General features: G+C 39.0%; 3 protein-coding genes and 2 long non-coding RNA genes across 5 annotated transcripts; 1 reads left to right on the forward strand and 4 right to left on the reverse strand.

Moving 5' to 3' along the window:
* Nucleotides 1–428: 428 nt before the first annotated feature.
* Nucleotides 429–13,458, reverse strand: LOC139322672 (uncharacterized). Its single transcript, XR_011600867.1, has 3 exons — nt 13,368–13,458; nt 5,996–6,229; nt 429–619 (listed from the first exon to the last, which is right to left on the reverse strand). It is a non-coding gene; the product is annotated as an uncharacterized lncRNA (long non-coding RNA).
* ZBTB2 (zinc finger and BTB domain containing 2) lies at nt 12,580–20,162 on the forward strand. The gene is made up of 3 exons (XM_070951841.1): nt 12,580–12,691; nt 14,944–15,126; nt 17,271–20,162. Exons 2-3 carry the CDS (start codon nt 14,954–14,956, stop codon nt 18,628–18,630), a joined length of 1,533 nt encoding a protein of 510 aa, XP_070807942.1. The 5' UTR covers nt 12,580–12,691; nt 14,944–14,953; the 3' UTR covers nt 18,631–20,162.
* Nucleotides 20,163–25,434: 5,272 nt separating this feature from the next.
* Nucleotides 25,435–28,270, reverse strand: LOC139308145 (A-kinase anchor protein 12-like; the record flags this gene model as incomplete). The annotated part of the gene is made up of 2 exons (XM_070931599.1): nt 25,435–27,945; nt 27,994–28,270. Coding segments are annotated over 2 exons (462 nt in total), but the record flags the coding sequence as incomplete, so codon positions are not given.
* A 71-nt stretch (nt 28,271–28,341) lies between these two features.
* On the reverse strand, nt 28,342–31,777 carry LOC139322676 (uncharacterized). Its single transcript, XR_011600869.1, has 3 exons — nt 31,564–31,777; nt 29,786–29,900; nt 28,342–28,410 (listed from the first exon to the last, which is right to left on the reverse strand). It is a non-coding gene; the product is annotated as an uncharacterized lncRNA (long non-coding RNA).
* Nucleotides 31,778–41,670: 9,893 nt separating this feature from the next.
* AKAP12 (A-kinase anchoring protein 12) lies at nt 41,671–98,952 on the reverse strand. Its single transcript, XM_070931611.1, has 4 exons — nt 98,643–98,952; nt 63,138–63,252; nt 41,729–49,576; nt 41,671–41,687 (listed from the first exon to the last, which is right to left on the reverse strand). The coding sequence occupies exons 1-4, from the start codon at nt 98,781–98,783 to the stop codon at nt 41,671–41,673; spliced, it is 8,121 nt and encodes a 2,706-aa protein (XP_070787712.1). The 5' UTR covers nt 98,784–98,952.
* Between the last annotated feature and the right edge of the window lie 3,070 nt (nt 98,953–102,022).

Here is a 102,022-nt window from a genome sequence, read left to right on the forward strand (position 1 = left end):
TTAGAAGCGTTATCTGTCACAACACATAAAATCTGTTCCTTTTTAATTTCAAAATCTTCTAGAACACCCTCCACTAACTTCTGAAGGTAATCACTGGTGTGATGTGCCTGAGTGTCCTTTACTCCGAGGGTCCGTGTTATTGTTTTGTTATTTTCATCCACAAATCTAACATTAATAGCGAAATAATTGACTCTGTGACGTGTGCATGCATCCATTTTAAGGAAGACAAAACGTCCTTTCATAACTTTCTGTAGTTCTTCCTTTTTACATTTGGCCTCCTCAATTATAAGTTTCCTTATACTTTCTCTTTCCAGAGAAACACCAAGTTTTTTTGCCATTTCTCCATTTAGGCCTAAAAAGGCTGTCTGTGAAAAGAAGGATAGTGGTACACTATTCTTTACTACCATTTCAATAATGTGGTGTTTGAATTTTTCTGGTGTCATCCTTATGGTAACTTTGTCAGATATAAAGAATTGTTTTTCACCATCATCATCTTTTCTAATACATTGGCACACGTAATGTTTTCCATCACTTGATAATGCAAAGTGCTCATAAACAGTAGACTTTGTTGTGTTTGTTGTTAGCAGTCTTTTTGCCATTGTTTAGGATGCCTCTTTCCCTAAAATATAAAATATGTTATACTAACTGGCATATAATTAGATTTTTAATATCAACATACACAGTCTTGTAAGTTGTACGTACATGGCTTTATACAAACAAATAAGCTATATATCCCAGCACTAAACCTAGACATGATTTGTCCTATACAATATAAACACTTACAGTTGAATCCAAGAAGCTGTTCCACCAAGTTCTTCTAAGCCAGTGGTTCTCAACCTTCCTAATGCCGCGACCCTTTAATACAGTTCCTCATGTTGTGGTGACCCCTACCAGGGGTGGGTTCTAAATTTTTTTACTACCGGTTCTGTGGGCGTGGCTTATTTTGTGGGCATGGCTTGGAGGTTATGTGACTGGGTGGGTGTGGCTAGCTGGTCATGTGACCGGGTGGCCATGGCTATGTGTATAGAGGGCTGAAAAAAGTCATTTCTGACAGGTCCTCGCACTTTTGACTGGTCCTCACACTTATGACCATCCTCACATTTATGCCCGTGCAGCATTTTTAACAACCATGTCACTCATTTCACAACTGCTTCTCTTCACCATGGTGACAAGATAGGGCAAAAACGTAAAATGTGAGGACAGTCGTAAGTTCGAGGACTGGTCAAAAGGGAGAGGACCAGTCAGAAATAACTTTTTCAGCCCTCTGAGTAGTCCATATACATAAAAGGATACAGCAATAGAGAGGGATGAAGGAAGGGAAGGGAAATTAGAGTAGGAGTGAGGGTAAGAGAGGGAGGAAGAGAGGAGGAGAAGGAGAAAGGAAGAGGAAGTAGGGAGGAGAAGAAGAGGGTGAGGAAGAGAAAGTAAGAAGGAAAGAAAAGAGAGAGGTGGTAGGTTTGAGGAGAAAGATTGCTGTACAATAAAAAAGATGAAAGGGAAGAAAGCCAACCCCAAACAAATATAAAGATATTAAGATAAAGAATGAATTGTTAAACTTTAAAGAATAAAAGAGAACAAATATGAATAAATAACAATAATTAGAAACACACATACAAACATACAATGTATTTTCTTTGAACAGAGTATTTGGCCGGTTCATAAATTTAAACAGTGTTTAGTCATTTCAATTAAATTTACAATTTCTATATTTCCTTTTTGCCATATTTATTCCTCATCTATTTTTGTAAAAAACCAATATTACCCTTCATCCTCATCTCTAATCTTAATCAAATTCAATTTTTCCCTTCTATTCTATATTATACCCCTTCCCATTGTCATCTATTTTTATATCCATCCTCACATTGGTTAATTATGTAATATTACAGTTGTTTAATATGAATTCAACATTTTAATATAAATCAATTAGTTATATAACTACCTTTTTTGTATATTAATCAATATGAACATGAATATTCCAATTATTTCCATGCAATCCAATTTCTTACAAATCAATTAATTATATTTACCAATAATAATAAACCAAATAATTTCCCCCATATATTCCTCCAAACCACAACTTAACCATTTCTGCTTTCAACACAATATACAATTAATAGTATCTCAATTATTACAATTCCCTAGTTAAATAGAGCTTTTTTTCTTTTGTGTTTTAAAATCTCCTTTTTTCCCTAAATTTCCCGTTGTTTGCACCTACCTTTTTTGGTGAGGAAAAAGAAAAGAAATCTGCCTGCCTAATTTTCTAACATGCAAAACCAACAGCCTGCTTTACTTTCTCTTTCGTTTTTCAGTATAGCTAGGGGGGGAAAAATCTGCAGTCTTTCCAAGCAAGCAAAAGAGCACTGAGCAAAACAGCTCAGAGCAAATCAGCTGGGGGTCGGGAGCCGATCTAATCAAGGGCTAATTAGCCTATGCTGAAGCTCCGTGGGCCAATAAAATTACAAAAAAACCACCGAACCATTTGTTAAATTGCTGGGTCGCCCGCCCCTCGCCCACCACTATTTATTGGCAATAAATGGTTTACAGCTTCAGTCTTGAACTATTGACCCTCCATTCCCTTCACTTATGCAAGTGTCTCTAGTCCTGCAAAAAACATATTTACTTAATCCCTTATCAGTGAGAGGCTAGGTTACCCATGGGCGCTGCGTTCCCTGTAACAGCAGAACACAACACTATGGAAAGTATAAGTATTGCCACTCCTAATTGTGCGTTGCGTGCCTTATAGTGAAGCACATGAAAAGCATGCTTCTTCACGGTCACTTAACGTGTTCATTTTGCGGTTACGTGAGGCACTGCATGCATTGGTCTTTATTCTTACAGTAGAGAAGTCATTAATTATAACTTTTTGTGAATTGGGACATTTAAACGTGCTTTTTTTAAAATTCCAATCTAAATTTAGTAGGAGTCGGAGTCGGTGCATTGTTTGCCGACTCCGACTCCGACTCCAGGTACCCAAAATTTCCTCCGACTCCGACTCCTCGACTCCGACTCCGACTCCACAGCACTGGTATGGGGGAGGATGAGTTGAAATTGCTAAATTAGGATTTATTATATAATTTTACAGCTGAATGTTGCTTTGAAATGTATAGTATAAGGGGGATATAATAATATTGTCAGAAGGGTGGAGAACTGATTGTTTAGTTCTGGAAAAAGGATGTTATGCTATATTAATATACATAAAAGATTTGAATTAAGAGATATATGCATGGGGGAGGAGGAAATGGATAGATTATGAGTTGAATAGATGAAATTGCTAAATTAGGATTTATTATATAATTTTACAGTTGAATGTCGCTCTGAAATGTATAGTATAAGGGGGATATAATAATATTGTTAGAAAGAAAGGGTCCGCATATGGGGGGTGGAGCAAAAAGGATGGTAAAGTATTATATAATCTGTTATTAATGTGGGTTTTATTCTGGAAAAGCCACAGGGGGAGGGGAAGGGGGGTTAGGGAGGAGGGGGGGGAAAAGGGGGAAAAATCTGTATTTGAAAAACTTTTTCAATAAAAAAAAAATTCTGGGTATTCTTATCAAAGTCTGTCTTCTCAGCATAGTACAGCGAACCTTTTCGGCACAGAGTTTCATGTGCACATCAAAAACCAGCTGACCATTCTTTTTGATGAAAGAAACTGAGGAGAATTTGGATGACAAGATCCAAAAAATTAAAAAGGATTTGGCAAACATTCAGGATAATAGTTCAGAAGACAAACTTAAAATGGAGGCTGATCAAAAGTCTGTTAATGAAGAAAATGTACAATGTACAAATGTACAACAGAGGATTGAAAGAGAAGTTTTAATGATCCAATACAATTTTACAGAATATGCAATTAGACTGAGAGGTTTGCAGGAAGATGACAGAGATGATTTAAGGAAGATATCTTCTGAAATTCTGGCTGGGATTTTAAAGGTTCAACCTGATGAAGTGTTTTGTAGGATTGACAGAATTTATAGAATAAACTCCTGGTTGGCAAAACAAAGGCAATTGCCTAGAGATGTGGTGATTTATTTTACAGACAAAGAAATTAGAAATAATATTGTCCAGAATTCTTATGATTCTGTTTTGCAATTTCGTGGAAGAAAGATTTGGATTTTTAAGGAACTCCCGCCCAAGATGTTAATGGAGAGGAAGAAATTTGGTTTTCTAGTGAATGAGTTAAAAAAAAGGAATATTCTATTTAGGTGGGACGTCCCAGTTGGTTTAATATTGAGATACCAAGGAGTAAGATACCAACTGAATACTGTCGAAAAAGCGGAAGAATTTTATCAAAAAAATTTAAAAATAAACTTAACATCTTTAGGCATAACACAGGACAAGCAAAAGGAGTTGGAAATAAAGGGAAAACATCAAATTACAGAGGCTGTGGTAGATAAACTGTCTTTGGACTCTTTGGATACCCCAGCTGGACTGTCTATAAATTTGAGAGCAGTGTCATCTGATTCTAATGTGATGAACTATCAACCTACAGACAAGTGCGTAAATCAATTAGTTGATATACAAGTGATGGATAAGACATATGAGATAATAAAACAAAACCAACAAGATCAATCTACAAAGCAGAATGACAACCGAACAGCTGATACACAACTTGTAGGAAGGAAATCTGGATGGAAATGCAACCCGCAAAAGAAAAAGAAAAGAAACAGATCTCGTAGAAATAGTAGTTTCTAAACCAAGCAACAGTGAAGCCAGGGATTTTAAAAAAAATAAATAAATGAATATGTGAAAAGATATTGGTGGCGAATTATTGTTTAATACTATCTTGAGGAAAGTGGCAGATCTCTGCAATGCCGTGATTTTGGGATGTGGAAAGAGCCTTACACTGTTGGATTTGAACTATCTATTTTGGATTTCTTTTACCGATAAATATATTATATCTATTTTGAGTTACAAGGCAAGAGAGTCATGCTGGGGCATGCAGAAGATCTGGCTGTTACCCACTAAGATGATGGGGATTTATAATCCTGATGAAAACCACAATTACAACTATATGGAATATAATTATAATGTCACTCGGGTGGTTGTTTTTACTTTTATATATACATGAGGATATTCATTATTGATGGGGGCAGAAGATGACTGAAGATTTTGAATAAACTGTTGCACCAGGATGCTATGTTACCCTATTATGGATGACGGATTTAACAATCTAGTGGAAAGACATCAAAGAAGATACTAAATGAATTATACATTTAAAGTTATTGTCTTTTCTTTTTTTTTATAAAATGGAACGTATATATAGACATATGTATATTTTAGCAGAGTGGGCAGTGGATTATATTTAGAATTGTAGTGCATGGTAATCTTGCAGGAAACTGGGTTGAAATAGGTTAGTTTAGTGATTGATTAGTTTAAGAAAAAGGATTTTTAAGTTATATATTTCGGGGAGTGGAAGAATTGGATAGAACTGAATAAATGTTAAATTTGGAGAAGGCTGCTTTGAAATGTTAAATTAATATATATAAAAGTAAAGGTCATGTTGTTGTAATAATAATAATATTTTATAAGTTTGGGGGAGGAGAAAAAGGGTAGATTGTGAAAAGCGGAGAAAAGCGGAGTTATAAGAACACTATGCTAAGGGTCAGTATTTTGAGGAGTGAGTAAGGGCATGGTAAAATATTATGTAATTAATTATGAATTAGTTTATTGTTGTGAAGAAGAAGTCACAGGGGGGGGGTGAGGGGGGGTTAGGGAAGAAGGGAGGAAAAGGGGGAAAAACTTGTATCCGAAAAACTTTTTCAATAATAATAATAAAAAAAAACCAGCTGGCCGGCATGCATGTGCGCACCGGAAACCAGAAGTTCATTTTCGGGGGTGCATGCACCCTGGGCAGCTCCTCTTCCGGGTTGCAGCCCAGACGAGCATGCGCTTCCTTTTCGGCACTCTGTATATGGAAGTGTGTCATGAGTTGAACAAGAGAGATTTCTGGGGACCTCCAAAAAAGTTAATACTCATCAGGCTGGAAAAGATTACATACCGTAATTATTTCCAAAGAATTTGGATTCCACGAGTCCACTGTTAGGTAGATTGTGTACAAATGGAGGCAATTCAGCACCTCTGTTATCCTTCCCAGAAGTTGACCAACCAAGATCACACCAACAGCCAAGCGTGTAATATTCTGGGAGGTCTCGAAGAATCCCACAGTAAGAGTTATAGAACTAAAGACCAGTTCATCAAGCAGGGAAGCCCACCAATATCTTTTGAGTTGAAGCTGTTTGATAAGGAAGAATAGTTAAAATTCCTCCAAGCCAACATGCAGGGTTCATCAATAGTTATCAGAAATGTTTAATAGCAGTGATTGCACCTAATATTCAGCAACACCAATTATTGAAATTAAAGGTTCACTTTTTTCATATACAAATAAGTATTTTGGGATCAAACATTAGGACAAGTCTAATGTTTTTGATTCATTTGTTTAATTGAGGTCATATTTATGCAGAAATATTAAATTTAGAAGGGTTCACAAACCTTTAAGCTCACTTTAAACTTAAACAGTTGAAATGAAATAAAAGTATATAAATCTGGGAAGCAGATATTCAAGACATCATTCTTATCAAAATTGTAGTGTCAAACCTTTTCCATTGCTTTAGTATAGATAGTCCTCTACTTACAACAGTTCATTTAGTGACCAGTTACAACAGCACTGAAAAAAGGTGACTTATAACCATTTTTCACACTTATGACCATTGCAGCATCTCCATAGTCACATGAACAAAATTCAGGTGGTTGGCAACTGACTCATATTTATGGCAGGTACAGTGTCCCAGAGGCATGTGATCACTTTTTTGTGACCTTCTGATAAACAAAGTTAATGGGGAAGCAAGATTCACTTAATAGCCATGGTAAGAAAAGTCATAAAATGGGACAAAATTCACTTAAATGCCTCACTAAGCAATAGAAATGTTGGGGTCAATTGCGGTCACAAGTTGAGGGCTACCTGTATTTATACAATTTCATTAACAATTTGGCATTCAAATTTTGCAAAGGTAAGAAACAATGAATATTAAATATTGCATGAGGAAGAGAAAGAAGTCTCTTTGTTTCTGCTACAGTATCCTGCAATTGGGTTAAATAATCAAGTCTGAAAAATGCAGTCTTCATAAATACAGTAAGTTGTTTCAGAATATATTTCAATTTGTAAATAACACAGTAATATCTTATTCAGAAGTATCACATAATGCTGGACAGAACATTAGCAAAGCCTCACAGACTGGCTAATATCTATCTCTGGCAGCTCAACAATTAATATATCTAGTTTGTGAAAATTAGTAGTAAGGTTACTAGTTTGTATGGAATGTATTTGAGAAAATCACTGACTCATCTTAAATGTAAAATGGAGTGAAGAGTTACTTTCATTTCCCTACTGGAAACTAAGTATTATCCTTTCTTTACAATTTCCGAATATTAGCGGTTGTTTTGTAGTGACATACCTATTTAGGATCTCATCTACCCCATTTCACAAACTTGACTGTGACTCCATAACTCAGCTGTGTTTCAGTATGACCTTAGGAATACACTGGAAATAATGAAGTTTAATTCAGAAAATCAATAATATTCCTCTTGAGAGTCTAAAGATGGCTCTGCTATGCTATATTACATGGATACAGAACTGGTTGAGAACTGAGACTTCTCAGCTCACAAAAGATGATCACATGACTCCACGATACTGCAACCATCATGAGTCAGTTGTCAAGCATCTGAATGTAGATCATATGACCATTGGGATGTTGCAAGTTAAGTGAGAAAAACATCATAAGTCACTTTTTTCAGTACATTGTAACTTTGAATGGTCACTAAATGAACTGTTGTAAATTGAGGACTAAATTCAATAAATGTACATCAGTGACATAACAGCAAACATGTTAAAACGTATTATGAGGCTCTATTCAACTCTGTGCTGTTTTAACATGAGGCATTAAAAATGATTATCAAATTTGAAGATGACAAAGTTGGGGGTTGGTAAACACCATACAGAACAGCATCAAGATTCAAAAGGATTTTGTAAAGCTGGAACAATGGAACGTATCAGCCAAAATGAATTGTAACAGCAAATGCATAATCCTGTATCTCGATTATAGGAAATCCAAGTAGAAAAATCAAATGTAAAGCCATGAGATGGGGAAAACCATACTGAACAGCAGTACATACACTGCTGTTGTGGAATCTTAAATGCTTGAAGCATTACAATCCAAATACGGAACCGCATGATACATGGACAAAAACTAAAAAATGAATCACAGGCAGCAGCAACATGGATCAGACTCCCGCTAATGTATGGCATTCAATTCTTTGCTCATTTTAGGAAGGATACTAACAAACTGAGGAATGCTCAGAAATAATGGACCTGGAAAGAAAAAGTCGCTAGAAACAATTGGAAGTGTTGGGTATGTTTATAGCCTGTGACTGTTAAAAGACACAAGTATACCAAGTATATAAAGGGTGAAAATGCAAAACTCGGGGCAGTATTGTCCAAAGTTGTTCCAGAAGACAAGATAAGAAGCAATGGGGTTAAATTACAAGGCCATAAATTTTGGAGCAACGGGAAAAAATCCTGATAAAAATAAACAATGGAAATGACTATCTGGGGAGGTGGTCAATCTTCAGGAAAAATACTTAAACAGCAGCTGGGTTGCCATCTGTCAGGATGCTGCAGTAATGGATCCATGCTCCAGGCAGGCGATTGGATAAGGAGATATTCACAGTCCCCTTCAAATTGCATGTTCTATTATTCAGAGTAAAAGCACTAAAGAATATTAGATACTTATACTGAATATATGAACAAAATGAAGCACACTAATATCATTTACCTATTCAATTCTGCACTGGAAAAATTTCCAATACCTTTCCTGAAAAATGAATTTCTCTAGTTTACATAATTAACAAATATGTATGTAAACTTGGTTATTTCAAATTAGCACTTTTGGAAAGGGGCAAAAAATACATGGGGACAGCACATTTAGCCCAAATAGAATAAAAGCAAATACTATTATAATTAGAGGCAAACATGAGATTAAATTTGAATGCTTATAATTTCTCAGAATGGTCTAAATCCAGAAAAAAACTTGTTATTTAAATTAATGAGATCAGTTTTTGCAACTAGTGTACTGTACCTCATTATTAGAAAGCAGCTTTCACTTCAAAAATGAACTACTGTACTATTTACTGCCCAGCTAATTGGAGGGAATCCAACACCTTACCAAGCATCTGAGTAAACAATTACTGAGATAGACAAGCTTTGAACTAAGGAACAGGACACTCCTAATGCATTTCAGCCTAGAAATATTTCCTCCCACTTCCTTTTCTTCAATAGCCTAACTTGCTGATAGGATTTGTTTGTATTTAATAATTAGGAGCCAGAAATCATCGATCAACAAATACTAATCTGTTCTGCCAATCCCTGGTTTACAAAAGATAGTATGTTTAGTATAGCAAGGGCTCCCCACAAAACCCGGATAAAACAGATACAATAAATCACACAATAAAAGACAATTCAGATACTGATTTATTTTTACATTTGTAAGTTACATTATAATACCTGATAGGTAAAAAACTTATCCGGGAAAATATTTTATGACTCAGTACTGTTTAGAAAAGTTTAAATCACTTCAGATTTAAGTGTTAATGCAGATTTAAATTTTAATGCAAACCTAAAAGTTTAATGCTACATACAAATGTTAATCCTAACTAAAATGCAGTCCTCTACTAGTAATATAGCAATAGATTTACTATACTAAATCAACAGTTCATAAGCATTAGTTTATGCTTAAATGTTCACAAGCAGGGAACAAAGCTATGAGTTTTCATCAGATCACTGGTTTTACACAGCACACTAAGCTAAAATGTTAGGCCAGTTTATAGCTCAGAGGACTATACGAACCCAGGCCATTCAGTGAATCACCAATACAAATGATACATCAATGCATCACCTGGAGGTATATAGGTAGTCCTCCTTTAATGACCATAACTGGTACCAACACTCAGTAAGTAAAGTGAAACTACAAGTGTGTTCATGATCTTACTTCAGCTTTTCTTTGCTTTACAGACCTGCAAAGGTCATAAATGCAAAGATTGGTTGCAAAGATACTTTTTCATCACTGTCATAATTGCAAACAGGCAGTTACTAAACAAGAACTACTGTGATGATGATCATGTTATCCATGTCTGATTACTGTACTACTTTTCAATACAAAGGTTTTTCTTTCACTAAATAAAATCTATCACTACTAATTTATTTCGAAAGCTTTCAATTGCCCTTTTAAAGAAACTGGGTTGCTTCTTATATTAAGATGAAAATGTGATTTGGGATCCAATTATCAATCACTGAACTTCCATGATGGATTGTGTGGGAGCCAGTAAATTGAAATTCAATCCTTGGAATGCTATGTAGATTTCTTTGCAAAGAAAGTGTCCAACCCGATTTAGATGGCTTGCACTCTTCAAAGCATCAAGATGTGATTCTAAAATCCAGTTTATTAGCAGAGATCTTAATAAACTAAACTGTACATTTCATTAACTGCACCATATCCTTTCCTAGACCAAGACCACCAAACTGGATTCATGCACTCTAAAAGCAATATATGACTAATTATTGTAATATAAGTTTTTATTGTCCTGGAGAAATTACCTCTGGTGTCATTCTTTTGCTCTGATAACATGTTATATTTATATTGTTTTAAACTGAAAGATCCACACTGAAATGGAAAATGAAGGGCTAGGAAAAAGCTGTTAATAGAAGTTAAAACTGTAACCAAATATTAAGCTTAAACACAAATTTGTAATTAAACACAATTTTTTACCCGTATCTGAATCTTAATTACACAAAATACTAAAAACTCAATGCATAAGTCAGAGTGAAGTATTAAATTTTCATAGACTCTGTATTTGTAAGGAAATCAGTAGTATTGATCCAGGGAAAATCATGTAGATCTGTAAATGTGAGACTAAATTTCAATAATTCATTCCTTCCCCCCTTTTTTAGTTCTTTGCTTATAACTGATAAAAGACAACTACCTGAAACAAAAATTGAACACATAATCTTAGATATATACAACTCTTTCAAGAGAACCTTTTTCCAACTTTAAAGTTACAGGTTCCCACCAGGAAATCCAAAAGGTTTGTGTTAATGTTTACTAACCTCACTGTAATTTACTAAACTCAAAAGGATTAATTTCTGAGCAATGTGTGTAGAATCACATGCAAATCTTTCAATATAATTAAAAATGAAAGGGAAGACCTGATTACATATCTGTAAAGTAAGTAGAACAAAAAATGAAGTATTATCTCCACAGCCTAGTAAAAAACAGAAATAGCTGCTTAAGCAATAACAGAAAGCAACTGACAGAAATCAAAGCAAGTTCAGAGATTTAGAAATGCTTAGAACAAATTCCCCACTTTTTTTCTGGGAAAGGACATCAAACTACTCCAGGACCACAATCCTATTCATATTATTGAAACTTACTAAAGGAGAAACTCTCTTGAGAAAACCTAATAAAAATTGCTACTGCATACATTATTTTTAATTTCAGAGTTAATTTATTTGGTGCAGATCACTCCATTAATACATCACACTTCTAACCATTAATCCATCACTTTGCTTAGGGTTCAGGTTTTTAAATAAGAAATTGAATTCCAGCAGTTTTATGTATTTCATATTTCCTACTATGAAACCATACAATAATACTATTTATTTCAAGCTACAGGATTACTGCCATCCATCAAAGAAATAAGTTCACCAGCTAAAAGCGTGCAATTCTGCACTTACAAATCTAAACCTATTAAAGGAATATTATTCTTTCCATTAAAGCAGGAGATAAATGTATGGAGCTTCCTAAAAAAAAAAATCAACACCTATCTCACCATAAGTCACCTACTGCTGAAAGGGATAAACTTCGAATAAGTTTACTAAGTTCAAATCCATGTTACTTGACCTCTGCCCCGAGAAGTGGAATTTAGTATTAAACGACTTAAATGCATACTTTAGAAACACTCGGATGCCAATCATTTTTTTTTTAAAGTTGTCATAAAGAGCCAAAATCAAGCTAAGGGCCACCCGCAGACGGTTAAAATTATCCCTCTCTCCCTTCTTTTCTAACCAAAGCGCACCTTACTTCAGTTCTGGCCACCTCTTCTCTCCCACCTGTATCAGAGCAACGGAAGGCATTCAAAGGAAAAAAGAGAAAAAAAAAAAATAGGGAGAACGAGAGCTAAGCTTTAAAGAACCAAAGCGCGCAGAATGGGGCCCATTCCGTCGCCTTTCCCCCCCCCCCACCTCCCCCCGTCCCGCAAGTACTACTACGGCCTCCAAAGCCAGGCGGCTGCGACGGCTCAGCCCAGCCGGTGAGGCCTGCGTCCCGCTCACTGCAAGCGGCGCGCGCCAATAGGCGAAGCCAAGCCAGCCAAGCAGGCGGCGAAGGAGGAAAGCGGGGGAGGGGAGGCTCCTGCTGCTGTTGCCGCCACAGCGCTCGTCGCCGCCTCCCCCCCCCGTCTCTCCCCGGCGGGGGCTCCTCGCTACAGCCTCTCTGCTCCGCTCTCGGTCATGTGACCCTAACGTAACCGGACAGGAAAAGCCGCCGCCGCCGCCGCCGCCGCGCTGACTCCGTTGTTGGCGCTGCTGCTGCTGCTCCTGGGCTGGCGGAGACCGCGGGGGCCCCCCCTCCCCGAAAACGCGAGCCAGGTGAGTGCCGCCTAAATCCCCCCCCCGCACACACACACACACACTCATCCTCCGAGAAGGCGCGGGAGAGGGGCGGGTGGCCGGGAGGGAAAGCGGGGAGGGGGGCGCGTGGCGGCGGCGGTGAGGCCCCTTGCTCTTTCTCTTCCTCCCGCCCCCCGCCATCTCCCGTCCCACCATTGTACTGGCGGTCAAGTAGGCCAGGTTCGGACCCGGAGGAAAGGCAGGAGGCTCTCCCGGGCCCTGAGGGGGGCTTTCCCACCCGAGACCCCGAAATGGCGCCGGTGGAGGCGGCTGCCTCGGGGAGAAGAGGGAGAGGTCTCCCGGTTAAGGCTGCTAAAGAAACTCCTGCCCTGGCAGAGCCTGGTCTGATCCGGGCTTGGCTTGGCCCTGAACCGCCCTCGCCGAGCTGGGTAGCGGCCTTTCCCCTTTTTTCTCTCACCCGCGGCGGCAGCAGCCCGGCCTAGGAGGAAGGGGGAGGGGCAGGCGCCGAGGCAGCCGCGCGGAGCGGGAAAGGGAGGGAGGGAGGCAGAGAGAGAGAGAGAGAGGAAAGGAGGGGGGGGTGAGGGTGGGCGGCTCCGTCTGCGTCTCCTCAGCAGCCTAGGCGGCCCTGGCGACAGCGGCGGTTCCCGTCTCTCGCGCGCCTAGGCGCCCCAGCCCGCTCGCTCGCGCTGCTTACGTCGTCTCGCGCCGCCCGTCCGTACGCCGCCCCGCCGCCTCCTCCGTGCGTTGCGTGTGCGCGCACGCGGCGGCTTCGCGTAGCCCTGCGCAGGGGAGGAAGGCGGGGCCGAGGCAGTGGCCGTGGCGCGCGCTTGGCCTCGCTTGCCTTGCCCCTTTTTGCTCCGCAGGCAGCCAATAGAAAATGCCGGCGGGTTGTCACAGTGTGATTCACGGCGGGGGCGGTGGAGGGGGGGAAGGGGGTGAAGGAAGCTTGCGGTCCTCCACCGCTGTAGGCTGCTGTTTGCCCGCCCCGTTGGCGTCTGCGAGGGTTTGCTGCCTCCTGAGTGGCTTTTTATTGCTGGCGCTTGGCGAGAAGTTCCTCTCTCCAAAGGGAGGGACAAGCCTCTCGGAAGAGGTTCTGCCTTTTTTTCCTGGGGCGGAAGACGCTTTTGAATTTTGATCCCACCCTTCTGGACACTTGCTTTTTTTTCTGGGCAGGGAAGCTCTCACAATTATCCAGAGACATCTCGCCTTTATTTAATGTTAGATGCTGCCTGTAAATTCGAAAATTATGAATTTACGTGTACTCCAGAAAACAGACGTGTTTGGTTTTATTTTTAATTTAACCTCAAATGAATGCTGTGATTTTTATCTAATTCATTTTTCCCGTTTGCTGCAAGTTTTCCTGAACAGTTGATTGAATTTGCTGTGCAAAGCATTCATTACAGAAACAAAATATAAAACGAAATATAAAAATATAGCTGAAAAACTAATCGAGAAAGTAGCATTTAGATATAGCTATACCCAGGACTCTTACAAATATTCCCAAATATTTCAAAATGCTATGAGGGATCAAGACTTTTAGAATCACATTTGGTTTAATTCTCTTGATCCTATGCAGCATTTCCAAATATATATATTTTAATATTCTAAAACTATGCATGTATATTCTAACACAAATCAAAACCTTCATTTATTTGCTCTCAGGTTTTTAACTGTTGTATTTCAACCTGTCTACAAACTGAAGTAGTATGAATGCGATGGCTTTAAATAAATTTGATTTTTTTTAGTTGTCTGAGATATATATTGCTACATTGCTGGCAAACAGGTAATGAGCATTTTTGTGCTAATTTATGTTATCTATTCTTTTATTTGTTGATTTTAATCTTATAGATAGTCCTCGATTGATTGAGATTTGGGTGCTTGGCAACTCATTCATATTTACAACCACAACATGCATTTTAACTCCCCACACCACCTTTGCCCTTTTGGTCCCTGTGCGCCAAAGCCACCCTGCCACTGCCTATCTCCAGCTGATCTTTACCTCTCCTTCCTGCCTCTGCTCCCCCAATCAGTGCAGCTATTGGCCCTCCTTGTTTTATCTAATGAGCATGGGCTTAGTGATGGAAATTTTAGTCCCAATTTGGATTGTTGTGCCTGTATGTTTCTTGCTCATTCACAATAGGTAAAAAAGTAGGTGGCTATAAAAATCACATAAATACCTGTGAATTGTGCCCTTCCAAATTTCACATTCTTTGGGCATATGATAGAATCTTGAAAGAAATATGTTCTCAAGAATATTTTCTACTTTACAGATTTTAAAAGATGGATTTGGCCAACCATGGACTTATTCTTCTACAGCAGCTTAATGCTCAGAGGGAGTTTGGTTTCCTGTGTGACTGCACAGTTGCTATTGGTGATGTGTACTTTAAGGCACACAAATCCGTCCTTGCCTCTTTTTCCAACTACTTCAAGATGTTGTTCGTTCATCAAAGCAGGTACTGTATACATATATATTGTCAAACATTAAGTTAGTATAGAGTTACTTTATCTACCTCAATAAGTAACATGCAGTGCAATCTGCAGATCATTTAAGACAATTAGAATTCAAGCCTTGCTAACTTCATTGGTACCTGATTTATGACCCAGGTTCATCCACTGTAATCCTGAAGAGGTTCTTTTGGTGTAAATTACAATTTCCTAAGTAGCAGGAAACCAAGGGTTAATGAGAGGCAGTCCCTACCTATCCATCCCAGGAAGAACCTAGCTTTCTCTTTATATTGGCCATAAGAGAAGCTGTAGAGCTTTGTTTGTCCTTTCCGGTCAGATAGTATGTTCAAAGGCAACACTGTGTGGAATCAGCCAAGAGAATTTAGGACTGTGAATTGCTATTCAAAGAAGATAATTAGGAAGGACAGATCAGTCTGGCCTGAGGTAGATACTGATTTCAAAATGGGCTTGAGGAATTGTTTGCCATCTGCATTTCATTCTCTTGCCTTTTTAAATAGTAAACCTGAGGATTAGTCTACTTTTTGGTTTACTTCTTATGAATCACTTTAAGAAGTAATCATTGTCTGAAATGGAATAAAAGCATGGGATATGAAAAAAAAATATACTGCTCAAAAAAATAAAAGGAACACAAGCAGAAGACATCCAAGATCTGAATGAATGAAATAGCCTTATTAAATACTTTGTTCGTTACATACAGTAGTTTTGTGTTCTCTTTAGTTGTTTGAGCAGTGTATAAACTACCAAATGCCAAAATGCTTTATGATAATTTGTATGTCATAAAATGTTTTATAAAATTTCCAAAATTTAATTTCATGTGAGTCATTGGTCCAAGATTTTGAACACATTGTGTAAGTTAGCCAATTTGAGATGCCTTGGCTCAAAAAGTTTTGCCCTACTTTTACCCAGTTAAAGATTACAGACACAAGAGTTTTAGTAGTATATGGATATAATTCTGAGAATGGAAAACCTCAGCTGATTCCTAAGCAATCATGTAAAATAGCAAATAAATCCCAATTGTCAAAATATAGGAAGTTTTGTATTTCATTTTTGATGTTTAAGTATTTATGTGGTACTATAAACTACTGTATTCATTTGTACTTCCTGAACCAAATAAGTTTTATTTAAAATCAGTATGAGTTATAACATTATTTCTCTAAAACCGACTTAGTACAAATTGTCTTTTATTCCTTCACATTGAGATCTGAAGGGACCGCAAAAGCAGCCCTAAGTCATATTACTTAAACAAGTATTGCAATAAATACACAATATTCTTTAAGTGATTACCTTTAAAATTGTAAAACCTTCCTATGTCTAATTACTCAGAAGAAAACCACTGAGGTTAGTGAGACTTGCAGGTAATCCTTGACTAATGGCCAGTTGCTTAGTGACTATTCGAAATTACAATGGACTCCCAAGACCTGGATTTGAAGTTCTGATATCAAGGAGCCCCCGCTGCATCAAGTGGCTGCATTTTGGGCACACGGCAACTAGCCCACATTTATTGCTGTTTGCAGTGCTCTATGGTCACATGACTGATTTACAATATTTTTCCCGGAGATTGGCATTTAATTCCAACTTCTGGCAAAACCTGCCCCATAACCAACAATGGGTTCAGGGTAACACTGCCCCAAAGTCATAAAATCTGGTCTGGTCACATGGTGCATTTATGACCAATACAACTCACAACTAAAATTGTGGGCTCAATTATGGTCATAAGTTGAAGACTAACTGCAACTTCCTTATCAGTATGTATTAAAGGGGTGGATGCCTCACAAATTGCATGTGATCCTCTGTTGGAAGACCTGAGGGAAGCTCCCAAACACCCTAACAACTTCATATTACTTAACCGCCCATCTCCTTCATTGTTTGCCAATGTTGATGCTGCAAAAGTATTCCTGTATTTCAGTGGCTGCAGAAAAGTAGTGACAGCGAGCAATATGCAGAGGGAGGAAACATTTCTATACATACATGTGTAAACAGGAGAAAAGCCTATGCTTTTTGAGCCATAAAGTCTGATCATTCCTGATGTATAGAGGATATATACTGCTGCCTTGGGTAAATACTATAATACATCTTTAGAGGTTTTTTCCCTCCTTTTTCTTCATTAATACTGTAATTTCTTTTTTTGCAGTGAATGTGTCCGCTTGAAGGCAGCTGACATACAGCCAGATATTTTCAGTTACCTCTTGCATTTAATGTACACTGGAAAGATGGCACCTCAGCTCATAGATCCTGTTCGACTCGAGCAAGGGATAAAATTCTTGCATGCATATCCGTTGATCCAGGAGGCCAGTCTAGCCAGCCAAGGAAACTTTGCACACCCAGAGCAAGTTTTCCCATTGGCATCATCATTATACGGTATTCAAATTGCAGATCACCAAGCAAGAAATCCCACAAAGGCAGTGACAGCACCTGACAAGCCTTTGAGAGAAGCACGGCCCCAGCTCTCAAGAGTGAACCAAGAACAGGTACATGAACCATCCCAAATATCCCAGATACCACCACCAAGTTTGCCTCAAGTGCCCCCAACAAATATAGCTCCCCCTGACCCACTGCAGTCTTCACTGTCTCCCGAGTTAGTATCAGCTCCTTCTCATCCTTCACCTGGAGATGAAACCAACATGGAAGCCTCTTCCTCCGATGATCAACCTGCCTCTCTCACAATAGCGCATGTCAAGCCAAGCATTATGAAAAAAAATGGAAGCTTTCCCAAATACTATGCCTGCCACCTGTGTGGTCGACGTTTCAATTTGCGAAGTAGCTTGCGTGAGCATCTCCAGATTCACACAGGAGTGCCCTTCACATCCAACCAGCACGGGGAAAGTAGCATTCCCTTATCCCTGTGTAATAATGCTCCTGAAAAAGATGCTATGGAAGCAACTGAAGCTGGAATGATCAGTGACAGTGAGCTGCAGCAGATCTCAGATTCACCCATAATTGATGGACAGCAGCAAGCAGAAACCCCCCCGCCCTCAGATATTGCTGATATTGACAATTTGGAGCAAGCAGATCAAGAAAGAGAAGTGAAAAGGCGGAAGTATGAATGCTCCATTTGTGGACGCAAGTTCATTCAGAAAAGCCACTGGAGAGAGCACATGTACATACATACCGGCAAGCCTTTCAAGTGCAGTACTTGTGACAAAAGTTTCTGCCGGGCCAATCAAGCTGCTAGGCATGTATGTCTCAACCAAAGCATGGACACCTACACTGTGGTGGACAAGCAGACTCTGGAGCTCTGTACATTTGAGGAAGGCAACCAGATGGACAATATGTTAGTACAGACCAACAAACCCTATAAGTGCAACTTGTGTGACAAGACATTCTCCACGCCTAACGAAGTTGTCAAACATTCTTGCCAAAGTCAGAACTCGGTCTTTACTTTAGAAGAGGAAAGATCCATTCTGCTAAGTGGAGATGCTGAAACTACAGAGAGTGATCATTCAGTTTTAGACTCTATCAAAAAAGAACAGGAAGCAGTATTGTTAGACTGATCGTGAAACTTGGGTTTTGTTTTTTTGTAACAAAAGGTTATGTTTGTTTATTCATATTTTTTATTAGACTTATCTTCCTCCCTCCCCCCCACCATAACTTCACTGACATGAAAGGAAGTCTGGCCCTTTTCCCAGCCTAACATTAATAAAGGGTATTGTATCAAATTATAACTATTGATTTTAATGATAAGAAAGAAAATATGTAAGAGTAATTCCTTATCTTGGAAACTATGCTACAGTGATAAATGGCTTGATGACAGGACTGTAAACAATTTGAAAGATTGTTTAATTATATGCTTGAATGCACTGAGAAGGTGAGAAGAAAACTGTTGGTCAAGTTTCAATTGTTTATTCTCAAACCTGATTACTTATTAGAGGAAGATTAGTTAAGGAAATTGAATTACTAAGAGAAATGCCTATAGTTATGCCTATTAGTCATTTCAGAAACTGCTTTAATAGAAGCAATCCATTTTTTTTTAAACCTACACAATTTTTGACAAATGTTTACATCAGCTCAGTCCACTGATATTATGTCCATTCACTAAGAATAAGAATATGATCCTAAGCACAGTTGAGTTGGCAGTAGATCTTATCCAGGGCACTCAAACTACTAAGCAAAATGTGCTTAGGATCATATTTCATTAAAATAGCAGTAATAATGTGATGGCAATCATTTTATATGCATAACGTGTGTGCCTGTGTGCGTGCACAAGTGTATATACTTCAGGCATGTATGTACCGCATGCACCCTTTTCAAATTGATCACTTTTTTGAACAACTGAACTATTTTTAATATCAGTAAAAATACACTTTTTAGAAGTGTATTTAAATTACACCGACCATATGACTATTTATATCTCATTGAATGGAAAAAAAAAATAATGTTGAAATTTATTATTGCTCAAAACCTGAAGGAAGTGAATTAGAAGAATTCCACAAAGTAGTCCTTGTACCCAACTCCCTATGGGAGTAACAGTTTTCAGCCTGTTTTTGAGATACAGAAAAGAAGAAAAACAATCAAAGCAATTGTCTGAATTCACCTGATTAATATGTGAAAATTAAGAGAAAGGGAAGCTGATCTTATTTTTTAATTACTAGCATCATTTTATAACAGAACAAAATAGAAGAATGACCAAATTATATCATGGTTTGTTTTCAGGTTAAAGTGGAACTTCGAGTGGCATCCTCTCTGTTCTTTGTATTACATTTTCTTAGGTTCCAGTCTGGCAAAATAGGCAACAAATAAAGGGGATACCTTGTACAGTCACTTGGCTATGGATAGTCTATCCACCATTCAAAATCAGGTTGTTGATTTTTATCTTTAATATATAAATATATGGATATTCTCCAATAGCCTAAAAAAAAACCCCTAAATTGACAAGTGTTTTCTAAAATCCCACTGAAATGCAGGCAAGTATTTTGATGGGGGAGAAAGGGGAGCAGATATTGCTCTGCTCTTGTATACATGTTTTGTTTAAGTATCATCTTTTTTGTGTCTAGATATGTTCTCCAGTTTGTAAGTTTTTATACTTTATTTCACAGAATAAAAATGGTATAAAAAAGAATTTTAATTTTTGTCAAGTCAGAATGATTTATCATATTTCATCACTGCACATATGGTACAGACCTTTGACCTAAGGATTTCTAACATAGCCAAAAAGAGGTCTCTTTCACTGATCCTGGTAGCTAATTCTGTGCTGAAGCAGGAGTCGCAATCGGCGCTGGAGAAACAAACCTTATGCATCTCAGGAGCACTACACAATTGGGTGTTTAACCCAATTGAATTGTCCTTCTTGTGCCCGATCTTAAAATTATATTTCTGCAATTCATTTGGAAATTTAATTCTAATAACATATAAAATGCAGCTGCCCTACCATGTGGCAATAAGAGTGGTCAATAGAAATGTATGCAATATTTTAGCAGGGTTCAGTTTACTGCTTAAATAAATTTCACTATTTCACTTCCCCTCATCGCCATCAAATCATTGCCATCTATGTAGGCTGAGGACAAACAACATGTGCTCCATATACGTGAGCCAGCAACTTCCATGATCTTTGCCTTATTTATACTGGTTAGAATATCTGGAATTGAAGTACATCATACAGAAGGCCGTACAGGGCCTATTCCGTTCTGGGTTGTTCAGAAATGTGATAAGTGGAATTCTCAGTGGCCCACAAATTCACACCAATAATACAGTAGCTCTCTTTTAGCAGAGAATAATTTCCGTCATGCCAAGTAATAATGTCAATTGTTCCTGCAGAGCTGAGCCAGCTTGCCAAGATGGCTCTATTGTTAAGATGACCAATTTTATCCCTCTGGTTGTCTAGGTTTTCTATCTCTTGTTTTTTATGATATTTATTAATATAAAGTTTTATATTTGATATGTTTTTTACATAATTTCGTTGCCTGCCACCCACAGTTGCTTTTGGTGAAACAGGCAACTATATAAATTTGATAAGTAGCATATAGAAGGCAAACATTTTGCTGGTCCACTGTCCTATGCTTGTTGAGAGACTTAAGGTATTAAAGCCAATGGTCCTAACAGCTAGTTTAACTCTATCACGCAGCAGAAGCCAACATGTCAGGATGGGCTGATTGAGAATAGTCAGGGATGAAATCCAGCAGGTTCTGACAGGTTCTGGAGAACCGGTAGCAGGAATTTTGAGCACTTCGGAGAACCAGTAGCGGAAATTTTGAGTAGTTCGGAGAACCGGCAAATACCACCTCTGGCTGGCCCTAGAGTGGGGTGGGAATAGAGATTTTGCAATATCCTTCCCCCAGGAGTGGGGAGGGAATAGGGATTTTGCAGTATCCTTCCCCTGGAGTGGGGTAGAAATGGAGATTTTGCAATATCCTTCCACCAAGCATGGGGAGGGAATGGGGATTTTGCAGTATTCTTCTCCTGCCATGCCCACCAAGCCACACCACGCTCACCAAGCCACGCCCACAGAACAGGTAGTAAAAAAATTGGGATTTCACCACTGAGAATAGTATACTATTTACTAAACAAAATCTGCCAAAGCTGTTAAAAACAGCAAGTATAAACTAGGATCGGACTGTATGACAAGATTTGAAAACGTTTGAAAATGTTAATTTGAGTTTAGCAGCAAAATTCCCTGTGTCTTATGTATACAGAGAATTGCATCACACCTTAATATATTTGTGGCAAATGGTCTTGTTCCTAGATGATTATTGTAATCAAGTAATATTCTCATATTACTCAATTCATTCAGTAAAGGTGTCTAAACTAGACAAAATCTCTTGAAATTATCAGTGGCAGAAAGAAAGTAGCAGATTGAAATGCATTTTATTCATAACTAGCAGAATAAAATTCAATATCTTAACATCTGACCTAATTATCTTCATGGTTTTACATTAGCCAATATTTTCAGTGGCTTCTCTTTTTACAGCAGCAGGAGTTCAGTCTGAGGACATGCTAGAAGAAATCAGATTTCTTTGGCCTTTGAAAGTAAGATCAAAATGAAAAAGTTAAAGAGAGATTTTATTTTGGTGAAATCTTCTCTTTTGCTGAAGATCTTGGGGTAGGCGGATGGATGGTAGGTATTTGCCTGCCTTGCAATATTGGATACAGGAAATATAGTAAGAAAATACAAGAAAAATATAGAAATTCTCAATTTACTGCTAAATTTAGTTGCATATTGAAAAGGGGACTGAAAAATATAAATGAAACTATCATCCTTGGTATTGTATATTATATATGTTACTACAGGCAGGAGCTCACTTCACAAGGAAACCATCAATTTATTTGGCTAGTGGGAATCAGATTGCAATTATTACCTAATCTAAATATATTTCTTGATCCTAAAAAAGTGCAGAGTTAAATATTCCTTCTTTAATATAGAATATACTTCAAAATGATTTTACCTAAGACTGCAAGACATACTAAAAACCATGTTGTTTCTTTTCAACTTTCTGCCTCCTTTCCTGCAGTTTGTATTTTAATTTTTATTATTTCTTAATAAATACATTTGTGTAATCTATATCAACTTTTTAAAAAATGCCTATAGGTTAACTCATTCATTGACTTTTGAAAGATAAAATAAACTTTATGAAATGCCACAAGATTGTAGTTAATAAAAGAACTAATAGAAGTGAGAAAGCTAATATCTTAAACCAGAACAAAATTTGTAACTGGAGATGATATTATAACAAAGAATACTCTATTTGCAGACACCTAGTACTGAAATTTTTAGCTATTATAAGCACTTAAATAGACTAATCGGGAGCAACAAGCTTCTCCTTGTTTCCATCTTCATCTACATTAAACTGTCTTACCACATCTAAGAGGTTCATAAGGAAATGCATTTGTGTAATCTATACTATCAACTTTCAGAAAAAAATGTTCTAAGTAGTCTATAGGTCAGTGATGGCTAACCTTTTCCGGGCCGAGTGCCCAAAGCGTGCATACCCAAACCCCCAAAATACAATGTGCATGCAGCCTCCGTGCATGCGCCCTGCCCCCGTGCACGTGGATGCGGCCTCCTGCATGCCCCATGCCCCTGCACCCCCCTGCACGCGCCCCCGTGCACATGTGCACCCGCCCACCACATACCCCTCCCCCAAGCTTGCAGCCCCACACACGTGCCCCACCCCCCATGTGCGGGTGCCCTCCCAGACACCCCTCCCCCACATGCATGTGTGGCAGAGACCCAAAGACCAGCTGGCCAGCAGGAGGCATGCATGCATGCACAGCAGAGCTGAACTGAGGCGACATCAGAGAGGTCACTGTGTGCCACCTTTGGCACAGGTGCCATAAGTTCGCCATCACGGATATAGGTTAACTTATTGACTTTTGAAATATAAAATGATATTTAGGAAATACCACAAGGTTGCATTTAATAAAAGAACTAATGGAAGTGAGAAAGCCAATATCTTGCATCCAGAACAAAATTTGTAGCTGGGGAAGATAATGTTATAACAAAGAATACTCTAATCAATTTTCAAACGTCTGTTGATGAAAATTTTGAATATTTTATGCAATTAAATAGATTAATTGAGAGAACATTCTTACCTATTCTATCACATCTAAGAGGTTCATAAGGAAATGCATTTGTTTAATCTATGTCAACTTTCAGAAAAAATGTTTTAAGGAGCCTAAAGGTTAATTTATTTATTGGATTTTGAAAAATAAAATAAACTTTATGAAATGCTACAAGGTTTTATTTAATAAATAAATATTAGAAGAGCATTTGACAGCCGTGGCCAGGGGGGCTTTCTATCAGGTTCGCCTGATACGCCAGTTGCGCCCCTTTCTGGATCGGGACTCCCTATGCACGGTCACTCATGCCCTCGTTACTTCCCGCCTCGACTACTGTAACGCTCTCTACATGGGGCTCCCCTTGAGGAGCACTCGGAGGCTCCAACTGGTGCAGAATGCGGCCGCGCGGGTACTTATGGGGGCGACATGGCGCTCCCACGTGACACCTCTCCTGCACGAGCTGCATTGGCTTCCAGTGGTCTTCCGAGTGCGCTTCAAGGTGTTGGTTCTCATCTTCAAAGCGCTCCATGGCTTAGGACCCAGTTACTTACGAGACCACCTTCTGCCTCCGATAACCTCCCACCGGCCAACACGCTCCCACAGAGAGGGTCTCCTCAGGGTGCCGTCTGTCAGGCAATGTCGGCTGGCGACCCCCCGGGGAAGAGCCTTCTCTGTGGGGGCACCCGCCCTCTGGAATGAGCTACCCCCAGGGATACGACTAATCCCGGACCTCCGGACCTTCCGCCGGGCCCTGAAGACTTTTTTATTTCAGCAAGCCGGGCTGGGTTAAAATTTTAATTGGGTGAATTTTATGGGTAACGGGGTTTTAAATTGGAGAAGCCTAAGATAATTTAATTTTGTTTTAATATATTTTAATATTTGTATTGTGAGTTTTTAATTCTGGCTGTTCACCGCCCCGAGTCCTTCGGGAGAGGGGGCGGTATAAAAATTTAATAAATAAATAAATAAATAATAAATAAATAAATAAATAAATAAATAAATAAATAAATAAATAAATAAATAAAATAAAAGAATTAATGAAAATAATGTAAGACTGTAGAGATATTGTCTCATAAAATTTAAGTTAATTACTAGTTATATGTTTAGATTTAAAAATTAACTTATGAATTATAAATATTATGAGGAAAAGTGAAAGCATTCCTTTTTTCTTCACTTTTGAACATGTTTTCCTTTTCAATTTTCTGCTGCCCTTCTTGTAGTTCTGTATTCTAATTTTTCTTGAAATTTATTAAAGCTGTATTCATCAACTTTCAGAAAAAAATATTCTAAAGAGCCTATAGGTTAATTTATTCATTGGGTTTTGAAAGGTAAGATAACTAAGAGCTAATGAAAGTGAGAAAGTTAGTATTTCACATCTAGAAAAAAATAAAAGAACACTAATTACTTTGGGGATACCCATTATTGAACATTTTAAATATTATAAGCACCTAAATAAATAGACTAATTGAAAGAGCAACAAGCCCTCCTTGTTTCCATCTTCAAGTAAATTAAATTTTTTTACCTATTCTATCACACTGCTGTGGGACAATTATTCAGAGGTCCAGAAGTAAATACATTTGTGTAATCTATACTATCAACTTTCGGGGGGGGAAATTATTCTAAGGATCTTGTAGGTTAATTTATTCATTGGTTTTGAAAGATAAATTAACTTTATGAAATACCATTCAACTGGAGTGAATAAATTGTTTTATTATGCTCTTCTGTCAAGTCTAAGAAAAAGCACATAACAGCATATGCAAGTTTTCATTGTTTAGATTTTTTAAAATGTACATAAATTGGAATGAAGAAGCTAATTTTTGTTCGGGCATAGTTGAACAGACTGACAATTTTTTAAATATTTTGATGAGGTCAGTGTGATGGAGAAAAGATCAGGCTTTTCATTACTCAAACAGAAATGTGGAAGCAAAGAGATCAAATTGAATTTCTAGAGGAATACTGTTTGGCAGGTTCAAGCTATGATCGCCATTCTGGCCAGGAAGAAACTACTCATTGCTGATATGGCCTCTTCTTCCCTTTGGCAACAACTATTGTTTCTGATGAGGAGGCAGGGCTTATTATCGCTTGTGTCTTCCCTCACTGATGCCTTTAAAACTGAAAAAGGTGCAAAAGATTTCCTTATTACACCAAAATGACGGACTGATCTTTGGGTACCTGGATTCCACTGGGTTCTGTATCAATGAAGATAATAACTGAAACAGAACGGTTGAATTAAATATATGGTAAAAGAAACTACTATTTATAAGTTGTTGGCTGAATTTTATAAATTGCATTTACAGTTGTTGGCTGAATTTCATGATTTTTCTCTATATGAAAATTCTAAACACAATCGCAATTGTCTCTTCAGCACACATTTCAGTTGTTTGTTGTGGTCCGCCAGCAGTCTGCGGGGAGGACAATGGCCAGTCCTGGAGTCAGGGAAATGTCCGGACAAAGGCTCTGCGTCAGAGGCAGAGATGGGGCCAGGGCCATCTGGGAGCGATGCGCGGACTCAGGAACCTCCAGAGGTGGAAAGCAGAGAGGCAGAGGAACAGGAGGAGCCTGCTCCTAGTGCACGCATGTGAAGAGCTGCCAGAAGGCAAGAGCAGCTGAAGAAAAAAGGACAACTCGGGAGTAAGGCCAGAAGATGATTGGCCATTCCCATAAGGCTTAAAAGAGCAGCAACGAGCCGTGGGGTTCTTTGTAGAAAAGCAACGTTGATTCCCGTGCTTCTTATCAGCGTCTCTTGAACTTTGTGGGGGTTTTGCCAAGAAAATCCTTTGGCAGGTTGCCAAAGACATCAAAGGTTGGTGATAAGGCCGACGGACTGGTTATTAAGAATTTTGTTTTGGACTAAGCTGAGAATGAATTAATTCTCAGCTGTTTTAATAAAATAAGTTTGTTGAGGACTGAATTGTGTTTGGTAATCACTACTTGGGCCTCAGTCACAACATCGTTTCTTCAGTGAGCTGGTAAAGATGATATAATGTACTGTTCAGTGTTGGGATTCAAATTTTCTAACAACCAGTTCTGTGGGCGTGGCTGGGTGGTCGTGTGACTGGGTGGTCATGTGACTGGGTGGGCGTGGCCAACTTGACATCACTCACATCATTCAACCAACACACACACACACACACACAAACTTCTGTGATGGTAAGCTGCAAACTAACGAAAACTCTCTTTTTTGCAATGCTTGTTTTTCTTAGCCCCAAGCCTCTCCCGATGTTTTCCTCTCCTTCGTCACAGCTCCAGGCTGCAAGGGGGGAGACCTTATCAAAGAGGATCCTGGGCGCTGCACTCAATAGGGAAATGAGAAAGGGAGCTGCCAGCAGGAGGGAAAGGCGAACAGCAGCCAAAGAAAAGAAGTGGCTTCCTTCCCTCACACACGGGCCACGTGGAAGGGAGTAGGGAAGGCAAGCAAGTGGGCCTGGCCACGGGGACCGTGGGGAAGGCTGCGGGGAAGGCAGGCAAGCATGGCCAGGCCGTGGGCCATGGGGAAGGGAGTAGGGAAGGCAGGCAAGTGGGCCTGGCCACAGGGACCGCCGGGAAGGCCACAGGGAAGGCAGGCAAGCATGGCTGGCCCATGAAGGAGCTAGCTGGGGAGAAGAGAAGGAAGACTCACCAGGCAGAGATCAGTTGGGCGGTGTGGTCAAGGCAAGCGAGGGAACCAGAGAGCAGCAGCAGCTATGCCAAGGGCGTGACTCTAGGCAGGCAAGGTGCAAAAAGGAGTGGAAGGGGCGGAGTGGGGCCAGCCAGTGGTGGCATTTCCCAGTTTGCCGAACTGCGTATAATCGTTACCAGTTCGTTATTACTGGCTGAATACCGCCTCTGGTACTGCTTCAGTATTTGCTACACATCATTTGATTTTTATTCATTTTGAGCAGGTCTTCATCTGGCTTCTTCATCAGAAAATTAAGTTTTTCTGCTTCTCTTTGATGAGCCCACATAGATTAAAGTTTCCCATGATACACAAGTATCAACAGTTTTCTTGGGCTCATCTGAACTTTCTTCTGTTTTTCGTTCCTCATCATTTCCTTTAATATCTCCTGTCCCATCTTTTTCTGGTGTCAGTTTTTCTTTTTCTAATTCTTTGTCAACAATTATTTCTACTGTTGTCACATCTTTCTCCATTTGTTATTCTTGTTTTTCTTTCTGACATTGCTCTTCCTTATGTTTTCTGAAGCTTATCCTTTTTCTAAACCCAGCCCAACTCTGAGTAAAAAACTTTCTTAGAAGTGATGCAGCTTCAGCAGTTGATGGGTTTACTGGAGATTTTGGAGAGTTAATCCCACTGTTTTTAATTTCTGCCTCTTTGCTTTCTGTTTAAACAGGGTTTTCCTTTCCTTTCTCAGAGGAGGTTTCTCATTCCATCTCCTCAGCCTGAGTTTCTTCCTCAGTCTTCTCTATAGAGGCAGTGATTTCACTTTGTGTTGCTTCTCCCACTGTCTCTGTCTTGAATAGTTTATAGTCTCCAGCCACATCACCTGACCCTTCTGTGACCTCTGTGACCTCATCTAATAGGTGAACAGGTTGTTTCTCTGTTTTATCCTTTTTAATTGTAAATTTAAATCCAACTAATTTTAAAACCTTTTTAAATCCATCATTTGATGGAGATACACTAGGTTGATCTTCTTTTTCTTCTGATTACAGCTGTTTATTAGCATCTTCTGTGTTTTTCTGTACCTCATCTTCATTTGACTTGTTATTTAATTCTGGTGGGCTGGTCTTGATTTTTTCAGTAGATTTCTCTTCCAGAATTAAATTTGCAGCTTTTGTTTCACCAACTGTAAAAGATATTCAAAGATGATAAAAATTTAGATGTGCCATTACAGTTAATTAATGAATTAATTAATTACATTGGAGAAATTCAGCCATCCCTTAGTATGTTAACTTATAAATTTCCTGGATATAGGTTCCAATCATGTTGCAACTATCTGTTGCAAATGTACTAAAGTTAATGAGTATAAGTGGATTTAAGTCTCACTTCATTTTTGAAGTGATAAATTTTATATTTATAATAGGAAAAAACAGCAATAGACATTAATATCTAAGAAAATTTCAATCCAGGTTTGTTTTCTTGCTTACCATTTTTTTTCTTGAATGCTTATTACCTCATAATTTCCTTAGCTAAGTCTCATGCTTTCTAAAGAAATAAAGTTCATATTATATTTTTAAGACTTATAGTACTCAGAACTAAGCTAGAAAGAGTTTTGTAGTACAAAATTGTCTTTATTTTTAAAAGATTTTGATAAGCATCTTTTTAACTGATTATATGTTTTAGGAAAAAAGGCAGAGTGTCAGTAATGGAACTTTATATGTATGTATGTATGTAGCAATTTTTCATCCTTATTCCAAATTTTAAGAAGACTATATTTTAATGATAATTTCCATGAATTTTAATGCAAGCTATTCTTATTCTTATGTTATTCTTATCCACATTTCAAAAATGATTCAAAATAAGTGCTTCAGAAATTGTGCAAGTAAGATCAATTCATGATATAATTCTTAAAGGAATTGAAATGTTTCTTTTCAGACTTTATGTGTAAAAAAGATGGTGTGGTTTAACAACAACATAAAGGTGATTGCACAAGGGTCTTTTCAAAGAATGCACTGTCCTAGTGTGAGGAATGGGCTCTATTTTATTTGGATAATGAGATTGTGAAGTTGTAAAATGTCAGAAGCAAGCCAGTGGCATGGCTCACATTAACTCATTGTGTAGTTGTCCAAAAGCACTCAAATTGTGGTTTGATATACAATTTTTGAATGCCTACTTATTGAACACATTATTAATATTCTGGAAATGGTATGCAATTTTTTGTATAAATTCCAGTTATATTCCAAGTCTAGTGTTGCTGGGCCACAAGTCCAATAAACCTTAGCCATGGGCCACAGTGACAGGTGAATGGAGTTACTAAAACTCAATAACAACTACAATGCCATAAATTACTCTAAATTTATTCTAATTTAGAAAATTAAATCTCTACAGGCCTTAAGATTTGAATTGAACAAACCTATGCAGCATTTTCTGGACTATTGCCCCAAAAAATCACATTCCTCAAAAATCAATCTTGTATTATCAAAAGATCAGAACTCTCAACTTTCTTTTCTCTTTTCTGAATTCCAAAGAATCTTTCCTGTAGCCATATAACATCTCCTTACCTTCTTCTGTACAAATTGCCTGCTGTTTTTTTGGCATTTCTGGTTTGTGGTTGAGCTCTATATGCTCTTTGGTAATTTCATTAATGCTGGATATCTGTCCATTTTAATGTAAAATCTACATTGAGAAATGAAATGCAAGAAGGAAAAAGTAGAGGAAAAATAACAGTCAGTCAGTACATAACAATATTTTAATTACCATATTTAGTAGAAAGATAATATATTTTAGAATGTCTTTTACAGTTTGGAAATCATAAAATGTACCTCTGTGGCAGGTGACTGGATTGCACTTCTATCTCTGTTTTTCAAAGCAGATGCTTCCAAATCAATTTGACAATTTGGAAAAAATTCTGTATATGTGGTAACATGTTTTAAAAACTTATTAAATGAAGTATGAAAACAGATTAATTCTAAAATGAACTGTCTATTGGAATGAGTACATTATTATGACACTGGAACCAGGGGAGGATAATATGTGCATATTGTGTTGGTCTTTTTTTAATACACCTTTTTTTTAATGTCTTGATTGTTTTCTGTTTCCTCTTGATACAACTAGTTACTACAATTGTAACTAACTAGTTACAATAATCTAATCAGATCAGATTATAAAGATTAAAACCACCAGACACCATATCTCAATTTTTGAGTACTATAATATATTGAATTTTATGTGACACTTCCTCTAAATACCTTCTGCCTGTCTATCAGAGGGTCAGCTTTTCCATTATGGGCAATCGTCACCTTACTACTGTTAAATGAGCCTGGAATTAAGGTGCATAATGTCTTGATTGTTTTATTTTTTTGTTATTTTTTATGTCTTGGAGTTTTGCATTTTAACCTTTTCTTGAATAAAATAAAAACCACGCATAATGTCTTGATTGTTTCATTTGTTATTTTTTTATGTCTTGGGAGTTTTGCATTTTAACCTTTTCTTGGATAAAATAAAAATTGATGGTTAAAAGCAATCATCACTTTCACCACCAGCCAGAGAAAGCATGTTGACCGAGGCTGGAGGTTGTCTTCTGAACTTTTGGACTGGTGTTGGAGCCCATCCTCAGGGAATCTTTCTCCAGCAGCCTGTGCTATGGGCTTTTGTGTGTGTAGTATTTGTATGCTGCCTCGTTGTGTGTGTGTGTGGGGGGGGGGGGGCTGCCCTCACTCCTTCTCCCAGAAGTGCAAGTGGAGGAGCACAGAAGAGGAAGATTAGGCCAGGGCTGGCCTAAATAATAATAATATTTTTACTATTTTAATGAGTTGTTTTATTAGAATTTTCGGCCAATTGATTTAATTGTTTTAACTTGTTTTTAATTTTTCTACTGTCATGGTTTTATTTCTGGCTGTACACCGCTCTGAGTCCTTCGGGAGAAGGGCGGTATAGAAATTTAATAAAATAAATAAAAATAAATAAAAGATGCAAAAGAACCCAGACAGGTACAGGACGCCTAGGGAACAAGGCATGAGGCGAGACCCGGAGATGCCGGCAGGCCGCAACTCCCGAGGGGTCCAACTAAAGCTCCTACTCCTACTCCTGAACGGGAGCGGGGAGGGCTTCTTCTGACAGACAAAAGGTAGAAAAGAGTTTATTAGTGCGGAGGCGCCGGCTACGCAGTGCCCTTCCTCAGGAGAACCCACTAGCCGCCTCCGCGGCGGCCATGCCCCACCCCTCCTCCCATGAGACGGCGGGGTGGTGCGGGGGGGGGGGAGGCAGGTGCTCGGGGCTCCCCCGGAAAGTTTGCGCACGAAAATGCGAAGCGGAACGTCCTCCAGAAAAAGCTGCTTACGCCCTCGCCAAACTGCCTCTTCTAGACACGCGCCGGTGGACAGAGACTCTCGTGCCTTGGAGGAGTCCTCCGGCTCTCCAGCCTCGGGCGCGGTTTCCGTTGGCGTCCGCCCTCCCGGGCTGGGAATCTGCCGCTGTGGTGGTCTCATCCTGCGGGCTCCGCGGTTCCGTAGAGCGCCTGGCTCCCATGTTTCCCCTCCCCCCCTCTCTCTCCGGCGTCCGTTTCTCCAACCCCTCGGGCTGAAAGAGCGGATGGGTGGGGGTGGGGGTGGGGGGACGACGCGACGCTTTTCAACCCAGAAAGAGAAATAGGCGCTAGCAATAATAGAGTCGTCCAGGCAGCTGCGCTCTTCAGCTGCTCGGGAAAGAACCAACCCAGGAGGTTTCTGCAAACTCCTTTACAAAGAAAACTGTCATTCCCTCATTATTATTAAACTGTGTTGAGAAGACAGTAGTTGAATCCAGACATAGGCTAAAATAGTGTGTAAAATAGACCTATTATTCTATTCTGTGAGGCTTGTGAAAAGGAAAAAAAAAGAAGAGATTTGTAGCCCAACCCTGAAAATTATTTGGTCCTTAAAATGCTAGTTATCCACAATGTTAAATACTGGTGTATTTTATGCAGTTTTGCTATAATACAAAGTAACGCATAGATGGGACTGTAAACATTTCCAACATTTTAATTAATAAATTGGATACATGTTTTGGGAAGTAATTGTATATGTCCTTGTCATCATTATATAGAAATAAAATTATTATTATTATTATTATTTGATGTGTAAAGTTTAGAGTATATTTTGGGAAGATAAAGCTGTAGTTCTAAATTACATCTAGTGATACCAATAGAACCTGATCAATAGGATATATCCACAATAAAGTGGGTATGTGGATATATATCTACTGATCCCGCTAGGATAAAATTTATTAGCTTAATTTTTAAAGACAGAATAATCTCTTAACCTTACACCGAAGGACAAATTTATACACCCATTATAAATTCTACAGTGTAATTTGTGAGATTCTCTTTGTTATAAAATCAACAAAATTGATTGACAAAGGTTTCAAACCTTCATTTGTATCAGGATAAACACTTTTTTTCTTAATTTTCTAAATAACATAAGGAATGGATTCTCTATTTTATTTCCAAGATCAGGTTAAGTTACAGTTATTTACAAAACCCAAGTAAGGAACATGGGATTGTGTGTTCAAATAGTGAATTAATTTAACCTTTTTTCTCATGACAGTCTATTTAATACAACAATATTGCTACATAAAAAGCAAGTTTTATCTTAACTGTGAAAAATGAAACCACTTTAAATATAAAATAGGACTTGGATAAACATGTTTAGAAGTGATATTTTTGTGATTTAAAAAAGAAAGTGTCTTTTTATAAATATTAAAGAACAATTATATCCTTGCCAGAAACTGGCCATAAGTACCATTCCTTTGGCAAGCAAGAAGTACTATTCTAGCAAGACTGTAGGAGGCTGTTTTTAAGGTGGTTTTATTTGTGGAGGTTTCTTAAAAAGTGGACCTCACCCCACTCAGAGACTCGCAAGAATAGTAACCTGCTTGCAGAATAGCACAAGGTTGCCATGAGGTGGCTTCTATAGGAAAACTGAGCCTCACATCGTATCATCCTATAGCAGTGGCCTGCTTGTAAAAAAGCTAAGCCTTGCATCATATTGGCCAGGTGCCTCTGCAAAAATAGAAAGGTAAATTGAGTACTGCTTGGTCCTGGAGCTGGCTGAGGAACAGGTCGAGTCTTGCAAGTCCCTTAGGTGGCTGGATGGGAAGTAAGCTGAGGCCTATAACATAAGGTGACCAGATTTTAACATTGGTAAGGAGGGACATCATTGACCGGGGGGGGGGGGGGACTACCCAGAGGGCTGAAAAAAGTGATTTCTGACAGGTCCTCGCACTTTTGACCGGTCTTCGCACTTATGACTGGTCATCATTTATGCCCATTGTAGCATTCTTAACAACCGTGTCACTCATTTCACAACTGCTTCTCTTCACCATGGTGACAAGATATGGCAAAAACATAAAATGTGAGGACAGTTGTAAGTTCAAGGACTGGTCAAAAGTGCGAGGACCAGTCAAAAATAACTTTTTCAGCCCTCTGAGTAGTCCATATGCATAAAAGGATACAGCAATAGAGAGGGATGAAGGAAGGGAAGGGAAATTAGAGTAGGAGTGAGGGTAAGAGAGGGAGGAAGAGAGGAGGAGAAGGAGAAAGGAAGAGGAAGTAGGGAGGAGAAGAAGAGCGGGGAAGAGAAAGTAAGAAGGAAAGAAAAGAGAGAGGTGGTAGGTTTGAGGAGAAAGATTGCTGTACAATAAAAAAGATGAAAGGGAAGAAAACCAACCCCAAACAAATACAAAGATATTAAGATAAAGAATGAATTGTTAAACTTTAAAGAATAAAAGAGAACAAATAGCAATAAATAGCAATAATTAGAAACACACATACATACATACAATGTATTTTCTTTGAACAGAGTATTTGGCCGGTTCACAAATTTAAACAGTGTTTAGTCATTTCAATTAAATTTACAATTTCTATATTTCCTTTTTGCCATATTTATTCCTCATCTATTTTTTAAAAAAACCAATATTACCCTTCATCCTCATCTCTAATCTTAATCAAATTCAATTTTTCCCTTCTATTCTATATTATACCCCTTCCCATTGTCATCTATTTTTATATCCATCCTCACATTGGTTAATTATGTAATTATGTAATACAGTTGTTTAATACAAATTCAACATTTTAATATAAATCAGTTATATAACTATCTTTTTTGTATATTAATCAATATGAACATGAATATTCCAATTATTTCCATGCAATCCAATTTCTTACAAATTAATTATATTTATCAATAATAATAAACCAAATAATTTTCCCCCATATATTCCTCCAAACCACAACTTAACCATTTCTGCTTTCAACACAATATACAATTAATAGTGTCTCAATTATTACAATTCCCTAGTTAAATAGAGCTTTTTTCCTTTTGTGTTTTAAAATCTTGAACCTCCTCTTTTGCCCTAAATTCCCCATTGTTTGCAGTTTTGCACCTACCTTTTTTGGTGAGGAAAAAGAAAAAGAAATCTCTCTCTGTCTCATTTTGTCAGGTTGCAGCAAAGACCCTGCTTTACTTTCAGTTTCGCTTTTTCAGCATAGCTAAAGAAAAAAAACATTTCCTCCAGCAATTTACCTCTGCAGCTAGCTAGCAACAGAGCCCTCAGCAAAACAGCTGAGAGCAAATCAGCTGAGAGTCTGGAGGCTGATCAAATCAACCTATGGTAATTAACCTATGCTGAAGCTGAAAGGGGCTGTTTTTTTCTATTTTTGCAGGCACCCGTCTACTCATTTGTTTTCTTTTAACACTGATCAGCTGTAGGGCGGCCCTTTGAAGCCCCATGGCAAGAATTTAAACAGTTTTTTTCCCTCTAGCCATCAGCTGGGACTCAGCAATAGATTGGGAGTGGGTGGGGTAAGCGAACGGAGACCAGCGATCCAACAGAGGCAGAGGGTGAGTGAAAACCGTATATTCCCTTCCCGTTCTCCCGCCATTCCCTAGCTTGTCCTGCATTCTTTCCAAAAAATTGGGACCTTTTTAAAACGCCGCGGGACGCGGGACAAATTGCTAAAAATCGGGACTGTCCCGCCAAAAGCGGGACGTCTGGTCACCTTACTATAACAGCCCCCCTCACACTAGCAGCTTCTGCTGCCTGGCTTGGGTGGCTAAATGGGAAGCAGTTCTAGGACTACAAACTGTAACAGCCCCTGCACACTGGTAGCTTCTGCTGCCTGGCTGTAGGCTCCATTGGGAGCAGGCGGAGGCCTTCAGGGAACCCAAGAGGCAAGGAGCAGAGCACGGAGTGCCTCAGGAGGTGGCAGAGGTCTTGGCAGGCTTTAAATAGTTCTCCAGATCTCTTTGCTAGACTGTTAAGACACCAACTGGTGTATGCTGACATGAATAATGGTGTGGTTCTATGATCACCTCCTTTTTTAAAAATATAAAATAAAAACTATTTCCCCAACTAAAGCTCTAAGGCAGGGGTGTTAATCTCATGTCACAGCAGCATCACATGACATACCAAGACTTTTTTCCCCTTCATTAAACCGGGCATGGACATGGCCAGCACGTGACTCATCCGGCCCACAAGCCCGGAGTTTGACAGCCCTGCTCGAAGGGCATCCCAAACCCTTCTGCTTAAGCACAGATGCCAGTACTACAATTATAGAGATTACACACCCAAGAAATCACAACACAAGAATGAATTATTTGAATTTTATTTAATCCATGAAAATCTACCTTAAAAACAACATAGAAAGTCAAAATATAATCCAATACAATCAATTAGAAGAAACTGCAAAAGCTTGGAGTTGAGGCACAAACTAAGATTTGCAGGTTGTCTGAAGTATTTTTGAGGCCAAAGCAACACACTGTATCAAAGCAGTATCTGGGAATGGAGACATGCTCCCTGCACCAAGACAAAAATTCTTTGGGTGCCTTGTTTTTTGTTTTGAGACCATCAGTTGCAAGAAGAATGACTGGTTAGATGATTTATGTCCTTGACATTGCTTAGAAAGGTCATAGTATCTTTAAAAAAAAAAGTTCCAAAATTAAGCACTTGTTCCTCAACTTCTAGTCAGTAACTATTTACATTATTACCAGATTTTATTTAAATGTTTAACTTTACACAACTATTAACAATCTTAGAGCTATAAAGGGAGATATAAAGTCCAGGATTACATAGGTCATGCCACCACTGTATTATTATTTCACTTGCTGCAGCTTTCACAATATGGCTTTCCGTAAACAGATTATAGTTTGCTTAAATAATTGGTTTCCCATTAACTGTTAAAATTAAAGTAGCACTAAAATCTTATTTTGAAGTGGGCTGTACATAATAAACATTTCCGAATCAAGTTGATCGCATAAAGAAACTTGATCAGGCAAGAGTGAATTCCAGAAATAGGGGTAAGGGATAGATCAGGTCTTAAGCTGTAATTTCAGCAGATCTATTGAAAAAGATACCACAACACAGGAATGGCAGATGAGTCACATTGTTGGCTCAGCCTCTTCTTTTAGATGACATAGAGGACCCTTGCTCCCCTAAGAAAAATCCACACATTTGCCTGAAGAAAAAATGCTAAATAGTAAGTGACTTGTATGTAGGGACTGTAGTTTTATATTTTATTTTTTATTGAAATTAAATAGAACTATATTTCTTAATAATAAATACATTTGTGAAATCTATACTATCAACTTCAAAAAAGAAATGTTCTAAGGAACTATAGGTTATATAGTTATCCGGAGATACGGAGGATCCCGGATCTGCGCACTTTCCGCCGTGCTCTTAAGACCCTCCTATTCTAGCAAGCCGGCCTGGCCTAATTTTCTCCCCTTTCTTTTAAATTTTTAAATTGGAATTTTAATTTGTTTTAAATTATTGGGATTTTTAATTGTCTTGGGCTAAATTATTTAATTTGGTTTTAATTATGTTTCTAACTTTTGTATTTATGTATTTTATTTTGTGCCTGTTCACCGCCCTGAGTCCTTCGGGAGTAGGGCGGTATATAAGTTTAATAAAACAAACAAACAAACATATAACTTGTCCATTGGCTTTTCAAAGATAAAATTAACTTTATGAAATGTCACAAGGTTTTATTTAATAAAAGAACTAATGAAAGTGAGAAAGCTAGTGTCTTGCACCCAGAACAAAACTTGTAGCTGGGGGAAATGATGTTATAATAAAGTACTGTATATGCTAATTAATTTGGGACACTTATTATTGAACATTTTAATTCTAATTAAGAGAGCCACAAGCCCTCCTTGTTTCCATCTTCAAGTAAATTAAATTTTCTTACCTATTCAATCACACTAAGGAATTGTAGAACAGTAATTCAGAGGTCTGGAAGTAAATACATTTGTATAGTTTATACTATTAACTTTCAGAAAAAAAATATTCTAAGGCGCCTGAAGGTTAATTATTCATTGATTTTGAAAGATAAAATTAACTTTTTGAAATACCACTCAACTGGAGTGAACAAATTGTTTCATTATGCTCTTCTCTCATGTCTAAGAAAGCACATGATAGCATATGCAAGTTTTCATTGTTTAGATTTGAAAAGTGTACACATATTGGAATGAACAAGCTACTTTTTGTTGTTACATACTTGAACAGACTGACAATTTTTAAATATTTTGATGAGGTCAATGTGATGGAAAAAAGATCACTGAAAACAGAAATGTGAAAGCAAAGAGATCAACCTGAATTTCTAGAGGGATACTATTTGGTAGGTTCATGATCACCATTCTGGCCAGGAAGTAACTACTCACTGCTGATATGGCCTCTTCTTCCCTTTGGCACCACTTAATAGTTTCTGATGAGCAGGCAGGGCTTATTGTCCCTTGTGTCTTCAGTCACTGATGCATTTAAAACTGAAAAAGGTACACAGGATTCCCTTACAACAAAATGACTGACTGATCTTTGGGTACCTGGATTCCACTGGGTTTTGTATCACTGAAGATAATCACCGAAACATAAAGTTTGAATTAAACATGCTAAAAGAAACAGCCATTTATCATTTAAAAAAAAATTGCTTATATCTTGATATCAACAGATCCAGTATATGATTTTTCTTTTAAAAAAGCAGAGATACCTACTCACCATAGTCTAAGTGGATTTTTCTTTTTGTACAAAAGATGTAACATCTCTCACTATTAACTTGCACAAAACAGCCCACTGCAATGTCACAATGCATGTACAGGATTGCATATTATTATTTGTCATATTTGCCTTTTATAGCCAAGCTATTCCAGATATAATGTAGAAGTAACTGTATGAAACACTTGCCATTCCGTTTTAGCTGAATAAAAGTAGTATTATTAGCCAAAAGTTATCCTAAGTTATAAAGTGTGTATAGTGACCACTAGATGGTGCAGTCATATCAGTGATCTTTCTGTTTTATTCCTCATTGTGCAGCTCTTAACATTTAGTTTCCTGGATACATTTCAAATGAAATATAATACAGGTAGGACAATGTGCCTCTTGGGGCTTGGAAAAAGCTCATTTGGATAGATATGAAGACTACAAAATGCAATTTAATTTGACTGGCTATACAACTCGGTGATTAGAAGATCAAATTCTGAAAGAATATTATTTAATGATTATTCAGTTGCTGAGCATTTGAAGCCTGCCCATTTTGTACGTGCAACTTCTTATGACCTCATATTATGAGTTGCATTGAACAAAATTGAGTGTATTTATTCCAGGCATCCTAAATCATCTTATAATGCATTTATTCTGAATATGAATGCAAATATAAATGTAAGCCAAATCCTCATTTAAATTACTTCAAAGAAATCACAGTGTATCTCACTATTCATGAAGTAGGAATTAGATTTACAATTATTACCAGATCAAGAGAAGTTGTATTGTTTGGCAATGACCATTCTGAAATCAATAGCAAATATATCATAAAACATTTATTCTCACATTCCTCCAAGCAAATGGGAAACCAATGTTAAGTTGGTTGGAACCATCTATGGTTAGTCATTCATAATACCTCTTGGCCCAAACAAGTGAAATAATTTTCTTTAAATCTTTTACATAGAAAGAAGAGGAAACATAAATACACAAAGAATTACAATCCAGTTTGAGAAGCATTGGTAGAAAGGGAATCTCAGAAGATGCCAATTTTCTTTCCAGATTAAGAGACTGACATCATTTGAGCAGAAATACTTCCTGCCCCTATTCAATATCCTACCACAATCTCTTTATCAACAACAAAAATAAAGGTAAAAGAATATTGTGAAAGGAAGTATTCACAATCAAAAACTAAAGGAGGTGGCTCAAGCTCCTGATGGTAGCTCAGGATTGTCAGGTGACTTCCTCAGAAAAACATCTGAAAGCATGGACATGTTCTCACAACAAAATCATTGGTCTTCAGCCAGTTTAAGCAGAATCCATCCTTTTCTGCTACCTTTTTTGGGTCTGGTCCCTCCAAATGTAAGAAGCAGTCTTCAACAGAACTGTTGGAACAAAAAAAAATCAAGAATGCCTTACAATCAGAACAACTTAACTAGTTATCAATAGCAAATCACAATATATTAAAGATAAGGACATGATTAATTGTACTTTTGCCAATTACTGTCTAGCAGTACTCTTCAAAGCTACCAGATGCACATAAATTGGAGATGGAAATCTTGGCCAGACAAGGGACAGAAAATTTATGTATGACTATACGAAAATAGTTATTCCCCATTTTGCCCAGGTAACACCGCTATTCAAGAAAGCTGCACTGTTTGCCTGTGGTCTTCTGGATGCAGTTGAGAGTGTTAGTTATCAACATTAAAACATTAAATGGTTTGGAGAGGGAAGAGGTTTGGAGACTTGGAAGATTTTATGACAAAACGTTTTGTGATTGAATTGAAATAGCATTTACTCAATGCAACAAGGTGAATGATTATAAATAATGTGTTATGGATTGTTCTAATCTTTAATACATATCTGAAGTGTAAATCTTTTAGAGTTCACTGGGATTGAAGTGCCTAATTACCCCAAGTAACAACAAAATAACCTAAAAGCTTACATTTTAAAAAGATGAATACATATTTTAAAAAGTCTCACAGATGAAAGGTGCATCTGTTTCTCAACCATTCCTTTCCTCCTGCTCGTCTTCTACTGTTAGATGGGATCAATTCATATAGTCCATTTCCATGTTTCTGATTCAAGCATTCTCGTTACATGTGTGCTTAATTTCACATGTTTGAAGAGAATGCTGTAATTGGGACTCTTGCCAGTAAGGCTGATAACCTAGTCCACACATTCTGTAACTTACTAACATCTAAGAAACTGTAATGTGAAAATCTCCAATGGCCAAAACTTTGATAGGTGATGGTCAATATTTAGATTGCAACTTGGAATGAAATGTATAGTACAAAATTATGAATGTCAGGTGACACCAATGGATGAATGGAAATAAGGCAGGGAAGTAAACAAAATGCAATGGAGGCACCTGGAGATCCAAGTATAAATGTGATATTATTTGATGAAAAAGAAGTCACAATTGCTGTAAGAATCTTGAAAATTTTTAAGATTGCAGGTGCAGATGATGTTAACATCTCATGACTGCTGTAAAGAAAACACACTAGAAAAATAAAGTAGAGTTGTGGAAATCAGATAACCACAGCAAGTTGAAAACATCTAATACAGTTTCTTAGTCTGGAAGGCCTTTAGTTACAGCAGCAGGGAAGGTGAAGCAACGGCATGCAACACATTTGGAGAACAAGTTGGGAAAAACTATGCTGAAGTCTCAACTAACTCTGTGGCAAATCTTATTTACTGAAATTAAAACAAGTCCCTCAAGCAGAAATCCAAAATACTATCTTATGCATTGATTTCTTCCCCATTTTAAATCAGTTTTTTTTAGTATAAATTATTTAGCAATTATGTATTGTTTTCAAAATCAGAAGTATATAAATATATTGTATTTTATCTTGTTGATAAAATCTGAAAATATCTAATTATTTCTTATTTAAACTACTGCAGATGAATTATTTTAAACACTTACATAAAACCTCAGAATTTGCCGAGTTTTGTCTGAAGCTGAGGACTGTCACCAGATGTGGTGTCTTCTTCTTTAGGCATCTCAGGAAATTCTGTTGATTGGATGTAATCTTCTTTTCTCTTCCTCTGAGTCTGATATTCTATTAACTTTTCTTGGTTTTCATCTATAAGCCCAATTTCTAAATCTTTTATTGTTGAATGTTCTGTTTCAAGAGATCCTACTGGATGATCTCCTGAGACAATACTTCCTAGCATGATGTTTTGAGTCTCTGTTGAAACAACTACATCCGCTTTTAATTGAGGCTTTAAATCATATTTCTTACTTTCCATTTCATTTACATTCTCTTTCACAGTTTCAAGATCAGCATCTGTCTTTCTGAAATTCCATTTTTCTCTATCTTCAGATTCTATAGAACATGAAGGCATTTCTTTTGCTACTTCAGTGGCTTCTTCTGTCTCTGAATTTACAGTTGTTGGCTGAATTTCATGATTTTTCTCTTCTGCCAGAGAAACTTGCTGACTAACTTGTAAAACTTCCTGAATTCCGAATTCATTTAAACCCGTTAGACAGAGTTCACTCTTCTGCTTTAAAGGAGAAATGGCTGTGTCAGGCTGAACATATTTTGGAAATTCAGTAGAGGTCGGGACTCGTTCTGAAGTCATCACCTTTTGCTCAGCTTCTTCCTGAGATGAAGATGGATGCAGCTCCATTTCTGGAGGTGATTGAGATGTACCTGTCTGGAGTGAATCTTCTCTGGTGCATCTTTCTGCTGATTCTTCTGCAAATTCATCAGACGGTATTTCTTCTGAAGTCATCATCACCTTTTCCTCACTTTCTACTTCTGATGAAGATTTTGGCAGCTCTATTTCTGGAGGGGATCCAGATGTACTCATCTGGTGTGCACCTTCTCTAGTGCATTTTCCTTCTGATTCTTCTGAAAAGTCAGTACAGGGGATGCCCTCTGAAGTCATCATCTTTTCCTCAGTTTCTTCTTCAGATGAAAATTTTGGTAGCTCCATTTCTGGAGGAGATCCAGATGCACCCATTTGGAGTGCACCTTCTCTAGTGCGTTTTCCTTCTGATTCTTTCGGAAATTCAGTAGAGGGGATGTATTCTGAAGTCATCACCTCAGCTTGTTCTTCAGATGAAGATTTTGGCAGCTCCATTTCTGGAGGGGATCCAGATGAGCCTGTCTGGAGTGCTCCTTCTGCGGTGCATCTTCCTTCTGATTCTTTTGGAAATTCAACAGAGGGTATTTCTTCTGAAGTCATGTATTCTGAAGTCATCACCTCAGTTTGTTCTTCAGATGAAGATTTTGGCAGCTCCATTTCTGGAGGGGATCCAGATGAGCCTGTCTGGATTGCTCCTTCTGCGGTGCATCTTCCTTCTGATTCTTTTGGAAATTCAGCAGAGGGTATTTCTTCTGAAGTCATCATCACCTTTTCCTCAGTTTCTACTTCTGATGAAGATTTTGGCAGCTCTATTTCTGGAGGGGATCCAGATGTACTCATCTGGAGTGCACCTTCTCTAGTGTATTTTCCTTCTGATTCTTCTAAAAAGTCAGTACAGGGGATGTCCTCTGAAGTCATAATCTTTTCCTCAGTTTCTTCTTCAGATGAAAATTTTGGCAGATCCATTTCTGGAGGGGATCCAGATGTACCCATCTGGAATGCACCTTCTGTGATGCATCTTCCTCCTGATTCTTCTGGAAATTCAGTAGAGGGGATGCCTTCTGCAGGCATCACCTTTTCCTCTGTTTGTTCTTCAGATGAAAATTTTGGCAGCTCCATTTCTGGAGGAGATCCAGATGTACCCATCTGGAGTGCACCTTCTCTGGTGCATTTTCCTTCTGATTCTTCTAGCACTGAATCTATTTTCTCTGAAAATGCCATTTCATTAGGATCAGGATACATAATTACAGTTTTACTCTTCTGCTTTGAAAGAGCCATGGATTCGTGTTTAAACTGAGTAATTGCATTCTGGATTATTATCTGCACAAGTTTATAAGCCCGAGACTCTATTGTTTCAGGCAGAACATCTTTCCGAAATTCAGTAAAGGGAATTCTTTCTGAAGTCATCACCTCTTCCTCAGTTGCTTTATCAGCTGAAGATGTTGGCACCTCCATTTCTGAAGGGGATCCAGATGTACTTGTTTGGAGTGCCCTTTCTCTGGTGCATCTTCCTGATGCTTCTTCTAGCACTGAATCAATTTTTTTTGAAAATGCCAGTGCATCAGGATCAGGGTACATAACTACAGTATCACATTTCTGCTTTGAAAGAGCCATGGACTCTTGTTGAAATTGAGCAACTGCATTCTGGATTATTATCTGCACAATTTTGTAAGCCTGAGATTCTATTGCTTTAAACTCAACACTTTTTGGAAATTCAACACTTTTTGGAAATTCAGCAGAGGAGATTCTTTCTGAAGTCATCATCACCTTTTCCTCTGTTTCTTCATCAACTGAAGAAGTTGGCACCTCCATTTCTGGACGGGATCCAGATGCACCTGCCCAGAGTGCATCTTCTCTGGTGCATTTCCCTGGTGATTCTTCTAGCACCAAATCTATTTTCTCTGAAAATGTCATTGCATCAGAATCATGACATAGAACTGCAGTTTCACTCTTCTGCTTTGAAAGAGCTATGGACTCTTGTTGAAATTGAGCAACTGCATTCTGGATTATTATCTGCGCAATTTTGTAAGCCTGAGACTCTGTGGTTTCAGGTTGAACCTCTTTTGGAAATTCAGTAGCGGGGATTCCTTCTGAAGTCATCCCATTTTCCTCAGTTTCATCAGCTGAAGATGTTGGCAACTCCATTTCTGGATGTAATCCAGATGAACCTATCTGGAGTACACTTTCTCTGGTAAATCTTTCTGCTGATTCTTCTAGCATTGAATCTATTTTCTCTGAAAATGCCACTTTATCAGGATCAGGATACAGAACTGCAGTTTCTCCTTTCTGCTTTAAAAGAGCCACCGACTCGGGTTGAAACTGGGCAAGTGCATACTGGATTATTATCTGCACAATTTTGTAAGCCTGAGACTCTGTGGTTTCAGGCAGAACAATTTTTGGAAAGTCAGTAGATGTTGAGACTCCTTCTGAAGTCATTACTTTTTGCTTAACTTCTTCCTGAGCTGAAGAAATTGGCAGATCCATTTCTGGAGGGGATCCACATGTACCAGTCTGGAGTGAATCTTCTCTGGTGCATCTTCCTTGTGATTCTTCTGTAAATTCAGCAGAGGGTATTCTTTCTGATGTCATCATCACCTTTTCCTCGGTTTCTTCTTCTGATGAAGATTTTGGCAGCTCCAATTCTGGAGGGGAGCCAGATGTACTCATCTGGAGTGCACTGTCTCTGGTGCATTTCTCTAGTGATTCTTCTAGCGCCGAATCTATCTCTTTTGAAAATTCCACTGCATCAGAATCAGGATACAGAACTGCAGTTTCACTCTTCTGCTTTAAAAAAGCCATGGGCTCTTGTTGAAATTGAGCAACTGCACTCATTTCCTGTGCCACTTTTAAACTCTGAGATTTGATTGTTTCAGGCTGAACATCTTTTGGAAATTCAGTAGAGGGGATTCTTTCTAAAGTTATCACCTTTTGCTCAGCTTCTTCAACAGGTGAAGATGTTGGCAACTCCATTTCTGGAGGGGATACTGATGAACCTATCTGGAGTACACTTTCTCTGGTGCATCTTCCTGCTGATTCTTCTAGCACTGAACCTATTTTCTCTGAAAATGCCACTTTATCAGGATCAGGATACAGAACTGCAGTTTCTCTTTTCTGCTTTGAAAGAGCCACAGACTCATGTTGAAACTGGGCAAGTGCATACTGGATTATTTTCTGCGCAATTTTGTAAGCCTGAGACTCTGTTGTTTCAGGATGAACATCTTTTGGAAAGTCAGTAGATGTTGAGATTCCTTCTGAAGCCATCACCTTTTCCTCAGTTTCTTCTGATGAAGATGGTAGCAGCTCCATTTCTGAAGGGGATCCAAATGTACCCACCTGGCGTGCACCATCTCTGGTGCATCTTCCTGCTGATTCTTCTAGTACTGAATCTATTTTCTCAGAAGATGCCACTTTATCAAGATCAAGGTACAAAACTGCAGTCTCACTCTTCTTCTTTAAAAGAGGCATAGACTCTTGTTGTAGTTGACCAACTGCATTCTCAATTATGATCTGTGCAATTTTGTAAGCCTGAGACTCTATTGTTTCAGGCTGAACATCTTTTGGAAATTCAGTAGATGTTAAGACTCCTCCTGAAGTCATCACCTTTTGCTCAATTTCTTCAACAGATGAAGATTTTGGCAGCTCCATTTCTGGAGGAGATCCAGATGCACCCATCTGGAGTGCACCTTCTCTGGTGTATCTTCCTGCTGATTCTTCTAACACTGAATCTATTTTCTCTGAAAATGCCATTGTGTCCGGATCAGGACACAGAACTGCCATTTCATTCTTCTGCTTTAAAAGAGCCATGGACTCTTGTTGAAACTGAGCAACTGCTTTCTGGATTATCATCTGCACAATTTTGTAAGCCTGAGACACTATTGTTTGAGGTTGAAGTTCTTTTGGTAATTCAATAGAGGGAATTCCTTCTGGAGTCATCAGTTTTTCCTTAGTTTCTTCATCAAATGAAGATTTTGGCACCTCCATTTCTGGATGGGATCCAGATGCACCCATCTGGAGTGCACCTTCTCTGGTGTATCTTCCTGCAGATTCTTCTAGCACTGAATTTATTTGCTGATAAAATGCCAGTTTATCAGGATCAGGGTACAGAATTGCAGTTTCACTCTCCTGCTTTGAAAGAACCATGGACTCTTGCTGAAATTGGGCAATTGCATTCTGGATTATTATCTGCACAATTTTGTAAGCCCGAGACTCTACTATTTCAAGCCAAACGTCTTTTGGAAATTCAGTAGAGGGGGTTCCTTCTGAAGTCATCAGCTTTTGCTCAGTTTCTTCTTTAGCCAACAATGGCTGAATGGTTACTTCTGTCAGACTCGCACTAATCCCCTTTTCATCAGACAACTTAATTCTTTCAGCAACAATTTGCAACATTTCCTGTGTTTGTTTATTTAATTCTTCCAGGTCTTGCTCATTTTCTTCGATCTCCTGCACTGGTGTAGCTATTTCTGTAGTATCAGGAGACTCAGTTAGCCTTGAAACTGCTGAAATCATTTCGGTTGTCTCTTCAGCACAAGACATTTCAGTTGTTTCTTTAGGACAAGACACTTCAGTTGTCTCTTCAATGATTGAAGCTTCTTCCCTAGCTGTAACTGCTTCTGAGGTTAACTCCAGGTCGCCGATTATACTATCACCACTAATATCCTTTCTCATTTGTGGCACAAGTTTAGTAACCTCTGCCGTTTCTTCAACAATTCCAGTTCCAAAAATCTGCTCAGACTGTTCCTCATCATCATTCACACATTCAGTGGATGTGGTCACAGCAGCTGGTATCCAAGATGGGGACCTTTCTTCAATACTTATAATTGCTCTCTCACCTTCTAGCACTGAGACAGCAACTGCATGAACTAATCCTTCAGTGACCTGCCGAGTTATTGATGTACTTTCTGACTTTTCTATATTTTGACTTGGAATTTCCTTATCCATATCATCTTGCTCTGCTTTTTGAGCTTCAAATTTCTCTTGCTCAGCAGCATCATACTCTGATAAAGGAACCACAGCTGGAACATCAAAGTCCTCTTCATTTGTTCCTGTCATTTCTTCTCCAGCTTCTAGAACAGGAGCATGTTCTGGTATTCCATCAGACTTTTTCTTCCTACGACCAGGCATTAATTTTTTAAATGAAACCCAGGATTCTTCTTTTCCAGCATCCCCATCTAAGGTAGCATGTTCTAAACTTGAAACTGTGATGGGTTCATCATTTTTCTCTTCCATCCTTGTTTTAGATTTTCTTCTTGGAGTTACTAGTCTTTTAAAAGATTCCCATGTTGAAATTCCCTCTGTTTCAGATGGGCTTCCTGCTTGTTCTGGCGAAGAACTTCCTTGTCCTTGATCACTTTCATGTGAGTTAGTAAAAATAGTATCGTGTACTGCTTCTTTATTTGGTGCACTCTCATCTAATTTTTGTTCATCTTGAGCAAGTCTTTGTCCGGTTTCTTCATCAGAAGATGAAGATTTTCTGCTTCTTCTCTTTGATGAGCCTACACAGATCAAAGCTTCCCATGATACAGAAGTATCAACTTTTTTCCTGGGCTCATCTGTACTTTTTTCTATTTTTTGTTCCTCACCATTTTCTTTAATATCTTCCTGTTCATCATTAGGTGCACTTTCAGTTGTCTTATCAAGTTCTTCTTCTCTGTCGCCTTCAGAAAGTCTCCTAACCCGTTTCTTAGGAGTCACCATTTTTTTAAAAGATGCCCAAGGTGTAACACTTTCTCTTTTCTTCTCTGCATCTGAAGGAAACCCTTCTTCTGCCTCAGGAATCTGTGCAGCATCGGAGGACTTTTCTATGGATTCTGTTATTTCTTCAGGAGAAGAAGCAGAACTCTCTCCCCTTGGGTCATCTGGACTTTCTGCAGTATCAGACAACTGCTGTGTTTCTTCTGCTGCTTCCTCTGGTTTAGCTTCCTTCTTTCCTTTACGTTTCTTTCTTGACAATTTCTTTAAGCCAGGACCCGTGAAAAGCTTTTTTAAAGGGCTGCCTTGCATCTTGGCTTTTTCTTGAGATGACAGCAATTCTACCTCACTTGTTATTATGCCTTCTGGAGGTTTGTCTGCTGCTGCATCAAGACTGCTTGGATCAGTTTGGATGAAGTGTTCGTTCGCTATTTCAAGAACTGTTTCTGTGACTTTTACCTGTTCGACGGTGGGCTGTTCTTTATGAAAGTCATCGTTTGTTTCCACTAATTGTTCAAGAACTAGTTGCTCTTTTTTAGTTATTTGGGGTTCTTCTTCTGTCACAACAGCTCTAACATCAATATTTATCTCACTAGGTTTTTCATCAAAAATCTCTGTGGCCAGAGGAGCCTTTGGTTCTGATTTTTCCTGTATTATTTCAGAAGGTTCCTCAGGTTTTTCTATTGCTACTGGAGACAGTGAATCCAGTTGGTTTATTTTTTCTTCAAATACTTCATGTAGCAGTTCTGTTTTTGATTCATGCAACGCAACAATACTTCGCTCTATGCCCATTAGACTTTTTTGCACTTGTTCCAATTTTTCCTTGGACTCCAGGTCAGTCTCCCCTTCCAAGATTATATCCATTTCTTTTATATTTTCAGCCAGTTCTTCTGCTGGTGGTTGCTCCCTGGGAGTAGCAGCTTCTTTCAGATCGGTTTCTGATGAGACTTTCCTCTCTTTCTTGCTTTCCATTTTTTCATCACTGGCTTCAAAAGAAATGTCTTTATTTATATTTTCAGCCAGTTCTTCTGCTGAGGGTTGCTCGCTGGGAGTAGCAGCCTCTTTCAGATCAGTTTCTGTTGGAATTTCGACCATTTTTGTTTCTTCTTTCCTTTTTTTCTCACCTTCTATTTTTTCATCACTGGCTTCAAAAGAAATGTCTTTATTTATATTTTTATCTGGCTCTTCTGCTGATCGTTGCTCACTGGGAGTAGCAGCTTCTTTCAGATCAGTTTCTGTTGGAACTTCGACCATTTTTGTTTCTTCTTTTCTCTCTTCCTCACTTTCCATTTTTTCATCACTGGCTTGGCAAGAAACTTCTGTCCCATCTTTTTCTGGTGTCAGTTTTTCTTTTTCTAATTCTTCTTCAACAATTATTACCTCTGTTGTCACATCTTTCTCCATTTCCTGTTCTTGTTTTTCTTTCTCAGATTGCACTTCTTCTTTAGATTTTCTGAAGCTTGTCCTTTTTCTAAACCCAGCCCAACTCTGAGTAAAAAATTTTCTTAGAGGTGATGCAGTTTCATTGTTTAATGGGCTTACCGGAGACTCTGGAGATTTAATCCCATTGTTTTTAATTTCTGCCTCTTTGCTTTCTGCGTCAACAGGGCTTTCTGCTACTTTCTCAGAGGAGGTTTCTCGTTCCATCTCCTCAGCCTGAGTTTCTTCCTCAGTCTTCTCTACAGAGGCAGTGATTTCACTTTCTGTGGCTTCTCCCACTGTCTCTGTCTTGAATTCTTTATAGTCTCCAGCCACATCACTTGACCCTTCTGCAACCTCTGGCTTTACATCCAATAGCTGAACAGGTTCAGCTTTCTCTGTTTTATCCTTCTTAACTGTAAATTTGAATCCAACTAGTTTAAAAACCTTTTTAAATCCAACATCATTTGATGGAGATACACTAGGTTGATCTTCTTTTTCTTCTGATTCCAGCTGTTTATTAGCATCTTCTGTGTCTTTCTGTACCTCATCTTCATTTGACTTGTCATTTAATTCTGGTGGGCTGATCTTGATGTTTTCAGTGGATTCCTCTTCCAGAATTAAATTTGCAGCTTTTGTTTCACCAACTGTAAAAGATATTCAAAGATGATAGAGTTAGAAGTGCCATTATTATCTTTAATTATTAACATTACATTACAGAAGTATAATCATCCCTTACTTTGTTATCCAATAAATTTCCTGGATGTAGGTTCTGATCATGTTGTAACTGTCTGTTGCAAATGTACGAAAGATAATGTATAAGTGGATTTAAGTCTCACTTCATTTTTGAAGTGATAAATTTTGTATTTATAATAGAAAAAACAGCAATAGATATTAATCTCGAAGAAAATTTCAATCCAGATTTTTGTTTGCTTACCATTTTTTTTGAACGCTTATTACCTCATAATTTCCTTAGCTGCCTCATCCTTTCTAAAGAAGTGAAATTCAGATTATGTTTTTAAGACATATAGTGTTCAGAACTAAACTAGAAAGAGTTTTGTAGTACAAAATTGTCTTTGTCTAAAAAATATTTTTAGAAGAATCAGATTCTTAACTGATTATATGTTTTAGAAGAAAAGGCAGAGTGTCAGTAATGAAAACAGGTACTAGGTGAACATACTACATGTAAAAGTGATTTGGAGACATTAGAAATTGTTGATATAGAAATAACATTAGCAAACACCCTACATTTCAAATGTCTTCTGGAAAAAGAAAGGTCTCGTTCCAGGTCAGCTTTTACAGATGTTTTCAAGACACAAATAACTAAATTGGCAAATCCAGTAACTATTATAGGGTTAATAGTCAAGGCAAAAACAAGATACAAAACTTTACTCAAATAGTACATAAAAAGGTAAAGGTTCCCCTCGCACATATGTGCTAGTTGTTCTGACTCTAGGGGGTAGTGCTCATCTCTGTTTTGAAGCCGAAGAGCCAGCGCTGTCTGAAGACAAATAGTGCACGGATATGTCTATATGAAGGGAAATTTGCTTAAGAAACCTCACCTTCCCTTCTCTGCTTCATATATTGTATATTTTCAAGGAATAATCAGGAAATTATATATATGTAAGAATTTAAATATGCAAGCAGAGTTTGAAGTTGAAAATATAACCTTTTTAGTGAGCTGCTTTCTATTTAGATTACAGCGTTAATGAGAACAGGATCTAAATACTGAAACACATTTCATATTTTAATCTGGTTCAGTCATCATGTGGCTGAAAAATGTGAAGCTATGCTTAGCCTCATACTCTCTTTTCCTTTTATACACTGATTTTCCTAGTTTGTGTTGGACACATCATTCCCATCCGCCAAATTGTTACCTTCATGGTGCAGAATGGAAAAGGGATTATCTGATGTCCTACTTCCCATCTCTTTTCAGCAATTCTTCTGTACATAAAAGGATTAAATCTGACACAGTCTAAGGCCACTTCCTTTCAGACTGTTCATGCTAATTAACCACAGCAGTCTCCCAGTGGCTTTTTAAAGTTTGGTGCCTTTCAATATAGATATATTGATAGATAGATATATGAAATGTAAATTATTGATATTATGTGCTCTGCCCTTTTTATTTTGTCTATTGTTGATCTTTCTGTCTCTTTCTCTGCTTTAACCATTTTTTGCTCCTTTTGCCAGTTAATTGTTGATAAACTGCTGATACCTAATAAACAGCAAGCTAAATTTTTGCTACCTGAATTAAGTGTGTGCTCCGTCTGATCTGAATAAATGAAAATGATTGGGGATGAGCTGGATGCAAACCTAAGTAGAAATTACCAGTTTATTTACCGCTTTTATATTTTACCTCTTTAGAAAAACTCAAGGCTTTGAATAATAAAACTAATAGGAAAAATAGAATTATAATTAGACATAATTAAACATAACTGAATTGGAACTAAAATACATTAATAAAGAGACAACCTACTATTAGAATCATTTGGGCAGATACACAAGTTTAAATACCAATTGCTCACCTAAATAAAAATGCCACTAGGAAAAGAAAAAAGAAAAAGGAAGCTTGATGGTCCTTGACAAAACTTTCTAATTATGAATGCAGGCACTGAAAACTCATGGTGATAGCATTAAGTAAAGGCCAAGAGGGCTGGCACACTAAAAAGAAGCCCAGGAAGACTTGTAAGAGAGAAAGAAAAGAAAGAAAGAACAGAAAGAAAACCAAATAGTAACCAGTGATATTGCTCTAGCAAAAGATCACATGCTTCATATAACAAATCCTAATTCCCTAGTTGGTCTTGTTTGGCCTAGGAAACAAACGAAGCAGAAGAATGATGTCAGTTTCTGCCAATACAATGATATTTTCATGGCTAACAGAGTCTTCAAACAACTAAACCAACAGCTCTATAAATGTACATCACCCAAACGAGTCCATAGAAATTAGTATTGATAAAAGGAGGTGGAATAATTCAGTTATAACAGCAAAGATGTGGCCAAAGGCTGAATGTGGGATGTGTTCACAAACTGCTCGTGTTCAAATTCTAAGTCAAGGTAAAGCAGAAGGAAGTAAGCCAGTTTGCATGGTATGATTTTGAATATATATCCCTGTCATTTTCAAGGGGAACATCAAAAATTGTTTTGAAGTCCTGAACCTCCTTGACAGGGAATCAGAGGAACTGTGGAATGAATTTAAGGAAGTTCTTAAGATTAATATGAAAAGAGGCTACTAAAGACGTAGGAATAGAAAAACCAAATTGGACATAAGAACAAATAGTGGAAATTGTCATGAAGAGAAACCAAAGCCAAAAACACTCAAAGATCACAGGAAGGAACTTAAAAAGAATTTCAGAGACTCGTTAGAACAGACAAGAAACAGTACTGCTATGATATCTCAACAGCTATCAAAGATGAAAAAGCATGGGGGGGGGGAGGGGGGGAAATGAGGAAAATTTTCCAAAAGGTCTCTGCAGTAAAAAGGTGCTCAACCTCGAATATGTATGCTAAAGAACATCAATGGATAGATATTAAATCATTCAGAGATGATAAAGGTAGGAGTATAAAGGTAGGAGTTCATTAGAGATGTTAATATCTGAGATACCTTAGAAGACATTCCATATTTGTAAGTACTTCTAGATCAGCACTCCCGTCATTCTCAAACTGAAAGCCTACAAGAAATTGATGGAATTTTTACAGAAATATAAAATATAAAGTAAAGATTCTGTGCTTTGCTTTTAAATTTGGAGAACGATGCAGTGGCCAAAAGATTGGAAGGAGTTCAATCTAAATAGCAATACAAAGAAGAGATTTAACAGAGTGTGAAGACTATTCTTAACTTTACATGCTGGCAAAATAATGTTTAGATATAGAGGTATCACATATTTGCATATTATTGAGACAATATTACTTATAGTTGTCAGATAACTTAGCCAACAAATACCAAAAAGAGATAACTGAGAGAGCCAACAAATACCTTGATGACACAGATAAACCTCCAGGTGGCCTCAACAGCTCTCTAAAAGAATGCAAATGACTAGCTGTCTGCTAGGAGTATACATCATGCCATTCCCCACCATCCAATCAGAGCTGAAAAAGCTTCTTGGATGAGAAGCAAAACGTCTTCAAAGAAAAACCAGAAAGTCCGGTTGCCTCTTGAAAAAACCCCTTGGGGACAACCATGATGACTGAGAATCTCCATAGACAAATACCAAAAAGTAGTCACATATTAAGACACATATGACAACCATGTGAAGTTGTAGAAATGTCCTCAGGAAAAAGGAAGTCCCAGAAAATCCCACTATCTTTACAAGAGACCTACACACAGGATACAAAATCAACAATACCTATAGAAGATGGTGAAACAAATGGGTTCCATGTCAGCAAAGGAGAAAGGCTGTATACTTTGTCCTTATTTATTGAAGCTTTATTGAAGGAAGCTGCATTGAAAAAAATTAACGTGATTTCACAACTGGAGGAATAAACCTGTAGTATGCTGCTGACTGCTCTGACAGCTGAAAATGAACATGATCTACAAATTCTAGTAATGAAAATCAAGGAACACCATAAATATAGCAAAAGAGCAAAACACAGTAACCAGCCTTAGAATTGATAACATATTCAAGAGGTAGACAAATTCTGCCTATTAGGAATCAAGCAACAAGAGGCACCAGAAGTCAAGTCATATACCACAGACTAACCCAGTCTATATTTTAATATTTTACATTTTAATGTATATTTCTGCAAAACTACATAAAACAAACATCTACTGTACTTTATTAACAAAATAAACAACAGAGGGCAGCATTTCACTGTTAAACTTATTTTCATCTCCAAGAATTTACATTATATTTTCTTCTTTTTTCATTTTTCTCAAGGCATTTTTATGCATTTCTTTCCTTTGAGAATGTATGCATTTGCATTGTAATTTTCTTGTTTTTTCCTTTTTCTGTTAATTTTTAATTAATAATAATAAAAAAAACCAGTTTGAGCCTGTTGTGAAATTGTTGGTATAGGCCCTGGGAGATATTGCAGGTTCGGTTGCAAATCACTGCAATAAAGCCAAGTATTGCAATAAAGCACGTTGCACACACATTTTTGGGGAGGGGGAATTGGCATGGGTAGTCTTGCTCAATGCAGGGTTGCCACAAACCTTCCATTTGTATAATAAAACTAGATACACCTCTACATCATCCTAGTTCTAATTAATAATCACAGTTATCTGGTTAAATTAGAAAGTACTTAAACACTAAAAACAATTTAAAAGCAGAATGTGAGCAAAAATTCTAAACAAATAAAAAAAAAAATAAAAGACATGAATCCAGTACAACTTAAAATCAAAACTAAAAGAAATTAGTTATTGGTTTGGAGTCAAGCCTAAAATATGCCAGAAGGCACTTTACAAGTCTTCTTCAACTGAGAAGATCATCTTTATATTGAGATCCAACTCTAAACAAAGCTCTGGTCTCAGTCAAACACTTCATTCCAAGTCCAAGTGATACGGGAAAAATAATCTTGTGGGGAGATGGGCAGCAAACAAATTTAATAAAGCAATAAAAATAAAAAGCAGTGGCTGTGAAGTGGGGGACAGATCTGAATCCAAACTAACAAACCACTTTTTTTGCTCCACAAACACGAAAAGGAAATTGACGATGGGATCTACAGAAACAAACACTTACCAAGCAAAACAACGCCCTACAGTTAAATCAAAACAGAAAGAAGCCTGATGAAATACACACCATGCAAAAGTAAATAAAACAGCTACCATGCCTACTTCAACCCCTCCCCAGATAAAACATACACATGCACAGAAAACAAACTCCAAATACAAGCTCACCAGTTTATTATTTTCTTGTTTTCTAGACATCTGGGGGTATGGAGCACCTATTGAGACCAGAGGCATTTTTAAAAAAAGTAGGAGTTGCAGGAACAGTATGATTAGAACATTAAGAATTTGTAAAGAAGAAAACTGTCGATTAAAAAAAAACTTTAATAAAAAATATTTTTTAAAAAAATAATTTAAAATCTGCATATATCAGATGCTCATCACTCTGCCAACTCCATCATATAATAAACTATCATATGAAAGCACCAATTTATCCTCTTTGTATCCATTTTATAACTACCTTTCAAGTTCCCAAGCTTTATCAAGAAACAAATAATAATTTCAAAATACAAGAAAGTCAGTTATCAGCATTCTATCACAAAGATTTAAAATCATATTAAATATAAAATCAAATCTAGGTTGTAGTCACCTAGTTGATGCTAGTTGGTTCTCTGCAGTTTCTCTAATTCATCTTACACTTTTATACTTTTATGGCCCAACAAGTTTTGTTTTCTTATTTCCATGGGCAAATATTTTTCTAGAAAAGGTCTACAGCCTATACCATAATTTAATTTCATGCAATCATGTTATAAATGTTATAATCATATTTCCCCCTCATTATTAAGATAAAATTTACTTCCAGTGTAAAATAAGTATCACCTTATTATTTACTAACATAGTATTTAAAGGTGTTAACTCATATATTTTGCTTGTGGCAAACAGAAGAAGCTGAGGAGGGGGTTTTCTTCTGTAATCTTCCACTTTATGCTTCTCTTAATACAAGAAGGCATTCTATTTCCTGTGACTGGAAGAAAGAACGAAATTCCCAGGCTGAAACAGCTAAATCTGAAACCCCCCTCTTGTGTTTGCAGTCAACCGTATCAACATCTGGAGTTGGTTGACTTTTCCCTCCAAGGATTTGTTGCATTGCCCTGGATTTTCTCCATGAATTCTCTGCATTCTGTATCCATCAGATACATGTCATACACACACCCATATGTTCCATATTCCAAAACCTTCCATCCACTCAAACCCTCCAAGCATTTTTAAAAATAAAACTGAAGCTTATTTAATATTTAAACATCTAAGGCCAAAATGTGCTTTCTGTTTCATATTTAATCCCCTGATGATCAGTGTTTGCTTAACTGTAAGTGAGAGCTGGTCACTGCTTTAAATATTTGCTTTAAATTGACAGTGGCTTAAGAAACCCGTAACAATTCACAAAGCGATTCTATCTAATATTGCAACACATTTTATGTAGAAAGAAAATTATCCACCGTCTCTGGATTCCATAAAGCTGCATTCAACTAGACAATTTAAAAATGAACTTGGCCTGATCTATTTTGTAACTCCTTTAAATGAAGGATAATTTTCTTTTAAAGAGAGGACTATGGGAGACAATTATATTATCAATACAAATATATAAAAGGCAAAAGATATACTTTGAAATCTTTAAGTAAAAGATGTCTGACTTCTACTAATGTCAGCTCAACCACATATGAAATGTAGGTTCTTGAAGATTGCCATTTCTATTATGATTAGATTAATACTGAGAATTGGAAACAGTGAAATTAACATTAAAAGAGGTCTCCTTCCATTATCCCTACAGGAGAATAGCCACAGACTTAAGATGACCCCCCTTTTCTTTCCTTTCTTCTATTATTTATGTCTGTGTTAGTTAGGGCACTATCTTATTTAAATCCTAGTATTTGCCTATTTCCAGGGTATATGCAAGGGACACGGTGGCTCAGTGGCTAAGGCGCTGAGCTTGTCAATCAAAAGGTTGGCAGTTCAGCGGTTCAAATCCCTAGTGCTGCGTAACGGGGTGCGCTCCCGTTACTTGTCCCAGCTTCTGCCAACCTAGCAGTTCGAAAGCACATAAAAAATGTAAGTAGAAAAATAGGGATCACCTTTGGTGGGAAGGTTACAGCGTTCCTGACCATGGAGACGTCTTCGGACTGCGCTGGCTCTTCGGCTTTGAAACAGAGATGAGCACTGTCCCCTAGAGTCAGATAAGACTAGCACATATGTGCGAGGGGAACCTTTACCTTTGGGTATACACAAGTGTTCTCCCTAGAGTTATTGAAATACCTGAAGTATATCTCAAAAGGTGTAACAATTGGAAGAGAAGAGGGTACCAAATAGAACAGTCCCTAAGTACGCAAGCACATATTTCACATATTTTATACTCTTCTCCCAAATCAGCTCAATCAGATTCCTGGTTTATACAAACGTACAAACATACAAAATGATCCCCAAGCCATTTAAATTATACTCAGTCAGATCTGAAATTATTCTGGTAAATTACAGAAAGAACCTGCACCACGATTTACAAACTATAACCTACTGGATTAGATTCTAGCAAGCAACTAAATATACCTAGTCTGGGATTGCTCCTGATAATCCCATAAACCATATCTAGGGAAAGTGAATACTTATTATAGACTTTTATATTCTTCTCCCTTATGTGTAAATTCCCTCCTTGGTTTTTAAATTGCTCTAATCATAGTTTGCTTTAATATTAGTAAATGATTAGTCTATGATCTATCTAGAATGAATGAATGATAATAGTCTATGTAAATCTTGGGGGAAATTAAATGCTAGGATGAACAAATAAATCACAAGAAAATGCAATAGTAAACCTTCTTATAAACTGGGAGAAAAAAATGTTAACACTCAAAAATTTGGAAGATTATCAGCATTGTATTTCTTCCCAATGAATGTAGACATAAAATACATAGGCCAATTGTAAATCAATCATCCCAACACACTGTGTAATCTAAGATGCTCTTGGCTTTCTCTGAAAGCAGCACTATGTAAAACCCCCGATTTAAAAACAGGGAAAAGTTCACTATTTGTACACATGCATATGTATTCACTAAGCATTCATTTTAATGGAATTTATTTCTACATATACATGAAAGCATAAGTATTAACACTTTGATATTTTAATCAAAGGCTAATTTCTGATTCCCGTCAAATTTAAAATAGCAGTAAAGTTTAAAGTAATAATTGAAGGTATTTTATATTCTCTTACTTGGCATGCAAGTCCATTCAATTCAACTGAATTTCCTTCTGAATTGCTAAGATTTCCCTCCCTGTGAATGAATAATCAGAGGTCTGAAGAAGTCTTCTAAATTCTTGAATTCTTGGCAAAAATTCTGTAGTGTAAAATCACTACCACACACATAAAATAGCAATCAGTTGATCTGAAAAATAATTTTTTGTACCTGTGATAATGATAATCCCATTATTTTTTCCATTTGATAAAAATTAAGGGTTTTTTTCCCCTCCAATGTAAAGGATTCCTTTATTTCGATTTCTCCAACTGAGATATTTATTGAAGGGAGGGAGGGAGGGATAAATGAAGAAGCTGAAGAAAAGCAGAGCTAAAAAAACACACATGTGACTTTCACTGTCTGTTGAAAAAGGCAGACTGAAGTTCTGTTTCAGTAGGTTAATCTTTGATGGACAGCTCTTTGTGGCCAGCCATTCTCTAATTGCTCACTGGGGAAGAGAACGTGTATCTTCTAAATTTAATAATGAAATCTCTGCACTTTGGTCATCCCTAATGGTTACAAAAAGTTTGAGACTGCAGATTAGCAGAATTTGCTTAAATCAAGCATTGTATAAAATGCTTCTATATATTTACAATATACTTTCAGAACAAAAGCTAAGACATTTTCTAGAGACATTATTTTACAAATCTGTCTCTCTAACATATAGTGCATGTATATTCTCTCTCTCTCTCTCTCTCTATCACACCAACAGATTATTTCTTTTAGCAACTGTATTATTTAAATTATACTGAAATCAATTACTTTCAAATTTCCTTTCCTCCATCTTGGGCTGAAGATAATGAGAGCTATAGTAAAACATATTTACTATAAAGCATATTTACTCTTAGACAAAAAAGAATGATTTAAAGTATACTGCTATTTTAAATCATTTGTCTAAAGTAAATTGTAGCTTGAAGAAGTCAAGTATTAATTATTTTACAATATTCTTCTTTGACTAGTGCAGGCAAAAATACTGTATCTACATTTTAAAACATGATTTATATTAGCTTGATCCACAAAGAACTCTAAAATATACTTTGTGGCACTTTCTGTAATAAACTAATCATCTTCATTTAAATTACAATAGTTGACAGGCACTTATATTTGGGGTAGGCAATTTTTGGAATTCATGAACATGTTTGCAATACTAAGGAAATGTCAAAATACAATTATTTTACTTATCTCACTATTGAGATAATTTTAAATTAATTTGTCACCCTTATACATCTAGAGGCAAATTTCATGCCTCACTTAGTCTAATTTACACTGACCCTGTATTAGAAAACTCTTATGTCTTTCAGACAAGATCATGAGAGAGCTTGTTTCATTCAGCCATTATTGGCATGCAAGTTATGCATTAGGAGAGTTGGGTTAATACAGTAAATCAAAAGGACTAGAAAATACATACACACACACACACACACACACACACATATATATTCTTTAATAAAGCTCTCCAGAAGTCAAATGCATGTCGAAAGAAACAGAGAAGACATGCATTCTTCTTGTATCCTGAGACTCTCCATATAAATACTTTTAATGTTCTCCTCCAAGTAGCAAATCAAAGGTGTGATGGAAAACATATTTACCACAAACACCAGTGGTAATATTGGTGACTACCTTATTTCAACAGATGACTACCTTATTTCAAAATAAATTAGGCGGCACTTTATACCCTCTATACAACAATGCTAGAGAAGAGGCTTCTTGTATTGCTATGATTCAGCTACCTAGCCATGGCTGCTTTTTATAAGAAAGTTGCCAACCACTAGAGGTGTACACTGCAAACATTTTCCTTAATTGAACTGAAAATATACCAACACATCTCAAAAATGAATGGCTTAAAGGGTCTACTTTTTAAAAGATTTGCATGGTACATGAAACATTAAACATGTGATTTGATATTTAAAAACAAATGCCCAATGGTGGGTATCTATCACCTAAGTTTCAATTCTGGTTTTCCACACTGAGGTATTTAATGATAATAAAATATGGCATTATAATATACAAATACTCCCCATTATTGGAGGAATAACTCAAGTTAATGCATATTATTAATATCTTGCAAGAAGAACCAGAAGTGGTTCAACTCACACCCACTTGGTATATAGTTTACATGATTTGCTCCTCATCTCAAATATATATCTCAAATTTGGCTCAATTTGCAAATTTAATCTTATGAACTATGGTCTGGCCTGCAGGGAACAATTTTCTTCTACATTACTGTGAAATTGGTACCGTTATATAGTAGAAGGAAACCAGCAGGCACATCTAGCTGGGGAAAGATCCTCAACTGAAGAAAAATAGGATTCCTTCAACAATCTGTTGCCTGCAGATTACTACAATTACTACAATTCTAATAGCAGTAGGTGTCATCCCTTAGTGTATGTGTGAGAGTGTGTAAGTGCTGCAGAATGTATTTTTCTCCATTTCTTTCCTGATTTGCTAGTTATGTCAGGAAACCTCAGTAATTTTGGCTTTCTTGGTAGTGCCATGTGTCTCTCTGTTTCTCCTGCCTTCTGCTATGGTTGAACACTGCAGAATAAAACACTTCTTGAAATTTCCCCCATCTTCCTTGCCATTCTCTGACCTCCTGCCTCATCTTTCTCACAATGAATTGGAAGTTCTGTTCTCTGAATACCTGGTCTTTTTCCCCACCGATTTGAATAGTGTGGTAAATTCTCATAAACTACTGCTACTTATTTGTTTGCTATGTACATTAGTACTCCTCACAAGTTGTTGTCTTATTATTTTATTACCTTTATGCCATTAGTCTCAGAAGTCAGTTAATAAATTGCATTGAATGGTTATTAATTATAGGGTTATTTTTGGGCTTAGGAGCTATAATTTAAAGGTCCCAAAGAAAGAAGCAATTTGGGAAATCCTAGTTCATAATAACTAGAATAATATCAGTGGATACAGAGTTGCAATTACTGAATGTCACTTTGAATGTTCTTTCTATCCACTATATTGGATTGGATACTTGGAAATAGTATGCCTATTACGGTAATATATAAGCATCTGACTGTGTTTCCAGAGATTTATTTCAAGCTAGTGTTGAAGAACTGGAATTAACCTACCACAAAACTTAATTTTCATGGTAATGTCACTTTGCCCAGTATCCCTCAAGAATTCATTATATCTTTTATAACAATAAAACTGTCAGAGATTACTTCAGAAACATGTTTTTTCTCCCCAAAAGTGACCAGGCAACAAAACTGAAAAACTCAATAAACTGTTGAAGATAAAGTTGGGAGACAAGCCATAAAACACCATTAAAAACAGCCAAGAGCAATTAAGTCAGAGTCCAAAACAGATTCTGGAAATTGTCCAGGGATCAAACATCAAAGAGCTAAGAGGAGTCTGGCAACAAGATCAGAGGCCAATTCACAGGTATTATCTCAGCATAGACTGTTTGATATTGATGGTTTTTAAAGCCAAAACTTCTCATATCTAGACCTTGGTTGCTGCCAATCAAAATTCTCTAGAGATAATTCTTCCTTGTAAATTGAATCTAACTTTCAAGTAAGCTTTTATTTGACTTTTTCCCAGGACCATTTCTAGGTCTCAGTAGACAGTTTTGATGTTGATCCTGAACATATACTTACCTCTATATCCTGGGATTGGGGAATAGTTGAAATTAATCTGGATCAAGTGAAGAACCCTTGTTCACAGGATAACTGAGTTTAAGAATTGCATTGTGTAAACATTTCCGGGAAATCAAGAGTCTTAAAGGGCCTGAGTTGGGAATTATGAAATGGGAAGGGAGACCACTAAGTATCAAATGGAGAACTACCCAAAGGCAAAAATCTATGCGTAACTATTAGACTGCAACTAAACTGACATTGCCAAGTTATTCTTTTTTTCTTGCAACATCATATGCAGCCAAGTTGTTTGAAGTTGTGAATGATTCTTGTATCCAGTGAGAAACTGCTGTCAAAATTCATGTATTCGGATCTTTTTTATGCTACTTGTTTATAGACACAGAGGGAGATTCTGGCATAATGAACACTTCTCTCCACATTCTATGGATATTTTCATATTTTAGCCACTTAAAAGTAATTGTGGTAGACTGTAAAAACAACGACACAAACACTGCATCTACTAAACAACACAAACACTACTAAGATCATCACCATTCATTTACTTTTAAGTGTTCTGAATTTCTTCATAAAAGTTTGCTTTTTTAAACAATCATTCATTTATTATTTAATTTTTGAATATTACTATTTTTATCAGTTATGATGGAAAGCTGGAAAGATGATCAATGTTTTTACTACGTAACTACAGAAATGCAGTAAGTAAGAAATGTAGTTCATTTGTTCCTTTCTGTGTTTTCACTAACATGCCAGAATTAGGGCTCCTTCTGAATTTAGGAATTGTTATCTGATTTGAGTATCTTACCAGCTTGAAAAAAAAGGAAGTGCGACTTACCTTGGAACACATCTGTGAAGTGAATCTGCTCAATAAAGCCACAAATAGCACAGATCCTAGTCTAAAAATATAATTTTCAACTAGATAGCGCAAAATAAGAGATAAGAAAAACAAGCTTTCAGGCAAATGCCAGTTTTCCTTTTTGATTATGTGTCGACAAGGTAGTGTCAACTCTTAATGAGCACATAGGCAGGCCTTCTCTATGTGATTTGTCTCCTGCTCACCCTTCAAATCTTTCGGCAGTGGGAACTATCAAAACTAATCTCCATTCCTTTGGAATCAGTGCCCTTCTATTTATAATTTAATTTAATGTCAATAGGGAGGTTACAGCAGGGGCTCACTAGTCCAGATTATTCAAAATAGCTGCCAGTAGTTTTTTGAGGAGTCAACTATATTCTATAGGGGCAATAGCAACAATGGCATGCATCACACTTTATGTTCTATAACGCAATATTTCTAAATGTTTAAGAAAGTTTTGTTCCTTTCACCCTCATTGCACCAAGCATGTATGCAGTCAAGGCTCCTGTACCTTAAAGACCTCTTGATCTATGTGTTATGGAGGTTATTCATGTTCCAGCATGTAACTTACATGGGCTATAAAAAGAACTGGATAGCCCCAGGTATGCAAATGCTTCTGTTCACTGCAATAGAATTCAGTATACTATTTACATACCCCTGTAAACATCCACTGCACGTCAATATTACAACTGTATATCTGAATTATATTGAGATTTCAGAATATCAATTTTAGCACATAATATTTTGGGAGAACAAAAAGGATTGTATCGGCATATATTCTCCCGTTTCTGTATAAAAAGATCAGAACTTCCAATTTCCTTTGATCTTTTCCAGAATTCCAAGCAATCATTCCTGTATCCATAAACATCTCCTTACCTTCTAGTGTAAATACTGCCTGCTGTTCTTTCAGCACTTCTGGTTCGTGGCTGAGCTCCACATACTCTTCGGCAATTTCATTAATGCTGGATATCTGTCCATTTTTATGTAAAATCTACATAGAGAAATAAAATACAAGAAGGAAAAAGGGAAGGAAAAATAATTGTCAGTATATAACAATCTTTTAATTACTTTTTTTTAGTAGAAAGAGAATGTATTTTAGAATGTGTCTTTTACAGTTTAGAAATCATAAAATGTACCTCTGTGGCAGGTGGTTTGATTGCAATTTGACAATTTGGAAAAACGTTCACACATGAGGTAATACTTTTTTAAAAAATTGATTACATCAACGGAAGTATGAAATCAGATTAGTTCTAAATTGATCTGTACCTCAAAATATTCATACACACTATATAAATACTAATCCTACACACACACACACACACACACACACACACACACAAACTAACCTGCTGGTATCAGCTTTATCAAAATGTACCCTTTCTAGCCATGAACAATGTCTTAACAAATACAAATGTAAAGACAGCCCAATCATCAGCAGAAAGATTCAACAGATGATATCTTTCTCTGAAACAGAGGGCAGTAAATGAAAACAGTCATATGAGGTACCTCTTATTTTATGTATTTGCATCCTGCCTTTATCATTTTTACCAATAACTCAAGGCGGAAACATATCCAACACACCTTCCTCTTCCTATTTTCCTCACCTTCCTCTTCCTATTTTCCAGGGTTCCTAAGCACCCTGTAAGATGAGTTGGGCTGAGTTACTAGCCCAAAGTCACCCAGCTGGCTTTCACACCTAAGGTGAGACTAAAACTCACTATCTCTTGCTTTCTAGCCTGGTGGCCTCTTGAAGATGTTCACTTTAGCTAATGTTACAGAAGTTCTTGCCAGACTGAAAAGGGATGAGCTCGTTTGAAATTTGCCTCATAAACATGCAGCCTGCTTCCTCCTTTTGTTCAGGTGACACCTCAATCCTAACTCTAACACTCTCTTCTAAGCAATGCCCTTTTCCTGGTGCTGACAATAATTCCAACTGTTTTTGTCTCAGACAGTTCTCCCTCTCCTTGAGGGCATTCTCAGTTCTTCCCACTGCACTAAAGTATGTTAATTTTTAATGGTCTGAATTTGTGTAAAACACTTCAGCTACTTTAGCTAGTTCAGAGCACATCTCTCCCTCAAATGCCAGACATTCCAGCAAAACACTGTACCCTACTTGTTCAGCTAAAACGGCCTTTTACCAGACTTAAAGAAAAAAAAACCTTACCATAAATCAACCAATAACTCTTCTTAAGTGCCATCAGAACTTAAATATGCATAATCATTCTTTTTAATTTTAAAAGTATTTGTTCATTAAATTAAATAGTTAACTTTTTTCTAAAGAGAACAGAAGACATTCTTTAAAAACAAAGACAATAACAGCAATGGCAAAAAGAAATAAAAAGCACAAATGGACTAATGCAAAATTAGACAGATCATGTCTCAAGGGCCAATAGATAACATTTGGTAAATTTGCATAAAAAACAAAAACCAGAAAAGCCCTAAAGCTTGCTTTTCCTGCAGACCCTAACCCAATTTACAGAGCAAGAATTTCAACTTGGATTATTTAACTGAAAGTCAATCTAGTTCCAGAATTAATAAGCGAGATCCATACTTTGCTTAAATTTAGGAACATTCCTTTGAAATTAATCATCTATACATGTAAACAATTTTGTGAAATTAATTATTTAATTAAATTCCTCTGGAAAGGAGGAAAACAGGTCCCCTCTAATTGATAAACGCAGTTGAATGAGTGCTGCATTTGTTCATTCAGTATACAGTGTCTGCATCCTCTCATGAACAGAAGATCCTTTCGAACGAGAAATTATTTCATTCAGTTCTTCATTTTTATCCTTGTGACCCCCATCCCCTGATAACCATCTCATTAACAGCAGTTACTCTCTTCATAAATAGAATCCAAAATTGGCCAGTTATCAAAGCCTAGAGCCAGACCAGCCTGCTGATGAATATGGATATATCTCCTTCCATTTCTAATCACCATCATTCCAACATTCTTCAGGACAGACTAAGGTCCATTCCAAAAATTCCACATGCCAGTCCCAAAGATATTAATGCTAATTTTGCCTTATAGTATTAAAACCTTCCATCCTGGCCTTATTAGATGTTCCTAAAATAAGATAGGTCCAGTTGTCTAAGTTGGATTAAACTAAACAGTATACTAAAATATTTTTCTATGTTCTTAGATGACTCAGCAGCACAGTGCATTATAACAGTTAAAATTCTTTCAGCAGGACTGTCTTAATTGTTTCAAAGTAGATCATATCTATGCATTTTATTCTAATAGTATTTCCCCATGAATGGCAGGGGAAAAAATGATTAATATCAAATAATATCTGAAACAATAAATCCTACAAGAATATCATTTTGGTCTTCTCAGCCTAACACCTTTGAAAAATTAAGCATTTTGTAGAAGCCTCAAAAGATGCAACCAATCTATCAATATGATAGATTTGTCCACCATAGAGTTGTTTGATCTTGACACCAGAGCATTTTTTTTTGTTAATACTCAATATGACTATTAACCAATAACAACAACAAAAAAAAACACTGGTGTCAAGATCAAACAACTCTATGATCTTGTTCAGAAAGACCATCCTCCAGCTCCCTGGGTTGCACCTGTTGAGGGGTGCCAGGGGAGGCATGTACAGTGGCTGGCAGAAGACACTGAGCTAGGCTCTGTCTGATTGCCCTGGTTATGATGGCTTCCAAGGCCTTGCCATGGGGGGAGGTGGAAGCACCTGAGCTGGAGCTGGGTCAGAGGCAGGTGGTGGAGCTGGAGCCCGCTGTTGGAATGAGGTATCAAGATCCGGAAGGGTCTGGAATACCAGGAGGCTGTCTGGGGCTGGGTCTATGGGAGAAATTGGAATGCTGGAAGACACGTCCGTCCAGCATAGACCGAGTCGAACAACTGGAGAAGGCCAGGAGGGCGGAACCAATTTGATTGGCAGACTCGGTCCTATGCATTAGACGGAGCATCTCCCAGTGTGACTGCCGTTTCCCTCCTATCAGGAGAATCACCTCTCTTCCTCCTTGGCCTACTGAGCAGAGTGCTTTGTTTGCTACAGAAGACTTAAGTTAAATTGGTAGGTAGTTATTTGAAGAAATGGGACAGAAAACAGAGGTGTATTTTGTACTCTCAAACTTCTCTGATGGTAAATTGGTATTCTGTTTAAATATTCCGACAAAATACTTAAGTGAGGTTAATCCTGTGAAACAGGGGCTTCTACTCCCCAGCTTCAGGTAAGTGAGAAAACTGGCAATAGCACCAAGCAGCTATTAAGAATGGATGGGCTTGGTGTATGATGTCTAGGCCTTAGCAACACTTTTTAATATATGCATAGACAAGACTCGAAGAGAAATCCTTTAAAATTCTTATTTTATCATTAGGATTGCTGTCTGATACAAATATTTAGTAGGAATTCTATTGAAATGCAGCAGTTCTATTTGGTTATTTTTAAAAATGGAAAATAAGTCTTTAAACTGGAATATTTGATTTTTTTAAAAATGTAATTTGTGGGGAGCTTGTTTATTTTTTTCAAGGCTTTCAAGTCTCTGATCAGAATTTCATTTGTTTTAGAATTTCTTCACAGATGCTGTTTGTCATATTCTAAAAAGAAAATGTTTTTATTAGCACCATTCTTTGAAGCAGAAAATCCCTTATATTTATAATACACTATGATTCATTTAGGAAGCACTAGTTATATACTACTATAATAGCAATGGTAGAGGCAAAGTCCTCAAGATTGAATAATTACATTACAGAGTTCAAAACTCTCCAAGCAAAGATTGAAGGCAAACAAATTTAGATCTTGTTCCCTTCTCCCAACTTCTCTGCTATGATGTGGTGTTTACTATTATGCCAGTCTCCTTTATTGTTTTACCAAAAAAAAGTTTGCCAAAAAGTTTACCAAAAAAAAGTTTGCCAGTACATTAAATAGTTTGCCAGTACATTAAATAGTTCAGAAATATACTCACTTGAGTTATTTCTTATGTACAAATATACATATACACACTTACATCCATATGTGTGCCGCCCTGAGTCTTCGGAGAGGGGCGGCATACAAATTGAATTAATAAATAAATAATAAATATGTGTAACCCTTTCTGATATCATTCGAAAGAGCTCCTCGTTCGCCTGTTCTTGGCACCTGCTTCTGTTTATGCCCATGCACTCAGATCTCTGCCCCCCACAGAGAGGACTCGCAATCTGGATGTCCTCCTGGACTCACGGCTGTCTTTAGAAGAGCATATGACGGCCGTAGCCAGGGGGGCTTTTTATCAGGTTCGCCTGATCTGCCAGTTGCGTCCCTTTCTGGACTGGGACGCCTTGCACACTGTCACTCACGCCCTCGTCACCTCCCGTCTGAACTATTGTAATGCTCTCTACATGGGGCTCCCCTTGAAGAGCACTCGGAGGCTCCAACTGGTCCAGAATGCAGCCGCGCGGATGGTTATGGGCGCACCTTGTTACGCCCATGTAACACCTCTCCTGCGCGAGCTGCACTGGCTCCCAGTGGTCTTCCGAGTGCAATTCAAGGTGTTGGTCACCACCTTTAAAGCGCTCCATGGCATAGGTCCAGGATATCTACGGGACCGCCTTCTGCCACCAACAGCCTCCCACCGACCAGTTCGCTCCCACAGAGAGGGACTCCTCAGGGTGCCATCAGCCAAGTTATGTCGGCTGGCGACACCCAGGAGGAGAGCCTTCTCTGTGGGAGCTCCTGCCCTCTGGAATGAATTGCCCCCGGATATTCGTAACATCTCTGACCTCCGGGTTTTTCACTGTGCCCTCAAGACCCTACTGTTCCGACAGGCGGGGCTGTCAAATTGAATGATTTTAAATTGGGTTTTAATTTTGGGTTTTAAAATTCGGCCAAACTATTTAATGATTTTAATTAATTTTAACTAGATATTGTATATTTGTATTTTAATTCTGGCTGTACACCCCCCTCAGTCCTTCGGGAGAATGGGCGGTATATAAATAAAATTATTATTATTATTATTATTATTATTATTATTATTATTATTATTCCGATTAAAAGAAATTATTCAATGTCCGGTGTTGGAAAGGGAGATGAAAATTTCATCCGGATCTCTCAAGTATACTAAATAGTATATCCATTCCATACAGGAAATAAAGTAAGCAGCATTAATTATGTAATTTCTACTATCCCATTTATGACTTGGCTGAAGCTTAGTATACCTTCTTTTTATACATTGCATTTGTTCTACGCTTGCTACATCTGCCTGGCAGAGAGATAATGCAGCCAAATGAAGGGTAAACACAACCTCAGTGCTTTTGTCAATGGCTGCTGGGAATCCAGCATAGAGCTTTTTGCTTACATTTCCCTCATTAAACAGCAAAATATTTATTTTTCATCCAAATCCTTACAAAAGAGGCCCCTCTTTTGGAGAAAGACTAGAGGGTGGAAGAATATTCCCTTGTATACTCTATTCTTCTTCTCTCCCTCAAGAAATCCTTCCTTGGCCTTCTTGAACAAAATTTGACTTCCAAGATATTTGTGTAAGCCTCCAGTTCTGAACAATCAGTACAGAAGGTTCTCTCTTCTTTGTGAGTTTCCTCTCAGCACAGGATAGGAGAAGAAGAAAGAGTACAGAATTAGACATAAGACAATACAGCATCATTTTCAGATGCTTCAGTTCCTCTTCTGGGACTGTACAATGAATAACATCACTGAGGCAATTTCTGTTATAAGGAAATTGTTGTTTTCAAGCACTTATAAGTCTACTGGCTGGTTCCTGCCAATGTCCAATACTGCTTCCAAAAAATGATCAGGTAACTTATTCAAGAGTGATATGGCCACTGTTTGAATGGTTAAGTCTTTGGGCACTTTGCAAATTAAAATCTAATTACAAGTAACAAAGTATGAAGCTGTCCAGCAGCATAATAAAAAACATATCAAGCAAAACCCAAACTTCTTATATTTTAAAATTAAAACATTTAAAGCAGTGGTGGGTTTCAAAAATTTTCACTACCGGTTCGGTGGGGGTGGCTATGGGGGGGGCATGCGTCTGAGTGGGCATGGCCAACTTGACATCACTCACACCCACACCCAGTCACATGACCCCCCACCTAGCCACACCCACAGGAAAAGGTAGGAAAAGTTTTGCAATTTCTACCTATCTACCTCCGCTCTCCCTTTGCCAGTCACCCTCATTTCCCTCCTGTAGCAGCCCCGGCCCTAGCCCCGCTTCCTCCCCAACCATCTCCTCTTCGTTCAGGCTGCTTACCTTCCGCGGCGGCTGGTCCAGTCAAGAAGGCAAGCTGACCAGAGTTTTCAGCGGCCCCCAGCCAGCTGCTGCTGCTGCTGGAAAGTGGCTGGCAAAGAAGCCTCCCAGCTGCAGTCTCTTTGAGAGCTGCTTTGCGGCTGCGGCAACTGGCCACAGGCCACCTAAAGGTACCAGAGGTCGCAGAAAAAGCTGCTGCCATCACCGCCAAGTTCTTCACGCACGCGCATCCCATTGGACTTGCAAGGCAATGGGATGCGCATGCATGAAGAACATGGCGGCGACGAACATGGGGGGAGCAAGCGGCAAGCAGGGGACCGGTTCGGGGGTGGGGCCAGCCGGCCATCGCTAACGGTTTGACGACCTTGGCCAAATTTCTGCCAACGGTTCACGTGAACCGGTGAAAACCAGCTGAATACCATCTCTGATTTAAAGACCCAGGTTAATACAATTGAATCCAATGTTACATCAAGGAATTATAAAGTAGTATCAAGCACATTTCTCTAGAAAAAGTATTCAATAGAGAGAGAAATGGAAAATATTTCCAATTACCATTAGATTTAATCCTATATTTTAAATATTCTGTTGCAGACATTAATTCCCCCATCCATGTCATGCGTAAGGCCTTGATTTTGTTCAGTTATCAATCATCCACTATATCAAGGGTCCCCAGGCACCGGTCCACGGCATGCCAGCAACCGGTCCATGTAAACAAGCGAAGCCCCATCCATGGGATGCATGCAGCATGCAAAACCATGCCCCTCCGGTCCACGGAAAAACCTTTCACCACAGAACTGGTCCCTAGTACCCAAAAGGTTGGGGGCCTCTGCATTATGTTGCTTAAAAAAAAAAAGCAGGGACACATAAAAAATAGACAGCTATTTATCTTCTAAATATTCAGAGCAGTGTTGCTTCATTACAATTACAGCAAAGTGGAGGCAACATTTGACATTGATAAGAACATAAATTCCATAGCAGTAGCTGTTTTATAAACAGCTATTAACAAAAACTGTACTTTTCATACACAATAAATTTAAAAAAGACTATCTATGCTCTTTCTTTCTTCCTTTATGGTTTATGTGTTTCACCCTTGCCTAGATCTATTTAATTCAATTGCTCTGTAGGATGAAGACACAACACAGATGCAAATATGATTAAGGAAATAACATTATACTATCAAAGTTCATAAACTAAATGAAATGAAGAGATAAGGTTTCTTTCCTAAAGCACTGTCCAAAATAAAAAAAATGTACAAAATATCTCCTCAGAGTTCATTTGTTTAGAAAACAAAAATAATTAAGCACAATACAGAATGATATATGTAGGTCCTGCTTTCAGTCCAAATAATTCCCCCCACAGCAAAATCCTTCCAAGAGATTAGGAATAATCCCTTCACAAACTTCTGCCAACACATTACAGTATTCTCCACTTCAGTATTTTGTTGGCATTTCTCCTTGTAGTTTCTACACAACTCCTCCAATCCACTTCCCTGAACTGTAAAATTAATTGGGCTTTGCAACTAACCCAATCTCCCTTTTATCAGTCTCAATCAAACCACAACATCTGTTTTCGAAAAGACCTCTTTTCCCCTTGTGACGTCCTCCCTTCAGTTTTGAATTCAGCACTGAACTTTAAAGGAGAATACAGAAACACAAGAAGAAATTCATAGGAGAGTAACAAAGCTGGTCAGTGATCTAGAAAACAGGTCCCAGGAGTAGAAGCTGAAGAAACTGGGTATATATTTGACTGGAAGAAGAAATACATGGCAACATTTTCCACATACCTGAAAGATAGAAGGCAGAAAAGATATTCAAGCTCTGCACTTAATGGCAGTATACAAAATAACAAAGATAAATGAATTTTCCCCATCTTTTGGGGTGGGAGGGTCACCCGAGACCACAAAAACACTGGGCATATACTTAACACACTTTGCATAAAACTCCTCCTCTAGCATGGGTTGGGACGGAAAAGAAAATAGGATCACACCCTTTCCAATCAAACCAATTGCCCATTCTGCCTCTGAAATGACTAAAAGCCATGCATGGACACAATGTTTGAAGAAAGGCTGTACAAGAATCAACCAAACTTTTTAATTGTGGGTCAGGTGGTTAGTTTTTCAGGCTACTCAGTATGAAAGCATTTATCTTTGTGGCCTCTAAATTGATACACCCACATATTTGTGGACTTAAGACAATGAACAGGTGCACCAGGTAGGAGTGGAGCAGTAATGTAGACCTGGTGTCTATTATATTTAATCTGAACCAGCCCACATATAACTAAGCATCAGAGCAGCTGTATGTACAAAAAGTTAAAAAACCGTATATCAACAGCTATGCCTGAATAGGTCATTTCCTCCCCCTTCAGATTTCTACAACAGTTAGCTTATAACATCACCTGTTCTAACAATCTGCTGGGAAACTGAGTATATAATAGATTTAAATTACCACAGGGAGCAATAAATTATTTTTTAAAGAACTCTGAATATTTTTCTTCACTGCTGCATTAACTAAATTGATTTCAACAGAAAAAGCTTCCAAAACTCAGACATATTTGATAAAAAACTCTTGGAGAAGCATTTTTGTCTGCATTTTCTTTTCTTTTTTTTTTTAAGCCAGGTTTCCTAGCTTTGAAAGTTCACATACACATGGAAACCTGTTCCCCACTCCCCACTCCAGCTTCTTTATTTATGATAAAGACTAGTTAAGTAGGGTAGGTTCCCTTCCTCTTTCTGCCCAAGGAAAAAGTAGGCTAAAAAAGATTAGTTTGAGCAGTAAATTTGCCATAGGGAAAGGATTAAGCATTCCTTTAATAACTGTCTCTCTTCCACTCAGACTAACCATTTCCTAAGGTTGTTTTGCTTTAAAGTGGTGGGAAGGGGGGGGGGGTTGGCTGCTTAGGAGATGACTGATATGGACATAAGATCTTTTAGCTCCCCCTTTTTAGATCTAAGAACAGTCCTTCCCACTAAGGGACTGTACCCTGCCCAAATCCCAGGCACTATAATTAAAGGCTAGGGTGCCTAGAAATATTGTGGTTTCCCAACAGTTCCTAAGGGGAGATAAGAAAGTTTTGGGTAAAGTAAGCTTGTCAACTGCATTTGCAATTAATGCCGCTGCAGATGACAGGTACTCAACAGTGTAAATGCCTTAATTTAGGATTACAGCAAGTCAGAATCAATCACTGTATATATTTTCCTGTCCTGCTCATTTTCTGTAGCATCAGAGTCCCTTTATTCTCCCATTACATACTCGATAACTGAGCTGCAAGGAACAATTTTGAATCTCCCCTTCTGCTTCCAACCCCTTTATAAACCAACTCCTTTATAACATATAATGTTGCCAAGGTTACACAACAATATACAATATACAACATCTACTAGGCACAGAGTAAAAATGAGTTTGAAAATTAAGCATACAGACTATTCCTATGAAAATATAATTGAGATTTTAAAAGTAAACCAATATTTTGCCGTGTCTTTTTAAGTAGAGAAATATATATATTACCTTTCTTTTCATTGGATAACTTACTATTAATAGCTGCTGATTTCACTCTAAATGAAATTCTTAGCTTTTGACTTGGCTATCAATTTCAGATGTTCTAGTATGCCAAAAATCATCAATCAACTTTACCCTGAAGTTACAGTAAGTCTGTAAGTTTTCAAATGGTTTGCAGAGTATCAAGGATTGGAATTTACTGCAAAACAGTTAGATTTAGAAACGACAGTATTCTCTAGAAATATTCTTGGTATTCTGTTAGCCTGCAATCTTTTCAATCTTTCCCATGACTTTTGATCTTCCAATGCACTTGCTTGATCCCTCTCCTATCAACAATGCTCTCGGCTGACAAAGATGACAAGAGTCCTTTTTACTTGACCAACAATTTAGGTGTCTATTATCACCTTTATGACACCAGGAAGATGCTGGGTCCCAAATTAAATGAGATAAACTATGTCATTCTCACTCTGCATAGGTAACTATGTCTTTGTGCTTTTAATCAGGCTGTACACCGCCCTGAGTCCTTCGGGAGAAGGGCGGTATAGAAATAAAATAAATAAATAAATAAATAAAATAAATAAATAAATAAACTAAAGTGAAAGTCTTTCAGTGGAAGCTTATTGTTTATGTTACATATGGAGAAAGCCTTTCTCAAACTTTCTAAATCTCTAGGTCATAGAATGGACGTTGTCTTACCTGAACGTCCCTTTTCTGGGCGCTGCGTACACTATCCATGCATGGGTTAATCCTTCAGTGCTTGGCAAACAACTGAGTGAAAACAAAAGACTTTTCCTCCCCTTTCCGGCTCCCAAGCCACGCCTCTGTTCCCATGATCCCCCAGTCTGAACGAAGGCGCAGCAGACAAGAAACCACACTATGAGTAACTTATAAACTCAACTTTATTAACTCAAATTAACGTAATGGAAAAAGAGAGCTAGTCTCAGTCATAAACAGGGGCAGTCGGCCCTAACGGGCGGGATATGGATAGTGTACGCAGCGCCCAGAAAAGGGACATTCAGGTAAGACAACGTCCATTTTCCTGTGCGCTGCTCCCACTATCCATGCATGGGATATACCCAAGCTTAAACTCCCTGGGTGGGAAGCTGACTGCCTCCAGAGTCCTCCTCCGACAACACCTTCTGCAGTACTCTGCGGCCAAACGATGCCTCAGCCGAGTTGAACACATCGATCTTGTAGTGTCGGATGAACGGTGTGAGGGACGACCACGTCGCAGCTCTGCAGATGTCCACGACCGAGGCTTGAGTGGCCCAAGCCGCCGTGGTGGCCGCGCTGCGAGTCGAGTGCGGTAGGATCTTGCCGGGACCCGGTTTGGAGGACAGGTCATATGCCAAGGCGATGCAGGCCTTGATCCATCTGCTGACCGTGGCTGCTGAAATCTTCTGACCCATGGACTTCGGGTTGAATGAGACCAGGAGACCCTCCGTACGACGGAAGGGAGCGGTCCGTCGAATGTAAATGCGGACGGCGCGTCGAACGTCTAGAGTGTGCCACCTCTTCTCTCTGGGATCACGAGGTGAAGGGCAGAAGTCTGGCAGGTTGAGCTCCTGGGCTCGGTGGAACCACGAGTTGACCTTTGGGATAAAGGCGGGATCCAGACGTAGCATCACGGTTGAGTCGTGGAAGATACATAAGTCCTTGCGGACAAAAAGAGCTGCTAGTTCTGAGACCCTTCTTGCTGAGGTGATCGCCAGTAGGAAGGTCACCTTAAATGATAGGTACTTCAGCGAGCTCGAGTCTAGGGGCTCAAAGGGGGCCTCGGTCAGTGCCCGCAACACGAGAGGCAAATCCCATGAAGGGTAACGGTGTACTGTGGGGGGTCGCAGGTTGGTGGCCCCATGCAGAAACTCCTTGATGCGCGGGTGGTGCGCGAGGGATTGGTACGGCGGGCATGTGATGACTGTTGACAAAGCCGCTGTCTGTCTACGTAGGGTTGCCGGGGCCAGGCCGCTTTCTAGACCAGCTTGTAGGAACCGCAGGATGTCCCGAGTAGTAGCTGACGTGGGGTCGATGTGCTGGTTGGCACTCCAGCGACAGAACGCCTGCCATGATGACTCGTAGATGCGTGTCGTAGACGGGTGCCTGGCCGCCTGGATAGTGGCAACTACCTCATCTGGCAGGTTATCCTTCTTCAGGATGACCCATTCAAATGCCAGACGGCTAATTGCAGCCACTGGGGCTCTGGATGCGTGACTGCTCCCTGGCACAGGACGAGCTGTTGTGGTGGGATCACCCATGGTTGTTCCACGGACAGTGCCACCAGGTCGGCGAACCATGGTCTCCGGGGCCAGTTCGGGCTACCAGGAGTAGGTCTGCTTTTTCTGCCAGTAGCTTTCGGATGAGGCGTGGAAGCAGCGGGACTGGTGGAAATGCGTACAGGAGACCCCTGGGCCACCTGCAGCGTAGCGCATTGTGGTCCTCCGCCTGTGGTGTTGGGTAGCGAGAAATGAAGCGGGGAAGTTGGGCGTTGGCTGGAGTCGCGAAGAGATCTACCGCCGGGTTTCCGAAGCGCGAAGCGAGTTCTTGGAACAGCTGAGGCTGGAGCTGCCATTCCGCTTGATCTATTGTTTCGCGGCTGAGCCAGTCCGCCCTCACATTGGTTGCGCCCGAAATGTGATCTGCTCTGATCGAGAGTAGGTGTCTCTCTGCCCAGCTGAACAGGTCTGCGGCCTCCCGCATCAGGGTACGAGACCTTGTGCCCCCCTCCCTGTTGACATGCGCTTTGGCCGAGATGTTGTCGGTCAGGATTAGGATGTGATGCCCCTGCACCGTCGGCTGGAAGCTGCGCAGAGCCAGCTTGATCGCCCGCAGCTCTAGGAGATTGATGCTGCATTGCCGTTCTTGAGGCGACCACTGACCTTGCATGACTAGGTTGTGGAGGTGGGCTCCCCACCCCCGAAGGCTGGCGTCGGTGGTAAGAATCAGGCGGTCCGGCTCTAGGAAGCTGGACCCTTTGAGGAGCGATGGCAATGTCCACCACCTGAGGGAACGGCGGACCTGGGGAGTGAGACGAACTTCCTTCTTGGAGTTGGCCCTTCCCGTTCGCTGGAAGGGAAGGAGGAACCATTGCAAGGGTCTCGAATGTCTGCGTGCCCACGGTACGATGCCGAAGCAGGATACCATCTTGCCAAGGAGGCTTGAGAGGTGGCACAGTGCAGCTCTCCTCCCCGACAAGGTCTGCAGGATCAGAGTTCGGATGCTCTGGACTCTGTCCGGTGACAGGAACACCTGGCCGCTGGATGAATCTATCACCGCCCCTAGGTGGAGAAGTCTGTTGGTGGGCTGAAGTTGACTCTTTGCAAGGTTTATGGTGAAACCGTGATCCTGGAAGATCCTCATCACCCTCTTCATGTCTCTGGAGGCCTGGTCGGGCGTGGACGACAGGACAAGAATGTCGTCCAGGTAACAGAGAACCCGGATCGGGACGGCTCGGAGCCTGGCCGCCACCACCGCTACCAGCTTGGTAAAGGTGTGCGGGGCCGACGAGAGGCCGAATGGCATCGCGCGATATTGGTAATGCCGGCCCGCATACTCGAACCTCAGGTACCGACGGTGATGCGGGTGAATGGGCACATGGAGGTAAGCCTCCTTGAGGTCGACCGACTGAAGGAAGTCGCCCTGTCTCACCCCCGCTAAGATGGACTTGAGGGAGTGCATTTTGAACCTGCGGTATTGAACGGACAGGTTCAGGCGCTTTAGATTGAGTATGGCCCTCCAACCCCCGGAGTTCTTGGGCACCAGGAAGAGGGTTGAGTAGAAACCTGAGCCCCACTGGCTGTGCGGGACCGGCTCTATGGCTTCGACCTCTAGGAGGTGGGCAATCTCTTGTGACATTAAGTCCTGAAGCTCCGAGGATTGAGGGGTTGGGCAACGGACGAACCGGTGGGGCGGCAGACCGGCAAATTCGATGGATAATCCTGAAGAGATCGTACGCCTTACCCAGGAGTCCGACGTCGATCTGGCCCATTGAGGATGAAAGCGGATGAGCCTTCCCCCTATGGGTCCCGTGGGCCCGGAGTCATTTTCCCCTTCTGGCGGGCTTAGGGCCGGCTCCCCGGAAGTTGCGCTTAGGCTGCTGTTGTCGTCCTCGGTCTCGGAACTGCTGCCTGTCGTGAAATCTGTCTCCTCCCTGGTATTGGGAGCGATGAGAGAAGGACCCCCTGGGTCCGGCGCTGGCGCGAAAGGGCTGCTGGAGCGGGTAAGGTGTGTATCTGCGCTCCTGGCGCCGGTATGTCGAGGGGAGGATCTTCCTCTTGTCTTTCCCCTCGACCAGTAGGGGTTCAAGCGCCGCTCCGAACAGCTCTGGCGCTTTGTATGGGGAAGTGGTCAGCTTCCACTTTGCTTTAAAGTCGGCTTTCCATGGCTTAAGCCAGAACAGCCTCCTGGCGGTAATGGTTGAGGCCAGAGCCCTAGAAGCGAACTTAGCAGAGTTCAGAGAGCTGTCGGCTGTATATTCGGTGGCAGCTATTATTTTGTTAAGATCTTGATGCAGCCTAGTGTCTTCCGGCGGGAGCCTGTCCTGGAGGTGCCGGAGCCAAATGAGGGACGCTCTGTTGAAGAAGGATGAGGCGGTCGCGGATCTGATTGCCCAGCCTGCTGCCTGATGAGCCTTGCGGAAAGCCCCCTCCATTCTCTTCTCCTCTGCTTTGAGAGTGTCTAGCGGGTCGGTGGAGACCAAGGACCTAGAGGATAGCGTTGCCACTGGTTGGTCTACTGAGGGCAGCGCCAGAAGGTCCTCCAATTCCGGGGCTGAGCAGTAGAGCTTCCTCTCCAGGCTGCTGGGCGTTGCCAGGGAGGCCGGTTGCGCCCAAGGGTTCTGAATGACCTCCGTAAAGAGCTGAGGGCAAGGGATGAAGTCCTTTTGTGGTTTTGACGATTGGAAAAGAGCGTCATGAGGACCTGCTGTTTGCGGGGTAGTAGTTGTGACGTCCCCTGGAATTCCGAGGTTGGTTGTAAGCCGCGCCTTGTGGAGTAGGGACTTGAATAGCGCCGGGCGAAAGAGGCCAGTAAATGCCGGGGTGTCCGGTGCCAGGCCCTCGTCCTCCGATAGCTCCATCCCCTCAGGCCCCTCCTCCGCTTGGTCTGATTCCTCAGACGACGAGACCTGTCCTTGATCTGGGAGAGGCCGCGGTTGCAGGTGGTGCTGCCGTGCCTGGGCCGGTGCGGCTTGGACCTGTGTCTGGGAAGCCTGCTGCATACTTGCTGTGAGAAAGGACAAAAAGGCCGAAAACATGGCCTGGAAATCCATTGGGGCTGTCACCCCTGCCCCCCCCTGGGGCTGCTGGTCTGCCCTTGAAGGGGTGGGGGTTGCCTCCCTGGCCCGAAAAAACTGGGCTGGAGAAGGAGACATTGCGGCCTCCGGTCCGGGGCCTGGGCCTGTCTCGCGACGGGGGGTCGTGTGTCCCAGCCTGGTCGCATCTGGGGTTCTTGGCGTGACTGCAATGTCGGCCACTGAAGAGAGTCCCGGCTCTGTGTCCCCTGGGGGGGCCTGTGCTGGTCCCAAGGGCCCAGACTCCCTGGCTGGGGCTCCTGAAGACGCCTTGTGCGCTCTCTCCCACTGCCGCTCGAGTGCATTGTGCCTTCTCAAGGCGTCCCTGTCCCGGATGGGTAGGGAGCCTTCCGATGCGGCCCTGCTGGTTGCACTCTCGTGTCTCCTCTTGGACTTCTTTTTCCCCCCCTTTGAGGTTTTGCGTGGGGGGGTGAGCTCCAGCTCCATATCAGAAGACGGGGGGAGCGAGACATTGCTGCTTCTGCGATGAGAGAGCCGGCCTGGAGCTGCGCTGAGCCTTGTCCCCTGATGATAAAACTCCCTTTGGGCGAGGAGTGATTGGGGGGGGCTAGCCTGCTCCCTGGTGGTGGAGGGAGGCGTAGGCTTAAGGCTCTAGCCAAGATGGCGGCCCGAGGGTCCGTCAAAATGGCGCTGGCACGTGGTGCGGTCACCCACTGTGCCAGTCTTCTGCGACGGACTCACAATGGCGGCCCGAGGGTCTGCCAAACGCCGCGCGTTTCCCCTTGCAGGCTCTTTCTGTAGCGTAGGGGTGGGCTGCTTGCCTCCTCGACGCTCCTCCTCTTCGCGCTTCTGTCCCGTGCCTCTCCGGTTACCAGGGCGGGAAAGGGGCTGCCTTTTAAATTTAAGCCAGCTGATCAGGCGGCGTGAGAGGCTTAGCTCCGCTCTCCCCCCCCTTCTTGATGCACGTAGCAGAAACAATTGTAAAAGGTAAAGGAGCCGCGAAAAAAACCAAACTATTCAAAATTAACAAAAAAACCTAGACGCCCTAAGGAAAGGGAGGATTAAAGAAACTAGAAACAAAGGAGAGAACTATCCCCACAGAGGTACAATACCTTCCTGAACAACTGTGGAGCTCCCAAAATCACTACAGTGTTTGCCAGCAACTGAGTGAAGACTGGGGGATCATGGGAACAGAGGCGTGGCTTGGGAGCCGGAAAGGGGAGGAAAAGTCTTTTGTTTTCACTCAGTTGTTTGCCAAGCACTGAAGGATTAACCCATGCATGGATAGTGGGAGCAGCGCACAGGAAAAATATATGTTGTGAAAAACTGAGAATTGCAGGGTCAGCCCAAGACCTGCAAGACTGCCTGATGAAACGTAAGCAACCGCATTCCCATGATCAAGGTGCATAGTATTCCTAAAATATACAGTGTCGGGTCTAAATAAAAATTCAACTTCAGAACACCAGCAGAGGAAACGACAGCTGCACTGATTGGCTCATCTTCACAGAGGACTCTAAGTCACATAACCCTGCCCACTGAGGTAGAATCAAAAAAATATTTGCTATAAAACACATATATCCCAGCCTTCCTAATCTAATGCTTTTTAGCTATCATAACTTCTCTGATGAATATTACATTGAAGTAAACTGAGCTAACCTCTGGGTTTGGGCATATTTTGATTCTTTCCTATTTTATTTTATCTCTTGATACATTTATACCTGCAAAATCACTTGTGCAAATTGATATAATCCATTTTGCCTTAAAATGTCCTCCTCATTTTAATTAGTGTATTTTCAATATGTATATACAGGATTTAAAGGATAATAATATAGCAATAGCACTTAGACATATATACTGCTTTACAGCCCTCTCTAGGCAGTTTACAGTGTCAGCATATTGCCCCCCAACAATCTGGGTCCTCATTTTACTGACCTTGGAAGGATAGAAAGCTGAGTCACCTTGAGCTGGTGAAACTTGAACTGCCAAATTGCTGGTAGCTGGCAATCAGCAGAAGTAGCCTGCAGTACTGCATTCTAACCACTGTGCCACCACAGCTAATATGCTGTAGACCAGGGTTCCCAAATTATACGGCATACCCCCTTGGAAGGGCATGAAGAAATTCAAGGGGAAGGAAAGATGGGAATACTTTTAGCAAATATCTTCATGTAAAATACTGTGATTGTAAAGGTATTTTTAAAGTCTGAATGGGATTCACATCCTGGCCACCTGTACATTCCCTAGATACCAGAGATAAATTTAGCCTCTTTGTGTCCTTTAGTAAAAATACTAAAAAGCCTCTGCTTTTCACAAGTTGAAAGATAAACTGGGTTCTGAAGAGAAAACCATATAATTGCTGAGTTTTCTGTAACCCTATCCCATTCCTCTTCAATAAATGCTGTTAAAGGAAACTCTAAGAAAATCATGTTTTCAATTGACATTAACTGCCAAGGCTTTAACAGTAACTTTTAAATGAAGTACGTATTTTTCGGAATATAAGATGCTCCGGACTATAAGACGCACCTAGCTTTTGGGGAGGAAAACAAGAAAACAAACCTGCCTCTGCCTCCCTACAATTTGCCTCCTTGCAGCACAGAGCAAAAAGCCTGGTCAGCTTCAGCACAGCCTGATTAGCACAAGCAACTGATTGTCGGTTGGATCGGCCTCCTGACCATCAGCTGTTTCAGGCTGCAGGGATTGCCATAGCCTATCGCCACTGCCACCTATCACCACCTCCACGCGCCCCATTTTCGGCCTGTTCCAAGTGGCAGGGATAGGCGCTGGTGGCGGGGATCCCCACCGTCTGGAATGGGCCAAAAATGGGGTGTGTGGAGGCAGCGATAGGCAGCGGCAGTGATGGGCGGTGATAATCCCCGCAGCCTGGAACAGCTGGAGAGCGGTATTCTGGGAGGCAGATCCAACCACCAATCAGCTGCTCGTGGTAAATCAGGCTGTTCTGAAGCTGATGAGGCTGTTTCCTGTTTGCTGCAAGGAGGCAAACTGCTAGAAGGCAGAGGCCAAAGGATGGGAGCCAGCGGGTGGGCGGGGCTTCAGCAACATTCGCTGCATAAGACGCACAGACATTTCCACCCACTTTTTTTTGGGGGGGGAGAGAGTGCATCTTATACACCGAAAAATATGGTACTTAACAGACAGAGAAGTTTGGTGAAACCTCAAAGGCGAGTAGCTGGTAGGAAGAGTGCTAGAAAGACAGGAGGGTAGAGGCACAATGCATAGTTTTACACACACACAAATTGTAGGTGGATTGTAAAAGCATTTGGGTGGGGAAATGGGAGAATCTCTGAGATCATCAAGCAAAAAGTAGTAGTTAAATCAATTTCTATTTTCCCTTCATGAACACACTAACTATCAAGAGTTTCAGTTAAGTATATGTTGTGGGCAACCCTGATTCACAAACATCTGCATACATGGGTATATAAAACAGGTCTATTAATTCATTTAGAAGTCTAACTGCAAATTGTCTCCATCAATTAAAAAATAATAAACTACAATATGGGGTGAACACAAACTAATGTATGGACTAGATGTTGAAAACAATAATGCCTATCATTAGGGGAAGAAATTCCTCTTTCGTCATGTCAGCATTTATGGGAATTGCCTGTATAAGTGTAGGTTGACATCAGTATTAATTACATCAGCTTTTCTAAAACAGAGATAATGAAAGAAAAAGAAAGGAGAGCTAGCAGTCAAAGACAAAAGTAACCCACTTCCATTAGGATGTCCTAGAGCTGTTAAGGGAAAATAGAGAGAGAGAGAAACTGTTCATTATACAAAAATATTACTAATTCAGAGCCTGGCTGGAGCCCTGAGTGTGTGGGTTGGTCCAGAAGAGACACAATATTCAATCAATTTCAAGATGAACACTGTGATCCTATGCTGACTTAATTTTAAGTAAGCCCCTTTACAACATTCCTTTGTATACTTTTTAATAAACCCACAGAGAAGAGCACTAAAAGAGAAAAGCAGCACGGTTGAGACAAGGGGGCGGGGTAGGAAAAAAGAGACATCTTTTGCTTTCCTTTTTTGGAAGGCGAGTGGAATTAAAAGATTGGTTGAAGCAGGGAAAGGAAAGAACAAGAGCAAGCAAGCAAGCCTGAAGCTATTCCCTCCAGTTATAAGGTATTTATTTAGTAAATAGGAGAGGAGAGAAAAGCAAAAGTAGAGGGGAGGAGGAATCCAAGAAACCAGTTAAAGATCCCTTCTGCCTTCTCTAAGGAAATGGACAACAGAGGACTTCATAATATATTTTGTTCATGGTTTGCTGAACAATTCTGAAACTGCGGCTAAGGGGCAAGCAAAGGGACAAAGCTGCTGCCACCACGTGACCCACCCAAGATCAGCCAGCCTTTCCCAGAAGCTGACAGCTTGAAGCCACATCTCTTTATAGTGTCCTTCTATAGTGCATGGAACAGAACCAGCACTCTCTTTTTGCGATTCTTCTTCTTCCTAATGGGAGTGCATTGCCTTTCCCTAAACATGGGCAATCGGGAACTTCCTACAGCTTCTGATGAGAAATTCAAGAAGGAATACAAGCCTTGGGCAAATCTGTTTCATTTTCAAAACATGCTGTGGAAGGTTGTCTATTGTCAAACTATTTCTGAATATAGTCACTACCCAAACAGAAAGAGTTATTATGCAATTATGATGCAGACCTTGGAAAGGAACTCTTTAATTTTAGTTCTTTGCTGTGATGTGATGTGAGGTCTGAGAGCATTAAATGAATGTTTACCACTACTAGAATAAAGTATAGTCTTTCAATCCTTTCCGTAAACTGTTCTTTTCAGGTACCTTGATTAAAAAAGCAACTAAACAAATGAATTTAATAAACTGCTATATTTAATTCGTTACATCCCATATGAGCTTTAACTTGCAACTAGGCGCATGCATAAAATGGGAAATGTGTTTTGTTTTGAGATCAAGATAAAAAAGCTGCACCACTCAAAATATTTTGTTAGAATTACATTAGCCGTTCTGATGAAAAAAAACTGGAAATTGGCCACAAAGAAAAAAAAATATTTTTTTTTAATTAAAGGGGAAAAATGGAAACCATAAAAAAAAAACCCCTAACAAAAAGCACCATGTTTTTTGATATCTTTCCTGGACTTATGTGTCTGTGTCCTTTCTCCTGGCACAGCTAAAAAAACAAACTGTAGGTGATGCTTAACATTTGGATAAAAAGAATTAACAACACAACAGTAAAAAAAAAAAAAAAAAAAGCCAACAATTGCATTTGCAACTGCCAAGCTCTATTAACCAGCAAATGTGTATTTAAATGCATTCTGATAACTCAACAACATAAAAGATCATGCACAGATTGGATATCAATACACTTAACTAGCCAATATAACATTCTTTTCATTTTTAAATGCACTTTGAAATTCAACATTAGAAGCACATTTGATCAGGGATTGGAAAAAGTACAACAAACTGATAAGATGGCAGCAAAAAATTAGTTTCCTGGGGGCTTTTTGCTGTCATCTAGATGATTGAATTTTTGTAGCACAGATCAAGTATACTCCTACGCAAGAGCATGACAGAAAACCCACACATGTACAAGCCCAACAAACTAAAACAAAAAACCAAAAAACCAAAAAAAGCCCACAATCTTCCTTCATTTATAACTTAAAATTCAAATAGCAGTTCTAACACTTACCAGTTTCCTTTAGCTGGTAATTTGTGCTAAAAGAAAACACAGCACAGAATATGCAGTCATGAGTGAGTACACAGGGCCAGTTTGTTTAATGACAGTTCAAAGTTATGCCGGCCTTGGATGAAGTGATTGACAACCTGTTTCTTCCACTTATGACTCTTGTACCACCCCCATGGTCACGTGATTGCAATTCGAATATTTGGCAACTGGCTCACATTTACAACCCCTTGCAGCATTCTGCAGTCACATGATTTCAATTTACTCCCTTTTCCAGTCGATTTTTGGCAAATAATGTCAATTGGAAAAGCGTAACAATCACACGATTCACTTAAGAACCGTATAATTTCTTTAATGACCACAGTAAAAATAGTGGTAAATTTGGGTCCAATCATGTGATGACTCACTTTACGACCGCATTGGGGGTGGCTGGAATTCTACTCCCAATTGTGGTCGATGACTACCTGCAATTACAAACCACTACAGATCAGAATGGGTACATTAAGCTGAAATTCTCTGAAATATATCGACCCAGGACATGAAAGCCTACACATTTCTGCACTGACCTCATGTTATGCATGCATTTGGGCTTACATGCCACTCACAATTCAGCAGGACTCCAAGACTCTACAACCTGTTCTTACATTTAAAAGTTAAGGTTCCACTCGCACATTTGTGTTAGTCGTTCCTGACTCTAGGGGCGGTGCTCATCTCCGTTTCAAAGCTGAAGAGCCAGCGTTGTCCGAAGACGTCTCCGTGGTCAGGAACGCTGTTATCTTCCCACCAAAGATGGTCCCTATTTTCCTACTTGCATTTTTTATGTGCTTTCAAACTGTTAGGTTGACAGAAGCTGGGACTAGTAACGGGAGTGCATCCCATTACGCAGCACTAGGGATTTGAACTGCTCAACTGCCGACCTTTTGATCGACAAGCTCAGCGCCTTAGCCCCTGAGCCACCGTGTCCCTTGCATATACCCTGGAAATAGGCAAATACTAGGATTTACATAAGATAGTGCCCTAACTGTTACCTTCCCACCAAAGTGGTCCCTATTTTTCTACTTGCATTTTTTTACATGCTTTCGAACTGCTAGGTTGGCAGAAGCTGGGACAAGTAACGGGAGCTCACCCCATTATGCGGCACTAAGGATTTGAACCACTGAACTGCCGACCTTTCGATCAACAAGCTCAGCATCTTAGCCACTGAGCCACCACATCATTTAAAAAGACTTAAATACTAAAACAGTATAATACAGTAATAAACAGTTTATTTTTTTCTCTGAAGCTGGCCATGAGCCAAATAAAAGGAAAGCCCAGCAAGTAGCAACCAGGCTGGACTCTAGTGAATTTGAACAGCTAGATTATAATCAGTAGAGCTAGCAGAGAGATAGTTTGTGCTTTGTTTTTATGGACTGAGATGGAAACCCTGTAATTTGTTCTGATGTGTGTGCTCATCTGAGATTCTGTAGGAAGACCAAGCACCCCCAAAATAGTTATTCATTCCTTTCCTGTTTTTATTTTCTTTTCCTCTGGAACGTTCATTAGATCTCTAACCTTGTTATATATAACAATTTAAAATTTGTAGTGAATCGGTGGTGTCAATTCTGGGAAAGCAATCTAGTTTTCCTTGCCAGGCCAAGCTAATGATGGAAAGGGGGTTATCACTTACCTCTTGTCCCAGTAAACAAGGGCATGAGGAAAATCACCCCCTCCTAGAAGAATTAAATATTTTGAGAAATATTTAAAAAGGCAGAATATTATATTTCCCCTAAACGTGAAATAGAAATCTTAAGGGAGACAGAAACTCAGCCCCAGCTCCCTGCCCCCAGCAGATATTTGGTGCCCATTAAGAAAGACTGAGCCAGTCTATCTACAAGACAAAAGACCTTCAACTCCAGGGGGATGGGATTAAGACATCATCCTCCAGGACAAAACCATTAAGCCATAATAGGAATTGCCCAACCCTCTTTCAGAACACAAGCCTCTTCATTACATCATCACCCTCCAACCTGGGAGCTCAGACAAACATGACCTCATAGGAATCTGACAACAGCCAATAGAATACGTGTTCTTGCACAGGAACAGGAAGCTCAAGTGCAAAGGCCAAGAGAAGGTTTAAAAGCCCCCCACTCTCAACTCCCTGTGGTCAGCTACCTAGAATCACACATGCTTGGTGGTTCTGTTCACTATTAAACCCTCTTTCCAATCAGCCTCCATGTTTCCAGTGCCTTTCTCCTGGCTTGGAACTGAACCAGATGGATATTTTTTCCAACAGGTAGAAAGGATTTTTCTGGAAAAAATGTTTTCCTAAGGTTATTCTATTTTTCCCCCGGTATGTGTTAATATGCTATAAAAGCCTTCTCCATGCACTCTCCTTGTTTTTCCTGCATCTCTGTCCATCTGTGGCTTTATTCTAGCATAGTACCAGAGCACTTCTAAATCATATCCTCATAAATTCTATGCACTTAAGTATTGTAAGCAAAACAACAAGGCTATATGGAATGTGACAACTGACAAATTTTCAAATACAATTCCAATAGCTGTACATATATTTAATGCCCCATGCCTGTAAGCGTGATTTATTCAATATCTGAAAAAGAGACTTTTAGGCAGCTACTATTTCTATTTGATCATTTCTGCTTAAGCTCAATTATACTTCATTTAATGTGAAAAAAAGATATTTTCCAAATAAGTTTGATTTACACTATAACAAAGGAGGATAATTTTCTTCTTTTTTAATGTCAAGAAGCTTTTCATATATGAAGCATTTATTAAATATTTTACTAAACTAAAATTAAAGTTTGGACCAGTTGAGCATTCAAGTTTTAAGGTCCAGTATCTAACCTTAAAACTGGATACTTAAATGTCAGTATTTTTCAAGTATTCTTTTGGCATTTACAATTAGAACATAACCAGAATTCATCTTTCCCAGAACTAAAATGCATATGAAAAAGACAAGATTTTAATTATTAGGCAGTATCATTTGTATGGCATGAAATCACTGCTGAGTTTCAAGCCAACATTAATAGCTTTTCCCCTGAGAATTTTAGTACATAGTGTGATTATTCAAAGCTGGGTGAAAACATAATATTCCCTTGTGTATCCATTTCCAATTAAGGAAAACTGGAAAGAAAGGCAACTACTACTGTGGTCATAATATAACATAAAGCGTCAGAACAAATCACAATCAAGTGATTCACTCACTGAAGACAATATAATACATTCTTTAACAGTAAAATACTCTAATTAAGCACCAAAGTGATACTGGATTATGGAAATTAACTTTGTTTTACATTGAATTCCAAAAGCATGAGAACTAAAGAGAGGAAGAGAATGACTCAAAGAATATGGAAAATACTACTCAATTTGAAATTCTGGAGTCTTTACACAAGGTGAATGAGAAATTGTTTCAAAAATATGTTAAAAGCATCTTTCCTCTCTACTTACAGACATAAATAAGTTAGTATTGCAAATTCGGGGAAACACAAGTTTGTAGCATATTGTTAAAGCAAAAAATAATCAACTTTTGCTTCTCAGCTGGCCACAGTGACCAACACATAGTAACTGATGGATTTACATCTGATTTAAAGGAGTTGATAGCTATTTTGAAAAGGCCAGCACAAACCCATCTACTCATTATCACCTGTTTCTTGAACAGCCATCAAAGTTATTACAACTTAATTGCCCTACATTTCTATCCTTTGTCATCTTTCCCTGTCATTTTCAGTCACCAGATTCTTAGGTGACAATTAAATGTTCAAACTTACATTTTTTGTACTCTTCCTGTACATTTTGCTGGTTTATGCAGGGAATATGTAGCCCTGCAGAGGCCCACTGAGTAATGAAATAATGTAGCAGGAGCTGACAAACTGTTCAGGTTCTATATATTACTACGCATTGGCACAAATAATAAAAAGTTAAATAAATCTAACAATCACACTGCCAGATTTTGCAAAAACCTCTGAAATGTTAATAGTTAAAATTTAGAGACAAATTTATACAATTGACTGATTTTTGTTCAGATAATTTTAGGCAAGCTTCTTTCTTTGTTCTAATATACCTTTTCAGCCATACCTTAGGGAGTAAACCCCATTTTCTCTGATCAAATATATTCTGATCACTAAGCTAAAGCTGAACAACTATGTCCATGGACAAGGAAACAAAACCTATTGAATTCAGGAGGACTTTGCTCTTAATAAAAATGAATTGGAATAGGTCACAAGGATAGAATGTTAAGCAGATTAATGTACATATAACTTTCAATTTTATCCCTGAGTGAATAAAGACATCACCTGGGATGAAATTGCAAACATTGTGTAAGGGAAAGGATTGGTCCTTTCTCATATTTCCCATGGATCTCTCCCAAATTATTATTTGTCTCTGAGTAAGAAACAGCTGCAAGGGATAATTTCTATTGCCAGAGAAAGAAAGGAAAAGTTTCCATGAAGTACACTAACAGTTTTTTGGATTCTCTCTGAAGTAGCTATTTTTTTTTTTACTTAAGAGCAAAATTATCAAATTGATGACATTTCAATTACCAGGGCTTGACTAGGAAAATACAAGGATTTTGCCCATTTCACAAGGAAATTTATTTTCTCATAAAACTTTTATTCATTTTGTGGAGCTTTCTTAAACCATGGTCTATTTTCGAAAGCACTTAAACATTCCCAACATTCTTCCTCATCCCTGAAAGACTATTTATCAGTTGCAGTTCCACAAATGTCCAAAAATAGCTGACAACAGATAATTCTTTGCAAATTTAGAGTAGGATATCAGAGTCTTGGATTGGTCCAGTTCTGTATTTATATCAATTTACACAGACATTACCTTCTGAAATGCATTAAAAGATACTAAAACATTCATGTTTAAATTAAAATCCACTGATATTGCTGGCTTTCAATAAAAGGTGCATTGTTTGTATTATTAAAGACTACATTCCTATGCATCTATGAAAAGGAGTCTGCTGAGTCCTAGGCAGGCTATTTCTTGGAAGAGATAGAAAGGCCAAAAATGTCTGCAATATTACCTCTTGAATGCTCTTCAGTGGGACATAACAAGATAGTAAGATGTTTTGGAGTTCGACTGGGCTCCTTACTGTTCCATGGATAAATAGTCTTGATCCCAAATGTCCACATTTCTTCCACAGACATTTTTAGAGATCGCTGATCTCATCCATCATCTGTTCTCCTTCCGTTCTTCAATCCTCTTCAACCTCACAAAGCATAATTCTTCATCTAGGACAGACAGACTGGCTCTTGTTACAGTCTGTGGCAGGGTGGATTTGATTTAAATCGAGTTGATTTAAATCACGATTTAAATCATGATTTAAATCACTAGTAAAAAGGCTTGATTTAAATCAACTCGATTTAAATCATAATTTTTAAAGAGCAACTGTCATCTCTGCTACTCCTTTGACCCACTGTTGATTCACCGATAGTCCTAGTGTTGCAGAATATACAGCCTCATGCTATATAACTAAGCTCCATTTCATGCTGAATAAACTAAATTATTTATGTATCTTAAATAGAAAACTATCTTACGATAGATTTTTACCCCAAAAGTTTTTTATTAAAATAAATTTGATAAAAATCAAAAAAATCCGATTTAAATCAAAAAAATCCGATTTAAATTTTAAAAAATCTGATTTTTTTGATTTTTTTTTAAAAAATCATTGGTTTTTATCCACCCTGGTCTGTGGTACTCTTATTCACTGTCTCTCAATCCTTACTTTGAAGGTATTCTTTCATTTGTTCTATGTCCAGTTTTTACACCTATTAAAACATACACCAATGGAAAATCTACTACTTTAATTATTTTGATATTTGTCATAGAAATATTCTTATAATCCAGTCTAAATCCATCACTGTTTTATTCTCTAGCTAGGATTAATCCTATAGTACACTGTTCACCTGCACCTATTCTTGAGCTTTAAAACAAATCTACCAACTTCATTTCTTGATTGTTAAGCAAGAGTTCACTAAATATGCTGTTGACTCTATCTTTATCATCTTTGTATTAAAATTTAAGCAATTTTTTCACTTTCCTTATGAGCTTCTCTAACTCTTCTACACTTTCACCTAACAAAAATATGTCTTCTATATATTGTATATCACAATGTTCTGATATCCAGTTTTAATTCTAGTTCTTATAACTTCCAACCCATTCATTCTGAATACATTTGGTGTACAAATTAAAAATGATTTGAGGATAATATGCATCTTTTTCTCTTTCCAACCCTGAATACTCTGCTTCTTTAAATTAAATTATAGTAGCTTCTTATCTGTTGTAATAGCATTAGTATGTTTTGCATTCTGGACATGACCTAAACAAAGACCTTTCTGTAATTAAAGAAGAAAAAGTCATCCTCCTTAGATGATCTTACTCTATTATATGTTTTTAAAATCTGTTTTATATTCTCTATCAAATTCCTCTGCCCTTTTGGAAGCCCACATTTATTTAATACTTCACTTTCCATACATGAATCCAATTTTCTTTCTTCCCCATCCCTGGCACCCCCAATCCGTAGATCACAATGCCTTGTCCCATATTTATTAACATACAGTAAGCATTTCAACTTCTTCTTTTTCTGCAGCTTTAAACTAGCTGGTGAATATTTCAACTGAGTCTAGCAAGCTGGTTTACTGTCTCTCATACCTCCCTTTCTAGGAATGAGTTGCTGAGTATGTTTTCTCCCTACAAATGTTTCTGACATTCTGTAATCCTATTCATAAGAGATTTCAACACAAATTTTCCATATTTTTAAATTTCATTTGTCTGCATTAAACGTTCTATACAGTTATTTTTGAGAATATCCTAGTTAGCCATAACTTTTCCTTTGATTTCTGATCTCAAAAACACTTCTCATTTTCCTTTTCTTGTACTTTCCCTCCATTTGTTGATATTCACTGAAATTACTTTCTTTTTTCTGAAGTCTGAGCTTGAAACTGCATTCAGCCATTACTTAATATTCTTGTTGCCCAAGGCTTTTGCCTTCTATTGGTCCCTGACAGGATGGCTTATTCTGAAAACCATTTAGTTCTTGTCTTCATTTTAAAAAATGGAACTTTTTTTTTGCTTCAGTTTTCCCAGTTTGTTCCTTTAACTAAGATACCTTTTTTTCCATAAATGAAGTGCAGAGATTATTTATGAAATGTATATAGTCACCCATCTGACAAGTGATTCTGAACAGCATACAACAAAAGTAAAAACCACTGATAGATACTAAAACAATCAATATTATAATTATTGTTACTATTATTAAAAATTAGAAAAAACTAAAAAAGAAGAAATATTTGGCAAAGAGATGTTAGTAATAATATAGTCTCTTAATAATTCATTAATCCTCTGGTCCTGGGATAGCACAATAAGTTTTGAGGGACCTTTGGAAAGTCAAAAGTGATGAAAGTAGCCTCTTACTCTGTAGTTTACATTGACCTGATTGTTAGTCTATGTGATGAAGAACTTTTCATATATATTGCAGACTGTATGTCATCTTTATCGTATTTGTGAAAAATGCAGCCTAGAGTTTACCAGTCAATTTGCTCCATTAATCTGGTGGCAAGACCTTTATACCATTTAACACCTTTTTTTTTTTTTGCAACTTGACTCTTAATTTGTCTTCTTCATTCTGCAAGTAAAAGAAGCCATGCATATTAAACTAGCATGTAGTAGCACATTAATGCATTTCTGAGATCCATACAAATCTAGATGGAGTTTTATGATGCCACAACGGGAATAGCGTTCTAGCGTAATTTCAGCTATAGTCAATATTTTCCAAAAATATATATTGGGATAACTAGGAGATAAATCTAATAAACCAATCAGGCTTAATTTAAAATGGAAATACAAGCTTCTGATCTTCTGGTGGTTACTTCAAAGAACAGAACACAAGTCAAAGCACTCCTGTTTATCATTTACATCAGGGGTTCCCAACCTGTAGGCTGTAGCCCAATAGTGGGCCGTACTGGGCTGTGGAAATAGCCAGCAAGCATAGCACGTGTGCATGCCGCTTGTGCAAATGGAGCTGCATGCACACACGGAACCATCCCCTCTGCCCTCCCCAATGGTCCACAAAACCAGAAACATTGGGGAACTTTGAATTACATGACATAAGCTTATGGTATAGTATGATGTCTGTTAACCTAAATTCTCATTTCTTCTCTTTGTTTCAGGGTTATTTCTCTTAATAATTCATTCAACTGATAAATTTCTACATTAACAAAGCAGATTTCTCATTGGTAATATGAGTGGCTTTATTATTTAAACAAGTTTAACTATCCTAACACCCAGGGCGAACCTACGGAATGTAAACTGTACATATAATCCAATCCAATCATATCAAGCACACTGCAGAGGAACTAGGGATGTACCAAAACTGCACCTACTTCCAGGGTCTGAATGTCTGGCTCTCCAAATAGTTTGCTCCAACCAGATCACCACAGGGGGAGATCATTCTGACTCATTCCTTGGATGAAAAGTAAGTTAAAAAAAAGTAAAAAAGCTTCCTTCATTATCTACATGGAATTTAAATTTCTCAAACTTTATCTTTTATTAAGCTAGCCCAACATTTACAGAAAAATTGGATCACTATGGAGATGCAATGGTATAAGGGAATGACCTTGAGCATCAGGAGGAAAAGCTGCACCTACCCAACTAAAAGATAAAAGATATCCAAGTCCTCAGAAGGAAAGAAAGTATGGGACATTTTTCCAGAAGGGACCAGTGGTGGGATTCAAGTAATTTAACAACCGGTTCTCTGCCCTAATGATTTCTTCCAACAACCAGTTTGCCAAGAAAGTTAACAACCGGTTCTCCCGAAGTGGTGCGAACTGGCTGAATCCCACCACTGGAAAGGACCCTCCCTGGACAATAAAAGAAGTGGAGAGGAAAAATGCTTTCAGTCTTGTAAGATTCTGTTAATGTAATTTTAAAGATAGAGCTAGTATTCATTGTTGTACTTCTTGTCTGGACTACCTTGAAGGGCTAAGAGGGATTATGTGTGCCATAAAGGATGAATTGGTTGGTTGATAAGTGATAAAAGATGGTTATAGGTACCAAAAGTGTATGTGACTAAAAAGGGGGGGGATCTGAGCTAAATAGCTTATTTAGAAGCTTTTAGAACAGGGTTGCCAAACTTGTGGCCTGCGGGCTGGATGCGTCATGTGCTGGCCATGCCCATCCCTGGTTTAGCAAGGGGGGGGGGAAGGTTACAATACATCATGTGATGACAATGTGTTGTTGCGAATTTGACACTCCTGTTTTAGAAGATATTGTCAAGCCTGAATCTGACCGGGCTGTGGGGTTGTTTCTATCATGGGTTATTCTCACATTAATTTGGGTTGACACAGTTTGGAGCTGAAGGGAGAGAGCAGAGGTAGATGGAGTCTTCAGCCAAAACAACATAGTTGGCCGATGGCCAGAGGAGGAGAGAAGTCGCCAAGCAACCGTCTCTCTTCCGATTGGACAGTGTGACATATTGTTTTGAGAAAATGAGAAACTCTTACTTAAAGTGGGGTGGAAAGCGCGGGAACCTTTAGCACTGGCTTTCCACCAGTTCGTGCCAAGATGATGTGTCTAAATAAACTTGTTCTTTGAGGAAACGGAATGCCTCGGAGTTCAATTTGTGATGGGTGCATTAATTGGAACCTGACAGATATCTTATTTCAATGATGAAAAATGGGGGGAAAAGATGGTCTGAAAGGTAAAATTATCTATTTTCAAAGATCTCTCCATTCTAGATTGAGTGGATTGCAAAGCTACCTTTTCTGAGGAAAACCTATTGATCACTGAATCTAATCCTCTTCTTCCCTCTCTTCTCCACCATCTCATTTAATGAAAGTATCCCCTTCTGTTTTGTCACAATCACAGTTAATAACACATAATCTTCTAAAGTAGAAGTTTAGAAACAGACCTGATCTGTTTTGATTCTGATTTAGAGCAGTGCTGGTTGAACCTATCTTTATTTTTAAGGTATGTCGCAGACTTTCAAATCCTAAATTTCTTGGAATCTGCTCAAGTCAAATGCACTGCCCTTAATAGGAACTATTTCTGTTTAAAGATGATATATGCAGACTAAAGGTAAGTGCTACATTACTTTGTTCCATTGCATTGCAACTGATTGAGCAAAAATATGATATTGAAAGGCTGAGTAGTTACACCAGCATTAATTATTAATTTGCTATTATGATTCTAATGTGGAAAGCAATATACTTTTATATTATGGTCAGATATGGGGATTAATGTATGAGACTGCAATTCTGCATATACTTATCCAGAAATAAATTCTTTTTAATTCAATACTTGTTTTACGTAAAATTGCATTACTTATGGATTCTGAATTAAACACTGAACATTAAGTAGCAATCAGTATGTGCCCCATTCCTCAAAAGCTAAATGTCTTGCTATACTAAACAGGTTGAGTCACAATGATTTAGGAAATCCTGATTCCAGATGGAATGTTAAAATTAAATTGTGCAGGATTGTATTATCATGGACTGATTTTGAAAGCATCCTTGCCATTCCAGGAGCAGCAATTCAGAAGAGATATGGGCAAACAAATTTCCCTGAAATTCCTGTCTAGTTAAAATAACTGGTACAATAAACTATAATCTCTCTCAGGGTGTCAAACACACAGTCCGTGGACCAGATGCGACCCATGGACTGGATACGGCTTGCACAGGGATACATCACGATATGGCCCATGATGCAATCAGGTTTGACACTCTGATCTATCTGCTTTGTAAGGTGTTGTTTCCAAGGAGTGAAACTTAAGAACTTCAATAGAATCAGCAACCCTTAATGTGGTATTACCATTTCTTTTTAAAAGAAAAGAAGAAATATAATTGAAAGGTAATTGTATATTAAGTCTTGTTCTATAAACAAATACAACGTAACTTCACAAAACTTTCCTAATTTACAAGTATGAAAATATCTGGAAAATTATTAATTATTAAATAAAGACACAAATAAGTTTTTAAAGTACAATATGAAATTTTGTTAAAAAGTCTGGAAAAGAATGGATATAGCCAGTTCTGTTGCAATAGAAATACAGAAACAGGAATCTAAACACTTGCAGAACTGAACATAACTGAATTAAAACACAGAAGACATAAAAACTGCATATTTTTTCATATAATTCTCTAATCCACTGTCCAATTTCATTAAACAGTATCCTTTTACAGTTTTCTAGAAGTTAAAATTATCTATGGAAAGTGGCATGGCCATTCCACATCTTGCATATTTAAGATCACTTGATATAAATTGCCTATTAACAAATATTATTCCAATGACAAAGATGGAATATTATTTAGAAAATGATATACTTACATATTTTTAGTGATTCTACATGCAAAACCAAAGTAATAAATTATTCTACAACAGAATGTTCTGTAATAATTAGCACATCAGACATATCAGTTCCTTATGAATTCTTATTACACACTTCCATACTACATCCAAGCAGAACGTACCAAGAAACATTATGTTTGGTATGATGGTCAAAAGTATTTCTTTCAGGACTATTGATAAAATCTTATTTCAAGAAAGTTCAAAAAATATCTACCATACCTTTTAATAAGTTTTTTAGGATTAAGTTTCATGGATAAACTTGTTGTTGATGATATAGCATTCTGTTTGCCAGGAAGTTTATATAACTTACTATCATTATTAGGTGTCAATTCCTCTTTCTTAACTTTCTATCATATTCTAGGCAGGGTAGGCTATATAGATGACTCTCACCGAGTTCATTGGACCAAGTAAGCAGGATGCAAATTGAGACACACAAGGTGACCTGTTTCTCACTGGGGATCATACAGACTGGAGATGAAGCAAACACTGTCCCTGAAAGTATGTCTTTATTATGCCTTTACTTTCTCCCACATAAGTGAAATGACAGGTATACTTGGCTGCAGTTTTCTCATTCAGGCAAAGGTATGACCACTTCCAATTTTCAATTCTCGATGGTTGTTTCTATCAAAAGTAATTACAGGGAGTCCTCAACTTACAACAGTTCATTTAGTAACCATTCAAAGTTACAAAAGCACTGAAACAAGTAACGACCATTTTTCACACTTATGACCATTGCAGCATCCCCATGGTCACATGATCAAAATTTGGATGCTTGGCAACTGACTCTATGATGCTTGCATTGTCCTGGGGTCATGTGATTGCTTTTTGTGACCTAATGAGCAAAGTCAATGGGAAAACCAGATTCACTTAACAATCGCAAGAATGGTTGTAAAATGGGGCAAAACTCACGTAACAAATGTCACACTTAACAAATGTCTCACTTAACAACAAAATCTTAGGCTCAGTTGTGGTTGTAAATCAAGGATTATCTGTATGTTGTAAATCCAAATCAAATTGGCTGAAGAAGATGGACTTTTACTTTTCAGGATTTGAAGTAAGTGAAGTGGGTGATAGGGTAGAAAATTAGGCAGATAAGCAAGAATTTCCCCTTTGAAAACTCAAGCCCAATTTTTAGGTTTGATATAGAGAAAGCCTCTGACATATATGCCATTTGGAAGAATAGATACCTAACAGATTTGCCATGAACATGTTTGTTTTGTCTGAGGGAATGTTTTCCAAGGATAATGGGAGTCCATGATGGAATGGCTCCTTAACCCTTCAAACTTAAAAGTTAGCCATTTTTCTGGTATTGCTGTGTAAGATTTAGATTTTTATCCAATTAACTACATTTGAATACACGTGTGTGTGTGTGTGTGTGTGTGTGTGTGTGTGTGTGTGTGTTTGTATGGATGAATTGTTGCCTAAAATAATTTAATTTTCAACTTAAAATTATGACCGATTCCTTTTCTCATAGAGGATGAGCTAACTGCATAGCTTTTTTTTTTTTGCCTTGACACCATGAATCCACATTGATACAAACTTCAGATACTTCCTGGAATTAAAATTCAAGGGAAATTGAAACACAGTAAATAATTTTATACTTTTCACACAGTATGTGAAGGGGCTGGATTGACCTCAGCAGTTTGTTTTTTTCCCCTTTCCCAAGATTCAAGCCAATGTTATTTTATCATTTGGGACATATACTTCTGATACATTTAATCATTTCAGTTGCCACATTTGTTGCAACTAAATCATCTCTTTCACCACCAGCCAGAGAAAGCATTAACTTTCTGTTCTTTTTCTTTCCCTGCTGGCTTGCTTTGTAAGATGACATTAGAAAACTTAGTTTCAACTTATTAAATACTTTGTTCCGTTTCATTAAGGAAAAAAAAATACAAATTCCCACAGAGAAACACTTTTTAAACTTCTGTCAACAGTATGCATTGAAGCACTAACTATGGAAAAAATGGTCGGGAGTTAAAACCCAAGGCACAAGGTCAGAAAAACAAAGTCACTAGCAGTTCTTAAGCTTTTGAAACACCCACACATTAGATTAGAGAAAGAGCAAGTTTGGAGGATTTCATCTATAGTTCAGCACAAGTGTGTGATTTTTTAAAAATTCTTTTAAAGAACCTAAAACGTTGAACAAAAACATACGATTACTTTTTTTTTTAAACAAAAAAAAAATCTATATTCTGGGATCATGCAAGAAATAATCTCTCTTTCTTAAGAAAAATGTAATAAGGTGTTTTGTTGTTTGTTTTTTATATATATATATAAATGCTTCCCCAATTCAAAACTGTCCAAACCAATGTGACTGTACCGCAAAAGCTCCCTGAGGAAAACGTTCGTCCCTCTCCAGTTATTATATTGCTTCTGGCAGAGTTCGGATCTTTGGGAACGTTCAGATAGTAAGAGAAACTGCAGGCATTTATTTGCTAATGCAAACAAAAGGTACGCAGCACAGCCCTGGACAGCCCAAGCGCGCTATTCCGCGCACGTGCTTGCAAGGCGATACTGGGGGCGAGAAAGGGTGTGGGGGGGAAGACACTTAGCAAATACAGCGCGAGAGGATAAATCAACGAGGTGGCTCAAAAGGCACAAGTTTGCTTTGTTTTCGCCCCCCCCCCTCTCGGTTTTGGCACCGCTCCCACCAGCGTCTTCCAAAGAGGCTGCGACTGCAGAAGCCCGAGGCGAAGGCACCACAAGGCTGACTGCAGGACTGCAGTCAGGAGAATCTTGGCACGCAGCAACCTTCCTCCACACACCCCTCCCCGCCGCCGTCCAGCCATAGGGTGGGGTCTTTTCCTCACACGCCACCCCGTCTGTAGCATACCCACAAAAGGAAAGCAACGGAAGCGGGGGAGGGGGGGAGAGATGCCCTCACCACTTGTCCCGGGGGTGCAAGGGAGGAGGGGGGAGAGCAGGAAAGGAAGGTGCGAAAAGAACCCAGTGCAGGACCGGGACGCCCTTCATCAAGCAGGAGGCGCCGGAAGGCCGCACCTCGCGAGGGGCCCGACTAAAGAGCCCCGGCTCTTACTCCTGAGCCTTAACGGCGGCTGGGGGAGGAAGGGCTTCTTCTGACAGACAAAAGGTAGGAAAGAGTTTATTACTGCGGAGGCGCCAGCTACGCAGTGCCCTGCCTCAGGAGAGGCCAGTAGCCGCAGCAGCAGCAGACACCGCCGCCGCCACGCCCCACCCCGCCAAACTTCGCCCCCTCCCCTCCCTCCCCCACGAGAGGGCGGGATGGCAATGGGGGAGGCAGGTGCCCGCGCGCTCCCCGGCAGGTGCTCGGGGCTCCCTCCCCCCCGGAAAGTTTGCGCGCGAAGATGCGAAGCGAAACGTCCTCCAGAAAGAGCTGCTTACGCCCTCGCCAAACCGGCAGCCTCTTCCAGACACGCGCCGTGGGACAGAGACTCTCGTACCTTGGAGGAGTCCTCCGGCTCTCCAGCCTCGGGCGCGGCTTCCGTTGGCGTCCGCCCTCCCGGACTCCCGGGCTGGGAATCTCCCGCTGCGGTGGTCTCATCCTGCGGGCTCCGCGGTTCCGTAGAGCTCCCGGCTCCCATGTCTCCCTCTCTCTCTCTCTCTCCGGCGTCCGTTTCTCCAACCTCTCGGGTTGAGGAGGGGAGGCGCGACGCTTTTCAACCCAGAAAGAGAAATAGGCGCTAGCAATAATAGAGCCGTCCAGGCAGCTGCGCTCTTCGGCGCCTTAACTTCAGCTGCTCGGGAAAGCGGTCAGGCTGCGACTGAAGCAACCCAGGAGGTTTCTGCAAACTCCTTTAAAAAAAAAAAAAGAGCCAACAAAACTACCTCCTCCCTGGTCCCCCGCCCGCCTTTCCCTCCTGCTCCATCACATGAGCAGAGCCGCGGACACGCCTTGCAGCATCAAACCTGGGAATCAAGGAAGAGCCGGGCGAGGAGGCAGGCCAGGGGAATGGCTCATCTCCCAGCACCTTTGGCCGAGGTAGCGCTGTCTGGGTCTCCCTCTTTCCCACCCTCGAGGTTGTCCTTCGAACCTTGTGCCCAGGTTCAAGAGGATGAGAAGTCACTCCGATCCCATCACTCCCATGAATGGACTTTCATCTCTGAATTCCATCAAGAAGGAGTGGAGGGGTTGGGAGGAGGCTTTATGGAGCATCTGACCTTCAGCTTTCAGCTGAACAACCTCTCCCTCCCTCCCTTCCCGGCCTTGAGAGATGCATCTGACTGCTCTAACACGCCTACTCTTCTATCCAGGATCTAGGAATCATGGATTGGATTTAGCGCAACTGTCTCCTAAGTGAGGCTTCTCACACTTAAAGCATGGCAAATCGGGAGTGTAATCTAGTTTTAATCTGGTAATTTTTCAAAGAAGGTAATTGGAGGAGAAAGTCAGATCATGTAAAAAGTGCCAACATCTGTCATCACTCAAGCCACTTGATCCTTGCGTAAGTGAACAATACAAAATTGTTACCCAGGGGTATCGTGGGATCAAGCAACAGCAAATAAAAATGACAGGTCAGCAGCGTATGATTTAGAATTAGATGGAAGGTTTTGTGGAACATGAAATAACTCACATTATGAATTTCTTTTTTAAAAAAAAAACACCAGCCATTATCTCATTATTACTAAACTGTTGAGAGGACAGTAGTTGAATTCAGACATAGTCTAAAATAGTCTATAAAATAGACCTATTGTATTCTGTGAGGTTTAAATACTATTGATTTCATTGATCTACCCTTATGTTTAAAGTTTTAGCTGTGCTTAAATCAGCCCTGAGATTGCTTTCCATTGTGGATGTAAGAAAGGTTATGAATGCTTGAAAAGGAGTGAAAAGAGAAAAGAAAAGATTTTTAGTCAAACCCTGAAAATTAAGCGTTCTTTACAATGCTAGTTATCTATAGTATTATTAACAATTATCCTTATGACCTTAGAATAAATTGTTATATAAACATTCAGCTGTGTTTTGCTAATGTTTTACATATTGGGATACCTATATTCAAGTAAAAAAAATTTTACACAAAGACTCTTCCATAATCAGTGGTCAAAAAAGTCAAGATGGCAGCCACAGTAGCATGACTGAAGCCCCACAGTAATATTTGCAGGCGGTGTGGATCCATGGGGGGCAGGTGTATTTTATGCAGTTTTCCTATAATAAAAAGTAAAGTATAGATGGACTATAAACATTTCCATCATTATAATAAATAATGAATAAATTGAATACATGTTTTGGGAAGTAGCTATATATATGTCCCTGTCTTCATTTGATGTGTACAGTTTAGAGTACATATTTGGAAGATGAAGCTGTAGTTCTAAATGTATGTGGAACACAAGTAGCGACACCAATAAGACCTGATTTACTAATTATAATAAAGTGGATTTCTGGATGTATGGGGATTTCCCTAAAATAAAATTTAATAACTTAATTTTTAAAGATGAAATGATCTCTTAACAAACTTACAAACCATTATAAATTCTACAGTGTAATTTGTTATAAAGCTAACAGAAAGAGAAAAGAAACTCATAAAGGTCTCGACTCAAACCATCACTTACATCAGGATAAATACTTTTTCTCTTAATACAGAATGGTTCTTTATGTTATTTCCAATTTCAGGTTAAGTTACAGTAGTTTATAAAACCAAGTAAGGAACATGGGATTGTGTGTCCCAATTCTGAATTAATTTAACCTTAAATCTACATATGAAGCAAGTTTTAACTTAAGAAACTACTTTAAATATAAAAAATAAGTTTGATAAACATGTTTAAAAGTGTTATTTTAGTGATTTTAAAAGAAGGGTCTTTTTATGAGAATTAATGAACAATCATCTTTGCCATAAACTGGCCATAAGTACCATTCCTTTGGCAGACAAGATGGGTCCATTACTGGGTAACATCTACGGAAAAATGTTTTTAGAATTGATGCTCCACTAGTGTTACTAACGGGGGCAAAAACAAATATAAAAGAGGTATGTTGGGTTTTGTAACTTGCAAAGTTTCCTTTTCTTCCAGCATATCCACAAAGCTGGGCCCAAATCATGGTAATTGTGGCACTGGTGTTATTTACTCCCCCACTAGAATTAGTAATAAGGAAAATGTAGCATCATTTTTGCCCAATGATAAGAGTGTTGTGTATGATAATATTCCACATAAATATTTTCATATCAGGAAAAATTATCAGTATTGCTAATAACAGGAATTAAAATATATTTGCATTGATTAATAGTCTGTTTGGGCCAGTGATTAAGGCAGTGTACTCTAGTCCTCTCTTAGGCATGAAAGTTGGTTGGGGGACTTTACGCTACTTGGTCTTTTAGTTCAATCCATCTCACAAGACAGATGTTCTTGGGGAAATAGGAGGCAGGAGCATTATGTATACTGCCTTGAGTTGGATAAATTAAAGGTGGGATATAACCATATCGGGTCTATAATCATATCAGGTCTCGTCACTCATTTTTATTAATTATTTTATTTGACTCCTGATTGAAAAGTGCCCCCAAAGTGTAGTCTGAATAATATTTGGAAGCAGTTGCTATCAAACTTTCTTGCAGAGGCTCAATCCACATACAAATCTTCAGGAGTGAACGTAAAACATCTTAATTATTACAATACTTACCAAGCCCCTAATACAAGGACAGCACAGGACAACAGATCTTACCTACATTTTCTGCCATCTTTAGGTCCCGTTTCTCAACTATTTTTTTCTGAGTCTTTTCAATTCAGTCTTGCATCCTCCACTATAGCTAGACCCCATATGACTGTTCCTTTTTCTGAGTCTCTTAACTGTTTTTCAATGCCATGATTCTCTATTGGAATACTAGTGCATCAT

The sequence above is a fragment of the Pituophis catenifer genome, unplaced genomic scaffold (assembly GCF_029215685.1).
Source record: "Pituophis catenifer annectens isolate HBS135680 unplaced genomic scaffold, rPitCat1.0.hap2 SCAF_1, whole genome shotgun sequence".
NCBI classification, from domain to species: domain Eukaryota; kingdom Metazoa; phylum Chordata; class Lepidosauria; order Squamata; family Colubridae; genus Pituophis; species Pituophis catenifer.

What these genes read in the sequence shown, in the direction of transcription:
- ZBTB2 (XM_070951841.1), top strand. Translation starts at nt 14,954, where the DNA reads ATGGATTTGGCCAACCATGGACTTATTCTTCTACAGCAGCTTAATGCT. An exon ending in TTGTTCGTTCATCAAAGCAG is followed by an intron (nt 15,127 to 17,270) that starts GTACTGTATACA and finishes CTTTTTTTGCAG; the next exon opens with TGAATGTGTCCGCTTGAAGG.
- AKAP12 (XM_070931611.1), bottom strand. Translation starts at nt 98,783, where the DNA reads ATGGGAGCCGGGAGCTCTACGGAACCGCGGAGCCCGCAGGATGAGACC. An exon ending in AGCCGGAGGACTCCTCCAAG is followed by an intron (nt 63,253 to 98,642) that starts GTACGAGAGTCT and finishes TTCTCTATGTAG; the next exon opens with ATTTTACATAAAAATGGACA. An exon ending in GGCAGTATTTACACTAGAAG is followed by an intron (nt 49,577 to 63,137) that starts GTAAGGAGATGT and finishes TATCTTTTACAG; the next exon opens with TTGGTGAAACAAAAGCTGCA.